The sequence below is a fragment of the Pseudophryne corroboree genome, chromosome 10 (assembly GCF_028390025.1).
Source record: "Pseudophryne corroboree isolate aPseCor3 chromosome 10, aPseCor3.hap2, whole genome shotgun sequence".
Taxonomy (NCBI): Eukaryota; Metazoa; Chordata; class Amphibia; order Anura; family Myobatrachidae; genus Pseudophryne; species Pseudophryne corroboree.
Window position 1 is genome coordinate 136,751,178 of NC_086453.1, and position 142,782 is coordinate 136,893,959.

Sequence of the window (142,782 nt, forward strand, 5' to 3'; positions counted from 1 at the left end):
CCCCTGGCACCAGTTTCTGGCTCCGGAATATTGTTTGTTAGACTGGGCTCTAGTTGTAGGGGTCACAAGGGAACCCATGGCACCAGCTTCAGCACCAGCCTTTTATTTTTTGGACTGGACACTAGACAAGGGGATCGCAGGTGACCCCCTGGCACTAGTTTCAGGATCAGGCCGATTGTTTGTTAGACTGGGCAATAGTTGTAGGGGCCACAAGGGACCCCCTGGAACCAGTTTCAGGCTCCGGTCTATTATTTGTTAGACTGGGCTCTAGTTGTAGGGGCCACAAGGGACCCCCTGGCACCAGCTTCTGTCTCCGGCCGTTTGTTTGTTAGACTGGGCACTAGTTGTAGGGGCCAAATGGGATCCCCTGGCACCAGTTTCAGGCTGCGGTCTATTGTTTGTTAGACTGGGCACGAGACGTTGGGGCAGCAAGTGACCCCTGGGCACCAGTTTGGGGCTCCGGTCTGTTTTTATAAGACTGGGCACTAGACGTGGGGGTCGTAGTTGACACCCTAACACCAGTTTCAGGCTCCGGACGATTGTTTGTTAGACCGGGCACTAGCTGTAGGGGCCACAAGGGACCCCCTGGCACCAGTTTCAGGCACCAGCCTTTTGTTTTTTGGACTGGGTACTAGACAAGGGGATCGCAGGTGACCCCCTGGCACTAGTTTCAGGCTCAGGGCAATTGTTTGTTACACTGGGCACTAGACGTAGGGGCCACAAGGGACCCCCTGGCACCAGTTTCAGACTCCGGCCTTTTGTTTTCTAGATTAGGCACTAGACGTGGCGGTTACAGGTAACCCCCTAGCACCAGTTTCGTATTCAGGCCGGTTGTTAGAGTGGGCACTACTTGTGGGGGCCGCAGTTGACCACCTGGCACCAGTTTCAGGCACTGGCCTTTTGTTTGTTAGACTGGGCACTAGTTGTAGGGGCCAAACGGGACCCCCTGGCACCAGTTTTAGGCTCCGGCCTATTGTTTGTTAGACTGGGCACTAGAAGTTGGGGCCGCAAGGGACCCCTGGGCACCAGTTTCAGGCACCAGCCTTTTGTTTTTTGGACTGGGCACTAGACGTGGGGGTCGTAGTTGACACCCTAACACCAGTTTCAGGCTCCGGACGATTGTTTTTTAGACTGGGCACTAGTTGTAGGGGCCACAAGGGACCCCCTGGCACCAGTTTCAGGCTCCGGCCAATTGTTTGTTAGACTGGGCACTAGACGTTGGGGCCGCAAGGGACCCCTGGGCACCAGTTTGGGGCTCCGGCCTGTTTTTATTAGACTGGGCACTAGACGTGGGGGTCGTAGTTGACACCCTAACACCAGTTTCAGGCTCCGGACAATTGTTTGTTAGACTGGACACTAGTTGTAGGGACCACAAGGGACCCCCTGGCACCAGTTTCAGGCACCAGCCTTTTGTTTTATGGACTGGGCACTAGACAAGGGGATCACAGGTGATCCCCGGTACTAGTTTCAGGCTCAGGCCGATTGTTTGATAGACTGGGCACTAGTTGTAGGGGCCAAACGGGACCCCCTGGCACCAGTTTCAGGCACCAGCCTTTTGTTTTTTAGACTGGGCACTAGACAAGGGGATCGCAGGTGACCCCCGGTACTAGTTTCAGGCTCAGGCCGATTGTTTGTTAGACTGGGCACTAGTTGTAGGGGCCATAATGGACCCCCTGGCACCAGTTTCAGGCACCGCCCCTTTGTTTTTTGGACTGGGCACTAAATGTTGTGTCCGCAAGGGTCCCCCTGGCACCAGTTTCAGGCTTCGGCCTTTTGTTTGTTAGACTGGGCACTAGTTGTAGGGGCCAAACGGGACCCCCTGGCACCAGTTTCAGGCTCCGGCCTATTGTTTGTTAGACTGGGCACTAGACGTTGGGGCCGCAAGGGACCCCTGGGCACCAGTTTGGGGCTCCGGCCTGTTTTTATTAGACTGGGCACTAGACGTGGGGGTCATAGTTGACACCCTAAAATCAGTTTAAGGCTCCGGACGATTGTTTGTTAGACTGGGCACTAGTTGTAGGGGCCTCAAGGGACCCCGTGGCACCAGTTTGATGCACCAGCCTTTTATTTTTTGGACTGGGCACTTGACAAGGGGATCGTAGGTGACCCCCTGGCACTAGTTTCAGGCTCAGGCTGATTGTTTGTTAGACTGGGCACTAGTTGTAGGGGCCACAAGGGACCCCCTGGCACCAGTTTATGGCCCGGCCTATTGTTTGTTAGACTGGGCTCTAGTTGTAGGGGTCACAAGGGACCCCCTGGCACCAGCTTCTGTCTCCGGCCGTTTGTTTGTTAGACTGGGCACTAGTTGTAGGGGCCAAACGGGACCCCCTGGCACCAGTTTTAGGCTCCGGCCTATAGTTTGTTAGACTGGGCACTAGACGTTGGGGCCGCAAGGGACCCCTGGGCACCAGTTTGGGGCTCCGGCCTGTTTTTATTAGACTGGGCACTAGACGTGGGGGTCATAGTTGACACCCTAACACCAGTTTAAGACTCCGAACGATTGTTTGTTAGACTGGGCACTAGTTGTAGGGGCCACAAGGGACCCCCTGGCACCAGTTTCAGCACCAGCCTTTTATTTTTTGGACTGGACACTAGACAAGGGGATCGCAGGTGACCCCCTGGCACTAGTTTCAGGATCAGGCCGATTGTTTGTTAGACTGGGCAATAGTTGTAGGGGCCACAAGGGACCCCCTGGAACCAGTTTCAGGCTCCGGTCTATTATTTGTTAGACTGGGCTCTAGTTGTAGGGGCCACAAGGGACCCCCTGGCACCAGCTTCTGTCTCCGGCCGTTTGTTTGTTAGACTGGGCACTAGTTGTAGGGGCCAAATGGGATCCCCTGGCACCAGTTTCAGGCTGCGGTCTATTGTTTGTTAGACTGGGCACGAGACGTTGGGGCAGCAAGGGACCCCTGGGCACCAGTTTGGGGCTCCGGTCTGTTTTTATAAGACTGGGCACTAGACGTGGGGGTCGTAGTTGACACCCTAACACCAGTTTCAGGCTCCGGACGATTGTTTGTTAGACCGGGCACTAGCTGTAGGGGCCACAAGGGACCCCCTGGCACCAGTTTCAGGCACCAGCCTTTTGTTTTTTGGACTGGGTACTAGACAAGGGGATCGCAGGTGACCCCCTGGCACTAGTTTCAGGCTCAGGGCAATTGTTTGTTACACTGGGCACTAGACGTAGGGGCCACAAGGGACCCCCTGGCACCAGTTTCAGACTCCGGCCTTTTGTTTTCTAGATTAGGCACTAGACGTGGCGGTTACAGGTAACCCCCTAGCACCAGTTTCGTATTCAGGCCGGTTGTTAGAGTGGGCACTACTTGTGGGGGCCGCAGTTGACCACCTGGCACCAGTTTCAGGCACTGGCCTTTTGTTTGTTAGACTGGGCACTAGTTGTAGGGGCCAAACGGGACCCCCTGGCACCAGTTTTAGGCTCCGGCCTATTGTTTGTTAGACTGGGCACTAGAAGTTGGGGCCGCAAGGGACCCCTGGGCACCAGTTTCAGGCACCAGCCTTTTGTTTTTTGGACTGGGCACTAGACGTGGGGGTCGTAGTTGACACCCTAACACCAGTTTCAGGCTCCGGACGATTGTTTTTTAGACTGGGCACTAGTTGTAGGGGCCACAAGGGACCCCCTGGCACCAGTTTCAGGCTCCGGCCAATTGTTTGTTAGACTGGGCACTAGACGTTGGGGCCGCAAGGGACCCCTGGGCACCAGTTTGGGGCTCCGGCCTGTTTTTATTAGACTGGGCACTAGACGTGGGGGTCGTAGTTGACACCCTAACACCAGTTTCAGGCTCCGGACAATTGTTTGTTAGACTGGGCACTAGTTGTAGGGACCACAAGGGACCCCCTGGCACCAGTTTCAGGCATCAGCCTTTTGTTTTATGGACTGGGCACTAGACAAGGGGATCACAGGTGATCCCCGGTACTAGTTTCAGGCTCAGGCCGATTGTTTGATAGACTGGGCACTAGTTGTAGGGGCCAAACGGGACCCCCTGGCACCAGTTTCAGGCACCAGCCTTTTGTTTTTTAGACTGGGCACTAGACAAGGGGATCGCAGGTGACCCCCGGTACTAGTTTCAGGCTCAGGCCGATTGTTTGTTAGACTGGGCACTAGTTGTAGGGGCCATAATGGACCCCCTGGCACCAGTTTCAGGCACCGCCCCTTTGTTTTTTGGACTGGGCACTAAATGTTGTGTCCGCAAGGGTCCCCCTGGCACCAGTTTCAGGCTTCGGCCTTTTGTTTGTTAGACTGGGCACTAGTTGTAGGGGCCAAACGGGACCCCCTGGCACCAGTTTCAGGCTCCGGCCTATTGTTTGTTAGACTGGGCACTAGACGTTGGGGCCGCAAGGGACCCCTGGGCACCAGTTTGGGGCTCCGGCCTGTTTTTATTAGACTGGGCACTAGACGTGGGGGTCATAGTTGACACCCTAAAATCAGTTTAAGGCTCCGGACGATTGTTTGTTAGACTGGGCACTAGTTGTAGGGGCCTCAAGGGACCCCGTGGCACCAGTTTGATGCACCAGCCTTTTATTTTTTGGACTGGGCACTTGACAAGGGGATCGTAGGTGACCCCCCTGGCACTAGTTTCAGGCTCAGGCTGATTGTTTGTTAGACTGGGCACTAGTTGTAGGGGCCACAAGGGACCCCCTGGCACCAGTTTATGGCCCGGCCTATTGTTTGTTAGACTGGGCTCTAGTTGTAGGGGTCACAAGGGACCCCCTGGCACCAGCTTCTGTCTCCGGCCGTTTGTTTGTTAGACTGGGCACTAGTTGTAGGGGCCAAACGGGACCCCCTGGCACCAGTTTTAGGCTCCGGCCTATAGTTTGTTAGACTGGGCACTAGACGTTGGGGCCGCAAGGGACCCCTGGGCACCAGTTTGGGGCTCCGGCCTGTTTTTATTAGACTGGGCACTAGACGTGGGGGTCATAGTTGACACCCTAACACCAGTTTAAGGCTCCGGACGATTGTTTGTTAGACTGGGCACTAGTTGTAGGGGCCACAAGGGACCCCCTGGCACCAGTTTCATGCACCAGCCTTTTATTTTTTGGACTGGGCACTTGACAAGGGGATCGTAGGTGACCCCCTGGCATTAGTTTCAGGATCAGGCCGATTGTTTGTTAGACTGGGCACTAGTTGTAGGGGCCACAAGGGACCCCCTGGCACCAGCTTCTGTCTCCGGCCGTTTGTTTGTTAGACTGGGCACTAGTTGTAGGGGCCAAGCGGGACCCCCTGGCACCAGTTTCAGGCTCCGGCCTATTGTTTGTTAGACTGGGCACTAGACGTTAGGGCCGCAAGGGACCCCTGGGCACCAGTTTGGGGCTCCGGACAGTTTTTATTAGACTGGGCACTAGACGTGGGGGTCATAGTTGACACCCTAACACCAGTTTAAGGCTCCGGACGATTGTTTGTTAGACTGGGCACTAGTTGTAAGGGCCACAAGGGACCCCCTGGCACCAGTTTCAGGCACCAGCCTTTTATTTTTTGGACTGGGCACTAGACAAGGGGATCACAGGTGACCCCCTGGCACTAGTTTCAGGATCAGGCCGATTGTTTGTTAGACTGGGCACTAGTTGTAGGGGCCATAAGGGACCCCCTGGCACCAGTTTCAGGCTCCGGCCTATTGTTTGTTAGAGTGGGCTCTAGTTGTAGGGGACAGAAGTGACCCCCTGGCACCAGCTTCTGTCTCCGGCCGTTTGTTTGTTAGACTGGGCACTAGTTGTAGGGGCCAAATGGGATCCCCTGGCACCAGTTTCAGGCTCTGGTCTATTGTTTGTTAAACTGGGCACGAGACGTTGGGGCCGCAAGGGATCCCTGGGCACTGGCCTTTTGTTTGTTAGACTGGGCACTAGTTGTAGGGGTCAAACGGGACCCCCTGGCACCAGTTTCAGGCTCCGGCCTATTGTTTGTTATACTGGGCACTAGACGTTGGGGCCGCAAGGGACCCCTGGGTACAAGTTTGGGGCTCCGGCCTGTTTTTATTAGATTGGGCACTAGACGTGGGGGTCATAGTTGACACCCTAACACCAGTTTAAGGCTCCGGACGATTGTTTGTTAGACTGGGCACTAGTTGTAGCGGCCACAAGGGACCCCCTGGCACCAGTTTCATGCACCAGCCTTTTATTTTTTAGACTAGGCACTAGACAAGGGGATCATAGGTGACCCCCTGGCACTAGTTTCAGGCTCAGGCCGATTGTTTGTTAGACTGGGCACTAGTTGTAGGGGCCACAAGGGACCCCCTGGCACCAGTTTCTGGCTCCGGAATATTGTTTGTTAGACTGGGCTCTAGTTGTAGGGGTCACAAGGGAACCCATGGCACCAGCTTCTGTCTCCGGCTGTTTGTTTGTTAGACTGGGCACTAGTTGTAGGGGCCAAACGGGACCCCCTGGCACCAGTTTCAGGCTCCGGCCTATTGTTTGTTAGACTGGGCACTAGACGTTTGTGCCGCAATGGACCCCTGGGCACCAGTTTGGGGCTCTGGCCTGTTTTTATTAGACTGGGCACTAGACGTGGGGGTCATAGTTGACACCCTATCACCAGTTTAAGACTCCGAACGATTGTTTGTTAGACTGGGCACTAGCTGTAGGGGCCACAAGGGACCCCCTGGCACCAGTTTCAGGCACCAGCCTTTTGTTTTTTGGACTGGGTACTATACAAGGGGATCGCAGGTGACCCCCTGGCACTAATTTCAGGCTCAGGCCGATTGTTTGTTAGACTGGGCACTAGTTGTAGGGGCCACAAGGGACCCCCTGGCACCAGTTTCAGGCTCAGGGCAATTGTTTGTTACACTGGGCACTAGACGTAGGGGCCACAAGGGACCCCCTGGCACCAGTTTCAGACTCCGGCCTTTTGTTTTCTAGATTAGGCACTAGACATGGCGGTTACAGGTAACCCCCTAGCACCAGTTTCGTATTCAGGCCGGTTGTTAGAGTGGGCACTACTTGTGGGGGCCGCAGTTGACCACCTGGCACCAGTTTCAGGCACTGGCCTTTTGTTTGTTAGACTGGGCACTAGTTGTAGGGGCCAAACGGGACCCCCTGGCACCAGTTTTAGGCTCCGGCCTATTGTTTGTTAGACTGGGCACTAGAAGTTGGGGCCGCAAGGGACCCCTGGGCACCAGTTTCAGGCACCAGCCTTTTGTTTTTTGGACTGGGCACTAGACGTGGGGGTCGTAGTTGACACCCTAACACCAGTTTCAGGCTCCGGACGATTGTTTTTTAGACTGGGCACTAGTTGTAGGGGCCACAAGGGACCCCCTGGCACCAGTTTCAGGCTCCGGCCAATTGTTTGTTAGACTGGGCACTAGACGTTGGGGCCGCAAGGGACCCCTGGGCACCAGTTTGGGGCTCCGGCCTGTTTTTATTAGACTGGGCACTAGACGTGGGGGTCGTAGTTGACACCCTAACACCAGTTTCAGGCTCCGGACAATTGTTTGTTAGACTGGGCACTAGTTGTAGGGACCACAAGGGACCCCCTGGCACCAGTTTCAGGCATCAGCCTTTTGTTTTATGGACTGGGCACTAGACAAGGGGATCACAGGTGATCCCCGGTACTAGTTTCAGGCTCAGGCCGATTGTTTGTTAGACTGGGCACTAGTTGTAGGGGCCAAACGGGACCCCCTGGCACCAGTTTCAGGCACCAGCCTTTTGTTTTTTGGACTGGGCACTAGACAAGGGGATCGCAGGTGACCCCCGGTACTAGTTTCAGGCTCAGGCCGATTGTTTGTTAGACTGGGCACTAGTTGTAGGGGCCATAATGGACCCCCTGGCACCAGTTTCAGGCACCGCCCCTTTGTTTTTTGGACTGGGCACTAAATGTTGTGTCCGCAAGGGTCCCCCTGGCACCAGTTTCAGGCTCCGGCCTTTTGTTTGTTAGACTGGGCACTAGTTGTAGGGGCCAAACGGGACCCCCTGGCACCAGTTTCAGGCTCCGGCCTATTGTTTGTTAGACTGGGCACTAGACGTTGGGGCCTCAAGGGACCCCTGGGCACCAGTTTGGGGCTCCGGCCTGTTTTTATTAGACTGGGCACTAGACGTGGGGGTCATAGTTGACACCCTAAAATCAGTTTAAGGCTCCGGACGATTGTTTGTTAGACTGGGCACTAGTTGTAGGGGCCACAAGGGACCCCGTGGCACCAGTTTGATGCACCAGCCTTTTATTTTTTGGACTGGGCACTTGACAAGGGGATCGTAGGTGACCCCCTGGCACTAGTTTCAGGCTCAGGCTGATTGTTTGTTAGACTGGGCACTAGTTGTAGGGGCCACAAGGGACCCCCTGGCACCAGTTTCTGGCTCCGGCCTATTGTTTGTTAGACTGGGCTCTAGTTGTAGGGGTCACAAGGGACCCCCTGGCACCAGCTTCTGTCTCCGGCCGTTTGTTTGTTAGACTGGGCACTAGACGTTGGGGCCGCAAGGGACCCCTGGGCACCAGTTTGGGGCTCCGGCCTGTTTTTATTAGACTGGGCACTAGACATGGGGGTCATAGTTGACACCCTAACACTAGTTTAAGGCTCCGGACGATTGTTTGTTAGACTGGGCACTAGTTGTAGGGGCCACAAGGGACCCCCTGGCACCAGTTTCATGCACCAGCCTTTTATTTTTTGGACTGGGCACTTGACAAGGGGATCGTAGGTGACCCCCTGGCATTATTTTCTGGATCAGGCCGATTGTTTGTTAGACTGGGCACTAGTTGTAGGGGCCACAAGGGACCCCCTGGCACCAGTTTCTGGCTCCGGCCTATTGTTTGTTAGACTGGGCTCTAGTTGTAGGGGTCACAAGGGACCCCCTGGCACCAGCTTCTGTCTCCGGCCGTTTGTTTGTTAGACTGGGCACTAGTTGTAGGGGCCAAACGGGACCCCCTGGCACCAGTTTCAGGCTCCGGCCTATTGTTTGTTAGACTGGACACTAGACGTTGGGGCCGCAATGGACCCCTGGGCACCAGTTTGGGGCTCCGGACAGTTTTTATTAGACTGGGCACTAGACGTGGGGGTCATAGTTGACACCCTAACACCAGTTTAAGGCTCCGGGCGATTGTTTGTTAGACTGGGCACTAGTTGTAAGGGCCACAAGGGACCCCCTGGCACCAGTTTCAGGCACCAGCCTTTTATTTTTTGGACTGGGCACTAGACAAGGGGATCACAGGTGACCCCCTGGCACTAGTTTCAGGATCAGGCCGATTGTTTGTTAGACTGGGCACTAGTTGTAGGGGCCATAAGGGACCCCCTGGCACCAGTTTCAGGCTCCGGCCTATTGTTTGTTAGACTGGGCTCTAGTTGTAGGGGCCACAAGTGACCCCCTGGCACCAGCTTCTGTCTCCAGCCGTTTGTTTGTTAGACAGGGCACTAGTTGTAGGGGCCAAATGGGATCCCCTGGCACCAGTTACAGCCTCTGGTCTATTGTTTGTTAAACTGGGCACGAGACATTGGGGCCGCAAGGGACCCCTGGGCACTGGCCTTTTGTTTGTTAGACTGGGCACTAGTTGTAGGGGTCAAACGGGACCCCCTGGCACCAGTTTCAGGCTCCGGCCAATTGTTTGTTAGACTGGGCACTAGACGTTGGGGCCGCAAGAGACCCCTGGGCACAAGTTTGGGGCTCCGGCCTGTTTTTATTAGATTGGGCACTAGACGTGGGGGTCATAGTTGACACCCTAACACCAGTTTAAGGCTCCGGACGATTGTTTGTTAGACTGGGCACTAGTTGTAGCGGCCACAAGGGACCCCCTGGCACCAGTTTCATGCACCAGCCTTTTATTTTTTAGACTAGGCACTAGACAAGGGGATCATAGGTGACCCCCTGTCACTAGTTTCAGGCTCAGGCCGATTGTTTGTTAGACTGGGCACTAGTTGTAGGGGCCACAAGGGACCCCCTGGCACCAGTTTCTGGCTCCGGAATATTGTTTGTTAGACTGGGCTCTAGTTGTAGGGGTCACAAGGGAACCCATGGCACCAGCTTCTGTCTCCGGCTGTTTGTTTGTTAGACTGGGCACTAGTTGTAGGGGCCAAACGGGACCCCCTGGCACCAGTTTCAGGCTCCGGCCTATTGTTTGTTAGACTGGGCACTAGACGTTTGGGCCGCAATGGACCCCTGGGCACCAGTTTGGGGCTCTGGCCTGTTTTTATTAGACTGGGCACTAGACGTGGGGGTCATAGTTGACACCCTAACACCAGTTTAAGACTCCGAACGATTGTTTGTTAGACTGGGCACTAGCTGTAGGGGCCACAAGGGACCCCCTGGCACCAGTTTCAGGCACCAGCCTTTTGTTTTTTGGACTGGGTACTAGACAAGGGGATCGCAGGTGACCCCCTGGCACTAATTTCAGGCTCAGGCCGATTGTTTGTTAGACTGGGCACTAGTTGTAGGGGCCACAAGGGACCCCCTGGCACCAGTTTCAGGCTCAGGGCAATTGTTTGTTACACTGGGCACTAGACGTAGGGGCCACAAGGGACCCCCTGGCACCAGTTTCAGACTCCGGCCTTTTGTTTTCTAGATTAGGCACTAGACATGGCGGTTACAGGTAACCCCCTAGCACCAGTTTCGTATTCAGGCCGGTTGTTAGAGTGGGCACTACTTGTGGGGGCCGCAGTTGACCACCTGGCACCAGTTTCAGGCACTGGCCTTTTGTTTGTTAGACTGGGCACTAGTTGTAGGGGCCAAACGGGACCCCCTGGCACCAGTTTTAGGCTCCGGCCTATTGTTTGTTAGACTGGGCACTAGAAGTTGGGGCCGCAAGGGACCCCTGGGCACCAGTTTCAGGCACCAGCCTTTTGTTTTTTGGACTGGGCACTAGACGTGGGGGTCGTAGTTGACACCCTAACACCAGTTTCAGGCTCCGGACGATTGTTTTTTAGACTGGGCACTAGTTGTAGGGGCCACAAGGGACCCCCTGGCACCAGTTTCAGGCTCCGGCCAATTGTTTGTTAGACTGGGCACTAGACGTTGGGGCCGCAAGGGACCCCTGGGCACCAGTTTGGGGCTCCGGCCTGTTTTTATTAGACTGGGCACTAGACGTGGGGGTCGTAGTTGACACCCTAACACCAGTTTCAGGCTCCGGACAATTGTTTGTTAGACTGGGCACTAGTTGTAGGGACCACAAGGGACCCCCTGGCACCAGTTTCAGGCACCAGCCTTTTGTTTTATGGACTGGGCACTAGACAAGGGGATCACAGGTGATCCCCGGTACTAGTTTCAGGCTCAGGCCGATTGTTTGTTAGACTGGGCACTAGTTGTAGGGGCCAAACGGGACCCCCTGGCACCAGTTTCAGGCACCAGCCTTTTGTTTTTTGGACTGGGCACTAGACAAGGCGATCGCAGGTGACCCCCGGTACTAGTTTCAGGCTCAGGCCGATTGTTTGTTAGACTGGGCACTAGTTGTAGGGGCCATAATGGACCCCCTGGCACCAGTTTCAGGCACCGCCCCTTTGTTTTTTGGACTGGGCACTAAATGTTGTGTCCGCAAGGGTCCCCCTGGCACCAGTTTCAGGCTCCGGCCTTTTGTTTGTTAGACTGGGCACTAGTTGTAGGGGCCAAACGGGACCCCCTGGCACCAGTTTCAGGCTCCGGCCTATTGTTTGTTAGACTGGGCACTAGACGTTGGGGCCTCAAGGGACCCCTGGGCACCAGTTTGGGGCTCCGGCCTGTTTTTATTAGACTGGGCACTAGACGTGGGGGTCATAGTTGACACCCTAAAATCAGTTTAAGGCTCCGGACGATTGTTTGTTAGACTGGGCACTAGTTGTAGGGGCCACAAGGGACCCCGTGGCACCAGTTTGATGCACCAGCCTTTTATTTTTTGGACTGGGCACTTGACAAGGGGATCGTAGGTGACCCCCTGGCACTAGTTTCAGGCTCAGGCTGATTGTTTGTTAGACTGGGCACTAGTTGTAGGGGCCACAAAGGACCCCCTGGCACCAGTTTCTGGCTCCGGCCTATTGTTTGTTAGACTGGGCTCTAGTTGTAGGGGTCACAAGGGACCGCCTGGCACCAGCTTCTGTCTCCGGCCGTTTGTTTGTTAGACTGGGCACTAGTTGTAGGGGCCAAACGGGACCCCCTGGCACCAGTTTCAGGCTCCGGCCTATAGTTTGTTAGACTGGGCACTAGACGTTGGGGCCGCAAGGGACCCCTGGGCACCAGTTTGGGGCTCCGGCCTGTTTTTATTAGACTGGGCACTAGACATGGGGGTCATAGTTGACACCCTAACACTAGTTTAAGGCTCCGGACGATTGTTTGTTAGACTGGGCACTAGTTGTAGGGGCCACAAGGGACCCCCTGGCACCAGTTTCATGCACCAGCCTTTTATTTTTTGGACTGGGCACTTGACAAGGGGATCGTAGGTGACCCCCTGGCATTATTTTCTGGATCAGGCCGATTGTTTGTTAGACTGGGCACTAGTTGTAGGGGCCACAAGGGACCCCCTGGCACCAGTTTCTGGCTCCGGCCTATTGTTTGTTAGACTGGGCTCTAGTTGTAGGGGTCACAAGGGACCCCCTGGCACCAGCTTCTGTCTCCGGCCGTTTGTTTGTTAGACTGGGCACTAGTTGTAGGGGCCAAACGGGACCCCCTGGCACCAGTTTCAGTCTCCGGCCTATTGTTTGTTAGACTGGACACTAGACGTTGGGGCCGCAATGGACCCCTGGGCACCAGTTTGGGGCTCCGGACAGTTTTTATTAGACTGGGCACTAGACGTGGGGGTCATAGTTGACACCCTAACACCAGTTTAAGGCTCCGGGCGATTGTTTGTTAGACTGGGCACTAGTTGTAAGGGCCACAAGGGACCCCCTGGCACCAGTTTCAGGCACCAGCCTTTTATTTTTTGGACTGGGCACTAGACAAGGGGATCACAGGTGACCCCCTGGCACTAGTTTCAGGATCAGGCCGATTGTTTGTTAGACTGGGCACTAGTTGTAGGGGCCATAAGGGACCCCCTGGCACCAGTTTCAGGCTCCGGCCTATTGTTTGTTAGACTGGGCTCTAGTTGTAGGGGCCACAAGTGACCCCCTGGCACCAGCTTCTGTCTCCAGCCGTTTGTTTGTTAGACAGGGCACTAGTTGTAGGGGCCAAATGGGATCCCCTGGCACCAGTTACAGGCTCTGGTCTATTGTTTGTTAAACTGGGCACGAGACATTGGGGCCGCAAGGGACCCCTGGGCACTGGCCTTTTGTTTGTTAGACTGGGCACTAGTTGTAGGGGTCAAACGGGACCCCCTGGCACCAGTTTCAGGCTCCGGCCTATTGTTTGTTAGACTGGGCACTAGACGTTGGGGCCGCAAGGGGCCCCTGGGCACAAGTTTGGGGCTCCGGCCTGTTTTTATTAGATTGGGCACTAGACGTGGGGGTCATAGTTGACACCCTAAATTCAGTTTAAGGCTCCGGACGATTGTTTGTTAGACTGGGCACTAGTTGTAGGGGCCACAAGGGACCCCCTGGCACCAGTTTCATGCACCAGCCTTTTATTTTTTAGACTGGGCACTAGACAAGGGGATCATAGGTGACCCCCTGGCACTAGTTTCAGGCTCAGGCCGATTGTTTGTTAGACTGGGCACTAGTTGTAGGGGCCACAAGGGACCCCCTGGCACCAGTTTCTGGCTCCGGAATATTGTTTGTTAGACTGGGCTCTAGTTGTAGGAGTCACAAGGGAACCCATGGCACCAGCTTCTGCCTCCGGCCGTTTGTTTGTTAGACTGGGCACTAGTTGTAGGGGCCAAACGGGACCCCCTGGCACCAGTTTCAGGCTCCGGCCTATTGTTTGTTAGACTGGGAACTAGACGTTTGGGCCGCAATGGACCCCTGGGCACCAGTTTGGGGCTCTGGCCTGTTTTTATTAGACTGGGCACTAGACGTGGGGGTCATAGTTGACACCCTAACACCAATTTAAGACTCAGAACGATTGTTTGTTAGACTGGGCACTAGTTGCAGGGGCCACAAGGGACCCCCTGGCACCAGTTTCAGCACCAGCCTTTTATTTTTTGGACTGGACACTAGACAAGGGGATCGTAGGTGACCCCCTGGCACTAGTTTCAGGATCAGGCCGATTGTTTGTTAGACTGGGCACTAGTTGTAGGGGCCACAAGGGACCCCCTGGAACCAGTTTCAGGCTCCGGTCTATTATTTGTTAGACTGGGCTCTAGTTGTAGGGGCCACAAGGGACCCCCTGGCACCAGCTTCTGTCTCCGGCCGTTTGTTTGTTAGACTGGGCACTAGTTGTAGGGGCCAAACGGGACACCCTGGCACCAGTTTCAGGCTCCGGCTTATTGTTTGTTAGACTGGGCACTAGACGTTGGGGCCGCAAGGGACCCCTGGGCACCAGTTTGGGGCTCCGGCCTGTTTTTATTAGACTGTTCACTAGACGTGGGGGTCATATTTGACACCCTAACACCAGTTTAAGGCTCCAGACGATTGTTTGTTAGACTGGGCACTAGTTGTAGGGGCACAAGGGACCCCCTGGCACCAGTTTCAGGCACCAGCCTTTTGTTTTTTGGACTGGGCACTAGACAAGGGGATCGCAGGTGACCCCCAGTACTAGTTTCAGGCTCAGGCCGATTGTTTGTTAGACTGGGTACTAGTTGTAGGGGCCACAAGGGACCCCCTGGCACCAGTTTCAGGCTCAGGGCAATTGTTTGTTACACTGGGCACTAGACGTAGGGGCCACAAGGGACCCCCTGGCACCAGTTTCAGACTCCGGCCTTTTGTTTTCTAGATTAGGCACTAGACGTGGCGGTTACAGGTAACCCCCTAGCACCAGTTTCGTATTCAGGCCGGTTGTTAGAGTGGGCACTACTTGTGGGGGCCGCAGTTGACCACCTGGCACCAGTTTCAGGCACTGGCCTTTTGTTTGTTAGACTGGGCACTAGTTGTAGGGGCCAAACTGGATCCCCTGGCACCAGTTTTAGGCTCCGGCCTATTGTTTGTTAGACTGGGCACTAAAAGTTGGGGCCGCAAGGGACCCCTGGGCACCAGTTTCAGGCACCAGCCTTTTGTTTTTTGGACTGGGCACTAGACGTGGGGGTCGTAGTTGACACCCTAACACCAGTTTCAGGCTCCGGACGATTGTTTTTTAGACTGGGCACTAGTTGTAGGGGCCACAAGGGACCCCCTGGCACCAGTTTCAGGCTCCGGCCAATTGTTTGTTAGACTGGGCACTAGACGTTGGGGCCGCAAGGGACCCCTGGGCACCAGTTTGGGGCTCCGGCCTATTTTTATTAGACTGGGCACTAGACGTGGGGGTCGTAGTTGACACCCTAACACCAGTTTCAGGCTCCGGACAATTGTTTGTTAGACTGGGCACTAGTTGTAGGGACCACAAGGGACCCCCTGGCACCAGTTTCAGGCACCAGCCTTTTGTTTTATGGACTGGGCACTAGACAAGGGGATCACAGGTGATCCCCGGTACTAGTTTCAGGCTCAGGCCGATTGTTTGTTAGACTGGGCACTAGTTGTAGGGGCCAAACGGGACCACCTGGCACCAGTTTCAGGCACCAGCCTTTTGTTTTTTGGACTGGGCACTAGACAAGGGGATCGCAGGTGACCCCCGGCACTAGTTTCAGGCTCAGGCCGATTGTTTGTTAGACTGGGCACTAGTTGTAGGGGCCATAATGGACCCCCTGGCACCAGTGTCAGGCACCGCCCCTTTGTTTTTTGGACTGGGCACTAAATGTTGTGTCCGCAAGGGTCCCCCTGACACCAGTTTCAGGCTCCGGCCTTTTGTTTGTTAGACTGGGCACTAGTTGTAGGGGCCAAAGGGGACCCCCTGGCACCAGTTTCAGACTCCGGCCTATTGTTTGTTAGACTGGGCACTAGACGTTGGGGCCGCAAGGGACCCCTGGGCACCAGTTTGGGGCTCCGGCCTGTTTTTATTAGACTGGGCACTAGTCGTGGGGGTCATAGTTGACACCCTAAATTCAGTTTAAGGCTCCGGACGATTGTTTGTTAGACTGGGCACTAGTTGTAGGGGCCACAAGGGACCCCGTGGCACCAGTTTGATGCACCAGCCTTTTATTTTTTGGACTGGGCACTTGACAAGGGGATCGTAGGTGACCCCCTGGCACTAGTTTCAGGCTCAGGCTGATTGTTTGTTAGACTGGGCACTAGTTGTAGGGGCCACAAGGGACCCCCTGGCACCAGTTTCTGGCTCCGGCCTATTGTTTGTTAGACTGGGCTCTAGTTGTAGGGGTCACAAGGGACCCCCTGGCACCAGCTTCTGTCTCCGGCCGTTTGTTTGTTAGACTGGGCACTAGTTGTAGGGGCCAAACGGGACCCCCTGGCACCAGTTTCAGGCTCCGGCCTATAGTTTGTTAGACTGGGCACTAGACGTTGGGGCCACAAGGGACCCCTGGGCACCAGTTTGGGGCTCCGGCCTGTTTTTATTAGACTGGGCACTAGACGTGGGGGTCACAGTTGACACCCTAACACCAGTTTAAGGCTCCGGGCGATTGTTTGTTAGACTGGGCACTAGTTGTAAGGGCCACAAGGGATCCCCTGGCACCAGTTTCAGGCACCAGCCTTTTATTTTTTGGACTGGGCACTAGACAAGGGGATCTCAGGTGACCCCCTGGCACTAGTTTCAGGCTCAGGCCGATTGTTTGTTAGACTGGGCACTAGTTGTAGGGGCCATAAGGGACCCCCTGGCACCAGTTTCAGGCTCCGGCCTATTGTTTGTTAGACTGGGCTCTAGTTGTAGGGGCCACAAGTGACCCCCTGGCACCAGCTTCTGTCTCCGGCCGTTTGTTTGTTAGACTGGGCACTAGTTGTAGGGGCCAAATGGGATCCCCTGGCACCAGTTTCAGGCTCTGGTCTATTGTTTGTTAAACTGGGCACGAGACATTGGGGCCGCAAGTGACCCCTGGGCACTGGCCTTTTGTTTGTTAGACTGGGCACTAGTTGTAGGGGTCAAACGGGACCCCCTGGCACCAGTTTCAGGCTCCGGCCTATTGTTTGTTAGACTGGGCACTAGACGTTGGGGCCGCAAGGGACCCCTGGGCACAAGTTTGGGGCTCCGGCCTGTTTTTATTAGATTGGGCACTAGACGTGGGGGTCATAGTTGACTCCCTAACACCAGTTTAAGGCTCCGGACGATTGTTTGTTAGACTGGGCACTAGTTGTAGCGGCCACAAGGGACCCCCTGGCACCAGTTTCATGCACCAGCCTTTTATTTTTTAGACTGGGCACTAGACAAGGGGATCATAGGTGACCCCCTGGCACTAGTTTCAGGCTCAGGCCGATTGTTTGTTAGACTGGGCACTAGTTGTAGGGGCCACAAGGGACCCCCTGGCACCAGTTTCTGGCTCCGGAATATTGTTTGTTAGACTGGGCACTAGTTGTAGGGACCACAAGGGTCCCCCTGGCACCAGTTTCAGGCACCGGCCTTTTGTTTGTTAGACTGGGCACTAGTTGTAGGGGCCAAACGGGACCCCCTGGCACCAGTTTCAGGCTCCGGCCTATTGTTTGTTAGACTGGGCACTAGACGTTGGGGCCGCAAGGGACCCCTGGGCACCAGTTTGGGGCTCCGGCCTGTTTTTATTAGACTGGGCACTAGACGTGGGGGTCATAGTTGACACCCTAAAATCAGTTTAAGGCTCCGGACGATTGTTTGTTAGACTGGGCACTAGTTGTAGGGGCCACAAGGGACCCCGTGGCACCAGTTTGATGCACCAGCCTTTTATTTTTTGGACTGGGCACTTGACAAGGGGATCGTAGGTGACCCCCTGGCACTAGTTTCAGGCTCAGGCTGATTGTTTGTTAGACTGGGCACTAGTTGTAGGGGCCACAAGGGACCCCCTGGCACCAGTTTCTGGCTCCGGCCTATTATTTGTTAGACTGGGCTCTAGTTGTAGGGGCCACAAGGGGCCCCCTGGCACCAGCTTCTGTCTCCGGCCGTTTGTTTGTTAGACTGGGCACTAGTTGTAGGGGCCAAATGGGATCCCCTGGCACCCGTTTCAGGCTGCGGTCTATTGTTTGTTAGACTGGGCACGAGACGTTGGGGCCGCAAGGGACCCCTGGGCACCAGTTTGGGGCTCCGGCCTGTTTTTATTAGACTGGGCACTAGACGTGGGGGTCATAGTTGACACCCTAACACCAGTTTAAGACTCCGAACGATTGTTTGTTAGACTGGGCACTAGTTGTAGGGGCCACAAGGGACCCCCTGGCACCAGTTTCAGCACCAGCCTTTTATTTTTTGGACTGGACACTAGACAAGGGGATCGTAGGTGACCCCCTGGCATTAGTTTCAGGATCAGGCCGATTGTTTGTTAGACTGGGCACTAGTTGTAGGGGCCACAAGGGATCCCCTGGCACCAGTTTCAGGCTCCGGCCTATTGTTTGTTAGACTGGGCACTAGACGTTGGGGCCGCAAGGGACCCCTGGGCACCAGTTTGGGGCTCCGGACAGTTTTTATTAGACTGGGCACTAGACAAGGGGATCACAGGTGACTCCCTGGCACTAGTTTCAGGATCATGCCGATTGTTTGTTAGACTGGGCACTAGTTGTAGGGGCCATAAGGGACCCCATGGCACCAGTTTCAGGCTCCGGCCTATTGTTTGTTAGACTGGGCTCTAGTTGTAGGGGCCACAAGTGACCCCCTGGCACCAGCTTCTGTCTCCGGCCGTTTGTTTGTTTGTTAGACTGGGCACTAGTTGTAGGGGCCAAATGGGATCCCCTGGCACCAGTTTCAGGCTCTGGTCTATTGTTTGTTAAACTGGGCACGAGACGTTGGGGCCGCAAGGGACCCCTGGGCACTGGCCTTTTGTTTGTTAGACTGGGCACTAGTTGTAGGGGTCAAACGGGACCCCCTGGCACCAGTTTCAGGCCCCGGCCTATTGTTTGTTAGACTGGGCACTAGACGTTGGGGCCGCAAGGGACCCCTGGGCACCAGTTTGGGGCTCCGGACAGTTTTTATTAGACTGGGCACTAGACAAGGGGATCACAGGTGACTCCCTGGCACTAGTTTCAGGATCATGCCGATTGTTTGTTAGACTGGGCACTAGTTGTAGGGGCCATAAGGGACCCCATGGCACCAGTTTCAGGCTCCGGCCTATTGTTTGTTAGACTGGGCTCTAGTTGTAGGGGCCACAAGTGACCCCCTGGCACCAGCTTCTGTCTCCGGCCGTTTGTTTGTTTGTTAGACTGGGCACTAGTTGTAGGGGCCAAATGGGATCCCCTGGCACCAGTTTCAGGCTCTGGTCTATTGTTTGTTAAACTGGGCACGAGACGTTGGGGCCGCAAGGGACCCCTGGGCACTGGCCTTTTGTTTGTTAGACTGGGCACTAGTTGTAGGGGTCAAACGGGACCCCCTGGCACCAGTTTCAGGCCCCGGCCTATTGTTTGTTAGACTGGGCACTAGACGTTGGGGCCGCAAGGGACCCCTGGGCACCAGTTTGGGGCTCCGGACAGTTTTTATTAGACTGGGCACTAGACAAGGGGATCACAGGTGACTCCCTGGCACTAGTTTCAGGATCATGCCGATTGTTTGTTAGACTGGGCACTAGTTGTAGGGACCACAAGGGTCCCCCTGGCACCAGTTTCAGGCACCGGCCTTTTGTTTGTTAGACTGGGCACTAGTTGTAGGGGTCAAACGGGACCCCCTGGCACCAGTTTCAGGCCCCGGCCTATTGTTTGTTAGACTGGGCACTAGACGTTGGGGCCGCAAGGGACCCCTGGGCACAAGTTTGGGGCTCCGGCCTGTTTTTATTAGATTGGGCACTAGACGTGGGGGTCATAGTTGACACCCTAACACCAGTTTAAGGCTCCGGACGATTGTTTGTTAGACTGGGCACTAGTTGTAGCGGCCACAAGGGACCCCCTGGCACCAGTTTCATGCACCAGCCTTTTATTTTTTAGACTGGGCACTAGACAAGGGGATCATAGGTGACCCCCTGGCACTAGTTTCAGGCTCAGGCCGATTGTTTGTTAGACTGGGCACTAGTTGTAGGGGCCACAAGGGACCCCCTGGCACCAGTTTCTGGCTCCGGAATATTGTTTGTTAGACTGGGCTCTAGTTGTAGGGGTCACAAGGGAACCCATGGCACCAGCTTCTGTCTCCGGCCGTTTGTTTGTTAGACTGGGCACTAGTTGTAGGGGCCAAACGGGACCCCCTGGCACCAGTTTCAGGCTCCGGCCTATTGTTTGTTAGACTGGGCACTAGACGTTTGGGCCGCAATGGACCCCTGGGCACCAGTTTGGGGCTCTGGCCTGTTTTTATTAGACTGGGCACTAGACGTGGGTGTCATAGTTGACACCCTAACACCAGTTTAAGACTCCAAACGATTGTTTGTTAGACTGGGCACTAGTTGTAGGGGCCACAAGGGACCTCCTGGCACCAGTTTCAGCACCAGTCTTTTATTTTTTGGACTGGACACTAGACAAGGGGATCGCAGGTGACCCCCTGGCACTAGTTTCAGGATCAGGCCGATTGTTTGTTAGACTGGGCACAAGTTGTAGGGGCCACAAGGGACCCCCTGGAACCAGTTTCAGTCTCCGGTCCATTATTTGTTAGACTGGGCTCTAGTTGTAGGGGCCAAAAGGGACCCCCTGGCACCAGCTTCTGTCTCCGGCCGTTTGTTTGTTAGACTGGGCACTAGTTGTAGGGGCCAAATGGGATCCCCTGGCACCAGTTTCAGGCTGCGGTCTATTGTTTGTTAGACTGGGCACGAGACGTTGGGGCCGCAAGGGACCCCTGGGCACCAGTTTGGGGCTCCGGTCTGTTTTTATTAGACTGGGCACTAGACGTGGGGGTCGTAGTTGACACCCTAACACCAGTTTCAGGCTCCGGACAATTGTTTGTTAGACTGGGCACTAGCTGTAGGGGCCACAAGGGACCCCCTGGCACCAGTTTCAGGCACCAGCCTTTTGTTTTTTGGACTGCGTACTAGACAAGGGGATCGCAGGTGACCCCCTGGCACTAGTTTCAGGCTCAGGCCGATTGTTTGTTAGACTGGGCACTAGTTGTAGGGGCCACAAGGGACCCCCTGGCACCAGTTTCAGGCTCAGGGCAATTGTTTGTTACACTGGGCACTAGACGTAGGGGCCACAAGGGACCCCCTGGCACCAGTTTCAGACTCCGGCCTTTTGTTTTCTAGATTAGGCACTAGACGTGGCGGTTACAGGTAACCCACTAGCACCAGTTTCGTATTCAGGCCGGTTGTTAGAGTGGGCACTACTTGTGGGGGCCGCAGTTGACCACCTGGCACCAGTTTCAGGCACTGGCCTTTTGTTTGTTAGACTGGGCACTAGTTGTAGGGGCCAAACGGGACCCCCTGGCACCAGTTTTAGGCTCCGGCCTATTGTTTGTTAGACTGGGCACTAGAAGTTGGGGCCGCAAGGGACCCCTGGGCACCAGTTTCAGGCACCAGCCTTTTGTTTTTTGGACTGGGCACTAGACGTGGGGGTCGTAGTTGACACCCTAACACCAGTTTCAGGCTCCGGACGATTGTTTTTTAGACTGGGCACTAGTTGTAGGGGCCACAAGGGACCCCCTGGCACCAGTTTCAGGCTCCGGCCAATTGTTTGTTAGACTGGGCACTAGACGTTGGGGCCGCAAGGGACCCCTGGGCACCAGTTTGGGGCTCCGGCCTGTTTTTATTAGACTGGGCACTAGACGTGGGGGTCGTAGTCTACACCCTAACACCAGTTTCAGGCTCCGGACAATTGTTTGTTAGACTGGGCACTAGTTGTAGGGACCACAAGGGACCCCCTGGCACCAGTTTCAGGCACCAGCCTTTTGTTTTATGGACTGGGCACTAGACAAGGGGATCACAGGTGATCCCCGGTACTAGTTTCAGGCTCAGGCCGATTGTTTGTTAGACTGGGCACTAGTTGTAGGGGCCATAATGGACCCCCTGGCACCAGTTTTAAGCACCGCCCCTTTGTTTTTGGACTGGGCACTAAATGTTGTGTCCGCAAGGGTCCCCCTGGCACCAGTTTCAGGCTCCGGCCTTTTGTTTGTTAGACTGGGCACTAGTTGTAGGGGCCAAACGGGACCCCCTGGCACCAGTTTCAGGCTCCGGCCTATTGTTTGTTAGACTGGGCACTAGACGTTGGGGCCGCAAGGGACCCCTGGGCACCAGTTTGGGGCTCCGGCCTGTTTTTATTAGACTGGGCACTAGACGTGGGGGTCATAGTTGACACCCTAAAATCAGTTTAAGGCTCCGGACGATTGTTTGTTAGACTGGGCACTAGTTGTAGGGGCCACAAGGGACCCCGTGGCACCAGTTTGATGCACCAGCCTTTTATTTTTTGGACTGGGCACTTGACAAGGGGATCGTAGGTGACCCCCTGGCACTAGTTTCAGGCTCAGGCTGATTGTTTGTTAGACTGGGCACTAGTTGTAGGGGCCACAAGGGACCCCCTGGCACCAGTTTCTGGCTCCGGCCTATTGTTTGTTAGACTGGGCTCTAGTTGTAGGGGTCACAAGGGACCCCCTGGCACCAGCTTCTGTCTCCGGCCGTTTGTTTGTTAGACTGGGCACTAGTTGTAGTGGCCAAACGGGACCCCCTGGCACCAGTTTCAGGCTCCGGCCTATAGTTTGTTAGACTGGGCACTAGACGTTGGGGCCGCAAGGGACCCCTGGGCACAAGTTTGGGGCTCCGGCCTGTTTTTATTAGACTGGGCACTAGACGTGGGGGTCATAGTTGACACCCTAACACCAGTTTAAGGCTCCGGACGATTGTTTGTTAGACTAGGCACTAGTTGTAGGGGCCACAAGGGACCCCCTGGCACCAGTTTCATGCACCAGCCTTTTATTTTTTGGACTGGGCACTTGACAAGGGGATCGTAGGTGACCCCCTGGCATTAGTTTCAGGATCAGGCCGATTGTTTGTTAGACTGGGCACTAGTTGTAGGGGCCACAAGGGACCCCCTGGCACCAGTTTCAGGCTCCGGCCTATTGTTTGTTAGACTGGGCACTAGACGTTGGGGCCGCAAGGGACCCCTGGGCACCAGTTTGGGGCTCCGGACAGTTTTTATTAGACTGGGCACTAGACAAGGGGATCACAGGTGACTCCCTGGCACTAGTTTCAGGATCATGCCGATTGTTTGTTAGACTGGGCACTAGTTGTAGGGGCCATAAGGGACCCCATGGCACCAGTTTCAGGCTCCGGCCTATTGTTTGTTAGACTGGGCTCTAGTTGTAGGGGCCACAAGTGACCCCCTGGCACCAGCTTCTGTCTCCGGCCGTTTGTTTGTTTGTTAGACTGGGCACTAGTTGTAGGGGCCAAATGGGATCCCCTGGCACCAGTTTCAGGCTCTGGTCTATTGTTTGTTAAACTGGGCACGAGACGTTGGGGCCGCAAGGGACCCCTGGGCACTGGCCTTTTGTTTGTTAGACTGGGCACTAGTTGTAGGGGTCAAACGGGACCCCCTGGCACCAGTTTCAGGCCCCGGCCTATTGTTTGTTAGACTGGGCACTAGACGTTGGGGCCGCAAGGGACCCCTGGGCACCAGTTTGGGGCTCCGGACAGTTTTTATTAGACTGGGCACTAGACAAGGGGATCACAGGTGACTCCCTGGCACCAGTTTCAGGATCATGCCGATTGTTTGTTAGACTGGGCACTAGTTGTAGGGGCCATAAGGGACCCCATGGCACCAGTTTCAGGCTCCGGCCTATTGTTTGCTAGACTGGGCTCTAGTTGTAGGGGCCACAAGTGACCCCCTGGCACCAGCTTCTGTCTCCGGCCGTTTGTTTGTTTGTTTGTTAGACTGGGCACTAGTTGTAGGGGCCAAATGGGATCCCCTGGCACCAGTTTCAGGCTCTGGTCTATTGTTTGTTAAACTGGGCACGAGACGTTGGGGCCGCAAGGGACCCCTGGGCACTGGCCTTTTGTTTGTTAGACTGGGCACTAGTTGTAGGGGTCAAACGGGACCCCCTGGCACCAGTTTCAGGCCCCGGCCTATTGTTTGTTAGACTGGGCACTAGACGTTGGGGCCGCAAGGGACCCCTGGGCACAAGTTTGGGGCTCCGGCCTGTTTTTATTAGATTGGGCACTAGACGTGGGGGTCATAGTTGACACCCTAACACCAGTTTAAGGCTCCGGACGATTGTTTGTTAGACTGGGCACTAGTTGTAGCGGCCACAAGGGACCCCCTGGCACCAGTTTCATGCACCAGCCTTTTATTTTTTAGACTGGGCACTAGACAAGGGGATCATAGGTGACCCCCTGGCACTAGTTTCAGGCTCAGGCCGATTGTTTGTTAGACTGGGCACTAGTTGTAGGGGCCACAAGGGACCCCCTGGCACCAGTTTCTGGCTCCGGAATATTGTTTGTTAGACTGGGCTCTAGTTGTAGGGGTCACAAGGGAACCCATGGCACCAGCTTCTGTCTCCGGCCGTTTGTTTGTTAGACTGGGCACTAGTTGTAGGGGCCAAACGGGACCCCCTGGCACCAGTTTCAGGCTCCGGCCTATTGTTTGTTAGACTGGGCACTAGACGTTTGGGCCGCAATGGACCCCTGGGCACCAGTTTGGGGCTCTGGCCTGTTTTTATTAGACTGGGCACTAGACGTGGGTGTCATAGTTGACACCCTAACACCAGTTTAAGACTCCAAACGATTGTTTGTTAGACTGGGCACTAGTTGTAGGGGCCACAAGGGACCTCCTGGCACCAGTTTCAGCACCAGTCTTTTATTTTTTGGACTGGACACTAGACAAGGGGATCGCAGGTGACCCCCTGGCACTAGTTTCAGGATCAGGCCGATTGTTTGTTAGACTGGGCACAAGTTGTAGGGGCCACAAGGGACCCCCTGGAACCAGTTTCAGGCTCCGGTCCATTATTTGTTAGACTGGGCTCTAGTTGTAGGGGCCAAAAGGGACCCCCTGGCACCAGCTTCTGTCTCCGGCCGTTTGTTTGTTAGACTGGGCACTAGTTGTAGGGGCCAAATGGGATCCCCTGGCACCAGTTTCAGGCTGCGGTCTATTGTTTGTTAGACTGGGCACGAGACGTTGGGGCCGCAAGGGACCCCTGGGCACCAGTTTGGGGCTCCGGTCTGTTTTTATTAGACTGGGCACTAGACGTGGGGGTCGTAGTTGACACCCTAACACCAGTTTCAGGCTCCGGACAATTGTTTGTTAGACTGGGCACTAGCTGTAGGGGCCACAAGGGACCCCCTGGCACCAGTTTCAGGCACCAGCCTTTTGTTTTTTGGACTGCGCACTAGACAAGGGGATCGCAGGTGACCCCCTGGCACTAGTTTCAGGCTCAGGCCGATTGTTTGTTAGACTGGGCACTAGTTGTAGGGGCCACAAGGGACCCCCTGGCACCAGTTTCAGGCTCAGGGCAATTGTTTGTTACACTGGGCACTAGATGTAGGGGCCACAAGGGACCCCCTGGCACTAGTTTCAGACTCCGGCATTTTGTTTTCTAGATTAGGCACTAGACGTGGCGGTTACAGGTAACCCCCTAGCTCCAGTTTCGTATTCAGGCCGGTTGTTAGAGTGGGCACTACTTGTGGGGGCCGCAGTTGACCACCTGGCACCAGTTTCAGGCACTGGCCTTTTGTTTGTTAGACTGGGCACTAGTTGTAGGGGCCAAACGGGACCCCCTGGCACCAGTTTTAGGCTCCGGCCTATTGTTTGTTAGATTGGGCACTAGAAGTTGGGGCCGCAAGGGACCCCTGGGCACCAGTTTCAGGCACCAGCCTTTTGTTTTTTGGACTGGGCACTAGACGTGGGGGTCGTAGTTGACACCCTAACACCAGTTTCAGGCTCCGGACGATTTTTGTTAGACTGGGCACTAGTTGTAGGGGCCACAAGGGACCCCCTGGCACCAGTTTCAGGCACCAGCCTTTTGTTTTTTGGACTGGGCACTAGACAAGGGGATCGCAGGTGACCCCCGATACTAGTTTCAGGCTCAGGTCGATTGTTTGTTAGACTGGGCACTAGTTGTAGGGGCCAAACGGGACCCCCGGCACCAGTTTCAGGCTCCGGCCTATTATTTGTTAGACTGGGCACTAGACAATGGGGCCGCAAGGGACCCCTGGGCACCAGTTTGGGGCTCCGGCCTGTTTTTATTAGACTGGGCACTAGACGTGGGGGTCGTAGTTGACCCCGTGGCACCAGTTTCAGGTTCAGGGCGATTGTTTGTTACACTGGGCACTAGACATAGGGGCCACAAGGGACCCCCTGGCACCAGTTTCAGACTCCGGCCTTTTATTTTTTGGACTGGTCACTAGACAAGGGGATCGCAGGTGACCCCCTACCACTATTTTCAGGCTCAGGCCGATTGTTTGTTAGACTGGGTACTAGTTGTAGGGGCCACAAGGGACCCCCTGGCACCAGTTTCAGGCTCCGTCCTATTGTTTGTTAGACTGGGCTCTAGTTGTAGGGGCCACAAGGGATCCCCTGGCACCAGTTTCAGACTCCGGACTTTTGTTTTCTAGATTAGGCACTAGACGTGGGGGTTACAGTTAACCCCCTAGCACCAGTTTCGTATTCAGGCCGGTTGTTAGAGTGGGCACTACTTGTGGGTGCCGCAGTTGACCACCTGGCACCAGTTTCAGGCACTGGCCTTTTGTTTGTTAGACTGGTCACTAGACGTTGGGGCCGCAAGGGACCCCTGGGCACCAGTTTGGGGTTCCGGCCTGTTTTTATTAGACTGGGCACTAGACGTGGGGGTCATAGTTGACACCCTAACACCAGTTTAAGGCTCCGGACGATTGTTTGTTAGACTGGGCACTAGTTGTAGCGGCCACAAGGGACCCCCTGGCACCAGTTTCATGCACCAGCCTTTTATTTTTTAGACTGGGCACTAGACAAGGGGATCATAGGTGACCCCCTGGCACTAGTTTCAGGCTCAGGCCGATTGTTTGTTAGACTGGGCACTAGTTGTAGGGGCCACAAGGGACCCCCTGGCACCAGTTTCTGGCTCCGGAATATTGTTTGTTAGACTGGGCTCTAGTTGTAGGGGTCACAAGGGAACCCATGGCACCAGCTTCTGTCTCCGGCCGTTTGCTTGTTAGACTGGGCACTAGTTGTAGGGGCCAAACGGGACCCCCTGGCACCAGTTTCAGGCTCCGGCCTATTGTTTGTTAGACTGGGCACTAGACGTTTGGGCCGCAATGGACCCCTGGGCACCAGTTTGGGGCTCTGGCCTGTTTTTATTAGACTGGGCACTAGACGTGGGGGTCATAGTTGACACCCTAACACCAGTTTAAGACTCCGAACGATTGTTTGTTAGACTGGGCACTAGTTGTAGGGGCCACAAGGGACCCCCTGGCACCAGTTTTAGCACCAGACTTTTATTTTTTGGACTGGACACTAGACAAGGGGATCGCAGGTGACCCCCTGGCACTAGTTTCAGGATCAGGCCGATTGTTTGTTAGACTGGGCATTAGTTGTAGGGGCCACAAGGGACCCCCTGGCACCAGTTTCTGGCTCTGGAATATTGTTTGTTAGACTGGGCTCTAGTTGTAGGGGTCACAAGGGAACCCATGGCACCAGCTTCTGTCTCCGGCCGTTTGTTTGTTAGACTGGGCACTAGTTGTAGGGGCCAAATGGGATCCCCTGGCACCAGTTTCAGGCTGCGTCTATTGTTTGTTAGACTGGGCACGAGACGTTGGGGCCGCAAGGGACCCCTGGGCACCAGTTTGGGGCTCCGGTCTGTTTTTATTAGACTGGGCACTAGACGTGGGGGTCGTAGTTGACACCCTAACACCAGTTTCAGGCTCCGGACAATTGTTTGTTAGACTGGGCACTAGCTGTAGGGGCCACAAGGGACCCCCTGGCACCAGTTTCAGGCACCAGCCTTTTGTTTTTTGGACTGGGTACTAGACAAGGGGATCGCAGGTGACCCCCTGGCACTAGTTTCAGGCTCAGGCCGATTGTTTGTTAGACTGGGCACTAGTTGTAGGGGCCACAAGGGACTCCCTGGCACCAGTTTCAGGCTCAGGGCAATTGTTTGTTACACTGGGCACTAGACGTAGGGGCCACAAGGGACCCCCTGGCACCAGTTTCAGACTCCGGCCTTTTGTTTTCTAGATTAGGCACTAGACGTGGCGGTTACAGGTAACCCCCCAGCACCAGTTTCGTATTCAGGCCGGTTGTTAGAGTGGGCACTACTTGTGGGGGCCGCAGTTGACCACCTGGCACCAGTTTCAGGCACTGGCCTTTTGTTTGTTAGACTGGGCACTAGTTGTAGGGGCCAAAGGGACCCCCTGGAACCAGTTTTAGGCTCCGGCCTATTGTTTGTTAGACTGGGCACTAGAAGTTGGGGCCGCAAGGGACCCCTGGGCACCAGTTTCAGGCACCAGCCTTTTGTTTTTTGGACTGGGCACTAGACGTGGGGGTCGTAGTTGACACCCTAACACCAGTTTCAGGCTCCGGACGATTTTTTTTAGACTGGGCACTAGTTGTAGGGGCCACAAGGGACCCCCTGGCACCAGTTTCAGGCACCAGCCTTTTGTTTTTTGGACTGGGCACTAGACAAGGGGATCGCAGGTGACCCCCGGTACTAGTTTCAGGCTCAGTCCGATTGTTTGTTAGACTGGGCACTAGTTGTAGGGGCCAAACGGGACCCCCGGCACCAGTTTCAGGCTCCGGCCTATTGTTTGTTAGACTGGGCACTAGACAATGGGGCCGCAAGGGACCCCTGGGCACCAGTTTGGGGCTCCGGCCTGTTTTTATTAGACTGGGCACTAGACGTGGGGGTCATAGTTGACACCCTAACACCAGTTTAAGGCTCCAGACGATTGTTTGTTAGACTGGGCACTAGTTGTAGGGGCACAAGGGACCCCCTGGCACCAGTTTCAGGCACCAGAATTTTGATTTTTGGACTGGGCACTAGACAAGGGGATCGCAGGTGACCCCCAGTACTAGTTTCAGGCTCAGGCCGATTGTTTGTTAGACTGGGCACTAGTTGTAGGGGCCACAAGGGACTCCCTGGCACCAGTTTCAGGCTCCGGCCTATTGTTTGTAAGACTGGGCTCTAGCTGTAGGGGCCACAAGGGACCCCCTGGCACCAGCTTCTGTCTCCGGCCATTTGTTTGTTAGATTGGGCAGTAGTTGTAGGGGCCACAAGGGACCCCCTGGAACCAGTTTCAGGCACCAGTCTATTGTTTTTTGGACTGGGCACTAAATGTTGTGGCCGCAAGGGTCCCCCTGGCACCAGTTTGGAGCTACGGCCTATTGTTTGTTAGACTGGGCACTAGTTGTAGGTGCCAAGATGGACCCCCTGGCACCAGCTTCTGTCTCCGGACGATTGTTTGTTAGACTGGGCACTAGTTGTAGGCGCCAAACGGGACCCCCTGGCACCGGTTTCAGGCTCCGGTCTATTCTTTGTTAGACTGGGCACTAGACAATGGGGCCGCAAGGGACCCCTGGGCACCAGTTTGGGGCTCCGGCCTGTTTTTATTAGACTGGGCACTAGACGTGGGGGTCGTAGTTGACCCCGTGGCACCAGTTTCAGGTTCAGGGCGATTGTTTGTTACACTGGGCACTAGACGTAGGGGCCACAAGGGACCCCCTGGCACCAGTTTCAGACTCCGGCCTTTTATTTTTTGGACTGGTCACTAGACAAGGGGCCACAAGGGATACCCTGGCACCAGTTTCAGACTCCGGACTTTTGTTTTCAGGATTAGGCACTAGACGTGGGGGTTACAGTTAACCCCCTAGCACCAGTTTCGTATTCAGGCCGGTTGTTAGAGTGGGCACTACTTGCGGGTGCCGCAGTTGACCACCTGGCACCAGTTTCAGGCACTGGCCTTTTGTTTGTTAGTCTGGTCACTAGACGTTTGGGCCGCAAGGGACCCCTGGGCACCAGTTTGGGGCTCCGGCCTGTTTTTATTAGACTGGGCACTAGACGTGGGGGTCATAGTTGACACCCTAACACCAGTTTAAGGCTCCGGACGATTGTTTGTTAGACTGGGCACTAGTTGTAGGGGCCACTAGGTACCCCCTGGCACCAGTTTCAGGCACCAGCCTTTTGTTTTTTGGACTGGGCACTAGGCAAGGGGATCGCAGGTGACCCCCGGTACTAGTTTCAGGCTCAGGCCGATTGTTTGTTAGACTGGGCACTAGTTGTAGGGGCCACAAGGGACCCCCCTGGCACCAGTTTCAGGCTCAGGGCAATTGTTTGTTACACTGGGCACTAGACGTAGGGGCCACAAGGGACCCCCTGACACCAGTTTCAGACTCCGGCCTTTTGTTTTCTAGATTAGGCACTAGACGTGGGTGTTACAGGTAACCCCCTAGCACCAGTTTCGTATTCAGGCCGGTTGTTAGAGTGGGCACTACTTGTGGGGGCCGCAGTTGACCACCTGGCACCAGTTTCAGGCACTGGCCTTTTGTTTGTTAGACTGGGTACTAGTTGTAGGGGCCAAACGGGACCCCCTGGCACCAGTTTTTAGGCTCCGGCCTATTGTTTGTTAGACTGGGCACTAGACGTTGGGGCCGCAAGGGACCCCTGGGCACCAGTTTCAGGCTCAGGGCAATTGTTTGTTACACTGGGCACTAGACGTAGGGGCCACAAGGGTGCCCCTGGCACCAGTTTCAGACTCCGGCCTTTTGTTTTCTAGATTAGGCACTAGACGTGGGGGTTACAGGTAACCCCCTAGCACCAGTTTCGTATTCAGGCCGGTTGTTAGAGTGGGCACTACTTGTGGGGGCCGCAGTTGACCACCTGGCACCAGTTTCAGGCACTGGCCTTTTGTTTGTTAGACTGGGCACTAGTTGTAGGGGCCAAACGGGACCCCCTGGCACCAGTTTCAGGCTCCGGCCTATTGTTTGTTAGACTGGGCACTAGACGTTGGGGCCACAAGGGACCCCTGGGCACCAGTTTGGGGCTCCGGCCTGTTTTTATTAGACTGGGCACTAGACGTGGGGGTCGTAGTTGACACCCTAACACCAGTTTCAGGCTCCAGACGATTGTTTGTTAGACTGAGCACTAGTTGTAGGGGCCACAAGGGACCCCCTGGCACCAGTTTCAGGCACCAGCCTTTTGTTTTTTGGACTGGGCACTAGACAAGGGGATCGCAGGTGACCCCCGGTACTAGTTTCAGGCTCAGGCCGATTGTTTGTTAGACTGGGCACTAGTTGTAGGGGCCAAATGGGACCCCCTGGCACCAGTTTCAGGCTCCGGCCTATTGTTTGTTAGAATGGGCACTAGACGTTGGGGCCGCAAGGGACCCCTGGGCACTAGTTTGGGGCTCCGGCCTGTTTTTATTAGACTCGGCACTAGACGTGGGGGTCATAGTTGACACCCTAACACCAGTTTAAGGCTCCAGACGATTGTTTGTTAGACTGGGCACTAGTTGTAGGGGCCACAAGGGACCCCCTGGCACCAGTTTCAGGCACCAGCCTTTTGTTTTTGGACTGGGCACTAGACAAGGGGATCGCAGGTGACCCCCGGTACTAGTTTCAGGCTCAGGCCGATTGTTTGTTAGACTGGGCACTAGTTGTAGGGGCCACAAGGGACCCCCTGGCAGCAGTTTCAGGCTCAGGGCAATTGTTTGTTACACTGGGCACTAGACGTAGGGGCCACAAGGGACCCCCTGGCACCAGTTTCAGACTCCGGCCTTTTGTTTTCTAGATTAGGCACTAGACGTGGGGGTTACAGGTAACCCCCTAGCACCAGTTTCGTATTCAGGCCGGTTGTTAGAGTGGGCACTACTTGTGGGGGCCGCAGTTGACCACCTGGCACCAGTTTCAGGCACTGGCCTTTTGTTTGTTAGACTGAGCACTAGTTGTAGGGGCCAAACGGGACCCCCTGGCACCAGTTTCAGGCTCCGGCCTATTGTTTGTTAGACTGGGCACTAGACGTTGGGGCCGCAAGGGACCCCTGGGCACCAGTTTGGGGCTCCGGCCTATTTTTATTAGACTGGGCACTAGACGTGGGGGTCATAGTTGACACCCTAAAATCAGTTTAAGGCTCCGGACGATTGTTTGTTAGACTGGGCACTAGTTGTAGGGGCCACAAGGGACCCCCTGGCACCAGTTTCAGACTCCGGCCTTTTGTTTTCTAGATTAGGCACTAGACGTGGCGGTTACAGGTAACCCCCCAGCACCAGTTTCGTATTCAGGCCGGTTGTTAGAGTGGGCACTACTTGTGGGGGCCGCAGTTGACCACCTGGCACCAGTTTCAGGCACTGGCCTTTTGTTTGTTAGACTGGGCACTAGTTGTAGGGGCCAAAGGGACCCCCTGGAACCAGTTTTAGGCTCCGGCCTATTGTTTGTTAGACTGGGCACTAGAAGTTGGGGCCGCAAGGGACCCCTGGGCACCAGTTTCAGGCACCAGCCTTTTGTTTTTTGGACTGGGCACTAGACGTGGGGGTCGTAGTTGACACCCTAACACCAGTTTCAGGCTCCGGACGATTTTTTTTAGACTGGGCACTAGTTGTAGGGGCCACAAGGGACCCCCTGGCACCAGTTTCAGGCACCAGCCTTTTGTTTTTTGGACTGGGCACTAGACAAGGGGATCGCAGGTGACCCCCGGTACTAGTTTCAGGCTCAGTCCGATTGTTTGTTAGACTGGGCACTAGTTGTAGGGGCCAAACGGGACCCCCGGCACCAGTTTCAGGCTCCGGCCTATTGTTTGTTAGACTGGGCACTAGACAATGGGGCCGCAAGGGACCCCTGGGCACCAGTTTGGGGCTCCGGCCTGTTTTTATTAGACTGGGCACTAGACGTGGGGGTCATAGTTGACACCCTAACACCAGTTTAAGGCTCCAGACGATTGTTTGTTAGACTGGGCACTAGTTGTAGGGGCACAAGGGACCCCCTGGCACCAGTTTCAGGCACCAGAATTTTGATTTTTGGACTGGGCACTAGACAAGGGGATCGCAGGTGACCCCCAGTACTAGTTTCAGGCTCAGGCCGATTGTTTGTTAGACTGGGCACTAGTTGTAGGGGCCACAAGGGACTCCCTGGCACCAGTTTCAGGCTCCGGCCTATTGTTTGTAAGACTGGGCTCTAGCTGTAGGGGCCACAAGGGACCCCCTGGCACCAGCTTCTGTCTCCGGCCATTTGTTTGTTAGATTGGGCAGTAGTTGTAGGGGCCACAAGGGACCCCCTGGAACCAGTTTCAGGCACCAGTCTATTGTTTTTTGGACTGGGCACTAAATGTTGTGGCCGCAAGGGTCCCCCTGGCACCAGTTTGGAGCTACGGCCTATTGTTTGTTAGACTGGGCACTAGTTGTAGGTGCCAAGATGGACCCCCTGGCACCAGCTTCTGTCTCCGGACGATTGTTTGTTAGACTGGGCACTAGTTGTAGGCGCCAAACGGGACCCCCTGGCACCGGTTTCAGGCTCCGGTCTATTCTTTGTTAGACTGGGCACTAGACAATGGGGCCGCAAGGGACCCCTGGGCACCAGTTTGGGGCTCCGGCCTGTTTTTATTAGACTGGGCACTAGACGTGGGGGTCGTAGTTGACCCCGTGGCACCAGTTTCAGGTTCAGGGCGATTGTTTGTTACACTGGGCACTAGACGTAGGGGCCACAAGGGACCCCCTGGCACCAGTTTCAGACTCCGGCCTTTTATTTTTTGGACTGGTCACTAGACAAGGGGCCACAAGGGATACCCTGGCACCAGTTTCAGACTCCGGACTTTTGTTTTCAGGATTAGGCACTAGACGTGGGGGTTACAGTTAACCCCCTAGCACCAGTTTCGTATTCAGGCCGGTTGTTAGAGTGGGCACTACTTGCGGGTGCCGCAGTTGACCACCTGGCACCAGTTTCAGGCACTGGCCTTTTGTTTGTTAGTCTGGTCACTAGACGTTTGGGCCGCAAGGGACCCCTGGGCACCAGTTTGGGGCTCCGGCCTGTTTTTATTAGACTGGGCACTAGACGTGGGGGTCATAGTTGACACCCTAACACCAGTTTAAGGCTCCGGACGATTGTTTGTTAGACTGGGCACTAGTTGTAGGGGCCACTAGGTACCCCCTGGCACCAGTTTCAGGCACCAGCCTTTTGTTTTTTGGACTGGGCACTAGGCAAGGGGATCGCAGGTGACCCCCGGTACTAGTTTCAGGCTCAGGCCGATTGTTTGTTAGACTGGGCACTAGTTGTAGGGGCCACAAGGGACCCCCCTGGCACCAGTTTCAGGCTCAGGGCAATTGTTTGTTACACTGGGCACTAGACGTAGGGGCCACAAGGGACCCCCTGACACCAGTTTCAGACTCCGGCCTTTTGTTTTCTAGATTAGGCACTAGACGTGGGTGTTACAGGTAACCCCCTAGCACCAGTTTCGTATTCAGGCCGGTTGTTAGAGTGGGCACTACTTGTGGGGGCCGCAGTTGACCACCTGGCACCAGTTTCAGGCACTGGCCTTTTGTTTGTTAGACTGGGTACTAGTTGTAGGGGCCAAACGGGACCCCCTGGCACCAGTTTTTAGGCTCCGGCCTATTGTTTGTTAGACTGGGCACTAGACGTTGGGGCCGCAAGGGACCCCTGGGCACCAGTTTCAGGCTCAGGGCAATTGTTTGTTACACTGGGCACTAGACGTAGGGGCCACAAGGGTGCCCCTGGCACCAGTTTCAGACTCCGGCCTTTTGTTTTCTAGATTAGGCACTAGACGTGGGGGTTACAGGTAACCCCCTAGCACCAGTTTCGTATTCAGGCCGGTTGTTAGAGTGGGCACTACTTGTGGGGGCCGCAGTTGACCACCTGGCACCAGTTTCAGGCACTGGCCTTTTGTTTGTTAGACTGGGCACTAGTTGTAGGGGCCAAACGGGACCCCCTGGCACCAGTTTCAGGCTCCGGCCTATTGTTTGTTAGACTGGGCACTAGACGTTGGGGCCACAAGGGACCCCTGGGCACCAGTTTGGGGCTCCGGCCTGTTTTTATTAGACTGGGCACTAGACGTGGGGGTCGTAGTTGACACCCTAACACCAGTTTCAGGCTCCAGACGATTGTTTGTTAGACTGAGCACTAGTTGTAGGGGCCACAAGGGACCCCCTGGCACCAGTTTCAGGCACCAGCCTTTTGTTTTTTGGACTGGGCACTAGACAAGGGGATCGCAGGTGACCCCCGGTACTAGTTTCAGGCTCAGGCCGATTGTTTGTTAGACTGGGCACTAGTTGTAGGGGCCAAATGGGACCCCCTGGCACCAGTTTCAGGCTCCGGCCTATTGTTTGTTAGAATGGGCACTAGACGTTGGGGCCGCAAGGGACCCCTGGGCACTAGTTTGGGGCTCCGGCCTGTTTTTATTAGACTCGGCACTAGACGTGGGGGTCATAGTTGACACCCTAACACCAGTTTAAGGCTCCAGACGATTGTTTGTTAGACTGGGCACTAGTTGTAGGGGCCACAAGGGACCCCCTGGCACCAGTTTCAGGCACCAGCCTTTTGTTTTTGGACTGGGCACTAGACAAGGGGATCGCAGGTGACCCCCGGTACTAGTTTCAGGCTCAGGCCGATTGTTTGTTAGACTGGGCACTAGTTGTAGGGGCCACAAGGGACCCCCTGGCAGCAGTTTCAGGCTCAGGGCAATTGTTTGTTACACTGGGCACTAGACGTAGGGGCCACAAGGGACCCCCTGGCACCAGTTTCAGACTCCGGCCTTTTGTTTTCTAGATTAGGCACTAGACGTGGGGGTTACAGGTAACCCCCTAGCACCAGTTTCGTATTCAGGCCGGTTGTTAGAGTGGGCACTACTTGTGGGGGCCGCAGTTGACCACCTGGCACCAGTTTCAGGCACTGGCCTTTTGTTTGTTAGACTGAGCACTAGTTGTAGGGGCCAAACGGGACCCCCTGGCACCAGTTTCAGGCTCCGGCCTATTGTTTGTTAGACTGGGCACTAGACGTTGGGGCCGCAAGGGACCCCTGGGCACCAGTTTGGGGCTCCGGCCTATTTTTATTAGACTGGGCACTAGACGTGGGGGTCATAGTTGACACCCTAACACCAGTTTAAGGCTCCGGACAATTGTTTGTTAGACTGGGCACTAGTTGTAGGGGCCACAAGGGACCCCCTGGCACCAGTTTCAGGCACCAGCCTTTTGTTTTTTGGACTGGGCACTAGACAAGGGGATCGCAGGTAACCCCCGGTACTAGTTTCAGGCTCAGGCCGATTGTTTGTTAGACTGGGCACTAGTTGTAGAGGCCATAATGGACCCCCTGGCACCAGTTTCAGGCACCGCCCCTTTGTTTTTTGGACTGGGCACTAAATGTTGTGTCCGCAAGGGTCCCCCTGGCACCAGTTTTAGGCTCCGGCCTTTTGTTTGTTAGACTGGGCACTAGTTGTAGGGGCTACAAGGGACCCCCTGGCACCAAATTTAGGCACCAGCCTTTAATTTTTTGGACTGGGCACTAGTTGTAGGGGCCACAAGGGACCCCCTGGCACCAGTTTAAGGCACCAGTCTATTGTTTTTTGGACGGGGCACTTAATGATGTGGCCGCAAGGGTCCCCCTGGCACCAGTTTGGGGCTCCGGCCTATTGCTTGTTAGACTGGGCACTAGTTGTAGGTGCCAAAAGGGACCCCCTGGCACCAGCTTCTGTCTCCGGATGATTGTTTGTTAGACTGGGCACGAGACGTTGGGGCCGCAAGGGACCCCTGGGCACCAGTTTGGTGCTCCGGTCTGTTTTTATTAGACTGGGCACTAGACGTGGGGGTCGTAGTTGACACCCTAACACCAGTTTCAGGCTCCGGACAATTGTTTGTTAGACTGGGCACTAGCTGTAGGGGCCACAAGGGACCCCCTGGCACCAGTTTCAGGCACCAGCCTTTTGTTTTTTGGACTGGATACTAGACAAGGGGATCGCAGGTGACCCCCTGGCACTAGTTTCAGGCTCAGGCCGATTGTTTGTTAGACTGGGCACTAGTTGTAGGGGCCACAAGGGACCCCCTGGCACCAGTTTCAGGCTCAGGGCAATTGTTTGTTACACTGGGCACTAGACGTAGGGACCACAAGGGACCCCCTGGCACCAGTTTCAGACTCCGGCCTTTTGTTTTCTAGATTAGGCACTAGACGTGGGGGTTACAGGTAACCCCCTAGCACCAGTTTCGTATTCAGGCCGGTTGTTAGAGTGGGCACTACTTGTGGGGGCCGCAGTTGACCACCTGGCACCAGTTTCAGGCACTGGCCTTTTGTTTGTTAGACTGGGTACTAGTTGTAGGGGCCAAACGGGACCCCCTGGCACCAGTTTTTAGGCTCCGGCCTATTGTTTGTTAGACTGGGCACTAGACGTTGGGGCCGCAAGGGACCCCTGGGCACCAGTTTCAGGCTCAGGGCAATTGTTTGTTACACTGGGCACTAGACGTAGGGGCCACAAGGGTGCCCCTGGCACCAGTTTCAGACTCCGGCCTTTTGTTTTCTAGATTAGGCACTAGACGTGGGGGTTACAGGTAACCCCCTAGCACCAGTTTCGTATTCAGGCCGGTTGTTAGAGTGGGCACTACTTGTGGGGGCCGCAGTTGACCACCTGGCACCAGTTTCAGGCACTGGCCTTTTGTTTGTTAGACTGGGCACTAGTTGTAGGGGCCAAACGGGACCCCCTGGCACCAGTTTCAGGCTCCGGCCTATTGTTTGTTAGACTGGGCACTAGACGTTGGGGCCACAAGGGACCCCTGGGCACCAGTTTGGGGCTCCGGCCTGTTTTTATTAGACTGGGCACTAGACGTGGGGGTCGTAGTTGACACCCTAACACCAGTTTCAGGCTCCAGACGATTGTTTGTTAGACTGAGCACTAGTTGTAGGGGCCACAAGGGACCCCCTGGCACCAGTTTCAGGCACCAGCCTTTTGTTTTTTGGACTGGGCACTAGACAAGGGGATCGCAGGTGACCCCCGGTACTAGTTTCAGGCTCAGGCCGATTGTTTGTTAGACTGGGCACTAGTTGTAGGGGCCAAACGGGACCCCCTGGCACCAGTTTCAGGCTCCGGCCTATTGTTTGTTAGAATGGGCACTAGACGTTGGGGCCGCAAGGGACCCCTGGGCACTAGTTTGGGGCTCCGGCCTGTTTTTATTAGACTCGGCACTAGACGTGGGGGTCATAGTTGACACCCTAACACCAGTTTAAGGCTCCAGACGATTGTTTGTTAGACTGGGCACTAGTTGTAGGGGCCACAAGGGACCCCCTGGCACCAGTTTCAGGCACCAGCCTTTTGTTTTTGGACTGGGCACTAGACAAGGGGATCGCAGGTGACCCCCGGTACTAGTTTCAGGCTCAGGCCGATTGTTTGTTAGACTGGGCACTAGTTGTAGGGGCCACAAGGGACCCCCTGGCAGCAGTTTCAGGCTCAGGGCAATTGTTTGTTACACTGGGCACTAGACGTAGGGGCCACAAGGGACCCCCTGGCACCAGTTTCAGACTCCGGCCTTTTGTTTTCTAGATTAGGCACTAGACGTGGGGGTTACAGGTAACCCCCTAGCACCAGTTTCGTATTCAGGCCGGTTGTTAGAGTGGGCACTACTTGTGGGGGCCGCAGTTGACCACCTGGCACCAGTTTCAGGCACTGGCCTTTTGTTTGTTAGACTGGGCACTAGTTGTAGGGGCCAAACGGGACCCCCTGGCACCAGTTTCAGGCTCCGGCCTATTGTTTGTTAGACTGGGCACTAGACGTTGGGGCCGCAAGGGACCCCTGGGCACCAGTTTGGGGCTCCGGCCTATTTTTATTAGACTGGGCACTAGACGTGGGGGTCATAGTTGACACCCTAACACCAGTTTAAGGCTCCGGACAATTGTTTGTTAGACTGGGCACTAGTTGTAGGGGCCACAAGGGACCCCCTGGCACCAGTTTCGGGCACCAGCCTTTTGTTTTTTGGACTGGGCACTAGACAAGGGGATCGCAGGTGACCCCCGGTACTAGTTTCAGGCTCAGGCCGATTGTTTGTTAGACTGGGCACTAGTTGTAGAGGCCATAATGGACCCCCTGGCACCAGTTTCAGGCACCGCCCCTTTGTTTTTTGGACTGGGCACTAAATGTTGTGTCCGCAAGGGTCCCCCTGGCACCAGCTTCAGGCTCCGGCCTTTTGTTTGTTAGACTGGGCACTAGTTGTAGGGGCTACAAGGGACCCCCTGGCACCAAATTTAGGCACCAGCCTTTAATTTTTTGGACTGGGCACTAGTTGTAGGGGCCACAAGGGACCCCCTGGCACCAGTTTAAGGCACCAGTCTATTGTTTTTTGGACGGGGCACTTAATGATGTGGCCGCAAGGGTCCCCCTGGCACCAGTTTGGGGCTCCGGCCTATTGCTTGTTAGACTGGGCACTAGTTGTAGGTGCCAAAAGGGACCCCCTGGCACCAGCTTCTGTCTCCGGATGATTGTTTGTTAGACTGGGCACGAGACGTTGGGGCCGCAAGGGACCCCTGGGCACCAGTTTGGTGCTCCGGTCTGTTTTTAGTAGACTGGGCACTAGACGTGGGGGTCGTAGTTGACACCCTAACACCAGTTTCAGGCTCCGGACAATTGTTTGTTAGACTGGGCACTAGCTGTAGGGGCCACAAGGGACCCCCTGGCACCAGTTTCAGGCACCAGCCTTTTGTTTTTTGGACTGGATACTAGACAAGGGGATCGCAGGTGACCCCCTGGCACTAGTTTCAGGCTCAGGCCGATTGTTTGTTAGACTGGGCACTAGTTGTAGGGGCCACAAGGGACCCCCTGGCACCAGTTTCAGGCTCAGGGCAATTGTTTGTTACACTGGGCTCTAGACGTAGGGACCACAAGGGACCCCCTGGCACCAGTTTCAGACTCCGGCCTTTTGTTTTCTAGATTAGGCACTAGACGTGGGGGTTACAGGTAACCCCCTAGCACCAGTTTCGTATTCAGGCCGGTTGTTAGAGTGGGCACTACTTGTGGGGGCCGCAGTTGACCACCTGGCACCAGTTTCAGGCACTGGCCTTTTGTTTGTTAGACTGGGTACTAGTTGTAGGGGCCAAACGGGACCCCCTGGCACCAGTTTTTAGGCTCCGGCCTATTGTTTGTTAGACTGGGCACTAGACGTTGGGGCCGCAAGGGACCCCTGGGCACCAGTTTCAGGCTCAGGGCAATTGTTTGTTACACTGGGCACTAGACGTAGGGGCCACAAGGGTGCCCCTGGCACCAGTTTCAGACTCCGGCCTTTTGTTTTCTAGATTAGGCACTAGACGTGGGGGTTACAGGTAACCCCCTAGCACCAGTTTCGTATTCAGGCCGGTTGTTAGAGTGGGCACTACTTGTGGGGGCCGCAGTTGACCACCTGGCACCAGTTTCAGGCACTGGCCTTTTGTTTGTTAGACTGGGCACTAGTTGTAGGGGCCAAACGGGACCCCCTGGCACCAGTTTCAGGCTCCGGCCTATTGTTTGTTAGACTGGGCACTAGACGTTGGGGCCACAAGGGACCCCTGGGCACCAGTTTGGGGCTCCGGCCTGTTTTTATTAGACTGGGCACTAGACGTGGGGGTCGTAGTTGACACCCTAACACCAGTTTCAGGCTCCAGACGATTGTTTGTTAGACTGAGCACTAGTTGTAGGGGCCACAAGGGACCCCCTGGCACCAGTTTCAGGCACCAGCCTTTTGTTTTTTGGACTGGGCACTAGACAAGGGGATCGCAGGTGACCCCCGGTACTAGTTTCAGGCTCAGGCCGATTGTTTGTTAGACTGGGCACTAGTTGTAGGGGCCAAACGGGACCCCCTGGCACCAGTTTCAGGCTCCGGCCTATTGTTTGTTAGAATGGGCACTAGACGTTGGGGCCGCAAGGGACCCCTGGGCACTAGTTTGGGGCTCCGGCCTGTTTTTATTAGACTCGGCACTAGACGTGGGGGTCATAGTTGACACCCTAACACCAGTTTAAGGCTCCAGACGATTGTTTGTTAGACTGGGCACTAGTTGTAGGGGCCACAAGGGACCCCCTGGCACCAGTTTCAGGCACCAGCCTTTTGTTTTTGGACTGGGCACTAGACAAGGGGATCGCAGGTGACCCCCGGTACTAGTTTCAGGCTCAGGCCGATTGTTTGTTAGACTGGGCACTAGTTGTAGGGGCCACAAGGGACCCCCTGGCAGCAGTTTCAGGCTCAGGGCAATTGTTTGTTACACTGGGCACTAGACGTAGGGGCCACAAGGGACCCCCTGGCACCAGTTTCAGACTCCGGCCTTTTGTTTTCTAGATTAGGCACTAGACGTGGGGGTTACAGGTAACCCCCTAGCACCAGTTTCGTATTCAGGCCGGTTGTTAGAGTGGGCACTACTTGTGGGGGCCGCAGTTGACCACCTGGCACCAGTTTCAGGCACTGTCCTTTTGTTTGTTAGACTGGGCACTAGTTGTAGGGGCCAAACGGGACCCCCTGGCACCAGTTTCAGGCTCCGGCCTATTGTTTGTTAGACTGGGCACTAGACGTTGGGGCCGCAAGGGACCCCTGGGCACCAGTTTGGGGCTCCGGCCTATTTTTATTAGACTGGGCACTAGACGTGGGGGTCATAGTTGACACCCTAACACCAGTTTAAGGCTCCGGACAATTGTTTGTTAGACTGGGCACTAGTTGTAGGGGCCACAAGGGACCCCCTGGCACCAGTTTCAGGCACCAGCCTTTTGTTTTTTGGACTGGGCACTAGACAAGGGGATCGCAGGTGACCCCCGGTACTAGTTTCAGGCTCAGGCCGATTGTTTGTTAGACTGGGCACTAGTTGTAGAGGCCATAATGGACCCCCTGGCACCAGTTTCAGGCACCGCCCCTTTGTTTTTTGGACTGGGCACTAAATGTTGTGTCCGCAAGGGTCCCCCTGGCACCAGTTTCAGGCTCCGGCCTTTTGTTTGTTAGACTGGGCACTAGTTGTAGGGGCTACAAGGGACCCCCTGGCACCAAATTTAGGCACCAGCCTTTAATTTTTTGGACTGGGCACTAGTTGTAGGGGCCACAAGGGACCCCCTGGCACCAGTTTAAGGCACCAGTCTATTGTTTTTTGGACGGGGCACTTAATGATGTGGCCGCAAGGGTCCCCCTGGCACCAGTTTGGGGCTCCGGCCTATTGCTTGTTAGACTGGGCACTAGTTGTAGGTGCCAAAAGGGACCCCCTGGCACCAGCTTCTGTCTCCGGATGATTGTTTGTTAGACTGGGCACGAGACGTTGGGGCCGCAAGGGACCCCTGGGCACCAGTTTGGTGCTCCGGTCTGTTTTTAGTAGACTGGGCACTAGACGTGGGGGTCGTAGTTGACACCCTAACACCAGTTTCAGGCTCCGGACAATTGTTTGTTAGACTGGGAACTAGCTGTAGGGGCCACAAGGGACCCCCTGGCACCAGTTTCAGGCACCAGCCTTTTGTTTTTTGGACTGGATACTAGACAAGGGGATCGCAGGTGACCCCCTGGCACTAGTTTCAGGCTCCGGCTTATTGTTTGTTAGACTGGGCACTAGACGTTGGGGCCGCAAGGGACCCCTGGGCACCAGTTTCAGGCTCAGGGCAATTGTTTGTTACACTGGGCACTAGACGTAGGGGCCACAAGGGTCCCCCTGGCACCAGTTTCAGACTCCGGCCTTTTGTTTTCTAGATTAGGCACTAGACGTGGGGGTTACAGGTAACCCCCTAGCACCAGTTTCGTATTCAGGCCGGTTGTTAGAGTGGGCACTACTTGTGGGGGCCGCAGTTGACCACCTGGCACCAGTTTCAGGCACTGGCCTTTTGTTTGTTAGACTGGGTACTAGTTGTAGGGGCCAAACGGGACCCCCTGGCACCAGTTTCAGGCTCCGGCCTATTGTTTGTTAGACTGGGCACTAGACGTTGGGGCCGCAAGGGACCCCTGGGCACCAGTTTCAGGCTCAGGGCAATTGTTTGTTACACTGGGCACTAGACGTAGGGGCCACAAGGGTCCCCCTGGCACCAGTTTCAGACTCCGGCCTTTTGTTTTCTAGATTAGGCACTAGACGTGGGGGTTACAGGTAACCCCCTAGCACCAGTTTCGTATTCAGGCCGGTTGTTAGAGTGGGCACTACTTGTGGGGGCCGCAGTTGACCACCTGGCACCAGTTTCAGGCACTGGCCTTTTGTTTGTTAGACTGGGCACTAGTTGTAGGGGCCAAACGGGACCCCCTGGCACCAGTTTCAGGCTCCGGCCTATTGTTTGTTAGACTGGGCACTAGACGTTGGGGCCACAAGGGACCCCTGGGCACCAGTTTGGGGCTCCGGCCTGTTTTTATTAGACTGGGCACTAGACGTGGGGGTCGTAGTTGACACCCTAACACCAGTTTCAGGCTCCAGACGATTGTTTGTTAGACTGAGCTCTAGTTGTAGGGGCCACAAGGGACCCCCTGGCACCAGTTTCAGGCACCAGCCTTTTGTTTTTTGGACTGGGCACTAGACAAGGGGATCGCAGGTGACCCCCGGTACTAGTTTCAGGCTCAGGCCGATTGTTTGTTAGACTGGGCACTAGTTGTAGGGGCCAAACGGGACCCCCTGGCACCAGTTTCAGGCTCCGGCCTATTGTTTGTTAGAATGGGCACTAGACGTTGGGGCCGCAAGGGACCCCTGGGCACTAGTTTGGGGCTCCGGCCTGTTTTTATTAGACTCGGCACTAGACGTGGGGGTCATAGTTGACACCCTAACACCAGTTTAAGGCTCCAGACGATTGTTTGTTAGACTGGGCACTAGTTGTAGGGGCCACAAGGGACCCCCTGGCACCAGTTTCAGGCACCAGCCTTTTGTTTTTGGACTGGGCACTAGACAAGGGGAACGCAGGTGACCCCCGGTACTAGTTTCAGGCTCAGGCCGATTGTTTGTTAGACTGGGCACTAGTTGTAGGGGCCACAAGGGAACCCCTGGCAGCAGTTTCAGGCTCAGGGCAATTGTTTGTTACACTGGGCACTAGACGTAGGGGCCACAAGGGACCCCCTGGCACCAGTTTCAGACTCCGGCCTTTTGTTTTCTAGATTAGGCACTAGACGTGGGGGTTACAGGTAACCCCCTAGCACCAGTTTCGTATTCAGGCCGGTTGTTAGAGTGGGCACTACTTGTGGGGGCCGCAGTTGACCACCTGGCACCAGTTTCAGGCACTGGCCTTTTGTTTGTTAGACTGGGCACTAGTTGTAGGGGCCAAACGGGACCCCCTGGCACCAGTTTCAGGCTCCGGCCTATTGTTTGTTAGACTGGGCACTAGACGTTGGGGCCGCAAGGGACCCCTGGGCACCAGTTTGGGGCTCCGGCCTATTTTTATTAGACTGGGCACTAGACGTGGGGGTCATAGTTGACACCCTAACACCAGTTTAAGGCTCCGGACAATTGTTTGTTAGACTGGGCACTAGTTGTAGGGGCCACAAGGGACCCCCTGGCACCAGTTTCAGGCACCAGCCTTTTGTTTTTTGGAATGGGCACTAGACAAGGGGATCGCAGGTGACCCCCGGTACTAGTTTCAGGCTCAGGCCGATTGTTTGTTAGACTGGGCACTAGTTGTAGAGGCCATAATGGACCCCCTGGCACCAGTTTCAGGCACCGCCCCTTTGTTTTTTGGACTGGGCACTAAATGTTGTGTCCGCAAGGGTCCCCCTGGCACCAGTTTCAGGCTCCGGCCTTTTGTTTGTTAGACTGGGCACTAGTTGTAGGGGCTACAAGGGACCCCCTGGCACCAAATTTAGGCACCAGCCTTTAATTTTTTGGACTGGGCACTAGTTGTAGGGGCCACAAGGGACCCCCTGGCACCAGTTTAAGGCACCAGTCTATTGTTTTTTGGACGGGGCACTTAATGATGTGGCCGCAAGGGTCCCCCTGGCACCAGTTTGGGGCTCCGGCCTATTGCTTGTTAGACTGGGCACTAGTTGTAGGTGCCAAAAGGGACCCCCTGGCACCAGCTTCTGTTTTCGGATGATTGTTTGTTAGACTGGGCACGAGACGTTGGGGCCGCAAGGGACCCCTGGGCACCAGTTTGGTGCTCCGGTCTGTTTTTATTAGACTGGGCACTAGACGTGGGGGTCGTAGTTGACACCCTAACACCAGTTTCAGGCTCCGGACAATTGTTTGTTAGACTGGGCACTAGCTGTAGGGGCCACAAGGGACCCCCTGGCACCAGTTTCAGGCACCAGCCTTTTGTTTTTTGGACTGTGTACTAGACAAGGGGATCGCAGGTGACCCCCTGGCACTAGTTTCAGGCTCCGGCTTATTGTTTGTTAGACTGGGCACTAGACGTTGGGGCCGCAAGGGACCCCTGGGCACCAGTTTCAGGCTCAGGGCAATTGTTTGTTACACTGGGCACTAGACGTAGGGGCCACAAGGGTCCCCCTGGCACCAGTTTCAGACTCCGGCCTTTTGTTTTCTAGATTAGGCACTAGACGTGGGGGTTACAGGTAACCCCCTAGCACCAGTTTCGTATTCAGGCTCAGGCCGGTTGTTAGAGTGGGCACTACTTGTGGGGGCCGCAGTTGACCACCTGGCACCAGTTTCAGGCACTGGCCTTTTGTTTGTTAGACTGGGCACTAGTTGTAGGGGCCAAACGGGACCCCCTGGCACCAGTTTCAGGCTCCGGCCTATTGTTTGTTAGACTGGGCACTAGACGTTGGGGCCACAAGGGACCCCTGGGCACCAGTTTGGGGCTCCGGCCTGTTTTTATTAGACTGGGCACTAGACGTGGGGGTCGTAGTTGACACCCTAACACCAGTTTCAGGCTCCAGACGATTGTTTGTTAGACTGAGCACTAGTTGTAGGGGCCACAAGGGACCCCCTGGCACCAGTTTCAGGCACCAGCCTTTTGTTTTTTGGACTGGGCACTAGACAAGGGGATCGCAGGTGACCCCCGGTACTAGTTTCAGGCTCAGGCCGATTGTTTGTTAGACTGGGCACTAGTTGTAGGGGCCAAACGGGACCCCCTGGCACCAGTTTCAGGCTCCGGCCTATTGTTTGTTAGACTGGGCACTAGACGTTGGGGCCGCAAGGGACCCCTGGGCACCAGTTTGGGGCTCCGGACTATTTTTATTAGACTGGGCACTAGACGTGGGGGTCATAGTTGACACCCTAACACCAGTTTAAGGCTCCGGACAATTGTTTGTTAGACTGGGCACTAGTTGTAGGGGCCACAAGGGACCCCCTGGCACCAGTTTCAGGCACCAGCCTTTTGTTTTTTGGACTGGGCACTAGACAAGGGGATCGCAGGTGACCCCCGGTACTAGTTTCAGGCTCAGGCCGATTGTTTGTTAGACTGGGCACTAGTTGTAGAGGCCATAATGGACCCCCTGGCACCAGTTTCAGGCACCGCCCCTTTGTTTTTTGGACTGGGCACTAAATGTTGTGTCCGCAAGGGTCCCCCTGGCACCAGTTTCAGGCTCCGGCCTTTTGTTTGTTAGACTGGGCACTAGTTGTAGGGGCTACAAGGGACCCCCTGGCACCAAATTTAGGCACCAGCCTTTAATTTTTTGGACTGGGCACTAGTTGTAGGGGCCACAAGGGACCCCCTGGCACCAGTTTAAGGCACCAGTCTATTGTTTTTTGGACGGGGCACTTAATGATGTGGCCGCAAGGGTCCCCCTGGCACCAGTTTGGGGCTCCGGCCTATTGCTTGTTAGACTGGGCACTAGTTGTAGGTGCCAAAAGGGACCCCCTGGCACCAGCTTCTGTCTCCGGATGATTGTTTGTTAGACTGGGCACGAGACGTTGGGGCCGCAAGGGACCCCTGGGCACCAGTTTGGTGCTCCGGTCTGTTTTTATTAGACTGGGCACTAGACGTGGGGGTCGTAGTTGACACCCTAACACCAGTTTCAGGCTCCGGACAATTGTTTGTTAGACTGGGCACTAGCTGTAGGGGCCACAAGGGACCCCCTGGCACCAGTTTCAGGCACCAGCCTTTTGTTTTTTGGACTGGATACTAGACAAGGGGATCGCAGGTGACCCCCTGGCACTAGTTTCAGGCTCCGGCCTATTGTTTGTTAGACTGGGCACTAGACGTTGGGGCCGCAAGGGACCCCTGGGCACCAGTTTCAGGCTCAGGGCAATTGTTTGTTACACTGGGCACTAGACGTAGTGGCCACAAGGGTCCCCCTGGCACCAGTTTCAGACTCCGGCCTTTTGTTTTCTAGATTAGGCACTAGACGTGGGGGTTACAGGTAACCCCCTAGCACCAGTTTCGTATTCAGGCCGGTTGTTAGAGTGGACACTACTTGTGGGGGCCGCAGTTGACCACCTGGCACCAGTTTCAGGCACTGGCCTTTTGTTTGTTAGACTGGGCACTAGTTGTAGGGGCCAAACGGGACCCCCTGGCACCAGTTTCAGGCTCCGGCCTATTGTTTGTTAGACTGGGCACTAGACGTTGGGGCCACAAGGGACCCCTGGGCACCAGTTTGGGGCTCCGGCCTGTTTTTATTAGACTGGGCACTAGACGTGGGGGTCGTAGTTGACACCCTAACACCAGTTTCAGGCTCCAGACGATTGTTTGTTAGACTGAGCACTAGTTGTAGGGGCCACAAGGGACCCCCTGGCACCAGTTTCAGGCACCAGCCTTTTGTTTTTTGGACTGGGCACTAGACAAGGGGATCGCAGGTGACCCCCGGTACTAGTTTCAGGCTCAGGCCGATTGTTTGTTAGACTGGGCACTAGTTGTAGGGGCCAAACGGGACCCCCTGGCACCAGTTTCAGGCACCGGCCTATTGTTTGTTAGAATGGGCACTAGACGTTGGGGCCGCAAGGGACCCCTGGGCACTAGTTTGGGGCTCCGGCCTGTTTTTATTAGACTCGGCACTAGACGTGGGGGTCATAGTTGACACCCTAACACCAGTTTAAGGCTCCAGACGATTGTTTGTTAGACTGGGCACTAGTTGTAGGGGCCACAAGGGACCCCCTGGCACCAGTTTCAGGCACCAGACTTTTGTTTTTGGACTGGGCACTAGACAAGGGGATCGCAGGTGACCCCCGGAACTAGTTTCAGGCTCAGGCCGATTGTTTGTTAGACTGGGCACTAGTTGTAGAGGCCATAATGGACCCCCTGGCACCAGTTTCAGGCACCGCCCCTTTGTTTTTTGGACTGGGCACTAAATGTTGTGTCCGCAAGGGTCCCCCTGGCACCAGTTTCAGGCTCCGGCCTTTTGTTTGTTAGACTGGGCACTAGTTGTAGGGGCTACAAGGGACCCCCTGGCACCAAATTTAGGCACCAGCCTTTAATTTTTTGGACTGGGCACTAGTTGTAGGGGCCACAAGGGACCCCCTGGCACCAGTTTAAGGCACCAGTCTATTGTTTTTTGGACGGGGCACTTAATGATGTGGCCGCAAGGGTCCCCCTGGCACCAGTTTGGGGCTCCGGCCTATTGCTTGTTAGACTGGGCACTAGTTGTAGGTGCCAAAAGGGACCCCCTGGCACCAGCTTCTGTCTCCGGATGATTGTTTGTTAGACTGAGCACGAGACGTTGGGGCCGCAAGGGACCCCTGGGCACCAGTTTGGTGCTCCGGTCTGTTTTTATTAGACTGGGCACTAGACGTGGGGGTCGTAGTTGACACCCTAACACCAGTTTCAGGCTCCGGACAATTGTTTGTTAGACTGGGCACTAGCTGTAGGGGCCACAAGGGACCCCCTAGCACCAGTTTCAGGCACCAGCCTTTTGTTTTTTGGACTGGATACTAGACAAGGGGATCGCAGGTGACCCCTGGCACTAGTTTCAGGCTCAGGCCGATTGTTTGTTAGACTGGGCACTAGTTGTAGGGGCCACAAGGGACCCCCTGGCACCAGTTTCAGGCTCAGGGCAATTGTTTGTTACACTGGGCACTAGACGTAGGGACCACAAGGGACCCCCTGGCACCAGTTTCAGACTCCGGCCTTTTGTTTTCTAGATTAGGCACTAGACGTGGGGGTTACAGGTAACCCCCTAGCACCAGTTTCGTATTCAGGCCGGTTGTTAGAGTGGGCACTACTTGTGGGGGCCGCAGTTGACCACCTGGCACCAGTTTCAGGCACTGGCCTTTTGTTTGTTAGACTGGGCACTAGTTGTAGGGGCCAAACGAGACCCCCTGGCACCAGTTTCAGGCTCCGGCCTATTGTTTGTTAGACTGGGCACTAGACGTTGGGGCCGCAAGGGACCCCTGGGCACCAGTTTGGGGCTCCGGCCTATTGTTTGTTAGACTGGGCACTAGACGTTGGGGCCGCAAGGGACCCCTGGGCACCAGTTTCAGGCTCAGGGCAATTGTTTGTTACACTGGGCACTAGACGTAGGGGCCACAAGGGTGCCCCTGGCACCAGTTTCAGACTCCGGCCTTTTGTTTTCTAGATTAGGCACTAGACGTGGGGGTTACAGGTAACCCCCTAGCACCAGTTTCGTATTCAGGCCGGTTGTTAGAGTGGGCACTACTTGTGGGGGCCGCAGTTGACCACCTGGCACCAGTTTCAGGCACTGGCCTTTTGTTTGTTAGACTGGGCACTAGTTGTAGGGGCCAAACGGGACCCCCTGGCACCAGTTTCAGGCTCCGGCCTATTGTTTGTTAGACTGGGCACTAGACGTTGGGGCCACAAGGGACCCCTGGGCACCAGTTTGGGGCTCCGGCCTGTTTTTATTAGACTGGGCACTAGACGTGGGGGTCGTAGTTGACACCCTAACACCAGTTTCAGGCTCCAGACGATTGTTTGTTAGACTGAGCACTAGTTGTAGGGGCCACAAGGGACCCCCTGGCACCAGTTTCAGGCACCAGCCTTTTGTTTTTTGGACTGGGCACTAGACAAGGGGATCGCAGGTGACCCCCGGTACTAGTTTCAGGCTCAGGCCGATTGTTTGTTAGACTGGGCACTAGTTGTAGGGGCCAAACGGGACCCCCTGGCACCAGTTTCAGGCTCCGGCCTATTGTTTGTTAGAATGGGCACTAGACGTTGGGGCCGCAAGGGACCCCTGGGCACTAGTTTGGGGCTCCGGCCTGTTTTTATTAGACTCGGCACTAGACGTGGGGGTCATAGTTGACACCCTAACACCAGTTTAAGGCTCCAGACGATTGTTTGTTAGACTGGGCACTAGTTGTAGGGGCCACAAGGGACCCCCTGGCACCAGTTTCAGGCACCAGCCTTTTGTTTTTGGACTGGGCACTAGACAAGGGGATCGCAGGTGACCCCCGGTACTAGTTTCAGGCTCAGGCCGATTGTTTGTTAGACTGGGCACTAGTTGTAGGGGCCACAAGGGACCCCCTGGCAGCAGTTTCAGGCTCAGGGCAATTGTTTGTTACACTGGGCACTAGACGTAGGGGCCACAAGGGACCCCCTGGCACCAGTTTCAGACTCCGGCCTTTTGTTTTCTAGATTAGGCACTAGACGTGGGGGTTACAGGTAACCCCCTAGCACCAGTTTCGTATTCAGGCCGGTTGTTAGAGTGGGCACTACTTGTGGGGGCCGCAGTTGACCACCTGGCACCAGTTTCAGGCACTGGCCTTTTGTTTGTTAGACTGGGCACTAGTTGTAGGGGCCAAACGAGACCCCCTGGCACCAGTTTCAGGCTCCGGCCTATTGTTTGTTAGACTGGGCACTAGACGTTGGGGCCGCAAGGGACCCCTGGGCACCAGTTTGGGGCTCCGGCCTATTTTTATTAGACTGGGCACTAGACGTGGGGGTCATAGTTGACACCCTAACACCAGTTTAAGGCTCCGGACAATTGTTTGTTAGACTGGGCACTAGTTGTAGGGGCCACAAGGGACCCCCTGGCACCAGTTTCAGGCACCAGCCTTTTGTTTTTTGGACTGGGCACTAGACAAGGGGATCGCAGGTGACCCCCGGTACTAGTTTCAGGCTCAGGCCGATTGTTTGTTAGACTGGGCACTAGTTGTAGAGGCCATAATGGACCCCCTGGCACCAGTTTCAGGCACCGCCCCTTTGTTTTTTGGACTGGGCACTAAATGTTGTGTCCGCAAGGGTCCCCCTGGCACCAGTTTCAGGCTCCGGCCTTTTGTTTGTTAGACTGGGCACTAGTTGTAGGGGCTACAAGAGACCCCCTGGCACCAAATTTAGGCACCAGCCTTTAATTTTTTGGACTGGGCACTAGTTGTAGGGGCCACAAGGGACCCCCTGGCACCAGTTTAAGGCACCAGTCTATTGTTTTTTGGACGGGGCACTTAATGATGTGGCCGCAAGGGTCCCCCTGGCACCAGTTTGGGGCTCCGGCCTATTGCTTGTTAGACTGGGCACTAGTTGTAGGTGCCAAAAGGGACCCCCTGGCACCAGCTTCTGTCTCCGGATGATTGTTTGTTAGACTGGGCACGAGACGTTGGGGCCGCAAGGGACCCCTGGGCACCAGTTTGGTGCTCCGGTCTGTTTTTAGTAGACTGGGCACTAGACGTGGGGGTCGTAGTTGACACCCTAACACCAGTTTCAGGCTCCGGACAATTGTTTGTTAGACTGGGCACTAGCTGTAGGGGCCACAAGGGACCCCCTGGCACCAGTTTCAGGCACCAGCCTTTTGTTTTTTGGACTGGATACTAGACAAGGGGATCGCAGGTGACCCCCTGGCACTAGTTTCAGGCTCAGGCCGATTGTTTGTTAGACTGGGCACTAGTTGTAGGGGCCACAAGGGACCCCCTGGCACCAGTTTCAGGCTCAGGGCAATTGTTTGTTACACTGGGCACTAGACGTAGGGACCACAAGGGACCCCCTGGCACCAGTTTCAGACTCCGGCCTTTTGTTTTCTAGATTAGGCACTAGACGTGGGGGTTACAGGTAACCCCCTAGCACCAGTTTCGTATTCAGGCCGGTTGTTAGAGTGGGCACTACTTGTGGGGGCCGCAGTTGACCACCTGGCACCAGTTTCAGGCACTGGCCTTTTGTTTGTTAGACTGGGTACTAGTTGTAGGGGCCAAACGGGACCCCCTGGCACCAGTTTTTAGGCTCCGGCCTATTGTTTGTTAGACTGGGCACTAGACGTTGGGGCCGCAAGGGACCCCTGGGCACCAGTTTCAGGCTCAGGGCAATTGTTTGTTACACTGGGCACTAGACGTAGGGGCCACAAGGGTGCCCCTGGCACCAGTTTCAGACTCCGGCCTTTTGTTTTCTAGATTAGGCACTAGACGTGGGGGTTACAGGTAACCCCCTAGCACCAGTTTCGTATTCAGGCCGGTTGTTAGAGTGGGCACTACTTGTGGGGGCCGCAGTTGACCACCTGGCACCAGTTTCAGGCACTGGCCTTTTGTTTGTTAGACTGGGCACTAGTTGTAGGGGCCAAACGGGACCCCCTGGCACCAGTTTCAGGCTCCGGCCTATTGTTTGTTAGACTGGGCACTAGACGTTGGGGCCACAAGGGACCCCTGGGCACCAGTTTGGGGCTCCGGCCTGTTTTTATTAGACTGGGCACTAGACGTGGGGGTCGTAGTTGACACCCTAACACCAGTTTCAGGCTCCAGACGATTGTTTGTTAGACTGAGCACTAGTTGTAGGGGCCACAAGGGACCCCCTGGCACCAGTTTCAGGCACCAGCCTTTTGTTTTTTGGACTGGGCACTAGACAAGGGGATCGCAGGTGACCCCCGGTACTAGTTTCAGGCTCAGGCCGATTGTTTGTTAGACTGGGCACTAGTTGTAGGGGCCAAACGGGACCCCCTGGCACCAGTTTCAGGCTCCGGCCTATTGTTTGTTAGAATGGGCACTAGACGTTGGGGCCGCAAGGGACCCCTGGGCACTAGTTTGGGGCTCCGGCCTGTTTTTATTAGACTCGGCACTAGACGTGGGGGTCATAGTTGACACCCTAACACCAGTTTAAGGCTCCAGACGATTGTTTGTTAGACTGGGCACTAGTTGTAGGGGCCACAAGGGACCCCCTGGCACCAGTTTCAGGCACCAGCCTTTTGTTTTTGGACTGGGCACTAGACAAGGGGATCGCAGGTGACCCCCGGTACTAGTTTCAGGCTCAGGCCGATTGTTTGTTAGACTGGGCACTAGTTGTAGGGGCCACAAGGGACCCCCTGGCAGCAGTTTCAGGCTCAGGGCAATTGTTTGTTACACTGGGCACTAGACGTAGGGGCCACAAGGGACCCCCTGGCACCAGTTTCAGACTCCGGCCTTTTGTTTTCTAGATTAGGCACTAGACGTGGGGGTTACAGGTAACCCCCTAGCACCAGTTTCGTATTCAGGCCGGTTGTTAGAGTGGGCACTACTTGTGGGGGCCGCAGTTGACCACCTGGCACCAGTTTCAGGCACTGGCCTTTTGTTTGTTAGACTGGGCACTAGTTGTAGGGGCCAAACGGGACCCCCTGGCACCAGTTTCAGGCTCCGGCCTATTGTTTGTTAGACTGGGCACTAGACGTTGGGGCCGCAAGGGACCCCTGGGCACCAGTTTGGGGCTCCGGCCTATTTTTATTAGACTGGGCACTAGACGTGGGGGTCATAGTTGACACCCTAACACCAGTTTAAGGCTCCGGACAATTGTTTGTTAGACTGGGCACTAGTTGTAGGGGCCACAAGGGACCCCCTGGCACCAGTTTCAGGCACCAGCCTTTTGTTTTTTGGACTGGGCACTAGACAAGGGGATCGCAGGTGACCCCCGGTACTAGTTTCAGGCTCAGGCCGATTGTTTGTTAGACTGGGCACTAGTTGTAGAGGCCATAATGGACCCCCTGGCACCAGTTTCAGGCACCGCCCCTTTGTTTTTTGGACTGGGCACTAAATGTTGTGTCCGCAAGGGTCCCCCTGGCACCAGTTTCAGGCTCCGGCCTTTTGTTTGTTAGACTGGGCACTAGTTGTAGGGGCTACAAGGGACCCCCTGGCACCAAATTTAGGCACTAGCCTTTAATTTTTTGGACTGGGCACTAGTTGTAGGGGCCACAAGGGACCCCCTGGCACCAGTTTAAGGCACCAGTCTATTGTTTTTTGGACGGGGCACTTAATGATGTGGCCGCAAGGGTCCCCCTGGCACCAGTTTGGGGCTCCGGCCTATTGCTTGTTAGACTGGGCACTAGTTGTAGGTGCCAAAAGGGACCCCCTGGCACCAGCTTCTGTCTCCGGATGATTGTTTGTTAGACTGGGCACGAGACGTTGGGGCCGCAAGGGACCCCTGGGCACCAGTTTGGTGCTCCGGTCTGTTTTTAGTAGACTGGGCACTAGACGTGGGGGTCGTAGTTGACACCCTAACACCAGTTTCAGGCTCCGGACAATTGTTTGTTAGACTGGGAACTAGCTGTAGGGGCCACAAGGGACCCCCTGGCACCAGTTTCAGGCACCAGCCTTTTGTTTTTTGGACTGGATACTAGACAAGGGGATCGCAGGTGACCCCCTGGCACTAGTTTCAGGCTCCGGCTTATTGTTTGTTAGACTGGGCACTAGACGTTGGGGCCGCAAGGGACCCCTGGGCACCAGTTTCAGGCTCAGGGCAATTGTTTGTTACACTGGGCACTAGACGTAGGGGCCACAAGGGTCCCCCTGGCACCAGTTTCAGACTCCGGCCTTTTGTTTTCTAGATTAGGCACTAGACGTGGGGGTTACAGGTAACCCCCTAGCACCAGTTTCGTATTCAGGCCGGTTGTTAGAGTGGGCACTACTTGTGGGGGCCGCAGTTGACCACCTGGCACCAGTTTCAGGCACTGGCCTTTTGTTTGTTAGACTGGGCACTAGTTGTAGGGGCCAAACGGGACCCCCTGGCACCAGTTTCAGGCTCCGGCCTATTGTTTGTTAGACTGGGCACTAGACGTTGGGGCCACAAGGGACCCCTGGGCACCAGTTTGGGGCTCCGGCCTATTTTTATTAGACTGGGCACTAGACGTGGGGGTCGTAGTTGACACCCTAACACCAGTTTCAGGCTCCAGACGATTGTTTGTTAGACTGAGCACTAGTTGTAGGGGCCACAAGGGACCCCCTGGCACCAGTTTCAGGCACCAGCCTTTTGTTTTTTGGACTGGGCACCAGACAAGGGGATCGCAGGTGACCCCCGGTACTAGTTTCAGGCTCAGGCCGATTGTTTGTTAGACTGGGCACTAGTTGTAGGGGCCAAACGGGACCCCCTGGCACCAGCTTCAGGCTCCGGCCTATTGTTTGTTAGAATGGGCACTAGACGTTGGGGCCGCAAGGAACCCCTGGGCACTAGTTTGGGGCTCCGGCCTGTTTTTATTAGACTCGGCACTAGACGTGGGGGTCATAGTTGACACCCTAACACCAGTTTAAGGCTCCAGACGATTGTTTGTTAGACTGGGCACTAGTTGTAGGGGCCACAAGGGACCCCCTGGCACCAGTTTCAGGCACCAGCCTTTTGTTTTTGGACTGGGCACTAGACAAGGGGATCGCAGGTGACCCCCGGTACTAGTTTTAGGCTCAGGCCGATTGTTTGTTAGACTGGGCACTAGTTGTAGGGGCCACAAGGGACCCCCTGGCACCAGTTTCAGGCTCAGGGCAATTGTTTGTTACACTGGGCACTAGACGTAGGGGTCACAAGGGACCCCCTGGCACCAGTTTCAGACTCCGGCCTTTTGTTTTCTAGATTAGGCACTAGACGTGGGGGTTACAGGTAACCCCCTAGCACCAGTTTCGTATTCAGGCCGGTTGTTAGAGTGGGCACTACTTGTGGGGGCCGCAGTTGACCACCTGGCACCAGTTTCAGGCACTGGCCTTTTGTTTGTTAGACTGGGCACTAGTTGTAGGGGCCAAACGGGACCCCCTGGCACCAGTTTCAGGCTCCGGCCTATTGTTTGTTAGACTGGGCACTAGACGTTGGGGCCGCAAGGGACCCCTGGGCACCAGTTTGGGGCTCCGGCCTACTTTTATTAGACTGGGCACTAGACGTGGGGGTCATAGTTGACACCCTAACACCAGTTTAAGGCTCCGGACAATTGTTTGTTAGACTGGGCACTAGTTGTAGGGGCCACAAGGGACCCCCTGGCACCAGTTTCAGGCACCAGCCTTTTGTTTTTTGGACTGGGCACTAGACAAGGGGATCGCAGGTGACCCCCGGTACTAGTTTCAGGCTCAGGCCGATTGTTTGTTAGACTGGGCACTAGTTGTAGAGGCCATAATGGACCCCCTGGCACCAGTTTCAGGCACCGCCCCTTTGTTTTTTGGACTGGGCACTAAATGTTGTGTCCGCAAGGGTCCCCCTGGCACCAGTTTCAGGCTCCGGCCTTTTGTTTGTTAGACTGGGCACTAGTTGTAGGGGCTACAAGGGACCCCCTGGCACCAAATTTAGGCACCAGCCTTTAATTTTTTGGACTGGGCACTAGTTGTAGGGGCCACAAGGGACCCCCTGGCACCAGTTTAAGGCACCAGTCTATTGTTTTTTGGACGGGGCACTTAATGATGTGGCCGCAAGGGTCCCCCTGGCACCAGTTTGGGTCTCCGGCCTATTGCTTGTTAGACTGGGCACTAGTTGTAGGTGCCAAAAGGGACCCCCTGGCACCAGCTTCTGTCTCCGGATGATTGTTTGTTAGACTGGGCACGAGACGTTGGGGCCGCAAGGGACCCCTGGGCACCAGTTTGGTGCTCCGGTCTGTTTTTATTAGACTGGGCACTAGACGTGGGGGTCGTAGTTGACACCCTAACACCAGTTTCAGGCTCCGGACAATTGTTTGTTAGACTGGGCACTAGCTGTAGGGGCCACAAGGGACCCCCTGGCACCAGTTTCAGGCACCAGCCTTTTGTTTTTTGGACTGGATACTAGACAAGGGGATCGCAGGTGACCCCCTGGCACTAGTTTCAGGCTCAGGCCGATTGTTTGTTAGACTGGGCACTAGTTGTAGGGGCCACAAGGGACCCCCTGGCACCAGTTTCAGGCACCAGCCTTTTGTTTTTTGGACTGGGCACTAGACAAGGGGATCGCAGGTGACCCCCGGTACTAGTTTCAGGCTCAGGCCGATTGTTTGTTAGACTGGGCACTAGTTGTAGGGGCCAAACGGGACCCCCTGGCACCAGTTTCAGGCTCCGGCCTATTGTTTGTTAGAATGGGCACTAGACGTTGGGGCCGCAAGGGACCCCTGGGCACTAGTTTGGGGCTCCGGCCTGTTTTTATTAGACTCGGCACTAGACGTGGGGGTCATAGTTGACACCCTAACACCAGTTTAAGGCTCCAGACGATTGTTTGTTAGACTGGGCACTAGTTGTAGGGGCCACAAGGGACCCCCTGGCACCAGTTTCAGGCACCAGCCTTTTGTTTTTGGACTGGGCACTAGACAAGGGGATCGCAGGTGACCCCCGGTACTAGTTTTAGGCTCAGGCCGATTGTTTGTTAGACTGGGCACTAGTTGTAGGGGCCACAAGGGACCCCCTGGCAGCAGTTTCAGGCTCAGGGCAATTGTTTGTTACACTGGGCACTAGACGTAGGGGTCACAAGGGACCCCCTGGCACCAGTTTCAGACTCCGGCCTTTTGTTTTCTAGATTAGGCACTAGACGTGGGGGTTACAGGTAACCCCCTAGCACCAGTTTCGTATTCAGGCCGGTTGTTAAAGTGGGCACTACTTGTGGGGGCCGCAGTTGACCACCTGGCACCAGTTTCAGGCACTGGCCTTTTGTTTGTTAGACTGGGCACTAGTTGTAGGGGCCAAACGGGACCCCCTGGCACCAGTTTCAGGCTCCGGCCTATTGTTTGTTAGACTGGGCACTAGACGTTGGGGCCGCAAGGGACTCCTGGGCACCAGTTTGGGGCTCCGGCCTATTTTTATTAGACTGGGCACTAGACGTGGGGGTCATAGTTGACACCCTAACACCAGTTTAAGGCTCCGGACAATTGTTTGTTAGACTGGGCACTAGTTGTAGGGGCCACAAGGGACCCCCTGGCACCAGTTTCAGGCACCAGCCTTTTGTTTTTTGGACTGGGCACTAGACAAGGGGATCGCAGGTGACCCCCGGTACTAGTTTCAGGCTCAGGCCGATTGTTTGTTAGACTGGGCACTAGTTGTAGAGGCCATAATGGACCCCCTGGCACCAGTTTCAGGCACCGCCCCTTTGTTTTTTGGACTGGGCACTAAATGTTGTGTCCGCAAGGGTCCCCCTGGCACCAGTTTTAGGCTCCGGCCTTTTGTTTGTTAGACTGGGCACTAGTTGTAGGGGCTACAAGGGACCCCCTGGCACCAAATTTAGGCACCAGCCTTTAATTTTTTGGACTGGGCACTAGTTGTAGGGGCCACAAGGGACCCCCTGGCACCAGTTTAAGGCACCAGTCTATTGTTTTTTGGACGGGGCACTTAATGATGTGGCCGCAAGGGTCCCCCTGGCACCAGTTTGGGTCTCCGGCCTATTGCTTGTTAGACTGGGCACTAGTTGTAGGTGCCAAAAGGGACCCCCTGGCACCAGCTTCTGTCTCCGGATGATTGTTTGTTAGACTGGGCACGAGACGTTGGGGCCGCAAGGGACCCCTGGGCACCAGTTTGGTGCTCCGGTCTGTTTTTATTAGACTGGGCACTAGACGTGGGGGTCGTAGTTGACACCCTAACACCAGTTTCAGGCTCCGGACAATTGTTTGTTAGACTGGGCACTAGCTGTAGGGGGCCACAAGGGACCCCCTGGCACCAGTTTCAGGCACCAGCCTTTTGTTTTTTGGACTGGATACTAGACAAGGGGATCGCAGGTGACCCCCTGGCACTAGTTTCAGGCTCAGGCCGATTGTTTGTTAGACTGGGCACTAGTTGTAGGGGCCACAAGGGACCCCCTGGCACCAGTTTCAGGCTCAGGGCAATTGTTTGTTACACTGGGCACTAGACGTAGGGACCACAAGGGACCCCCTGGCACCAGTTTCAGACTCCGGCCTTTTGTTTTCTAGATTAGGCACTAGACGTGGGGGTTACAGGTAACCCCCTAGCACCAGTTTCGTATTCAGGCCGGTTGTTAGAGTGGGCACTACTTGTGGGGGCCGCAGTTGACCACCTGGCACCAGTTTCAGGCACTGGCCTTTTGTTTGTTAGACTGGGTACTAGTTGCAGGGGCCAAACGGGACCCCCTGGCACCAGTTTCAGGCTCCGGCCTATTGTTTGTTAGACTGGGCACTAGACGTTGGGGCCGCAAGGGACCCCTGGGCACCAGTTTCAGGCTCAGGGCAATTGTTTGTTACACTGGGCACTAGACGTAGGGGCCACAAGGGTCCCCCTGGCACCAGTTTCAGACTCCGGCCTTTTGTTTTCTAGATTAGGCACTAGACGTGGGGGTTACAGGTAACCCCCTAGCACCAGTTTCGTATTCAGGCCGGTTGTTAGAGTGGGCACTACTTGTGGGGGCCGCAGTTGACCACCTGGCACCAGTTTCAGGCACTGGCCTTTTGTTTGTTAGACTGGGCACTAGTTGTAGGGGCCAAACGGGACCCCCTGGCACCAGTTTCAGGCTCCGGCCTATTGTTTGTTAGACTGGGCACTAGACGTTGGGGCCACAAGGGACCCCTGGGCACCAGTTTGGGGCTCCGGCCTGTTTTTATTAGACTGGGCACTAGACGTGGGGGTCGTAGTTGACACCCTAACACCAGTTTCAGGCTCCAGACGATTGTTTGTTAGACTGAGCACTAGTTGTAGGGGCCACAAGGGACCCCCTGGCACCAGTTTCAGGCACCAGCCTTTTGTTTTTTGGACTGGGCACTAGACAAGGGGATCGCAGGTGACCCCCGGTACTAGTTTCAGGCTCAGGCCGATTGTTTGTTAGACTGGGCACTAGTTGTAGGGGCCAAACGGGACCCCCTGGCACCAGTTTCAGGCTCCGGCCTATTGTTTGTTAGAATGGGCACTAGACGTTGGGGCCGCAAGGGACCCCTGGGCACTAGTTTGGGGCTCCGGCCTGTTTTTATTAGACTCGGCACTAGACGTGGGGGTCATAGTTGACACCCTAACACCAGTTTAAGGCTCCAGACGATTGTTTGTTAGACTGGGCACTAGTTGTAGGGGCCACAAGGGACCCCCTGGCACCAGTTTCAGGCACCAGCCTTTTGTTTTTGGACTGGGCACTAGACAAGGGGATCGCAGGTGACCCCCGGTACTAGTTTCAGGCTCAGGCCGATTGTTTGTTAGACTGGGCACTAGTTGTAGGGGCCACAAGGGACCCCCTGGCAGCAGTTTCAGGCTCAGGGCAATTGTTTGTTACACTGGGCACTAGACGTAGGGGCCACAAGGGACCCCCTGGCACCAGTTTCAGACTCCGGCCTTTTGTTTTCTAGATTAGGCACTAGACGTGGGGGTTACAGGTAACCCCCTAGCACCAGTTTCGTATTCAGGCCGGTTGTTAGAGTGGGCACTACTTGTGGGGGCCGCAGTTGACCACCTGGCACCAGTTTCAGGCACTGGCCTTTTGTTTGTTAGACTGGGCACTAGTTGTAGGGGCCAAACGGGACCCCCTGGCACCAGTTTCAGGCTCCGGCCTATTGTTTGTTAGACTGGGCACTAGACGTTGGGGCCGCAAGGGACCCCTGGGCACCAGTTTGGGGCTCCGGCCTATTTTTATTAGACTGGCACTAGACGTGGGGGTCATAGTTGACACCCTAACACCAGTTTAAGGCTCCGGACAATTGTTTGTTAGACTGGGCACTAGTTGTAGGGGCCACAAGGGACCCCCTGGCACCAGTTTCAGGCACCAGCCTTTTGTTTTTTGGACCGGGCACTAGACAAGGGGATCGCAGGTGACCCCCGGTACTAGTTTCAGGCTCAGGCCGATTGTTTGTTAGACTGGGCACTAGTTGTAGAGGCCATAATGGACCCCCTGGCACCAGTTTCAGGCACCGCCCCTTTGTTTTTTGGACTGGGCACTAAATGTTGTGTCCGCAAGGGTCCCCCTGGCACCAGTTTCAGGCTCCGGCCTTTTGTTTGTTAGACTGGGCACTAGTTGTAGGGGCTACAAGGGACCCCCTGGCACCAAATTTAGGCACCAGCCTTTAATTTTTTGGACTGGGCACTAGTTGTAGGGGCCACAAGGGACCCCCTGGCACCAGTTTAAGGCACCAGTCTATTGTTTTTTGGACGGGGCACTTAATGATGTGGCCGCAAGGGTCCCCCTGGCACCAGTTTGGGGCTCCGGCCTATTGCTTGTTAGACTGGGCACTAGTTGTAGGTGCCAAAAGGGACCCCCTGGCACCAGCTTTTGTCTCCGGATGATTGTTTGTTAGACTGGGCACGAGACGTTGGGGCCGCAAGGGACCCCTGGGCACCAGTTTGGTGCTCCGGTCTGTTTTTATTAGACTGGGCACTAGACGTGGGGGTCGTAGTTGACACCCTAACACCAGTTTCAGGCTCCGGACAATTGTTTGTTAGACTGGGCACTAGCTGTAGGGGCCACAAGGGACCCCCTGGCACCAGTTTCAGGCACCAGCCTTTTGTTTTTAGGACTGGATACTAGACAAGGGGATCGCAGGTGACCCCCTGGCACTAGTTTCAGGCTCAGGCCGATTGTTTGTTAGACTGGGCACTAGACGTTGGGGCCACAAGGGACCCCTGGGCACCAGTTTGGGGCTCCGGCCTGTTTTTATTAGACTGGGCACTAGACGTGGGGGTCGTAGTTGACACCCTAACACCAGTTTCAGGCTCCAGACGATTGTTTGTTAGACTGAGCACTAGTTGTAGGGGCCACAAGGGACCCCCTGGCACCAGTTTCAGGCACCAGCCTTTTGTTTTTTGGACTGGGCACTAGACAAGGGGATCGCAGGTGACCCCCGGTACTAGTTTCAGGCTCAGGCCGATTGTTTGTTAGACTGGGCACTAGTTGTAGGGGCCAAACGGGACCCCCTGGCACCAGTTTCAGGCTCCGGCCTATTGTTTGTTAGAATGGGCACTAGACGTTGGGGCCGCAAGGGACCCCTGGGCACTAGTTTGGGGCTCCGGCCTGTTTTTATTAGACTCGGCACTAGACGTGGGGGTCATAGTTGACACCCTAACACCAGTTTAAGGCTCCAGACGATTGTTTGTTAGACTGGGCACTAGTTGTAGGGGCCACAAGGGACCCCCTGGCACCAGTTTCAGGCACCAGCCTTTTGTTTTTGGACTGGGCACTAGACAAGGGGATCGCAGGTGACCCCCGGTACTAGTTTCAGGCTCAGGCCGATTGTTTGTTAGACTGGGCACTAGTTGTAGGGGCCACAAGGGACCCCCTGGCAGCAGTTTCAGGCTCAGGGCAATTGTTTGTTACACTGGGCACTAGACGTAGGGGCCACAAGGGACCCCCTGGCACCAGTTTCAGACTCCGGCCTTTTGTTTTCTAGATTAGGCACTAGACGTGGGGGTTACAGGTAACCCCCTAGCACCAGTTTCGTATTCAGGCCGGTTGTTAGAGTGGGCACTACTTGTGGGGGCCGCAGTTGACCACCTGGCACCAGTTTCAGGCACTGGCCTTTTGTTTGTTAGACTGGGCACTAGTTGTAGGGGCCAAACGGGACCCCCTGGCACCAGTTTCAGGCTCCGGCCTATTGTTTGTTAGACTGGGCACTAGACGTTGGGGCCGCAAGGGACCCCTGGGCACCAGTTTGGGGCTCCGGCCTATTTTTATTAGACTGGGCACTAGACGTGGGGGTCATAGTTGACACCCTAACACCAGTTTAAGGCTCCGGACAATTGTTTGTTAGACTGGGCACTAGTTGTAGGGGCCACAAGGGACCCCCTGGCACCAGTTTCAGGCACCAGCCTTTTGTTTTTTGGACCGGGCACTAGACAAGGGGATCGCAGGTGACCCCCGGTACTAGTTTCAGGCTCAGGCCGATTGTTTGTTAGACTGGGCACTAGTTGTAGAGGCCATAATGGACCCCCTGGCACCAGTTTCAGGCACCGCCCCTTTGTTTTTTGGACTGGGCACTAAATGTTGTGTCCGCAAGGGTCCCCCTGGCACCAGTTTCAGGCTCCGGCCTTTTGTTTGTTAGACTGGGCACTAGTTGTAGGGGCTACAAGGGACCCCCTGGCACCAAATTTAGGCACCAGCCTTTAATTTTTTGGACTGGGCACTAGTTGTAGGGGCCACAAGGGACCCCCTGGCACCAGTTTAAGGCACCAGTCTATTGTTTTTTGGACGGGGCACTTAATGATGTGGCCGCAAGGGTCCCCTGGCACTAGTTTGGGGCTCCGGCCTATTGCTTGTTAGACTGGGCACTAGTTGTAGGTGCCAAAAGGGACCCCCTGGCACCAGCTTCTGTCTCCGGATGATTGTTTGTTAGACTGGGCACGAGACGTTGGGGCCGCAAGGGACCCCTGGGCACCAGTTTGGTGCTCCGGTCTGTTTTTATTAGACTGGGCACTAGACGTGGGGGTCGTAGTTGACACCCTAACACCAGTTTCAGGCTCCGGACAATTGTTTGTTAGACTGGGCACTAGCTGTAGGGGCCACAAGGGACCCCCTGGCACCAGTTTCAGGCACCAGCCTTTTGTTTTTTGGACTGGATACTAGACAAGGGGATCGCAGGTGACCCCCTGGCACTACTTTCAGGCTCAGGCCGATTGTTTGTTAGACTGGGCACTAGTTGTAGGGGCCACAAGGGACACCCTGGCACCAGTTTCAGGCTCAGGGCAATTGTTTGTTACACTGGGCACTAGACGTAGGGACCACAAGGGACCCCCTGGCACCAGTTTCAGACTCCGGCCTTTTGTTTTCTAGATTAGGCACTAGACGTGGGGGTTACAGGTAACCCCCTAGCACCAGTTTCGTATTCAGGCCGGTTGTTAGAGTGGGCACTACTTGTGGGGGCCGCAGTTGACCACCTGGCACCAGTTTTAGGCACTGGCCTTTTGTTTGTTAGACTGGGTACTAGTTGTAGGGGCCAAACGGGACCCCCTGGCACCAGTTTCAGGCTCCGGCCTATTGTTTGTTAGACTGGGCACTAGACGTTGGGGCCGCAAGGGACCCATGGGCACCAGTTTCAGGCTCAGGGCAATTGTTTGTTACACTGGGCACTAGACGTAGGGGCCACAAGGGTCCCCCTGGCACCAGTTTCAGACTCCGGCCTTTTGTTTTCTAGATTAGGCACTAGACGTGGGGGTTACAGGTAACCCCCTAGCACCAGTTTCGTATTCAGGCCGGTTGTTAGAGTGGGCACTACTTGTGGGGGCCGCAGTTGACCACCTGGCACCAGTTTCAGGCACTGGCCTTTTGTTTGTTAGACTGGGCACTAGTTGTAGGGGCCAAACGGGACCCCCTGGCACCAGTTTCAGGCTCCGGCCTATTGTTTGTTAGACTGGGCACTAGACGTTGGGGCCACAAGGGACCCCTGGGCACCAGTTTGGGGCTCCGGCCTGTTTTTATTAGACTGGGCACTAGACGTGGGGGTCGTAGTTGACACCCTAACACCAGTTTCAGGCTCCAGACGATTGTTTGTTAGACTGAGCACTAGTTGTAGGGGCCACAAGGGACCCCCTGGCACCAGTTTCAGGCACCAGCCTTTTGTTTTTTGGACTGGGCACTAGACAAGGGGATCGCAGGTGACCCCCGGTACTAGTTTCAGGCTCAGGTCGATTGTTTGTTAGACTGGGCACTAGTTGTAGGGGCCAAACGGGACCCCCTGGCACCAGTTTCAGGCTCCGGCCTATTGTTTGTTAGAATGGGCACTAGACGTTGGGGCCGCAAGGGACCCCTGGGCACTAGTTTGGGGCTCCGGCCTGTTTTTATTAGACTCGGCACTAGACGTGGGGGTCATAGTTGACACCCTAACACCAGTTTAAGGCTCCAGACGATTGTTTGTTAGACTGGGCACTAGTTGTAGGGGCCACATGGGACCCCCTGGCACCAATTTCAGGCACCAGCCTTTTGTTTTTGGACTGGGCACTAGACAAGGGGATCGCAGGTGACCCCCGGTACTAGTTTCAGGCTCAGGCCGATTGTTTGTTAGACTGGGCACTAGTTGTAGGGGCCACAAGGGACCCCCTGGCAGCAGTTTCAGGCTCAGGGCAATTGTTTGTTACACTGGGCACTAGACGTAGGGGCCACAAGGGACCCCCTGGCACCAGTTTCAGACTCCGGCCTTTTGTTTTCTAGATTAGGCACTAGACGTGGGGGTTACAGGTAACCCCCTAGCACCAGTTTCGTATTCAGGCCGGTTGTTAGAGTGGGCACTACTTGTGGGGGCCGCAGTTGACCACCTGGCACCAGTTTCAGGCACTGGCCTTTTGTTTGTTAGACTGGGTACTAGTTGTAGGGGCCAAACGGGACCCCCTGGCACCAGTTTCAGGCTCCGGCCTATTGTTTGTTAGACTGGGCACTAGACGTTGGGGCCGCAAGGGACCCCTGGGCACCAGTTTCAGGCTCAGGGCAATTGTTTGTTACACTGGGCACTAGACGTAGGGGCCACAAGGGTCCCCCTGGCACCAGTTTCAGACTCCGGCCTTTTGTTTTCTAGATTAGGCAATAGACGTGGGGGTTACAGGTAACCCCCTAGCACCAGTTTCGTATTCAGGCCGGTTGTTAGAGTGGGCACTACTTGTGGGGGCCGCAGTTGACCACCTGGCACCAGTTTCAGGCACTGGCCTTTTGTTTGTTAGACTGGGCACTAGTTGTAGGGGCCAAACGGGACCCCCTGGCACCAGTTTCAGGCTTCGGCCTATTGTTTGTTAGACTGGGCACTAGACGTTGGGGCCGCAAGGGACCCCTGGGCACCAGTTTGGGGCTCCGGCCTGTTTTTATTAGACTCGGCACTAGATGTGGGGGTCATAGTTGACACCCTAACACCAGTTTAAGGCTCCAGACGATTGTTTGTTAGACAGGGCACTAGTTGTAGGGGCCACAAGGGACCCCCTGGCACCAGTTTCAGGCATCAGCCTTTTGTTTTTTGGACTGGGCACTAGACAAGGGGATCGCAGATGACCCCCGGTACTAGTTTCAGGCTCAGGCCGATTGTTTGTTAGACTGGGCACTAGTTGTAGGGGCCACAAGGGACCCCCTGGCAGCAGTTTCAGGCTCAGGGCAATTGTTTGTTACACTGGCACTAGACGTAGGGGCCACAAGGGACCCCCTGGCACCAGTTTGAGACTCCGGCCTTTTGTTTTCTAGATTAGGCACTAGACGTGGGGGTTACAGGTAACCCCTTAGCACCAGTTTCGTATTCAGGCCGGTTGTTAGAGTGGGCACTACTTGTGGGGGCCGCAGTTGACCACCTGGCACCAGTTTCAGGCACTGGCCTTTTGTGTGTTAGACTGGGCACTAGTTGTAGGGGCCAAACGGGACCCCCTGGCACCAGTTTCAGGCTCCGGCCTATTGTTTGTTAGACTGGGCACTAGACGTTGGGGCCGCAAGGGACCCCTGGGCACCAGTTTGGGGCTCCGGCCTGTTTTTATTAGACTGGGCACTAGACGTGGGGGTCGTAGTTGACACCCTAACACCAGTTTCAGGCTCCGGACGATTGTTTGTTAGACTGGACACTAGTTGTAGGGGCCACAAGGGACCCCCTGGCACCAGTTTCAGGCTCAGGGCAATTGTTTGTTACACTGGGCACTAGACGTAGGGGCCACAAGGGACCCCCTGGCACCAGTTTCAGACTCCGGCCTTTTGTTTTCTAGATTAGGCACTAGACGTGGGGGTTACAGGTAACCCCCTAGCACCAGTTTCGTATTCAGGCCGGTTGTTAGAGTGGGCACTACTTGTGGGGGCCGCAGTTGACCACCTGGCACCAGTTTCAGGCACTGGCCTTTTGTTTGTTAGACTGGGCACTAGTTGTTAGACTGGGCACTAGTTGTAGGGGCCGATTGTTTGTTAGACTGGGCACTAGTTGTAGGGGCCACAAGGGACCCCCTGGCACCAGTTTCATGCACCAGCCTTTTATTTTTTGGACTGGGCACTAGACAAGAGGATCGCAGGTGACCCCCTGACACTAGTTTCAGGCTCAGGCCGATTGTTTGTTAGACTGGGCACTAGATGTAGGGGCCACAAGGGACCCCCTGGCACCAGTTTCAGGCTCCGGCCTATTGTTTGTTAGACTGGGCACTAGTTGTAGGGGCCACAAGGGACCCCCTGGCACCAGTTTCAGCACCAGCCTTTTATTTTTTGGACTGGACACTAGACAAGGGGATCGCAGGTGACCCCCTGGCACTAGTTTCAGGATCAGGCCGATTGTTTGTTAGACTGGGCACTAGTTGTAGGGGCCACAAGGGACCCCCTGGAACCAGTTTCAGGCTCCAGTCTATTATTTGTTAGACTGGGCTCTAGTTGTAGGTGCCACAAGGGACCCCCTGGCACCAGCTTCTGTCTCCAGCCGTTTGTTTGTTAGACTGGGCACTAGTTGAAGGGGCCAAATGGGATCCCCTGGCACCAGTTTCAGGCTGCGGTCTATTGTTTGTTAGACTGGGCACGAGACGTTGGGGCCGCAAGGGACCCCTGGGCACCAGTTTGGGGCTCCGGTCTGTTTTTATTAGACTGGGCACTAGACGTGGGGGTCGTAGTTGACACCCTAACACCAGTTTCAGGCTCCGGACAATTGTTTTTTAGACTGGGCACTAGCTGTAGGGGCCACAAGGGACCCCCTGGCACCAGTTTCAGGCACCAGCCTTTTGTTTTTTGGACTGGGTACTAGATAAGGGGATCGTAGGCAATAGTTTCAGGCTCAGGCCGATTGTTTGTTAGACTGGGCACTAGTTGTAGGGGCCACAAGGGACCCCCTGGCACCAGTTTCAGGCTCAGGGCAATTGTTTGTTACACTGGGCACTAGACGTAGGGGCCACAAGGGACCCCCTGGCACCAGTTTCAGACTCCAGCATTTTGTTTTCTAGATTAGGCACTAGACGTGGCGGTTACAGGTAACCCCCTAGCACCAGTTTCGTATTCAGGCCGGTTGTTAGAGTGGGCACTACTTTTGGGGGCCGCAGTTGACCACCTGGCACCAGTTTCAGGCACTGGCCTTTTGTTTGTTAGACTGGGCACTAGTTGTAGGGGCCAAACGGGACCCCCTGGCACCAGTTTTAGGCTCCGGCCTATTGTTTGTTAGACTGGGCACTAGAAGATGTGGCCGCAAGGGACCCCTGGGCACCAGTTTCAGGCACCAGCCTTTTGTTTTTTGGACTGGGCACTAGACGTGGGGGTCGTAGTTGACACCCTAACACCAGTTTCAGGCTCCGGACGATTGTTTGTTAGACTGGGCACTAGTTGTAGTGGCCACAAGGGACCCCCTTGCACCAGTTTCAGGCACCAGCCTTTTGTTTTTTGGACTGGGCACTAGACAAGGGGATTGCAGGTGACCCCCAGTACTAGTTTCAGGCTCAGGCCGATTGTTTGTTAGACTGGGCACTAGTTGTAGGGGCCAAACGGGACCCCCTGGCACCAGTTTCAGACTCCGGCCTGTTTTTATTAGACTGGGCACTAGACGTGGGGGTCATAGTTGACACCCTAACACCAGTTTAAGGCTCTAGACGATTGTTTGTTAGACTGGGCACTAGTTGTAGGGGCACAAGAGACCCCCTGGCACCAGTTTCAGGCACCAGCCTTTTGTTTTTTGGATGGGGCACTAGACAAGGGGATCGCAGGTGACCCCCGGTACTAGTTTCAGGCTCAGGCCGATTGTTTGTTAGACTGGGCACTAGTTGTAGGGGCCAAACGGGACCCCCTGGCACCAGTTTCAGGCTCCGGCCTATTGTTTTTAGACTGGGCACTAGACGTTGGGGCCGCAAGGGACCCCTGGGCACCAGTTTGGGGCTCCGGCCTGTTTTTATTAGACTGAGCACAGGACTGAGGGTCATAGTTGACACCCTAACACCAGTTTAAGGCTCCAGACGATTGTTTGTTAGACTGGGCACTAGTTGTAGGGGCACAAGGGACCCCCTGGCACCAGTTTCAGGCACCAGCCTTTTGTTTTTTGGACTGGGCACTAGACAAGGGGATCGCAGGTGACCCCCGGTACTAGTTTCAGGCTTAGGCCGATTGTTTGTTAGACTGGGCACTAGTTGTAGGGGCCATAATGGACCCCCTGGCACCAGTTTCAGGCACCGCCCCTTTGTTTTTTGGACTGGGCACTAAATGTTGTGTCCGCAAGGGTCCCCCTGGCACCAGTTTCAGGCTCCGGCCTTTTGTTTGTTAGACCGGGCACTAGTTGTAGGGGCCAAACGGGACCCCCTGGCACCAGTTTCAGGCTCCGGCCTATTGCTTGTTAGACTGGGCACTAGACGTTGGGGCCGCAAGGGACCCCTGGGCACCAGTTTGGGGCTCCGGCCTGTTTTTATTAGACTGGGCACTAGACGTGGGGGTCATAGTTGACACCCTAAAATCAGTTTAAGGCTCCGGACGATTGTTTGTTAGACTGGGCACTAGTTGTAGGGGCCACAAGGGACCACGTGGCACCAGTTTGATGCACCAGCCTTTTATTTTTTGGACTGGGCACTTGACAAGGGGATCGTAGGTGACCCCCTGGCACTAGTTTCAGGCTCAGGCTGATTGTTTGTTAGACTGGGCACTAGTTGTAGGGGCCACAAGGGACCCCCTGGCACCAGTTTCTGGCTCCGGCTTATTGTTTGTTAGACTAGGCTCTAGTTGTAGGGGTCACAAGGGACCCCCTGGCACCAGCTTCTGTCTCCGGCCGTTTGTTTGTTAGACTGGGCACTAGTTGAAGGGGCCAAACAGGACCCCCTGGCACCAGTTTCAGGCTCCGGCCTATAGTTTGTTAGACTGGGCACTAGACGTTGGGGCCGCAAGGGACCCCTGGGCACCAGTTTGGGGCTCCGGCCTGTTTTTATTAGACTGGGCACTAGACGTGGGGGTCATAGTTGACACCCTAAAATCAGTTTAAGGCTCCGGACGATTGTTTGTTAGACTGGGCACTAGTTGTAGGGGCCACAAGGGACCCCGTGGCACCAGTTTGATGCACCAGCCTTTTATTTTTCGGACTGGGCACTTGACAAGGGGATCGTAGGTGACCCCCTGGCACTAGTTTCAGGCTCAGGCTGATTGTTTGTTAGACTGGGCACTAGTTGTAGGGGCCACAAGGGACCCCCTGGCACCAGTTTCTGGCTCCGGCCTATTGTTCGTTAGACTGGGCTCTAGTTGTAGGGGTCACAAGGGACCCCCTGGCACCAGCTTCTGTCTCCGGCCGTTTGTTTGCTAGACTGGGCACTAGTTGTAGTAGCCACAAGGGACCCCCTGGCACCAGTTTCAGGCACCAGCCTTTTGTTTTTTGGACTGGGCACTAGACAAGGGGATCGCAGGTGACCCCCAGTACTAGTTTCAGGCTCAGGCCGATTGTTTGTTAGACTGGGCACTAGTTGTAGGGGCCAAACGGGACCCCCTGGCACCAGTTTCAGGCTCCGGCCTGTTTTTATTAGACTGGGCACTAGACGTTGGGGTCATAGTTGACACCCTAACACCAGTTTAAGGCTCCAGACGATTGTTTGTTAGACTGGGCACTAGTTGTAGGGGCACAAGGGACCCCCTGGCACCAGTTTCAGCACCAAACTTTTATTTTTTGGACTGGACACTAGACAAGGGGATCGCAGGTGACCCCCTGGCACTAGTTTCAGGATCAGGCCGATTGTTTGTTAGACTGGGCACTAGTTGTAGGAACCACAAGGGACCCCCTGGAACCAGTTTCAGGCTCCGGTCTATTATTTGTTAGACTGGGCTCTAGTTGTAGGGGCCACAAGGGACCCCCTGGCACCAGCTTCTGTCTCCGGCCGTTTGTTTGTTAGACTGGGCACTAGTTGAAGGGGCCAAATGGGATCCCCTGGCACCAGTTTCAGGCTGCGGTCTATTGTTTGTTAGACTGGGCACGAGACGTTGGGGCCGCAAGGGACCCCTGGGCACCAGTTTGGGGCTCCGGTCTGTTTTTATTAGACTGGGCACTAGACGTGGGGGTCGTAGTTGACACCCTAACACCAGTTTCAGGCTCCGGACAATTGTTTGTTAGACTGGGCACTAGCTGTAGGGGCCACAAGGGACCCCCTGGCACCAGTTTCAGGCACCAGCCTTTTGTTTTTTGGACTGGGTACTAGATAAGGGGATCGCAGGTGACCCCTTGGCAATAGTTTCAGGCTCAGGCCGATTGTTTATTAGACTGGGCACTAGTTGTAGGGGCCACAAGGGACCCCCTGGCACCAGTTTCAGGCTCAGGACAATTGTTTGTTACACTGGGCACTAGACGTAGGGGCCACAAGGGACCCCCTGGCACCAGTTTCAGACTCCAGCATTTTGTTTTCTAGATTAGGCACTAGACGTGGCGGTTACAGGTAACCCCCCTAGCACCAGTTTCGTATTCAGGCCGGTTGTTTGAGTGGGCACTACTTGTGGGGGCCGCAGTTGACCACCTGGCACTAGTTTCAGGCACTGGCCTTTTGTTTGTTAGACTGGGCACTAGTTGTAGGGGCCAAACGGGACCCCCTGGCACCAGTTTAAGGCTCCGGCCTATTGTTTGCTAGACTTAGCACTAGAAGTTGGGGCCGCAAGGGACCCCTGGGCACCAGTTTCAGGAACCAGCCTTTTGTTTTTTGGACTGGGCACTAGACGTGGGGGTCGTAGTTGACACCCTAACACCAGTTTCAGGCTCCGGACGATTGTTTGTTAGACTGGGCACTAGTTGTAGTGGCCACAAGGGACCCCCTGGCACCAGTTTCAGGCACCAGCCTTTTGTTTTTTGGACTGGGCACTAGACAAGGGGATCGCAGGTGACCCCCAGTACGAGTTTCAGGCTCAGGCCGATTGTTTGTTAGACTGGGCACTAGTTGTAGGGGCCAAACGGGACCCCCTGGCACCAGTTTCAGGCTCCGGCATGTTTTTATTAGACTGGGCACTAGACGTGGGGGTCATAGTTGACACCCTAACACCAGTTTAAGGCTCCAGACGATTGTTTGTTAGACTGGGCACTAGTTGTAGGGGCACAAGGGACCCCCTGGCACCAGTTTCATGCACCAGCCTTTTGTTTTTTGGACTGGACACTAGACAAGGGGATCGCAGGTGACCCCCGATACTAGTTTCAGGCTCAGGCCGATTGTTTGTTAGACTGGGCACTAGTTGTAGGGGCCAAACGGGACCCCCTGGCACCAGTTTCAGGCTCCGGCCTATTGTTTGTTAGACTGGGCACTAGACGTTGGGGCCGCAAGGGACCCCTGGGCACCAGTTTGGGGCTCCGGCCTGTTTTTATTAGACTGGGCACTAGACGTGGGGGTCATAGTTGACACCCTAACACCAGTTTAAGGCTCCAGACGATTGTTTGTTAGACTGGGCACTAGTTGTAGGGGCACAAGGGAACCCCTGGCACCAGTTTCAGGCACCAGCCTTTTGTTTTTTGGACTGGGCACTAGACAAGGGGATCGCAGGTGACCCCCAGTACTAGTTTCAGGCTCAGGCCGATTGTTTGTTAGACTGGGCACTAGTTGTAGGGGCCACAAGGGACCCCCTGGCTCGAGTTTCAGGCTCAGGGCAATTGTTTGTTACACTGGGCACTAGACGTAGGGGCCACAAGGGACCCCCTGGCACCAGTTTCAGACTCCGGCCTTTTGTTTTCTAGATTAGGCACTAGACGTGGGGGTTACAGGTAACCCCCTAGCACCAGTTTCGTATTCAGGCCGGTTGTTAGAGTGGGCACTACTTGTGGGGGCCGCAGTTGACCACCTGGCACCAGTTTCAGGCACTGGCCTTTTGTTTGTTAGACTGGGCACTAGTTGTAGGGGCCAAACGGGACCCCCTGGCACCAGTTTCAGGCTCCGGCCAATTGTTTGTTAAACTGGGCACTAGACGTTGGGGCCGCAAGGGACCCCTGGGCACCAGTTTGGGGCTCCGGCCTGTTTTTATTAGACTGGGCACTAGACGTGGGGGTCGTAGTTGACACCCTAACACCAGTTTCAGGCTCCGGACAATTGTTTGTTAGACTGGGCACTAGTTGTAGGGACCACAAGGGACCCCCTGGCACCAGTTTCAGGCACCAGCCTTTTGTTTTATGGACTGGGCACTAGACAAGGGGATCACAGGTGATCCCCGGTACTAGTTTCAGGCTCAGGCCGATTGTTTGTTAGACTGGGCACTAGTTGTAGGGGCCAAATGGGACCCCCTGGCACCAGTTTCAGGCTCCGGCCTATTGTTTGTTAGACTGGGCACTAGACGTTGGGGCCGCAAGTTACCCCTGGGCACCAGTTTGGGGCTCCGGCCTATTTTTATTAGACTGGGCACTAGACGTGGGGGTCATAGTTGACAACCTAACACCAGTTTAAGGCTCCGGACAATTGTTTGTTAGACTGGGCACTAGTTGTAGGGGCCACAAGGGACCCTCTGGCACCAGTTTCAGGCACCAGCCTTTTGTTTTTTGGACTGGGCACTAGACAAGGGGATCGCAGGTGACCCCCGGTACTAGTTTCAGGCTCAGGCCGATTGTTTGTTAGACTGGGCACTAGTTGTAGGGGCCATAATGGACCCCCTGGCACCAGTTTCAGGCACCGCCCCTTTGTTTTTTGGACTGGGCACTAAATGTTGTGTCCGCAAGGGTCCCCCTGGCACCAGTTTCAGGCTCCGGCCTTTTGTTTGTTAGACTGGGCACTAGTTGTAGGGGCCAAACGGGACCCCCTGGCACCAGTTTCAGGCTCCGGCCTATTGTTTGTTAGACTGGGCACTAGACGTTGGGGCCGCAAGGGACCCCTGGGCACCAGTTTGGGGCTCCGGCCTGTTTTTATTAGACTGGGCACTAGACGTGGGGGTCATAGTTGACACCCTAAAATCAGTTTAAGGCTCCGGACGATTGTTTGTTAGACTGGGCACTAGTTGTAGGGGCCACAAGGGACCCCCTGGCACCAGTTTGATGCACCAGCCTTTTATTTTTTGGACTGGGCACTTGACAAGGGGATCGTAGGTGACCCCCTGGCACTAGTTTCAGGCTCAGGCCGATTGTTTGTTAGACTGGGCACTAGTTGTAGGGGCCACAAGGGACCCCCTGGCACCAGTTTCTGGCTCCGGCCTATTGTTTGTTAGACTGGGCTCTAGTTGTAGGGGTCACAAGGGACCCCCTGGCACCAGCTTCTGTCTCCGGCCGTTTGTTTGTTAGACTGGGCACTAGTTGTAGGGGCCAATCGGAACCCCTGGCACCAGTTTCAGGCTCCGGCCTATAGTTTGTTAGACTGGGCACTAGACGTTGGGGCCGCAAGGGACCCCTGGGCACCATTTTGGGGCTCCGGCCTGTTTTTATTAGACTGGGCACTAGACGTGGGGGTCATAGTTGACACCCTAACACCAGTTTAAGGCTCCGGACGATTGTTTGTTAGACTGGGCACTAGTTGTAGGGGCCACAAGGGTCCCCCTGGCACCAGTTTCATGCACCAGCCTTTTATTTTTTGGACTGGGCACTAGACAAGAGGATCGCAGGTGACCCCCTGGCACTAGTTTCAGGCTCAGGCCGATTGTTTGTTAGACTGGGCACTAGTTGTAGGGGCCACAAGGGACCCCCTGGCACCAGTTTCAGGCTCCGGCCTATTGTTTGTTAGACTGGGCACTAGTTGTAGGGGCCACAAGGGACCCCCTGGCACCAGTTTCAGCACCAGCCTTTTATTTTTTGGACTGGACACTAGACAAGGGGATCGCAGGTGACCCCCTGGCACTAGTTTCAGGATCAGGCCGATTGTTTGTTAGACTGGGCACTAGTTGTAGGGGCCACAAGGGACCCCCTGGAACCAGTTTCAGGCTCCGGTCTATTATTTGTTAGACTGGGCTCTAGTTGTAGGTGCCACAAGGGACCCCCTGGCACCAGCTTCTGTCTCCAGCCGTTTGTTTGTTAGACTGGGCACTAGTTGAAGGGGCCAAATGGGATCCCCTGGCACCAGTTTCAGGCTGCGGTCTATTGTTTGTTAGACTAGGCACGAGACGTTGGGGCCGCAAGGGACCCCTGGGCACCAGTTTGGGGCTCCGGTCTGTTTTTATTAGACTTGGCACTAGAAGTGGGGGTCGTAGTTGACACCCTAACACCAGTTTCAGGCTCCGGACAATTGTTTGTTAGACTGGGCACTAGCTGTAGGGGCCACAAGGGACCCCCTGGCACCAGTTTCAGGCACCAGCCTTTTGTTTTTTGGACTGGGTACTAGATAAGGGGATCGCAGGCAATAGTTTCAGGCTCAGGCCGATTGTTTGTTAGACTGGGCACTAGTTGTAGGGGCCACAAGGGACCCCCTGGCACCAGTTTCAGGCTCAGGGCAATTGTTTGTTACACTGGGCACTAGACGTAGGGGCCACAAGGGAACCCCTGGCACCAGTTTCAGACTCCAGCATTTTGTTTTCTAGATTAGGCACTAGACGTGGCGGTTACAGGTAACCCCCTAGCACCAGTTTCGTATTCAGGCCGGTTGTTAGAGTGGGCACTACTTGTGGGGGCCGCAGTTGACCACCTGGCACCAGTTTCAGGCACTGGCCTTTTGTTTGTTAGACTGGGCACTAGTTGTAGGGGCCAAACGGGACCCCCTGGCACCAGTTTTAGGCTCCGGCCTATTGTTTGTTAGACTGGGCACTAGAAGTTGTGGCCGCAAGGGACCCCTAGGCACCAGTTTCAGGCACCAGCCTTTTGTTTTTTGGACTGGGCACTAGACGTGGGGGTCGTAGTTGACACCCTAACACCAGTTTCAGGCTCCGGACGATTGTTTGTTAGACTGGGCACTAGTTGTAGTGGCCACAAGGGACCCCCTGGCACCAGTTTCAGGCACCAGTCTTTTGTTTTTTGGACTGGGCACTAGACAAGGGGATTGCAGGTGAACCCCAGTACTAGTTTCAGGCTCAGGCCGATTGTTTGTTAGACTGGGCACTAGTTGTAGGGGCCAAACGGGACCCCCTGGCACCAGTTTCAGGCTCCGGCCTGTTTTTATTAGACTGGGCACTAGACGTGGGGGTCATAGTTGACACCCTAACACCAGTTTAAGGCTCCAGACGATTGTTTGTTAGACTGGGCACTAGTTGTAGGGGCACAAGGGACCCCCTGGCACCAGTTTCAGGCACCAGCCTTTTGTTTTTTGGACTGGGCACTAGACAAGGGGATCGCAGGTGACCCCCGGTACTAGTTTCAGGCTCAGGCCGATTGTTTGTTAGACTGGGCACTAGTTGTAGGGGCCAAACGGGACCCCTGGCACCAGTTTCAGGCTCCGGCCTATTGTTTGTTAGACTGGGCACTAGACGTTGGGGCCGCAAGGGACCCCTGGGCACCAGTTTGGGGCTCCGGCCTGTTTTTATTAGACTGGGCACAGGACTGAGGGTCATAGTTGACACCCTAACACCAGTTTAAGGCTCCAGACGATTGTTTGTTAGACTGGGCACTAGTTGTAGGGGCACAAGGGACCCCCTGGCACCAGTTTCAGGCACCAGCCTTTTGTTTTTTGGACTGGGCACTAGACAAGGGGATCGCAGGTGACCCCCGGTACTAGTTTCAGGCTCAGGCCGATTGATTGTTAGACTGGGCACTAGTTGTAGGGGCCATAATGGACCCCCTGGCACCAGTTTCAGGCACCGCCCCTTTGTTTTTTGGACTGGGCACTAAATGTTGTGTCCGCAAGGGTCCCCCTGGCACCAGTTTCAGGCTCCGGCCTTTTGTTTGTTAGACTGGGCACTAGTTGTAGGGGCCAAACGGGACCCCCTGGCACCAGTTTCAGGCTCCGGCCTATTGTTTGTTAGACTGGGCACTAGACGTTGGGGCCGCAAGGGAACCCTGGGCACCAGTTTGGGGCTCCGGCCTGTTTTTATTAGACTGGGCACTAGACGTGGGGGTCATAGTTGACACCCTAAAAATCAGTTTAAGGCTCCGGACGATTGTTTGTTAGACTGGGCACTAGTTGTAGGGGCCACAAGGGACCCCGTGGCACCAGTTTGATGCACCAGCCTTTTATTTTTTGGACTGGGCACTTGACAAGGGGATCGTAGGTGACCCCCTGGCACTAGTTTCAGGCTCAGGCTGATTGTTTGTTAGACTGGGCACTAGTTGTAGGGGCCACAAGGGACCCCCTGGCACCAGTTTCTGGCTCCGGCCTATTGTTTGTTAGACTGGGCTCTAGTTGTTGGGGCCAAACGGGACCCCCTGGCACCAGTTTCAGGCTCCGGCCTATAGTTTGTTAGACTGGGCACTAGACGTTGGGGCCGCAAGGGACCCCTGGGCACCAGTTTGGGGCTACGGCCTGTTTTTATTAGACTGGGCACTAGACGTGGGGGTCATAGTTGACACCCTAACACCAGTTTAAGGCTCCGGACGATTGTTTGTTAGACTGGGCACTAGTTGTAGGGGCCACAAGGGACCCCCTGGCACCAGTTTCATGCACCAGCCTTTTATTTTTTGGACTGGGCACTTGACAAGGGGATCATAGGTGACCCCCTGGCATTAGTTTCAGGATCAGGCCGATTGTTTGTTAGACTGGGCACTAGTTGTAGGGGCCACAAGGGACCCCCTGGCACCAGTTTCAGCACCAGCCTTTTATTTTTTGGACTGGACACTAGACAAGGGGATCGCAGGTGACCCCCTGGCACTAGTTTCAGGCTCAGGCTGATTGTTTGTTAGACTGGGCACTAGTTGTAGGGGCCACAAGGGACCCCCTGGCACCAGTTTCTGGCTCCGGCCTATTGTTTGTTAGACTGGGCTCTAGTTGTAGGGGTCACAAGGGACCCCCTGGCACCAGCTTCTGTCTCCGGCCGTTTGTTTGTTAGACTGGGCACTAGTTGTTGGGGCCAAACGGGACCCCCTGGCACCAGTTTCAGGCTCCGGCCTATAGTTTGTTAGACTGGGCACTAGACGTTGGGGCCGCAAGGGACCCCTGGGCACCAGTTTGGGGCTACGGCCTGTTTTTATTAGACTGGGCACTAGACGTGGGGGTCATAGTTGACACCCTAACACCAGTTTAAGGCTCCGGACGATTGTTTGTTAGACTGGGCACTAGTTGTAGGGGCCACAAGGGACCCCCTGGCACCAGTTTCATGCACCAGCCTTTTATTTTTTGGACTGGGCACTTGACAAGGGGATCATAGGTGACCCCCTGGCATTAGTTTCAGGATCAGGCCGATTGTTTGTTAGACTGGGCACTAGTTGTAGGGGCCACAAGGGACCCCCTGGCACCAGTTTCTGGCTCCGGCCTATTGTTTGTTAGACTGGGCTCTAGTTGTAGGGGTCACAAGGGACCCCCTGGCACCAGCTTTTGTCTCCGGCCGTTTGTTTGTTAGACTGGGCACTAGTTGTAGGGGCCAAACGGGACCCCCTGGCACCAGTTGTTAGACTGGGCACTAGACGTTGGGGCCGCAAGGGACCCCGGGGCACCAGTTTGGGGCTCCGGCCTGTTTTTATTAGACTGGGCACTAGACGTGGGGGTCATAGTTGACACCCTAACACCAGTTTAAGGCTCCGGACGATTGTTTGTTAGACTGGGCACTAGTTGTAGGGGCCACAAGGGACCCCCTGGCACCAGTTTCATGCACCAGCCTTTTATTTTTTGGACTGGGCACTAGACAAGGGGATCGTAGGTGACCCCCTGGTATTATTTTCAGGATCAGGCCGATTGTTTGTTAGACTGGGCACTAGTTGTAGGGGCCACAAGGGACCCCCTGGCACCAGTTTCAGCACCAGCCTTTTATTTTTTGGACTGGACACTAGACAAGGGGATCGCAGGTGACCCCCTGGCACTAGTTTCAGGATCAGGCCAATTGTTTGTTAGACTGGGCACTAGTTGTAGGGGCCACAAGGGACCCCCTGGAACCAGTTTCAGGCTCCGGTCTATTATTTGTTAGACTGGGCTCTAGTTGTAGGTGCCACAAGGGACCCCCTGGCACCAGCTTCTGTCTCCAGCCGTTTGTTTGTTAGACTGGGCACTAGTTGAAGGGGCCAAATGGGATCCCCTGGCACCAGTTTCAGGCTGCGGTCTATTGTTTGTTAGACTAGGCACGAGACGTTGGGGCCGCAAGGGACCCCTGGGCACCAGTTTGGGGCTCCGGTCTGTTTTTATTAGACTGGGCACTAGAAGTGGGGGTCGTAGTTGACACCCTAACACCAGTTTCAGGCTCCGGACAATTGTTTGTTAGACTGGGCACTAGCTGTAGGGGCCACAAGGGACCCCCTGGCACCAGTTTCAGGCACCAGCCTTTTGTTTTTTGGACTGGGTACTAGATAAGGGGATCGCAGGCAATAGTTTCAGGCTCAGGCCGATTGTTTGTTAGACTGGGCACTAGTTGTAGGGGCCACAAGGGACCCCCTGGCACCAGTTTCAGGCTCAGGGCAATTGTTTGTTACACTGGGCACTAGACGTAGGGGCCACAAGGGACCCCCTGGCACCAGTTTCAGACTCCAGCATTTTGTTTTCTAGATTAGGCACTAGACGTGGCGGTTACAGGTAACCCCCTAGCACCAGTTTCGTATTCAGGCCGGTTGTTAGAGTGGGCACTACTTGTGGGGGCCGCAGTTGACCACCTGGCACCAGTTTCAGGCACTGGCCTTTTGTTTGTTAGACTGGGCACTAGTTGTAGGGGCCAAACGGGACCCCCTGGCACCAGTTTTAGGCTCCGGCCTATTGTTTGTTAGACTGGGCACTAGAAGTTGTGGCCGCAAGGGACCCCTGGGCACCAGTTTCAGGCACCAGCCTTTTGTTTTTTGGACTGGGCACTAGACGTGGGGGTCGTAGTTGACACCCTAACACCAGTTTCAGGCTCCGGACGATTGTTTGTTAGACTGGGCACTAGTTGTAGTGGCCACAAGGGACCCCCTGGCACCAGTTTCAGGCACCAGTCTTTTGTTTTTTGGACTGGGCACTAGACAAGGGGATTGCAGGTGAACCCCAGTACTAGTTTCAGGCTCAGGCCGATTGTTTGTTAGACTGGGCACTAGTTGTAGGGGCCAAACGGGACCCCCTGGCACCAGTTTCAGGCTCCGGCCTATTGTTTGTTAGACTGGGCACTAGACGTTGGGGCCGCAAGGGACCCCTGGGCACCAGTTTCTGGCTCCGGCCTATTGTTTGTTAGACTGGGCTCTAGTTGTAGGGGTCACAAGGGACCCCCTGGCACCAGCTTCTGTCTCCGGCCGTTTGTTTGTTAGACTGGGCACTAGTTGTAGGGGCCAAACGGGACCCCCTGGCACCAGTTTCAGGCTCCGGCCTATAGTTTGTTAGACTGGGCACTAGACGTTGGGGCCGCAAGGGACCCCGGGGCACCAGTTTGGGGCTCCGGCCTGTTTTTATTAGACTGGGCACTAGACGTGGGGGTCATAGTTGACACCCTAACACCAGTTTAAGGCTCCGGACGATTGTTTGTTAGACTGGGCACTAGTTGTAGGGGCCACAAGGGACCCCCTGGCACCAGTTTCATGCACCAGCCTTTTATTTTTTGGACTGGGCACTAGACAAGGGGATCGTAGGTGACCCCCTGGCATTATTTTCAGGATCAGGCCGATTGTTTGTTAGACTGGGCACTAGTTGTAGGGGCCACAAGGGACCCCCTGGCACCAGTTTCAGCGCCAGCCTTTTATTTTTTGGACTGGGCACTAGACACGGGGATCGTAGGTGACCCCCTGGCATTATTTTCAGGATCAGGCCGATTGTTTGTTAGACTGGGCACTAGTTGTAGGGGCCACAAGGGACCCCCTGGCACCAGTTTCAGGCTCCGGTCTATTATTTGTTAGACTGGGCTCTAGTTGTAGGTGCCACAAGGGACCCCCTGGCACCAGCTTCTGTCTCCGGCCGTTTGTTTGTTAGACTGGGCACTAGTTGTAGGGGCCAAACGGGACCCCCTGGCACCAGTTTCAGGCTCCGGCCTATAGTTTGTTAGACTGGGCACTAGACGTTGGGGCCGCAAGGGACCCCGGGGCACCAGTTTGGGGCTCCGGCCTGTTTTTATTAGACTGGGCACTAGACGTGGGGGTCATAGTTGACACCCTAACACCAGTTTAAGGCTCCGGACGATTGTTTGTTAGACTGGGCACTAGTTGTAGGGGCCACAAGGGACCCCCTGGCACCAGTTTTATGCACCAGCCTTTTATTTTTTGGACTGGGCACTTGACAAGGGGATCGTAGGTGACCCCCTGGCATTAGTTTCAGGATCAAGCCGATTGTTTGTTAGACTGGGCACTAGTTGTAGGGGCCACAAGGGACCCCCTGGCACCAGTTTCAGGCACCAGCCTTTTGTTTTTTGGACTGGGCACTAGACAAGGGGATCGCAGGTGACCCCCGGTACTAGTTTCAGGCTCAGGCCGATTGTTTGTTAGACTGGGCACTAGTTGTAGGGGCCATAATGGACCCCCTGGCACCAGTTTCAGGCACCGCCCCTTTGTTTTTTGGACTGGGCACTAAATGTTGTGTCCGCAAGGGTCCCCCTGGCACCAGTTTCAGGCTCCGGCCTTTTGTTTGTTAGACTGGGCACTAGTTGTAGGGGCCAAACGGGACCCCCTGGCACCAGTTTCAGGCTCCGGCCTATTGTTTGTTAGACTGGGCACTAGACGTTGGGGCCGCAAGGGACCCCTGGGCACCAGTTTGGGGCTCCGGCCTGTTTTTATTAGACTGGGCACTAGACGTGGGGGTCATAGTTGACACCCTAAAATCAGTTTAAGGCTCCGGACGATTGTTTGTTAGACTGGGCACTAGTTGTAGGGGCCACAAGGGACCCCGTGGCACCAGTTTGACGCACCAGCCTTTTATTTTTTGGACTGGGCACTTGACAAGGGGATCGTAGGTGACCCCCTGGCACTAGTTTCAGGCTCAGGCTGATTGTTTGTTAGACTGGGCACTAGTTGTAGGGGCCACAAGGGACCCCCTGGCACCAGTTTATGGCTCCGGCCTATTGTTTGTTAGACTGGGCTCTAGTTGTAGGGGTCACAAGGGACCCCCTGGCACCAGCATCTGTCTCCGGCCGTTTGTTTGTTAGACTGGGCACTAGTTGTAGGGGCCAAACGGAACCCCTGGCACCAGTTTCAGGCTCCGGCCTATAGTTTGTTAGACTGGGCACTAGACGTTGGGGCCGCAAGGGACCCCTGGGCACCAGTTTGGGGCTACGGCCTGTTTTTATTAGACTGGGCACTAGACGTGGGGGTCATAGTTGACACCATAACACCAGTTTAAGGCTCCGGACGATTGTTTGTTAGACTGGGCACTAGTTGTAGGGGCCACAAGGGACCCCCTGGCACCAGTTTTATGCACCAGCCTTTTATTTTTTGGACTGGGCACTTGACAAGGGGATCGTAGGTGACCCCCTGGCATTAGTTTCAGGATCAAGCCGATTGTTTGTTAGACTGGGCACTAGTTGTAGGGGCCACAAGGGACCCCGGGCACCAGTTTCTGGCTCCGGCCTATTGTTTGTTAGACTGGGCTCTAGTTGTAGGGGTCACAAGGGACCCCCTGGCACCAGCTTCTGTCTCCGGCCGTTTGTTTGTTAGACTGGGCACTAGTTGTAGGGGCCAAACGGGACCCCCTGGCACCAGTTTCAGGCTCCGGCCTATAGTTTGTTAGACTGGGCACTAGACGTTGGGGCCGCAAGGGACCCCTGGGCACCAGTTTGGGGCTCCGGCCTGTTTTTATTAGACTGGGCACTAGATGTGGGGGTCATAGTTGACACCCTAACACCAGTTTAAGGCTCCGGACGATTGTTTGTTAGACTGGGCACTAGTTGTAGGGGCCACAAGGGACCCCCTGGCACCAGTTTCATGCACCAGCCTTTTATTTTTTGGACTGGGCACTAGACAAGAGGATCGCAGGTGACCCCCTGGCACTAGTTTCAGGCTCAGGCCGATTGTTTGTTAGACTGGGCACTAGTTGTAGGGGCCACAAGGGACCCCCTGGCACCAGTTTCAGTCTCCGGCCTATTGTTTGTTAGACTGGGCACTAGTTGTAGGGGCCACAAGGGACCCCATGGCACCAGTTTCAGCACCAGCCTTTTATTTTTTGGACTGGACACTAGACAAGGGGATCGCAGGTGACCCCCTGGCACTAGTTTCAGGATCAGGCCGATTGTTTGTTAGACTGGGCACTAGTTGTAGGGGCCACAAGGGACCCCCTGGAACCAGTTTCAGGCTCCGGTCTATTATTTGTTAGACTGGGCTCTAGTTGTAGGTGCCACAAGGGACCCCCTGGCACCAGCTTCTGTCTCCAGCCGTTTGTTTGTTAGACTGGGCACTAGTTGAAGGGGCCAAATGGGATCCCCTGGCACCAGTTTCAGGCTGCGGTCTATTGTTTGTTAGACTAGGCACGAGACGTTGGGGCCGCAAGGGACCCCTGGGCACCAGTTTGGGGCTCCGGTCTGTTTTTATTAGACTGGGCACTAGAAGTGGGGGTCGTGGTTGACACCCTAACACCAGTTTCAGGCTCCGGACAATTGTTTGTTAGACTGGGCACTAGCTGTAGGGGCCACAAGGGACCCCCTGGCACCAGTTTCAGGCACCAGCCTTTTGTTTTTTGGACTGGGTACTAGATAAGGGGATCGCAGGCAATAGTTTCAGGCTCAGGCCGATTGTTTGTTAGACTGGGCACTAGTTGTAGGGGCCACAAGGGACCCCCTGGCACCAGTTTCAGACTCCAGCATTTTGTTTTCTAGATTAGGCACTAGACGTGGCGGTTACAGGTAACCCCCTAGCACCAGTTTAGTATTCAGGCCGGTTGTTAGAGTGGGCACTACTTGTGGGGGCCGCAGTTGACCACCTGGCACCAGTTTCAGGCACTGGCCTTTTGTTTGTTAGACTGAGCACTAGTTGTAGGGGCCAAACGGGACCCCCTGGCACCAGTTTTAGGCTCCGGCCTATTGTTTGTTAGACTGGGCACTAGAAGTTGTGGCCGCAAGGGACCCCTGGGCACCAGTTTCAGGCACCAGCCTTTTGTTTTTTGGACTGGGCACTAGACGTGGGGGTCGTAGTTGACACCCTAACACCAGTTTCAGGCTCCGGACGATTGTTTGTTAGACTGGGCACTAGTTGTAGTGGCCACAAGGGACCCCCTGGCACCAGTTTCAGGCACCAGTCTTTTGTTTTTTGGACTGGGCACTAGACAAGGGGATTGCAGGTGAACCCCAGTACTAGTTTCAGGCTCAGGCCGATTGTTTGTTAGACTGGGCACTAGTTGTAGGGGCCAAACGGGACCCCCTGGCACCAGTTTCAGGCTCCGGCCTGTTTTTATTAGACTGGGCACTAGACGTGGGGGTCATAGTTGACACCCTAACACCAGTTTAAGGCTCCAGACGATTGTTTGTTAGACTGGGCACTAGTTGTAGGGGCACAAGGGACCCCCTGGCACCAGTTTCAGGCACCAGCCTTTTGTTTTTTGGACTGGGCACTAGACAAGGGGATCGCAGGTGACCCCCGGTACTAGTTTCAGGCTCAGGCCGATTGTTTGTTAGACTGGGCACTAGTTGTAGGGGCCAAACGGGACCCCTGGCACCAGTTTCAGGCTCCGGCCTATTGTTTGTTAGACTGGGCACTAGACGTTGGGGCAGCAAGGGACCCCTGGGCACCAGTTTGGGGCTCCGGCCTGTTTTTATTAGACTGGGCACAGGACTGAGGGTCATAGTTGACACCCTAACACCAGTTTAAGGCTCCAGACGATTGTTTGTTAGACTGGGCACTAGTTGTAGGGGCACAAGGGACCCCCTGGCACCAGTTTCAGGCACCAGCCTTTTGTTTTTTGGACTGGGCACTAGACAAGGGGATCGCAGGTGACCCCCGGTACTAGTTTCAGGCTCAGGCCGATTGTTTGTTAGACTGGGCACTAGTTGTAGGGGCCATAATGGACCCCCTGGCACCAGTTTCAGGCACCGCCCCTTTGTTTTTTGGACTGGGCACTAAATGTTGTGTCCGCAAGGGTCCCCCTGGCACCAGTTTCAGGCTCCGGCCTTTTGTTTGTTAGACTGGGCACTAGTTGTAGGGGCCAAACGGGACCCCCTGGCACCAGTTTCAGGCTCCGGCCTATTGTTTGTTAGACTGGGCACTAGACGTTGGGGCCGCAAGGGACCCCTGGGCACCAGTTTGGGGCTCCGGCCTGTTTTTATTAGACTGGGCACTAGACGTGGGGGTCATAGTTGACACCCTAAAATCAGTTTAAGGCTCCGGACGATTGTTTGTTAGACTGGGCACTAGTTGTAGGGGCCACAAGGGACCCCGTGGCACCAGTTTGATGCACCAGCCTTTTATTTTTTGGACTGGGCACTTGACAAGGGGATCGTAGGTGACCCCCTGGCACTAGTTTCAGGCTCAGGCTGATTGTTTGTTAGACTGGGCACTAGTTGTAGGGGCCACAAGGGACTCCCTGGCACCAGTTTCTGGCTCCGGCCTATTGTTTGTTAGACTGGGCTCTAGTTGTAGGGGTCACAAGGGACCCCCTGGCACCAGCTTCTGTCTCCGGCCGTTTGTTTGTTAGACTGGGCACTAGTTGTAGGGGCCAAACGGGACCCCCTGGCACCAGTTTCAGGCTCCGGCCTATAGTTTGTTAGACTGGGCACTAGACGTTGGGGCCGCAAGGGACCCCTGGGCACCAGTTTGGGGCTACGGCCTGTTTTTATTAGACTGGGCACTAGACGTGGGGGTCATAGTTGACACCCTAACACCAGTTTAAGGCTCCTGACGATTGTTTGTTAGACTGGGCACTAGTTGTAGGGGCCACAAGGGACCCCCTGGCACCAGTTTCATGCACCAGCCTTTTATTTTTTGGACTGGGCACTTGACAAGGGGATCATAGGTGACCCCCTGGCATTAGTTTCAGGATCAGGCCGATTGTTTGTTAGACTGGGCACTAGTTGTAGGGGCCACAAGGGACCCCCTGGCACCAGTTTCTGGCTCCGGCCTATTGTTTGTTAGACTGGGCTCTAGTTGTAGGGGTCACAAGGGACCCCCTGGCACCAGCTTCTGTCTCCGGCCGTTTGTTTGTTAGACTGGGCACTAGTTGTAGGGGCCAAACGGGACCCCCTGGCACCAGTTTCAGGCTCCGGCCTATAGTTTGTTAGACTGGGCACTAGACGTTGGGGCCGCAAGGGACCCCGGGGCACCAGTTTGGGGCTCCGGCCTGTTTTTATTAGACTGGGCACTAGACGTGGGGGTCATAGTTGACACCCTAACACCAGTTTAAGGCTCCGGACGATTGTTTGTTAGACTGGGCACTAGTTGTAGGGGCCACAAGGGACCCCCTGGCACCAGTTTCATGCACCAGCCTTTTATTTTTTGGACTGGGCACTAGACAAGGGGATCGTAGGTGACCCCCTGGCATTATTTTCAGGATCAGGCCGATTGTTTGTTAGACTGGGCACTAGTTGTAGGGGCCACAAGGGACCCCCTGGCACCAGTTTCAGCACCAGCCTTTTATTTTTTGGACTGGACACTAGACAAGGGGATCGCAGGTGATCCCCTGGCACTAGTTTCAGGATCAGGCCAATTGTTTGTTAGACTGGGCACTAGTTGTAGGGGCCACAAGGGACCCCCTGGAACCAGTTTCAGGCTCCGGTCTATTATTTGTTAGACTGGGCTCTAGTTGTAGGTGCCACAAGGGACCCCCTGGCACCAGCTTCTGTCTCCAGCCGTTTGTTTGTTAGACTGGGCACTAGTTGAAGGGGCCAAATGGGATCCCCTGGAACCAGTTTCAGGCTGCGGTCTATTGTTTGTTAGACTGGGCACGAGACATTGGGGCCGCAAGGGACCCCTGGGCACCAGTTTGGGGCTCCGGTCTGTTTTTATTAGACTGGGCACTAGACGTGGGGGTCGTAGTTGACACCCTAACACCAGTTTCAGGCTCCGGACAATTGTTTGTTAGACTGGGCACTAGCTGTAGGGGCCACAAGGGACCCCCTGGCACCAGTTTCAGGCACCAGCCTTTTGTTTTTTGGACTGGGTACTAGATAAGGGGATCGCAGGCAATAGTTTCAGGCTCAGGCCGATTGTTTGTTAGACTGGGCACTAGTTGTAGGGGCCACAAGGGACCCCCTGGCACCAGTTTCAGGCTCAGGGCAATTGTTTGTTACACTGGGCACTAGACGTAGGGGCCACAAGGGACCCCCTGGCACCAGTTTCAGACTCCAGCATTTTGTTTTCTAGATTAGGCACTAGACGTAGCGGTTACAGGTAACCCCCTAGCACCAGTTTCGTATTCAGGCCGGTTGTTAGAGTGGGCACTACTTGTGGGGGCCGCAGTTGACCACCTGGCACCAGTTTCAGGCACTGGCCTTTTGTTTGTTAGACTGGGCACTAGTTGTAGGGGCCAAACGGGACCCCCTGGCACCAGTTTTAGGCTCCGGCCTATTGTTTGTTAGACTGGGCTCTAGTTGTAGGGGTCACAAGGGACCCCCTGGCACCAGCTTCTGTCTCCGGCCGTTTGTTTGTTAGACTGGGCACTAGTTGTAGGGGCCAAACGGGACCCCCTGGCACCAGTTTCAGGCTCCGGCCTATAGTTTGTTAGACTGGGCACTAGACGTTGGGGCCGCAAGGGACGCCTGGGCACCAGTTTGGGGCTCCGGCCTGTTTTTATTAGACTGGGCACTAGATGTGGGGGTCATAGTTGACACCCTAACACCAGTTTAAGGCTCCGGACGATTGTTTGTTAGACTGGGCACTAGTTGTAGGGGCCACAAGGGACCCCCTGGCACCAGTTTCATGCACCAGCCTTTTATTTTTTGGACTGGGCACTAGACAAGAGGATCGCAGGTGACCCCCTGGCACTAGTTTCAGGCTCAGGCCGATTGTTTGTTAGACTGGGCACTAGTTGTAGGGGCCACAAGGGACCCCGTGGCACCAGTTTCAGGCTCCGGCCTATTGTTTGTTAGACTGGGCACTAGTTGTAGGGGCCACAAGGGACCCCCTGGCACCAGTTTCAGCACCAGCCTTTTATTTTTTGGACTGGACACTAGACAAGGGGATCGCAGGTGACCCCCTGGCACTAGTTTCAGGATCAGGCCGATTGTTTGTTAGACTGGGCACTAGTTGTAGGGGCCACAAGGGACCCCCTGGAACCAGTTTCAGGCTCCGGTCTATTATTTGTTAGACTGGGCTCTAGTTGTAGGTGCCACAAGGGACCCCCTGGCACCAGCTTCTGTCTCCAGCCGTTTGTTTGTTTGTTAGACTGGGCACTAGTTGAAGGGGCCAAATGGGATCCCCTGGCACCAGTTTCAGGCTGCGGTCTATTGTTTGTTAGACTAGGTACGAGACGTTGGGGCCGCAAGGGACCCCTGGGCACCAGTTTGGGGCTCCGGTCTGTTTTTATTAGACTGGGCACTAGACGTGGGGGTCGTAGTTGACACCCTAACACCAGTTTCAGGCTCCGGACAATTGTTTGTTAGACTGGGCACTAGCTGTAGGGGCCACAAGGGACCCCCTGGCACCAGTTTCAGGCACCAGCCTTTTGTTTTTTGGACTGGGTACTAGATAAGGGGATCGCAGGCAATAGTTTCAGGCTCAGGCCGATTGTTTGTTAGACTGGGCACTAGTTGTAGGGGCCACAAGGGACCCCCTGGCACCAGTTTCAGGCTCAGGGCAATTATTTGTTACACTGGGCACTAGACGTAGGGGCCACAAGGGACCCCCTGGCACCAGTTTCAGACTCCAGCATTTTGTTTTGTAGATTAGGCACTAGACGTGGCGGTTACAGGTAACCCCCTAGCACCAGTTTCGTATTCAGGCCGGTTGTTAGAGTGGGCACTACTTGTGGGGGCCGCAGTTGACCACCTGGCACCAGTTTCAGGCACTGGCCTTTTGTTTGTTAGACTGGGCACTAGTTGTAGGGGCCAAACGGGACCCCCTGGCACCAGTTTTAGGCTCCGGCCTATTATTTGTTAGACTGGGCACTAGAAGTTGTGGCCGCAAGGGACCCCTGGGCACCAGTTTCAGGCACCAGCCTTTTGTTTTTTGGACTGGGCACTAGACGTGGGGGTCGTAGTTGACACCCTAACACCAGTTTCAAGCTCCGGACGATTGTTTGTTAGACTGGGCACTAGTTGTAGTGGCCACAAGGGACCCCCTGGCACCAGTTTCAGGCACCAGTCTTTTGTTTTTTGGACTGGGCACTAGACAAGGGGATTGCAGGTGAACCCCAGTACTAGTTTCAGGCTCAGGCCGATTGTTTGTTAGACTGGGCACTAGTTGTAGGGGCCAAACGGGACCCCCTGGCACCAGTTTCAGGCTCCGGCCTGTTTTTATTAGACTGGGCACTAGACGTGGGGGTCATAGTTGACACCCTAACACCAGTTTAAGGCTCCAGACGATTGTTTGTTAGACTGGGCACTAGTTGTAGGGGCACAAGGGACCCCCTGGCACCAGTTTCAGGCACCAGCCTTTTGTTTTTTGGACTGGGCACTAGACAAGGGGATCGCAGGTGACCCCCGGTACTAGTTTCAGGCTCAGGCCGATTGTTTGTTAGACTGGGCACTAGTTGTAGGGGCCAAACGGGACCCCTGGCACCAGTTTCAGGCTCCGGCCTATTGTTTGTTAGACTGGGCACTAGACGTTGGGGCAGCAAGGGACCCCTGGGCACCAGTTTGGGGCTCCGGCCTGTTTTTATTAGACTGGGCACAGGACTGAGGGTCATAGTTGACACCCTAACACCAGTTTAAGGCTCCAGACGATTGTTTGTTAGACTGGGCACTAGTTGTAGGGGCACAAGGGACCCCCTGGCACCAGTTTCAGGCACCAGCCTTTTGTTTTTTGGACTGGGCACTAGACAAGGGGATCGCAGGTGACCCCCGGTACTAGTTTCAGGCTCAGGCCGATTGTTTGTTAGACTGGGCACTAGTTGTAGGGGCCATAATGGACCCCCTGGCACCAGTTTCAGGCACCGCCCCTTTGTTTTTTGGACTGGGCACTAAATGTTGTGTCCGCAAGGGTCCCCCTGGCACCAGTTTCATGCTCCGGCCTTTTGTTTGTTAGACTGGGCACTAGTTGTAGGGGCCAAACGGGACCCCCTGGCACCAGTTTCAGGCTCCGGCCTATTGTTTGTTAGACTGGGCACTAGACGTTGGGGCCGCAAGGGACCCCTGGGCACCAGTTTGGGGCTCCGGCCTGTTTTTATTAGACTGGGCACTAGACGTGGGGGTCATAGTTGACACCCTAAAATCAGTTTAAGGCTCCGGACGATTGTTTGTTAGACTGGGCACTAGTTGTAGGGGCCACAAGGGACCCCGTGGCACCAGTTTGATGCACCAGCCTTTTATTTTTTGGACTGGGCACTTGACAAGGGGATCGTAGGTGACCCCCTGGCACTAGTTTCAGGCTCAGGCTGATTGTTTGTTAGACTGGGCACTAGTTGTAGGGGCCACAAGGGACCCCCTGGCACCAGTTTCTGGCTCCGGCCTATTGTTTGTTAGACTGGGCTCTAGTTGTAGGGGTCACAAGGGACCCCCTGGCACCAGCTTCTGTCTCCGGCCGTTTGTTTGTTAGACTGGGCACTAGTTGTAGGGGCCAAACGGGACCCCCTGGCACCAGTTTCAGGCTCCGGCCTATAGTTTGTTAGACTGGGCACTAGACGTTGGGGCCGCAAGGGACCCCTGGGCACCAGTTTGGGGCTACGGCCTGTTTTTATTAGACTGGGCACTAGACGTGGGGGTCATAGTTGACACCCTAACACCAGTTTAAGGCTCCGGACGATTGTTTGTTAGACTGGGCACTAGTTGTAGGGGCCACAAGGGACCCCCTGGCACCAGTTTCATGCACCAGCCTTTTATTTTTTGGACTGGGCACTTGACAAGGGGATCATAGGTGACCCCCTGGCATTAGTTTCAGGATCAGGCCGATTGTTTGTTAGACTGGGCACTAGTTGTAGGGGCCACAAGGGACCCCCTGGCACCAGTTTCTGGCTCCGGCCTATTGTTTGTTAGACTGGGCTCTAGTTGTAGGGGTCACAAGGGACCCCCTGGCACCAGCTTCTGTCTCCGGCCGTTTGTTTGTTAGACTGGGCACTAGTTGTAGGGGCCAAACGGGACCCCCTAGCACCAGTTTCAGGCTCCGGCCTATAGTTTGTTAGACTGGGCACTAGACGTTGGGGCCGCAAGGGACCCCGGGGCACCAGTTTGGGGCTCCGGCCTGTTTTTATTAGACTGGGCACTAGACGTGGGGGTCATAGTTGACACCCTAACACCAGTTTAAGGCTCCGGACGATTGTTTGTTAGACTGGGCACTAGTTGTAGGGGCCACAAGGGACCCCCTGGCACCAGTTTCATGCACCAGCCTTTTATTTTTTGGACTGGGCACTAGACAAGGGGATCGTAGGTGACCCCCTGGCATTATTTTTAGGATCAGGCCGATTGTTTGTTAGACTGGGCACTAGTTGTAGGGGCCACAAGGGACCCCCTGGCACCAGTTTCAGCACCAGCCTTTTATTTTTTGGACTGGACACTAGACAAGGGGATCGCAGGTGATCCCCTGGCACTAGTTTCAGGATCAGGCCAATTGTTTGTTAGACTGGGCACTAGTTGTAGGGGCCACAAGGGACCCCCTGGAACCAGTTTCAGGCTCCAGTCTATTATTTGTTAGACTGGGCTCTAGTTGTCGGTGCCACAAGGGACCCCCTGGCACCAGTTTCTGTCTCCAGCCGTTTGTTTGTTAGACTGGGCACTAGTTGAAGGGGCCAAATGGGATCCCCTGGAACCAGTTTCAGGCTGCGGTCTATTGTTTGTTAGACTGGGCACGAGACGTTGGGGCCGCAAGGGACCCCTGGGCACCAGTTTGGGGCTCCGGTCTGTTTTTATTAGACTGGGCACTAGACGTGGGGGTCGTAGTTGACACCCTAACACCAGTTTCAGGCTCCGGACAATTGTTTGTTAGACTGGGCACTAGCTGTAGGGGCCACAAGGGACCCCCTGGCACCAGTTTCAGGCACCAGCCTTTTGTTTTTTGGACTGGGTACTAGATAAGGGGATCGCAGGCAATAGTTTCAGGCTCAGGCCGATTGTTTGTTAGACTGGGCACTAGTTGTAGGGGCCACAAGGGACCCCCTGGCACCAGTTTCAGGCTCAGGGCAATTCTTTGTTACACTGGGCACTAGACGTAGGGGCCACAAGGGACCCCCTGGCACCAGTTTCAGACTCCAGCATTTTGTTTTCAAGATTAGGCACTACACGTAGCGGTTACAGGTAACCCCCTAGCACCAGTTTCGTATTCAGGCCGGTTGTTAGAGTGGGCACTACTTGTGGGGGCCGCAGTTGACCACCTGGCACCAGTTTCAGGCACTGGCCTTTTGATTGTTAGACTGGGCACTAGTTGTAGGGGCCAAACGGGACCCCCTGGCACCAGTTTTAGGCTCCGGCCTATTGTTTGTTAGACTGGGCTCTAGTTGTAGGGGTCACAAGGGACCCCCTGGCACCAGCTTCTGTCTCCGGCCGTTTGTTTGTTAGACTGGGCACTAGTTGTAGGGGCCAAACGGGACCCCCTGGCACCAGTTTCAGGCTCCGGCCTATAGTTTGTTAGACTGGGCACTAAACGTTGGGGCCGCAAGGGACCCCTGGGCACCAGTTTGGGGCTCCGGCCTGTTTTTATTAGACTGGGCACTAGATGTGGGGGTCATAGTTGACACCCTAACACCAGTTTAAGGCTCCGGACGATTGTTTGTTAGACTGGGCACTAGTTGTAGGGGCCACAAGGGACCCCCTGGCACCAGTTTCATGCACCAGCCTTTTATTTTTTGGACTGGGCACTAGACAAGAGGATCGCAGGTGACCCCCTGGCACTAGTTTCAGGCTCAGGCCGATTGTTTGTTAGACTGGGCACTAGTTGTAGGGGCCACAAGGGACCCCGTGGCACCAGTTTCAGGCTCCGGCCTATTGTTTGTTAGACTGGGCACTAGTTGTAGGGGCCACAAGGGACCCCCTGGCACCAGTTTCAGCACCAGCCTTTTATTTTTTGGACTGGACACTAGACAAGGGGATCGCAGGTGACCCCCTGGCACTAGTTTCAGGATCAGGCCGATTGTTTGTTAGACTGGGCACTAGTTGTAGGGGCCACAAGGGACCCCCTGGAACCAGTTTCAGGCTCCGGTCTATTATTTGTTAGACTGGGCTCTAGTTGTAGGTGCCACAAGGGACCCCCTGGCACCAGCTTCTGTCTCCAGCCGTTTGTTTGTTAGACTGGGCACTAGTTGAAGGGGCCAAATGGGATCCCCTGGCACCAGTTTCAGGCTGCGGTCTATTGTTTGCTAGACTAGGTACGAGACGTTGGGGCCGCAAGGGACCCCTGGGCACCAGTTTGGGGCTCCGGTCTGTTTTTATTAGACTGGGCACTAGACGTGGGGGTCGTAGTTGACACCCTAACACCAGTTTCAGGCTCCGGACAATTGTTTGTTAGACTGGGCACTAGCTGTAGGGGCCACAAGGGACCCCCTGGCACCAGTTTCAGGCACCAGCCTTTTGTTTTTTGGACTGGGTACTAGATAAGGGGATCGCAGGCAATAGTTTCAGGCTCAGGCCGATTGTTTGTTAGACTGGGCACTAGTTGTAGGGGCCACAAGGGACCCCCTGGCACCAGTTTCAGGCTCAGGGCAATTGTTTGTTACACTGGGCACTAGACGTAGGGGCCACAAGGGACACCCTGGCACCAGTTTCAGACTCCAGCATTTTGTTTTGTAGATTAGGCACTAGACGTGGCGGTTACAGGTAACCCCCTAGCACCAGTTTCGTATTCAGGCCGGTTGTTAGAGTGGGCACTACTTGTGGGGGCCGCAGTTGACCACCTGGCACCAGTTTCAGGCACTGGCCTTTTGTTTGTTAGACTGGGCACTAGTTGTAGGGGCCAAACGGGACCCCCTGGCACCAGTTTTAGGCTCCGGCCTATTGTTTGTTAGACTGGGCACTAGAAGTTGTGGCCGCAAGGGACCCCTGGGCACCAGTTTCAGGCACCAGCCTTTTGTTTTTTGGACTGGGCACTAGACGTGGGGGTCGTAGTTGACACCCTAACACCAGTTTCAGGCTCCGGACGATTGTTTGTTAGACTGGGCACTAGTTGTAGTGGCCACAAGGGACCCCCTGGCACCAGTTTCAGGCACCAGTCTTTTGTTTTTTGGACTGGGCAATAGACAAGGGGATTGCAGGTGAACCCCAGTACTAGTTTCAGGCTCAGGCCGATTGTTTGTTAGACTGGGCACTAGTTGTAGGGGCCAAACGGGACCCCCTGGCACCAGTTTCAGGCTCCGGCCTGTTTTTATTAGACTGGGCACTAGACGTGGGGGTCATAGTTGACACCCTAACACCAGTTTAAGGCTCCAGACGATTGTTTGTTAGACTGGGCACTAGTTGTAGGGGCACAAGGGACCCCCTGGCACCAGTTTCAGGCACCAGCCTTTTGTTTTTTGGACTGGGCACTAGACAAGGGGATCGCAGGTGACCCCCGGTACTAGTTTCAGGCTCAGGCCGATTGTTTGTTAGACTGGGCACTAGTTGTAGGGGCCAAACGGGACCCCTGGCACCAGTTTCAGGCTCCAGCCTATTGTTTGTTAGACTGGGCACTAGACGTTGGGGCCGCAAGGGACCCCTGGGCACCAGTTTGGGGCTCCGGCCTGTTTTTATTAGACTGGGCACAGGACTGAGGGTCATAGTTGACACCCTAACACCAGTTTAAGGCTCCAGACGATTGTTTGTTAGACTGGGCACTAGTTGTAGGGGCACAAGGGACCCCCTGGCACCAGTTTCAGGCACCAGCCTTTTGTTTTTTGGACTGGGCACTAGACAAGGTGATCGCAGGTGACCCCCGGTACTAGTTTCAGGCTCAGGCCGATTGTTTGTTAGACTGGGCACTAGTTGTAGGGGCCATAATGGACCCCCTGGCACCAGTTTCAGGCACCGCCCCTTTGTTTTTTGGACTGGGCACTAAATGTTGTGTCCGCAAGGGTCCCCCTGGCACCAGTTTCAGGCTCCGGCCTTTTGTTTGTTAGACTGGGCACTAGTTGTAGGGGCCAAACGGGACCCCCTGGCACCAGATTCAGGCTCCGGCCTATTGTTTGTTAGACTGGGCACTAGACGTTGGGGCCGCAAGGGACCCCTGGGCACCAGTTTGGGGCTCCGGCCTGTTTTTATTAGACTGGGCACTAGACGTGGGGTTCATAGTTGACACCCTAAAATCAGTTTAAGGCTCCGGACGATTGTTTGTTAGACTGGGCACTAGTTGTAGGGGCCACAAGGGACCCCGTGGCACCAGTTTGATGCACCAGCCTTTTATTTTTTGGACTGGGCATTTGACAAGGGGATCGTAGGTGACCCCCTGGCACTAGTTTCAGGCTCAGGCTGATTGTTTGTTAGACTGGGCACTAGTTGTAGGGGCCACAAGGGACCCCCTGGCACCAGTTTCTGGCTCCGGCCTATTGTTTGTTAGACTGGGCTCTAGTTGTAGGGGTCACAAGGGACCCCCTGGCACCAGCTTCTGTCTCCGGCCGTTTGTTTGTTAGACTGGGCACTAGTTGTAGGGGCCAAACGGGACCCCCTGGCACCAGTTTCAGGCTCCGGCCTATAGTTTGTTAGACTGGGCACTAGACGTTGGGGCCGCAAGGGACCCCTGGGCACCAGTTTGGGGCTACGGCCTGTTTTTATTAGACTGGGCACTAGACGTGGGGGTCATAGTTGACACCCTAACACCAGTTTAAGGCTCCGGACGATTGTTTGTTAGACTGGGCACTAGTTGTAGGGGCCACAAGGGACCCCCTGGCACCAGTTTCATGCACCAGCCTTTTATTTTTTGGACTGGGCACTTGACAAGGGGATCATAGGTGACCCCCTGGCATTAGTTTCAGGATCAGGCCGATTGTTTGTTAGACTGGGCACTAGTTGTAGGGGCCACAAGGGACCCCCTGGCACCAGTTTCTGGCTCCGGCCTATTGTTTGTTAGACTGGGCTCTAGTTGTAGGGGTCACAAGGGACCCCCTGGCACCAGCTTCTGTCTCCGGCCGTTTGTTTGTTAGACTGGGCACTAGTTGTAGGGGCCAAACGGGACCCCCTGGCACCAGTTTCAGGCTCCGGCCTATAGTTTGTTAGACTGGGCACTAGACGTTGGGGCCGCAAGGGACCCCTGGGCACCAGTTTGGGGCTCCGGCCTGTTTTTATTAGACTGGGCACTAGTTGTGGGGGTCATAGTTGACACCCTAACACCAGTTTAAGGCTCCGGACGATTGTTTGTTAGACTGGGCACTAGTTGTAGGGGCCACAAGGGACCCCCTGGCACCAGTTTCATGCACCAGCCTTTTATTTTTTGGACTGGGCACTAGACAAGGGGATCGTAGGTGACCCCCTGGCATTATTTTCAGGATCAGGCCGATTGTTTGTTAGACTGGGCACTAGTTGTAGGGGCCACAAGGGACCCCCTGGCACCAGTTTCAGCACCAGCCTTTTATTTTTTGGACTGGACACTAGACAAGGGGATCGCAGGTGATCCCCTGGCACTAGTTTCAGGATCAGGCCAATTGTTTGTTAGACTGGGCACTAGTTGTAGGGGCCACAAGGGACCCCCTGGAACCAGTTTCAGGCTCCGGTCTATTATTTGTTAGACTGGGCTCTAGTTGTAGGTGCCACAAGGGACCCCCTGGCACCAGCTTCTGTCTCCAGCCGTTTGTTTGTTAGACTGGGCACTAGTTGAAGGGGCCAAATGGGATCCCCTGGCACCAGTTTCAGGCTGCGGTCTATTGTTTGTTAGACTGGGCACGAGACGTTGGGGCCGCAAGGGACCCCCTGGCACCAGTTTGGGGCTCCGGTCTGTTTTTATTAGACTGGGCACTAGACGTGGGGGTCGTAGTTGACACCCTAACACCAGTTTCAGGCTCCGGACAATTGTTTGTTAGACTGGGCACTAGCTGTAGGGGCCACAAGGGACCCCCTGGCACCAGTTTCAGGCACCAGCCTTTTGTTTTTTGGACTGGGTACTAGATAAGGGGATCGCAGGCAATAGTTTCAGGCTCAGGCCGATTGTTTGTTAGACTGGGCACTAGTTGTAGGGGCCACAAGGGACCCCCTGGCACCAGTTTCAGGCTCAGGGCAATTGTTTGTTACACTGGGCACTAGACGTAGGGGCCACAAGGGACCCTCTGGCACCAGTTTCAGACTCCAGCATTTTGTTTTCTAGATTAGGCACTAGACGTAGCGGTTACAGGTAACCCCCTAGCACCAGTTTCGTATTCAGGCCGGTTGTTAGAGTGGGCACTACTTGTGGGGGCCGCAGTTGACCACCTGGCACCAGTTTCAGGCACTGGCCTTTTGATTGTTAGACTGGGCACTAGTTGTAGGGGCCAAACGGGACCCCCTGGCACCAGTTTTAGGCTCCGGCCTATTGTTTGTTAGACTGGGCACTAGAAGTTGTGGCCGCAAGGGACCCCTGGGCACCAGTTTCAGGCACCAGCCTTTTGTTTTTTGGACTGGGCACTAGACATGGGGGTCGTAGGTGACACCCTAACACCAGTTTCAAGCTCAGGACGATTGTTTGTTAGACTGGGCACTAGTTGTAGTGGCCACAAGGGACCCCCTGGCACCAGTTTCAGGCACCAGACTTTTGTTTTTTGGACTGGGCACTAGACAAGGGGATTGCAGGTGACCCCCAGTACTAGTTTCAGGCTCAGGCCGATTGTTTGTTAGACTGGGCACTAGTTGTAGGGGCCAAACGGGACCCCCTGGCGCCAGTTTCAGGCTCCGGCCTGTTTTTATTAGACTGGGCACTAGACGTGGGGGTCGTAGTTGACACCCTATCACCAGTTTAAGGCTCCAGACGATTGTTTGTTAGACTGGGCACTAGTTGTAGGGGCACAAGGGACCCCCTGGCACCAGTTTCAGGCACCAGCCTTTTGTTTTTTGGACTGGGCACTAGACAAGGGGATCGCAGGTGACCCCCGGTACTAGTTTCAGGCTCAGGCCGATTGTTTGTTAGACTGGGCACTAGTTGTAGGGGCCAAACGGGACCCCCTGGCGCCAGTTTCAGGCTCCGGCCTGTTTTTATTAGACTGGGCACTAGACGTGGGGGTCGTAGTTGACACCCTATCACCAGTTTAAGGCTCCAGACGATTGTTTGTTAGACTGGGCACTAGTTGTAGGGGCACAAGGGACCCCCTGGCACCAGTTTCAGGCACCAGCCTTTTGTTTTTTGGACTGGGCACTAGACAAGGGGATCGCAGGTGACCCCCGGTACTAGTTTCAGGCTCAGGCCGATTGTTTGTTAGACTGGGCACTAGTTGTAGGGGCCAAACGGGACCCCCTGGCACCAGTTTCAGGCTCCGGCCTATTGTTTGTTAGACTGGGCACTAGTTGTAGGGGCACAAGGGACCCCCTGGCACCAGTTTCAGGCACCAGCCTTTCGTTTTTTGGACTGGGCACTAGACAAGGGGATCGCAGGTGACCCCCAGTACTAGTTTCAGGCTCAGGCCGATTGATTGTTAGACTGGGCACTAGTTGTAGGGACCACAAGGGACCCCCTGGCACCAGTTACAGGCTCAGGGCAATTGTTTGTTACACTGGGCACTAGACGTAGGGGCCACAAGGGACCCCCTGGCACCAGTTTCAGACTCCGGCCTTTTGTTTTCTAGATTAGGCACTAGACGTGGGGGTTACAGGTAACCCCCTAGCACCAGTTTCGTATTCAGGCCGGTTGTTAGAGTGGGCACTACTTGTGGGGGCCGCAGTTGACCACCTGGCACCAGTTTCAGGCACTGGCCTTTTGTTTGTTAGACTGGGCACTAGTTGTAGGGGCCAAACGGGACCCCCTGGCACCAGTTTCAGGCTCCGGCCAATTGTTTGTTAGACTGGGCACTAGACGTTGGGGCCGCAAGGGACCCCTGGGCACCAGTTTGGGGCTCCGGCCTGTTTTTATTAGACTGGGCACTAGACGTGGGGGTCGTAGTTGACACCCTAACACCAGTTTCAGGCTCCGGACAACTGTTTGTTAGACTGGGCACTAGTTGTAGGGACCCCCTGGCACCAGTTTCAGGCACCAGCCTTTTGTTTTATGGACTGGGCACTAGACAAGGGGATCACAGGTGATCCCCGGTACTAGTTTCAGGCTCAGGCCGATTGTTTGTTAGACTGGGCACTAGTTGTAGGGGTCAAACGGGACCCCCTGGCACCAGTTTCAGGCTCCAGCCTATTGTTTGTTAGACTGGGCACTAGTTGTTGGGGCCGCAAGTTACCCCTGGGCACCAGTTTGGGGCTCCGGCCTATTTTTATTAGACTGGGCACTAGACGTGGGGGTCATAGTTGACAACCTAACACCAGTTTAAGGCTCCGGACAATTGTTTGTTAGACTGGGCACTAGTTGTAGGGGCCACAAGGGACCCCCTGGCACCAGTTTCAGGCACCGGCCTTTTGTTTTTTGGAGTGGGCACTAGACAAGGGGATCGCAGGTGACCCCCGGTACTAGTTTCAGGCTCAGGCCGATTGTTTGTTAGACTGGGCACTAGTTGTAGGGGCCATAATGGACCCCCTGGCACCAGTTTCAGGCACCGCCCCTTTGTTTTTTGGACTGGGCACTAAATGTTGTGTCCGCAAGGGTCCCCCTGGCACCAGTTTCAGGCTCCGGCCTTTTGTTTGTTAGACTGGGCACTAGTTGTAGGGGCCACAAGGGACCCCGTGGCACCAGTTTGATGCACCAGCCTTTTATTTTTTGGACTGGGCACTTGACAAGGGGATCGTAGGTGACCCCCTGGCACTAGTTTCAGGCTCAGGCTGATTGTTTGTTAGACTGGGCACTAGTTGTAGGGGCCACAAGGGACCCCCTGGCACCAGTTTCTGGCTCCGGCCTATTGTTTGTTAGACTGGGCTCTAGTTGTAGGGGTCACAAGGGACCCCCTGGCACCAGCTTCTGTCTCCAGCCGTTTGTTTGTTAGACTGGGCACTAGTTGTAGGGGCCAAACGGGACCCCCTGGCACCAGTTTCAGGCTCCGGCCTATAGTTTGTTAGACTGGGCACTAGACGTTGGGGCCGCAAGGGACCCCTGGGCACCAGTTTGGGGCTACGGCCTGTTTTTATTAGACTGGGCACTAGACGTGGGGGTCATAGTTGACACCCTAACACCAGTTTAAGGCTCCGGACGATTGTTTGTTAGACTGGGCACTAGTTGTAGGGGCCACAAGGGATCCCCTGGCACCAGTTTCATGCACCAGCCTTTTATTTTTTGGACTGGGCACTTGACAAGGGGATCGTAGGTGACCCCCTGGCATTAGTTTCAGGATCAGGCCGATTGTTTGTTAGACTGGGCACTAGTTGTAGGGGCCACAAGGGACCCCCTGGCACCAGTTTCTGGCACCGGCCAATTGTTTGTTAGACTGGGCTCTAGTTGTAGGGGTCACAAGGGACCCCCTGGCACCAGCTTCTGTCTCCGGCCGTTTGTTTGTTAGACTGGGCACTAGTTGTAGGGGCCAAACGGGACCCCGTGGCACCAGTTTCAGGCTCCGGCCTATAGTTTGTTAGACTGGGCACTAGACGTTGGGGCCGCAAGGGACCCCTGGGCACCAGTTTGGGGCTCCGGCCTGTTTTTATTAGACTGGGCACTAGACGTGGGGGTCATAGTTGACACCCTAACACCAGTTTAAGGCTCCGGACGATTGTTTGTTAGACTGGGCACTAGTTGTAGGGGCCACAAGGGACCCCCTGGCACCAGTTTCATGCACCAGCCTTTTATTTTTTGGACTGGGCACTTGACAAGGGGATCGTAGGTGACCCCCTGGCATTATTTTCAGGATCAGGCCGATTGTTTGTTAGACTGGGCACTAGTTGTAGGGGCCACAAGGGACCCCCTGGCACCAGTTTCAGCACCAGCCTTTTATTTTTTGGACTGGACACTAGACAAGGGGATCGCAGGTGACCCCCTGGCACTAGTTTCAGGATCAGGCCGATTGTTTGTTAGACTGGGCACTAGTTGTAGGGGCCACAAGGGACCCCCTGGAACCAGTTTCAGGCTCCGGTCTATTATTTGTTAGACTGGGCTCTAGTTGTAGGTGCCACAAGGGACCCCCTGGCACCAGCTTCTGTCTACAGCCGTTTGTTTGTTTGTTAGACTGGGCACTAGTTGAAGGGGCCAAATGGGATCCCCTGGCACCAGTTTCAGGCCGCGGTCTATTGTTTGTTAGACTGGGCACGAGACGTTGGGGCCGCAAGGGACCCCTGGGCACCAGTTTGGGGCTCCGGTCTGTTTTTATTAGACTGGGCACTAGACGTGGGGGTCGTAGTTGACACCCTAACACCAGTTTCAGGCTCCGGACAATTGTTTGTTAGACTGGGCACTAGCTGTAGGGGCCACAAGGGACCCCCTGGCACCAGTTTCAGGCACTAGCCTTTTGTTTTTTGGACTGGGTACTAGATAAGGGGATCGCAGGCAATAGCTTCAGGCTCAGGCCGATTGTTTGTTAGACTGGGCACTAGTTGTAGGGGCCACAAGGGACCCCCTGGCACCAGTTTCAGGCTCAGGGCAATTGTTTGTTACACTGGGCACTAGACGTAGGGGCCACAAGGGACCCCCTGGCACCAGTTTCAGACTCCGGCCTTTTGTTTTCTAGATTAGGCACTAGACGTGGGGGTTACAGGTAACCCCCTAGCACCAGTTTCGTATTCAGGCCGCTTGTTAGAGTGGGCACTACTTGTGGGGGCCGCAGTTGACCACCTGGCACCAGTTTCAGGCACTGGCCTTTTGTTTGTTAGACTGGGCACTAGTTGTAGGGGCCAAACGGGACCCCCCTGGCACCAGTTTCAGGCTCCGGCCAATTGTTTGTTAGACTGGGCACTAGACGTTGGGGCCGCAAGGGACCCCTGGGCACCAGTTTGGGGCTCCGGCCTGTTTTTATTAGACTGGGCACTAGACGTGGGGGTCACAGTTGACACCCTAACACCAGTTTCAGGCTCCGGACAATTGTTTGTTAGACTGGGCACTAGTTGTAGGGACCACAAGGGACCCCCTGGCACCAGTTTCAGGCACCAGCCTTTTGTTTTATGGACTGGGCACTAGACAAGGGGATCACAGGTGATCCCCGGTACTAGTTTCAGGCTCAGGCCGATTGTTTGTTAGACTGGGCACTAGTTGTAGGGGCCAAACGGGACCCCCTGGCACCAGTTTCAGGCTCGGGCCTATTGTTTGTTAGACAGGGCACTAGACGTTGGGGCCGCAAGTTACCCCTGGGCACCAGTTTGGGGCTCCGGCCTATTTTTATTAGACTGGGCACTAGACGTGGGGGTCATAGTTGACAACCTAACACCAGTTTAAGGCTCCGGACAATTGTTTGTTAGACTGGGCACTAGTTGTAGGGGCCACAAGGGACCCCCTGGCACCAGTTTCAGGCACCGGCCTTTTGTTTTTTGGACTGGGCACTAGACAAGGGGATCGCAGGTGACCCCCGGTACTAGTTTCAGGCTCAGGCCGATTGTTTGTTAGACTGGGCACTAGTTGTAGGGGCCATAATGGACCCCCTGGCACCAGTTTCAGGCACCGCCCCTTTGTTTTTTGAACTGGGCACTAAATGTTGTGTCCGCAAGGGTCCCCCTGGCACCAGTTTCAGGCTCCGGCCTTTTGTTTGCTAGACTGGGCACTAGTTGTAGGGGCCAAACGGGACCCCCTGGCACCAGTTTCAGGCTCCGGCCAATTGTTTGTTAGACTGGGCACTAGACGTTGGGGCCGCAAGGGACCCCTGGGCACCAGTTTGGGGCTCCGGCCTGTTTTTATTAGACTGGGCACTAGACGTGGGGGTCGTAGTTGACACCCTAACACCAGTTTCAGGCTCCGGACAATTGTTTGTTAGACTGGGCACTAGTTGTAGGGACCACAAGGGACCCCCTGGCACCAGTTTCAGGCACCAGCCTTTTGTTTTATGGACTGGGCACTAGACAAGGGGATCACAGGTGATCCCCGGTACTAGTTTCAGGCTCAGGCCGATTGTTTGTTAGACTGGGCACTAGTTGTAGGGGCGATAATGGACCCCCTGGCACCAGTTTCAGGCACCGCACCTTTGTTTTTTGGACTGGGCACTAAATGTTGTGTCCGCAAGGGTCCCCCTGGCACCAGTTTCAGGCTCCGGCCTTATGTTTGTTAGACTGGGCACTAGTTGTAGGGGCCAAACGGGACCCCCTGGCACCAGTTTCAGGCTCCGGCCAATTGTTTGTTAGACTGGGCACTAGACGTTGGGGCCGCAAGGGACCCCTGGGCACCAGTTTGGGGCTCCGGCCTGTTTTTATTAGACTGGGCACTAGACGTGGGGGTCGTAGTTGACACCCTAACACCAGTTTCAGGCTCCGGACAATTGTTTGTTAGACTGGGCACTAGTTGTAGGGACCACAAGGGACCCCCTGGCACCAGTTTCAGGCACCAGCCTTTTGTTTTATGGACTGGGCACTAGACAAGGGGATCACAGGTGATCCCCGGTACTAGTTTCAGGCTCAGGCCGATTGTTTGTTAGACTGGGCACTAGTTGTAGGGGCCAAACGGGACCCCCTGGCACCAGTTTCAGGCTCCGGCCTATTGTTTGTTAGACTGGGCACTAGACGTTGGGGCCGCAAGTTACCCCTGGGCACCAGTTTGGGGCTCCGGCCTATTTTTATTAGACTGGGCACTAGACGTGGGGGTCATAGTTGACAACCTAACACCAGTTTAAGGCTCCGGACAATTGTTTGTTAGACTGGGCACTAGTTGTAGGGGCCACAAGGGACCCCCTGGCACCAGTTTCAGGCACCAGCCTATTGTTTTTTGGACTGGGCACTAGACAAGGGGATCGTAGGTGACCCCCGGTACTAGTTTCAGGCTCAGGCCGATTGTTTGTTAGACTGGGCACTAGTTGTAGAGGCCATAATGGACCCCCTGGCACCAGTTTCAGGCACCGCCCCTTTGTTTTTTGGACTGGGCACTAAATGTTGTGTCCGCAAGGGTCCCGCTGGCACCAGTTTCAGGCTCCGGCCTTTTGTTTGTTAGACTGGGCACTAGTTGTAGGGGCCAAACGGGACCCCCTGGCACCAGTTTCAGGCTCCGGCCTATTGTTTGTTAAACTGGGCACTAGACGTTGGGGCCGCAAGGGACCCCTGGGTACCAGTTTGGGGCTCCGGCCTGTTTTTATTAGACTGGGCACTAGACGTGGGGGTCATAGTTGACACCCTAAAATCAGTTTAAGGCTCCGGACGATTGTTTGTTAGACTGGGCACTAGTTGTAGGGGCCACAAGGGACCCCGTGGCACCAGTTTGATGCACCAGCCTATTATTTTTTGGACTGGGCAATTGACAAGGGGATCGTAGGTGACCCCCTGGCACTAGTTTCAGGCTCAGGCTGATTGTTTGTTAGACTGGGCACTAGTTGTAGGGGCCACAAGGGACCCCCTGGCACCAGTTTCAGGCTCCGGCCTATTGTTTGTTAGACTGGGCTCTAGTTGTAGGGGTCACAAGGGACCCCCTGGCACCAGCTTCTGTCTCCGGCCGTTTGTTTGTTAGACTGGGCACTAGTTGTAGGGGCCAAACGGGACCCCCTGGCACCAGTTTCAGGCTCCGGCCTATAGTTTGTTAGACTGGGCACTAGACGTTGGGGCCGCAAGGGACCCCTGGGCACCAGTTTGGGGCTCCGGCCTGTTTTTATTAGACTGGGCACTAGACTTGGGGGTCATAGTTCACACACTAACACCAGTTTAAGGCTCCGGACGATTGTTTGTTAGACTGGGCACTAGTTGTAGGGGCCACAAGGGACCCCCTGGCACCAGTTTCATGCACCAGCCTTTTGTTTTTTGGACTGGGCACTTGACAAGGGGATCGTAGGTGACCCCCTGGCATTAGTTTCAGGATCAGGCCGATTGTTTGTTAGACTGGGCACTAGTTGTAGGGGCCACAAGGGACCCCCTGGCACCAGTTTCTGGCTCCGGCCTATTGTTTGTTAGACTGGGCTCTAGTTGTAGGGGTCACAAGGGACCCCCTGGCACCAGCTTCTGTCTCCGGCCGTTTGTTTGTTAGACTGGGCACTAGTTGTAGGGGCCAAACGGGACCCCCTGGCACCAGTTTCAGGCTCCGGCCTATAGTTTGTTAGACTGGGCACTAGACGTTGGGGCCGCAAGGGACCCCTGGGCACCAGTTTGGGGCTCCGGCCTATTTTTATTAGACTGGGCACTAGACGTGGAGGTCATAGTTGACACCCTAACACCAGTTTAAGGCTCCGGCCTATAGTTTGTTAGACTGGGCACTAGACGTTGGGGCCGCAAGGGACCCCTGGGCACCAGTTTGGGGCTCCGGCCTGTTTTTATTAGACTGGGCACTAGACGTGGGGGTCATAGTTGACACCCTAACACCAGTTTAAGGCTCCGGACGATTGTTTGTTAGACTGGGCACTAGTTGTAGGGGCCACAAGGGACCCCCTGGCACCAGTTTCATGCACCAGCCTTTTGTTTTTTGGACTGGGCACTTGACAAGGGGATCGTAGGTGACCCCCTGGCATTAGTTTCAGGATCAGGCCGATTGTTTGTTAGACTGGGCACTAGTTGTAGGGGCCACAAGGGACCCCCTGGCACCAGTTTCTGGCTCCGGCCTATTGTTTGTTAGACTGGGCTCTAGTTGTAGGGGTCACAAGGGACCCCCTGGCACCAGCTTCTGTCTCCGGCCGTTTGTTTGTTAGACTGGGCACTAGTTGTAGGGGCCAAACGGGACCCCCTGGCACCAGTTTCAGGCTCCGGCCTATAGTTTGTTAGACTGGGCACTAGACGTTGGGGCCGCAAGGGACCCCTGGGCACCAGTTTGGGGCTCCGGCCTATTTTTATTAGACTGGGCACTAGACGTGGAGGTCATAGTTGACACCCTAACACCAGTTTAAGGCTCCGGACGATTGTTTGTTAGACTGGGCACTAGTTGTAGGGGCCACAAGGGACCCCCTGGCACCAGTTTCATGCACCAGCCTTTTATTTTTTGGACTGGGCACTTGACAAGGGGATCGTAGGTGACCCCCTGGCATTAGTTTCAGGATCAGGCCGATTGTTTGTTAGACTGGGCACTAGTTGTAGGGGCCACAAGGGACCCCCTGGCACCAGTTTCTGGCTCCGGCCTTTTGTTTGTTAGACTGGGCTCTAGTTGTAGGGGTCACAAGGGACCCCCTGGCACCAGCTTCTGTCTCCGGCCGTTTGTTTGTTAAACTGGGCACTAGTTGTAGGGGCCAAATGGGACCCCCTGGCACCAGTTTCAGGCTCTGGTCTATTGTTTGTTAGACTGGGCACTAGACGTTGGGGCCGCAAGGGACCCCTGGGCACCAGTTTGGGGCTCCGGACAGTTTTTATTAGACTGGGCACTAGACGTGGGGGTCATAGTTGACACCCTAACACCAGTTTAAGGCTCCGGACGATTGTTTGTCAGACTGGGCACTAGTTGTAGGGGCCAAACGGGACCCCCTGGCACCAGTTTCAGGCTCCGGCCTATTGTTTGTTAGACTGGGCACTAGTTGTAGGGTCACAAGGGACCCCCTGGCACCAGTTTCAGGCACCCGCCTTTCGTTTTTTGGACTGGGCACTAGACAAGGGGATCGCAGGTGACCCCCAGTACTAGTTTCAGGCTCAGGCCGATTGTTTGTTAGACTGGGCACTAGTTGTAGGGACCACAAGGGACCCCCTGGCACCAGTTACAGGCTCAGGGCAATTGTTTGTTACACTGGGCACTAGACGTAGGGGCCACAAGGGACCCCCTGGCACCAGTTTCAGACTCCGGCCTTTTGTTTTCTAGATTAGGCACTAGACGTGGGGGTTACAGGTAACCCCCTAGCACCAGTTTCGTATTCAGGCCGGTTGTTAGAGTGGGCACTACTTGTGGGGGCCGCAGTTGACCACCTGGCACCAGTTTCAGGCACTGGCCTTTTGTTTGTTAGACTGGGCACTAGTTGTAGGGGCCAAACGGGACCCCCTGGCACCAGTTTCAGGCTCCGGCCAATTGTTTGTTAGACTGGGCACTAGACGTTGGGGCCGCAAGGGACCCCTGGGCACCAGTTTGGGGCTCCGGCCTGTTTTTATTAGACTGGGCACTAGACGTGGGGGTCGTAGTTGACACCCTAACACCAGTTTCAGGCTCAGGACAACTGTTTGTTAGACTGGGCACTAGTTGTAGGGACCCCCTGGCACCAGTTTCAGGCACCAGCCTTTTGTTTTATGGACTGGGCACTAGACAAGGGGATCACAGGTGATCCCCGGTACTAGTTTCAGGCTCAGGCCGATTGTTTGTTAGACTGGGCACTAGTTGTAGGGGTCAAACGGGACCCCCTGGCACCAGTTTCAGGCTCCAGCCTATTGTTTGTTAGACTGGGCACTAGTTGTTGGGGCCGCAAGTTACCCCTGGGCACCAGTTTGGGGCTCCGGCCTATTTTTATTAGACTGGGCACTAGACGTGGGGGTCATAGTTGACAACCTAACACCAGTTTAAGGCTCCGGACAATTGTTTGTTAGACTGGGCACTAGTTGTAGGGGCCACAAGGGACCCCCTGGCACCAGTTTCAGGCACCGGCCTTTTGTTTTTTGGACTGGGCACTAGACAAGGGGATCGCAGGTGACCCCCGGTACTAGTTTCAGGCTCAGGCCGATTGTTTGTTAGACTGGGCACTAGTTGTAGGGGCCATAATGGACCCCCTGGCACCAGGTTCAGGCACCGCCCCTTTGTTTTTTGGACTGGGCACTAAATGTTGTGTCCGCAAGGGTCCCCCTGGCACCAGTTTCAGGCTCCGGCCTTTTGTTTGTTAGACTGGGCACTAGACTTTGGGGCCGCAAGGGACCCCTGGGCACCAGTTTGGGGCTCCGGCCTGTTTTTATTAGACTGGGCACTAGACGTGGGGGTCATAGTTGACACCCTAAAATCAGTTTAAGGCTCCGGACGATTGTTTGTTAGACTGGGCACTAGTTGTAGGGGCCACAAGGGACCCCGTGGCACCAGTTTGATGCACCAGCCTTTTATTTTTTGGACTGGGCACTTGACAAGGGGATCGTAGGTGACCCCCTGGCACTAGTTTCAGGCTCAGGCTGATTGTTTGTTAGACTGGGCACTAGTTGTAGGGGCCACAAGGGACCCCCTGGCACCAGTTTCTGGCTCCGGCCTATTGTTTGTTAGACTGGGCTCTAGTTGTAGGGGTCACAAGGGACCCCCTGGCACCAGCTTCTGTCTCCAGCCGTTTGTTTGTTAGACTGGGCACTAGTTGTAGGGGCCAACCGGGACCCCCTGGCACCAGTTTCAGGCTCCGGCCTATAGTTTGTTAGACTGGGCACTAGACGTTGGGGCCGCAAGGGACCCCTGGGCACCAGTTTGGGGCTACGGCCTGTTTTTATTAGACTGGGCACTAGACGTGGGGGTCATAGTTGACACCCTAACACCAGTTTAAGGCTCCGGACGATTGTTTGTTAGACTGGGCACTAGTTGTAGGGGCCACAAGGGATCCCCTGGCACCAGTTTCATGCACCAGCCTTTTATTTTTTGGACTGGGCACTTGACAAGGGGATCGTAGGTGACCCCCTGGCATTAGTTTCAGGATCAGGCCGATTGTTTGTTAGACTGGGCACTAGTTGTAGGGGCCACAAGGGACCCCCTGGCACCAGTTTCTGGCACCGGCCTATTGTTTGTTAGACTGGGCTCTAGTTGTAGGGGTCACAAGGGACCCCCTGGCACCAGCTTCTGTCTCCGGCCGTTTGTTTGTTAGACTGGGCACTAGTTGTAGGGGCCAAACGGGACCCCGTGGCACCAGTTTTAGGCTCCGGCCTATAGTTTGTTAGACTGGGCACTAGACGTTGGGGCCGCAAGGGACCCCTGGGCACCAGTTTGGGGCTCCGGCCTGTTTTTATTAGACTGGGCACTAGACGTGGGGGTCATAGTTGACACCCTAACACCAGTTTAAGGCTCCGGACGATTGTTTGTTAGACTGGGCACTAGTTGTAGGGGCCACAAGGGACCCCCTGGCACCAGTTTCATGCACCAGCCTTTTATTTTTTGGACTGGGCACTTGACAAGGGGATCGTAGGTGACCCCCTGGCATTATTTTCAGGATCAGGCCGATTGTTAGACTGGGCACTAGTTGTAGGGGCCACAAGGGACCCCTTGGCACCAGTTTCAGCACCAGCCTTTTATTTTTTGGACTGGACACTAGACAAGGGGATCGCAGGTGACCCCCTGGCACTAGTTTCAGGATCAGGCCGATTGTTTGTTAGACTGGGCACTAGTTGTAGGGGCCACAAGGGACCCCCTGGAACCAGTTTCAGGCTCCGGTCTATTATTTGTTAGACTGGGCTCTAGTTGTAGGTGCCACAAGGGACCCCCTGGCACCAGCTTCTGTCTCCAGCCGTTTGTTTGTTAGACTGGGCACTAGTTGAAGGGGCCAAATGGGATCCCCTGGCACCAGTTTCAGGCCGCGGTCTATTGTTTGTTAGACTGGGCACGAGACGTTGGGGCCGCAAGGGACCCCTGGGCACCAGTTTGGGGCTCCGGTCTGTTTTTATTAGACTGGGCACTAGACGTGGGGGTCGTAGTTGACACCCTAACACCAGTTTCAGGCTCCGGACAATTGTTTGTTAGACTGGGCACTAGCTGTAGGGGCCACAAGGGACCCCCTGGCACCAGTTTCAGGCACTAGCCTTTTGTTTTTTGGACTGGGTACTAGATAAGGGGATCGCAGGCAATAGTTTCAGGCTCAGGCCGATTGTTTGTTAGACTGGGCACTAGTTGTAGGGGCCACAAGGGACCCCCTGGCACCAGTTTCAGGCTCAGGGCAATTGTTTGTTACACTGGGCACTAGACGTAGGGGCCACAAGGGACCCCCTGGCACCAGTTTCAGACTCCGGCCTTTTGTTTTCTAGATTAGGCACTAGACGTGGGGGTTACAGGTAACCCCCTAGCACCAGTTTCGTATTCAGGCCGGTTGTTAGAGTGGGCACTACTTGTGGGGGCCGCAGTTGACCACCTGGCACCAGTTTCAGGCACTGGCCTTTTGTTTGTTAGACTGGGCACTAGTTGTAGGGGCCAAACGGGACCCCCTGGCACCAGTTTCAGGCTCCGGCCAATTGTTTGTTAGACTGGGCACTAGACGTTGGGGCCGCAAGGGACCCCTGGGCACCAGTTTGGGGCTCCGGCCTGTTTTTATTAGACTGGGCACTAGACGTGGGGGTCGTAGTTGACACCCTAACACCAGTTTCAGGCTCCGGACAATTGTTTGTTAGACTGGGCACTAGTTGTAGGGACCACAAGGGACCCCCTGGCACCAGTTTCAGGTACCAGCCTTTTGTTTTATGGACTGGGCACTAGACAAGGGGATCACAGGTGATCCCCGGTACTAGTTTCAGGCTCAGGCCGATTGTTTGTTAGACTGGGCACTAGTTGTAGGGGCCAAACGGGACCCCCTGGCACCAGTTTCAGGCTCGGGCCTATTGTTTGTTAGACAGGGCACTAGACGTTGGGGCCGCAAGTTACCCCTGGGCACCAGTTTGGGGCTCCGGCCTATTTTTATTAGACTGGGCACTAGACGTGGGGGTCATAGTTGACAACCTAACACCAGTTTAAGGCTCCGGACAATTGTTTGTTAGACTGGGCACTAGTTGTAGGGGCCACAAGGGACCCCCTGGCACCAGTTTCAGGCACCGGCCTTTTGTTTTTTGGACTGGGCACTAGACAAGGGGATCGCAGGTGACCCCCGGTACTAGTTTCAGGCTCAGGCCGATTGTTTGTTAGACTGGGCACTAGTTGTAGGGGCCATAATGGACCCCCTGGTACCAGTTTCAGGCACCGCCCCTTTGTTTTTTGAACTGGGCACTAAATGTTGTGTCCGCAAGGGTCCCCCTGGCACCTGTTTCAGGCTCCGGCCTTTTGTTTGCTAGACTGGGCACTAGTTGTAGGGGCCAAACGGGACCCCCTGGCACCAGTTTCAGGCTCCGGCCAATTGTTTGTTAGACTGGGCACTAGACGTTGGGGCCGCAAGGGACCCCTGGGCACCAGTTTGGGGCTCCGGCCTGTTTTTATTGGACTGGGCACTAGACGTGGGGGTCGTAGTTGACACCCTAACACCAGTTTCAGGCTCCGGACAATTGTTTGTTAGACTGGGCACTAGTTGTAGGGACCACAAGGGACCCCCTGGCACCAGTTTCAGGCACCAGCCTTTTGTTTTATGGACTGGGCACTAGACAAGGGGATCACAGGTGATCCCCGGTACTAGTTTCAGGCTCAGGCCGATTGTTTGTTAGACTGGGCACTAGTTGTAGGGGCGATAATGGACCCCCTGGCACCAGTTTCAGGCACCGCACCTTTGTTTTTTGGACTGGGCACTAAATGTTGTGTCCGCAAGGGTCCCCCTGGCACCAGTTTCAGGCTCCGGCCTTATGTTTGTTAGACTGGGCACTAGTTGTAGGGGCCAAACGGGACCCCCTGGCACCAGTTTCAGGCTCCGGCCAATTGTTTGTTAGACTGGGCACTAGACGTTGGGGCCGCAAGGGACCCCTGGGCACCAGTTTGGGGCTCCGGCCTGTTTTTATTAGACTGGGCACTAGACGTGGGGGTCGTAGTTGACACCCTAACACCAGTTTCAGGCTCCGGACAATTGTTTGTTAGACTGGGCACTAGTTGTAGGGACCACAAGGGACCCCCTGGCACCAGTTTCAGGCACCAGCCTTTTGTTTTATGGACTGGGCACTAGACAAGGGGATCACAGGTGATCCCCGGTACTAGTTTCAGGCTCAGGCCGATTGTTTGTTAGACTGGGCACTAGTTGTAAGGGCCAAACGGGACCCCCTGGCACCAGTTTCAGGCTCCGGCCTATTGTTTGTTAGACTGGGCACTAGACGTTGGGGCCGCAAGTTACCCCTGGGCACCAGTTTGGGGCTCCGGCCTATTTTTATTAGACTGGGCACTAGACGTGGGGGTCATAGTTGACACCCTAAAATCAGTTTAAGGCTCCGGACGATTGTTTGTTAGACTGGGCACTAGTTGTAGGGGCCACAAGGGACCCCGTGGCACCAGTTTGATGCACCAGCCTTTTATTTTTTGGACTGGGCAATTGACAAGGGGATCGTAGGTGACCCCCTGGCACTAGTTTCAGGCTCAGGCTGATTGTTTGTTAGACTGGGCACTAGTTGTAGGGGCCACAAGGGACCCCCTGGCACCAGTTTCTGGCTCCGGCCTATTGTTTGTTAGACTGGGCTCTAGTTGTAGGGGTCACAAGGGACCCCCTGGCACCAGCTTCTGTCTCCGGCCGTTTGTTTGTTAGACTGGGCACTAGTTGTAGGGGCCAAACGGGACCCCCTGGCACCAGTTTCAGGCTCCGGCCTATAGTTTGTTAGACTGGGCACTAGACGTTGGGGCCGCAAGGGACCCCTGGGCACCAGTTTGGGGCTCCGGCCTGTTTTTATTAGACTGGGCACTAGACTTGGGGGTCATAGTTCACACACTAACACCAGTTTAAGGCTCCGGACGATTGTTTGTTAGACTGGGCACTAGTTGTAGGGGCCACAAGGGACCCCCTGGCACCAGTTTCATGCACCAGCCTTTTGTTTTTTGGACTGGGCACTTGACAAGGGGATCGTAGGTGACCCCCTGGCATTAGTTTCAGGATCAGGCCGATTGTTTGTTAGACTGGGCACTAGTTGTAGGGGCCACAAGGGACCCCCTGGCACCAGTTTCTGGCTCCGGCCTATTGTTTGTTAGACTGGGCTCTAGTTGTAGGGGTCACAAGGGACCCCCTGGCACCAGCTTCTGTCTCCGGCCGTTTGTTTGTTAGACTGGGCACTAGTTGTAGGGGCCAAACGGGACCCCCTGGCACCAGTTTCAGGCTCCGGCCTATAGTTTGTTAGACTGGGCACTAGACGTTGGGGCCGCAAGGGACCCCTGGGCACCAGTTTGGGGCTCCGGCCTATTTTTATTAGACTGGGCACTAGACGTGGAGGTCATAGTTGACACCCTAACACCAGTTTAAGGCTCCGGCCTATAGTTTGTTAGACTGGGCACTAGACGTTGGGGCCGCAAGGGACCCCTGGGCACCAGTTTGGGGCTCCGGCCTGTTTTTATTAGACTGGGCACTAGACTTGGGGGTCATAGTTGACACCCTAACACCAGTTTAAGGCTCCGGACGATTGTTTGTTAGACTGGGCACTAGTTGTAGGGGCCACAAGGGACCCACTGGCACCAGTTTCATGCACCAGCCTTTTGTTTTTTGGACTGGGCACTTGACAAGGGGATCGTAGGTGACCCCCTGGCATTAGTTTCAGGATCAGGCCGATTGTTTGTTAGACTGGGCACTAGTTGTAGGGGCCACAAGGGACCCCCTGGCACCAGTTTCTGGCTCCGGCCTATTGTTTGTTAGACTGGGCTCTAGTTGTAGGGGTCACAAGGGACCCCCTGGCACCAGCTTCTGTCTCCGGCCGTTTGTTTGTTAGACTGGGCACTAGTTGTAGGGGCCAAACGGGACCCCCTGGCACCAGTTTCAGGCTCCGGCCTATAGTTTGTTAGACTGGGCACTAGACGTTGGGGCCGCAAGGGACCCCTGGGCACCAGTTTGGGGCTCCGGCCTATTTTTATTAGACTGGGCACTAGACGTGGAGGTCATAGTTGACACCCTAACACCAGTTTAAGGCTCCGGACGATTGTTTGTTAGACTGGGCACTAGTTGTAGGGGCCACAAGGGACCCCCTGGCACCAGTTTCATGCACCAGCCTTTTATTTTTTGGACTGGGCACTTGACAAGGGGATCGTAGGTGACCCCCTGGCATTAGTTTCAGGATCAGGCCGATTGTTTGTTAGACTGGGCACTAGTTGTAGGGGCCACAAGGGACCCCCTGGCACCAGTTTCTGTCTCCGGCCGTTTGTTTGTTAAACTGGGCACTAGTTGTAGGGGCCAAATGGGACCCCCTGGCACCAGTTTCAGGCTCTGGTCTATTGTTTGTTAGACTGGGCACTAGACGTTGGGGCCGCAAGGGACCCCAGGGCACCAGTTTGGGGCTCCGGACAGTTTTTATTAGACTGGGCACTAGACGTGGGGGTCATAGTTGACACCCTAACACCAGTTTAAGGCTCCGGACGATTGTTTGTCAGACTGGGCACTAGTTGTAGGGGCCACAAGGGACCCCCTGGCACCAGTTTCAGGCTCCGGCCTATTGTTTGTTAGACTGGGCTCTAGTTGTAGGGGCCACAAGTGACCCCCTGGCACCAGCTTCTGTCTCCGGCCGTTTGTTTGTTAGACTGGGCACTAGTTGTAGGGGCCAAATGGGATCCCCTGGCACCAGTTTCAGGCTCTGGTCTATTGTTTGTTAGACTGGGCACGAGACGTTGGGGCCGCAAGGGACCCCTGGGCACTGGCCTTTTGTTTGTTAGACTGGGCACTAGTTGTAGGGGTCAAACGGATCCCCCTGGCACCAGTTTCAGGCTCCGGCCTATTGTTTGTTAGACTGGGCACTAGACGTTGGGGCCGCAAGGGACCCCTGGGCACAAGTTTGGGGCTACGGCCTGTTTTTATTAGATTGGGCACTAGACGTGGGGGTCATAGTTGACACCCTAACACCAGTTTAAGGCTCCGGACGATTGTTTGTTAGACTGGGCACTAGTTGTAGGGGCCACAAGGGACCCCCTGGCACCAGTTTCATGCACCAGTCTTTTATTTTTTAGACTGGGCACTAGACAAGGGGATCATAGGTGACCCCATGGCACTAGTTTCAGGCTCAGGCCGATTGTTTGTTAGACTGGGCACTAGTTGTAGGGGCCACAAGGGACCCCCTGGCACCAGTTTCTGGCTCCGGAATATTGTTTGTTAGACTGGGCTCTAGTTGTAGGGGTCACAAGGGAACCCATGGCACCAGCTTCTGTCTCCGGCTGTTTGTTTGTTAGACTGGGCACTAGTTGTAGGGGCCACAAGGGACCCCCTGGCAGCAGTTTCAGGCTCAGGGCAATTGTTTGTTACACTGGCCACTAGACGTAGGGGCCACAAGGGACCCCCTGGCACCAGTTTCAGACTCCGGCCTTTTGTTTTCTAGATTAGGCACTAGACGTGGGGGTTACAGGTAACCCCCTAGCACCAGTTTCGTATTCAGGCCGGTTGTTAGAGTGGGCACTACTTGTGGGGGCCGCAGTTGACCACCTGGCACCAGTTTCAGGCACTGGCCTTTTGTTTGTTAGACTGGGCACTAGTTGTAGGGGCCAAACGGGACCCCCTGGCACCAGTTTCAGGCTCCGGCCTATAGTTTGTTAGACTGGGCACTAGACGTTGGGGCCGCAAGGGACCCCTGGGCACCAGTTTGGGGCTCCGGCCTATTTTTATTAGACTGGGCACTAGACGTGGGGGTCATAGTTGACACCCTAACACCAGTTTAAGGCTCCGGACAATTGATTGTTAGACTGGGCACTAGTTGTAGGGGCCACAAGGGACCCCCTGGCACCAGTTTCAGGCACCAGCCTTTTGTTTTTTGGACTGGGCACTAGACAAGGGGATCGCAGGTGACCCCCGGTACTAGTTTCAGGCTCAGGCCGATTGTTTGTTAGACTGGGCACTAGTTGTAGAGGCCATAATGGACCCCCTGGCACCAGTTTCAGGCACCGCCCCTTTGTTTTTTGGACTGGGCACTAAATGTTGTGTCCGCAAGGGTCCCCCTGGCACCAGTTTCAGGCTCCGGCCTTTTGTTTGTTAGACTGGGCACTAGTTGTAGGGGCTACAAGGGACCCCCTGGCACCAAATTTAGGTACCCGCCTTTAATTTTTTGGACTGGGCACTAGTTGTAGGGGCCACAAGGGACCCCCTGGCACCAGTTTAAGGCACCAGTCTATTGTTTTTTGGACGGGGCACTTAATGATGTGGCCGCAAGGGTCCCCCTGGCACCAGTTTGGGGCTCCGGCCTATTGCTTGTTAGACTGGGCACTAGTTGTAGGTGCCAAGAGGGACCCCCTGGCACCAGCTTCTGTCTCCGGATGATTGTTTGTTAGACTGGGCACGAGACGTTGGGGCCACAAGGGACCCCTGGGCACCAGTTTGGGGCTCCGGCCTGTTTTTATTAGACTGGGCACTAGACGTGGGGGTCGTAGTTGACACCCTAACACCAGTTTCAGGCTCCAGACGATTGTTTGTTAGACTGAGCACTAGTTGTAGGGGCCACAAGGGACCCCCTGGCACCAGTTTCAGGCACCAGCCTTTTGTTTTTTGGACTGGGCACTAGACAAGGGGATCGCAGGTGACCCCCGGTACTAGTTTCAGGCTCAGGCCGATTGTTTGTTAGACTGGGCACTAGTTGTAGGGGCCAAACGGGACCCCCTGGCACCAGTTTCAGGCTCCGGCCTATTGTTTGTTAGAATGGGCACTAGACGTTGGGGCCGCAAGGGACCCCTGGGCACTAGTTTGGGGCTCCGGCCTGTTTTTATTAGACTCGGCACTAGACGTGGGGGTCATAGTTGACACCCTAACACCAGTTTAAGGCTCCAGACGATTGTTTGTTAGACTGGGCACTAGACGTAGGGGCCACAAGGGACCCCCTGGCACCAGTTTCAGACTCCGGCCTTTTGTTTTCTAGATTAGGCACTAGACGTGGGGGTTACAGGTAACCCCCTAGCACCAGTTTCGTATTCAGGCCGGTTGTTAGAGTGGGCACTACTTGTGGGGGCCGCAGTTGACCACCTGGCACCTGTTTCAGGCACTGGCCTTTTGTTTGTTAGACTGGGCACTAGTTGTAGGGGCCAAACGAGACCCCCTGGCCACAGTTTCAGGCTCCGGCCTATTGTTTGTTAGACTGGGCACTAGACGTTGGGGCCGCAAGGGACCCCTGGGCACCAGTTTCAGGCTCAGGGCAATTGTTTGTTACACTGGGCACTAGACGTAGGGGCCACAAGGGTCCCCCTGGCATCAGTTTCAGACTCCGGCCTTTTGTTTTCTAGATTAGGCAATAGACGTGGGGGTTAAAGGTAACCCCCTAGCACCAGTTTCGTATTCAGGCCGGTTGTTAGAGTGGGCACTACTTGTGGGGGCCGCAGTTGACCACCTGGCACCAATTTCAGGCACTGGCCTTTTGTTTGTTAGACTGGGCACTAGTTGTAGGGGCCAAACGGGACCCCCTGGCACCAGTTTCAGGCTTCGGCCTATTGTTTGTTAGACTGGGCACTAGACGTTGGGGCCGCAAGGGACCCCTGGGCACCAGTTTCAGGCTCAGGGCAATTGTTTGTTACACTGGGCACTAGACGTAGGGGCCACAAGGGTCCCCCTGGCACCAGTTTCAGACTCCGGCCTTTTGTTTTCTAGATTAGGCAATAGACGTGGGGGTTACAGGTAACCCCCTAGCACCAGTTTCGTATTCAGGCCGGTTGTTAGAGTGGGCACTACTTGTGGGGGCCGCAGTTGACCACCTGGCACCAGTTTCAGGCACTGGCCTTTTGTTTGTTAGACTGGGCACTAGTTGTAGGGGCCAAACGGGACCCCCTGGCACCAGTTTCAGGCTTCGGCCTATTGTTTGTTAGACTGGGGACTAGACGTTGGGGCCGCAAGGGACCCCTGGGCACCAGTTTTGGGCTCCGGCCTGTTTTTATTAGACTCGGCACTAGACGTGGGGGTCATAGTTGACACCCTAACACCAGTTTAGGGCTCCAGACGATTGTTTGTTAGACAGGGCACTAGTTGTAGGGGCCACAAGGGACCCCCTGGCACCAGTTTCAGGCATCAGCCTTTTGTTTTTTGGACTGGGCACTAGACAAGGGGATCGCAGATGACCCCCGGTACTAGTTTCAGGCTCAGGCCGATTGTTTGTTAGACTGGGCACTAGTTGTAGGGGCAACAAGGGACCCCCTGGCAGCAGTTTCAGGCTCAGGGCAATTGTTTGTTACACTGGGCACTAGACGTAGGGGCCACAAGGGACCCCCTGGCACCAGTTTGAGACTCCGGCCTTTTGTTTTCTAGATTAGGCACTAGACGTGGGGGTTACAGGTAACCCCCTAGCACCAGTTTCGTATTCAGGCCGGTTGTTAGAGTGGGCACTACTTGTGGGGGCCGCAGTTGACCACCTGGCACCAGTTTCAGGCACTGGCCTTTTGTTTGTTAGACTGGGCACTAGTTGTTAGACTGGGCACTAGTTGTAGGGGCCGATTGTTTGTTAGACTGGGCACTAGTTGTAGGGGCCACAAGGGACCCCCTGGCACCAGTTTCATGCACCAGCCTTTTATTTTTTGGACTGGGCACTAGACAAGAGGATCGCAGGTGACCCCCTGGCACTAGTTTCAGGCTCAGGCCGATTGTTTGTTAGACTGGGCACTAGTTGTAGGGGCCACAAGGGACCCCCTGGCACCAGTTTCAGGCTCCGGCCTATTGTTTGTTAGACTGGGCACTAGTTGTAGGGGCCACAAGGGACCCCCTGGCACCAGTTTCAGCACCAGCCTTTTATTTTTTGGACTGGACACTAGACAAGGGGATCGCAGGTGACCCCCTGGCACTAGTTTCAGGATCAGGCCGATTGTTTGTTAGACTGGGCACTAGTTGTAGGGGCCACAAGGGACCCCCTGGAACCAGTTTCAGGCTCCGGTCTATTATTTGTTAGACTGGGCTCTAGTTGTAGGTGCCACAAGGGACCCCCTGGCACCAGCTTCTGTCTCCAGCCGTTTGTTTGTTAGACTGGGCACTAGTTGTAGGGGCCAAACGGGACCCCCTGGCACCAGTTTTAGGCTCCGGCCTATTGTTTGTTAGACTGGGCACTAGAAGATGTGGCCGCAAGGGACCCCTGGGCACCAGTTTCAGGCACCAGCCTTTTGTTTTTTGGACTGGGCACTAGACGTGGGGGTCGTAGTTGACACCCTAACACCAGTTTCAGGCTCCGGACGATGGTTTGTTAGACTGGGCACTAGTTGTAGTGGCCACAAGGGACCCCCTGGCACCAGTTTCAGGCACCAGCCTTTTGTTTTTTGGACTGGGCACTAGACAAGGGGATTGCAGGTGACCCCCAGTACTAGTTTCAGGCTCAGGCCGATTGTTTGTTAGACTGGGCACTAGTTGTAGGGGCCAAACGGGACCCCCTGGCACCAGTTTCAGGCTCCGGCCTGTTTTTATTAGACTGGGCACTAGACGTGGGGGTCATAGTTGACACCCTAACACCAGTTTAAGGCTCTAGACGATTGTTTGTTAGACTGGGCACTAGTTGTAGGGGCACAAGAGACCCCCTGGCACCAGTTTCAGGCACCAGCCTTTTGTTTTTTGGATGGGGCACTAGACAAGGGGATCGCAGGTGACCCCCGGTACTAGTTTCAGGCTCAGGCCGATTGTTTGTTAGACTGGGCACTAGTTGTAGGGACCAAACGGGACCCCCTGGCACCAGTTTCAGGCTCCGGCCTATTGTTTTTAGACTGGGCACTAGACGTTGGGGCCGCAAGGGACCCCTGGGCACCAGTTTGGGGCTCCGGCCTGTTTTTATTAGACTGGGCACAGGACTGAGGGTCATAGTTGACACCCTAACACCAGTTTAAGGCTCCAGACGATTGTTTGTTAGACTGGGCACTAGTTGTAGGGGCACAAGGGACCCCCTGGCACCAGTTTCAGGCACCAGCCTTTTGTTTTTTGGACTGGGCACTAGACAAGGGGATCGCAGGTGACCCCCGGTACTAGTTTCAGGCTCAGGCCGATTGTTTGTTAGACTGGGCACTAGTTGTAGGGGCCATAATGGACCCCCTGGCACCAGTTTCAGGCACCGCCCCTTTGTTTTTTGGACTGGGCACTAAATGTTGTGTCCGCAAGGGTCCCCCTGGCACCAGTTTCAGGCTCCGGCCTTTTGTTTGTTAGACTGGGCACTAGTTGTAGGGGCCAAACTGGACCCCCTGGCACCAGTTTCAGGCTCCGGCCTATTGTTTGTTAGACTGGGCACTAGACGTTGGGGCCGCAAGGGACCCTTGGGCACCAGTTTGGGGCTCCGGCCTGTTTTTATTAGACTGGGCACTAGACGTGGGGGTCATAGTTGACACCCTAAAATCAGTTTAAGGCTCCGGACGATTGTTTGTTAGACTGGGCACTAGTTGTAGGGGCCACAAGGGACCCCGTGGCACCAGTTTGATGCACCAGCCTTTTATTTTTTGGACTGGGCACTTGACAAGGGGATCGTAGGTGACCCCCTGGCACTAGTTTCAGGCTCAGGCTGATTGTTTGTTAGACTGGGCACTAGTTGTAGGGGCCACAAGGGACCCCCTGGCACCAGTTTCTGGCTCCGGCCTATTGTTTGTTAGACTGGGCTCTAGTTGTAGGGGTCACAAGGGACCCCCTGGCACCAGCTTCTGTCTCCGGCCGTTTGTTTGTTAGACTGGGCACTAGTTGTAGGGGCCAAACGGGACCCCCTGGCACCAGTTTCAGGCTCCGGCCTATAGTTTGTTAGACTGGGCACTAGACGTTGGGGCCGCAAGGGACCCCTGGGCACCAGTTTGGGGCTCCGGCCTGTTTTTATTAGACTGGGCACTAGACGTGGGGGTCATAGTTGACACCCTAAAATCAGTTTAAGGCTCCGGACGATTGTTTGTTAGACTGGGCACTAGTTGTAGGGGCCACAAGGGACCCCATGGCACCAGTTTGATGCACCAGCCTTTTATTTTTTGGACTGGGCACTTGACAAGGGGATCGTAGGTGACCCCCTGGCACTAGTTTCAGGCTCAGGCTGATTGTTTGTTAGACTGGGCACTAGTTGTAGGGGCCACAAGGGACCCCCTGGCACCAGTTTCTGGCTCCGGCCTATTGTTTGTTAGACTGGGCTCTAGTTGTAGGGGTCACAAGGGACCCCCTGGCACCAGCTTCTGTCTCCGGCCGTTTGTTTGTTAGACTGGGCACTAGTTGTAGTAGCCACAAGGGACCCCCTGGCACCAGTTTCAGGCACCAGCCTTTTGTTTTTTGGACTGGGCACTAGACAAGGGGATCGCAGGTGACCCCCAGTACTAGTTTCAGGCTCAGGCCGATTGTTTGTTAGACTGGGCACTAGTTGTAGGGGCCAAACGGGACCCCCTGGCACCAGTTTCAGGCTCCGGCCTGTTTTTATTAGACTGGGCACTAGACGTTGGGGTCATAGTTGACACCCTAACACCAGTTTAAGGCTCCAGACGATTGTTTGTTAGACTGGGCACTAGTTGTAGGGGCACAAGGGACCCCCTGGCACCAGTTTCAGGCACCAGCCTTTTGTTTTTTGGACTGGACACTAGACAAGGGGATCGCAGGTGACCCCCGGTACTAGTTTCAGGCTCAGGCCGATTGTTTGTTAGACTGGGCACTAGTTGTAGGGGCCATTATGGACCCCCTGGCACCAGTTTCAGGCACCGCCCCTTTGTTTTTTGGACTGGGCACTAAATGTTGTGTCCGCAAGTGTCCCCCTGGCACCAGTTTCAGGCTCCGGCCTTTTGTTTGTTAGACTGGGCACTAGTTGTAGGGGCCAAACGGGACCCCCTGGCACCAGTTTCAGGCTCCGGCCTATTGTTTGTTAGACTGGGCACTAGACGTTGGGGCCGCAAGGGACCCCCTGGCACCAGTTTGGGGCTCCGGCCTGTTTTTATTAGACTGGGCACTAGACGTGGGGGTCATAGTTGACACCCTAAAATCAGTTTAAGGCTCCGGACGATTGTTTGTTAGACTGGGCTCTAGTTGTAGGGGCCACAAGGGACCCCCTGGCACCAGTTTCAGCACCAAACTTTTATTTTTTGGACTGGACACTAGACAAGGGGATCGCAGGTGACCCCCTGGCACTAGTTTCAGGATCAAGCCGATTGTTTGTTAGACTGGGCACTTGTTGTAGGAACCACAAGGGACCCCCTGGAACCAGTTTCAGGCTCCGGTCTATTATTTGTTAGACTGGGCTCTAGTTGTAGGGGCCACAAGGGACCCCCTGGCACCAGCTTCTGTCTCCGGCCGTTTGTTTGTTAGACTGGGCACTAGTTGAAGGGGCCAAATGGGATCCCCTGGCACCAGTTTCAGGCTGCGGTCTATTGTTTGTTAGACTGGGCACGAGACGTTGGGGCCGCAAGGGACCCCTGGGCACCAGTTTGGGGCTCCGGTCTGTTTTTATTAGACTGGGCACTAGACGTGGGGGTCGTAGTTGACACCCTAACACCAGTTTCAGGCTCCGGACAATTGTTTGTTAGACTGGGCACTAGCTGTAGGGGCCACAAGGGACCCCCTGGCACCAGTTTCAGGCACCAGCCTTTTGTTTTTTGGACTGGGTACTAGATAAGGGGATCGCAGGTGACCCCTTGGCAATAGTTTCAGGCTCAGGCCGATTGTTTCTTAGACTGGGCACTAGTTGTAGGGGCCACAAGGGACCCCCTGGCACCAGTTTCAGGCTCAGGGCAATTGTTTGTTACACTGGGCACTAGACGTAGGGGCCACAAGGGACCCCCTGGCACCAGTTTCAGACTCCAGCATTTTGTTTTCTAGATTAGGCACTAGACGTGGCGGTTACAGGTAACCCCCCTAGCACCAGTTTCGTATTCAGGCCGGTTGTTTGAGTGGGCACTACTTGTGGGGGCCGCAGTTGACCACCTGGCACTAGTTTCAGGCACTGGCCTTTTGTTTGTTAGACTGGGCACTAGTTGTAGGGGCCAAACGGGACCCCCTGGCACCAGTTTTAGGCTCCGGCCTATTGTTTGCTAGACTTAGCACTAGAAGTTGGGGCCGCAAGGGACCCCTGGGCACCAGTTTCAGGCACCAGCCTTTTGTTTTTTGGACTGGGCACTAGACGTGGGGGTCGTAGTTGACACCCTAACACCAGTTTCAGGCTCCGGACGATTGTTTGTTAGACTGGGCACTAGTTGTAGTGGCCACAAGGGACCCCCTGGCACCAGTTTCAGGCACCAGCCTTTTGTTTTTTGGACTGGGCACTAGACAAGGGGATCGCAGGTGACCCCCAGTACGAGTTTCAGGCTCAGGCCGATTGTTTGTTAGACTGGGCACTAGTTGTAGGGGCCAAACGGGACCCCCTGGCACCAGTTTCAGGCTCCGGCCTGTTTTTATTAGACTGGGCACTAGACGTGGGGGTCATAGTTGACACCCTAACACCAGTTTAAGGCTCCAGACGATTGTTTGTTAGACTGGGCACTAGTTGTAGGGGCACAAGGGACCCCCTGGCACCAGTTTCAGGCACCAGCCTTTTGTTTTTTGGACTGGACACTAGACAAGGGGATCGCAGGTGACCCCCGGTACTAGTTTCAGGCTCAGGCCGATTGTTTGTTAGACTGGGCACTAGTTGTAGGGGCCAAACGGGACCCCCTGGCACCAGTTTCAGGCTCCGGCCTATTGTTTGTTAGACTGGGCACTAGACGTTGGGGCCGCAAGGGACCCCTGGGCACCAGTTTGGGGCTCCGGCCTGTTTTTATTAGACTGGGCACTAGACGTGGGGGTCATAGTTGACACCCTAACACCAGTTTAAGGCTCCAGACGATTGTTTGTTAGACTGGGCACTAGTTGTAGGGGCACAAGGGACCCCCTGGCACCAGTTTCAGGCACCAGCCTTTTGTTTTTTGGACTGGGCACTAGACAAGGGGATCGCAGGTGACCCCCAGTACTAGTTTCAGGCTCAGGCCGATTGTTTGTTAGACTGGGCACTAGTTGTAGGGGCCACAAGGGACCCCCTGGCTCGAGTTTCAGGCTCAGGGCAATTGTTTGTTACACTAGGCACTAGACGTAGGGGCCACAAGGGACCCCCTGGCACCAGTTTCAGACTCCGGCCTTTTGTTTTCTAGATTAGGCACTAGACGTGGGGGTTACAGGTAACCCCCTAGCACCAGTTTCGTATTCAGGCCGGTTGTTAGAGTGGGCACTACTTGTGGGGGCCGCAGTTGACCACCTGGCACCAGTTTCAGGCACTGGCCTTTTGTTTGTTAGACTGGGCACTAGTTGTAGGGGCCAAACGGGACCCCCTGGCACCAGTTTCAGGCTCCGGCCAATTGTTTGTTAAACTGGGCACTAGACGTTGGGGCCGCAAGGGACCCCTGGACACCAGTTTGGGGCTCCGGCCTGTTTTTATTAGACTGGGCACTAGACGTGGGGGTCGTAGTTGACACCCTAACACCAGTTTCAGGCTCCGGACAATTGTTTGTTAGACTGGGCACTAGTTGTAGGGACCACAAGGGACCCCCTGGCACCAGTTTCAGGCACCAGCCTTTTGTTTTATGGACTGGGCACTAGACAAGGGGATCACAGGTGATCCCCGGTACTAGTTTCAGGCTCAGGCCGATTGTTTGTTAGACTGGGCACTAGTTGTAGGGGCCAAAAGGGACCCCCTGGCACCAGTTTCAGGCTCCGGCCTATTGTTTGTTAGACTGGGCACTAGACGTTGGGGCCGCAAGTTACCCCTGGGCACCAGTTTGGGGCTCCGGCCTATTTTTATTAGACTGGGCACTAGACGTGGGGGTCATAGTTGACAACCTAACACCAGTTTAAGGCTCCGGACAATTGTTTGTTAGACTGGGCACTAGTTGTAGGGGCCACAAGGGACCCCCTGGCACCAGTTTCAGGCACCAGCCTTTTGTTTTTTGGACTGGGCACTAGACAAGGGGATCGCAGGTGACCCCCGGTACTAGTTTCAGGCTCAGGCCGATTGTTTGTTAGACTGGGCACTAGTTGTAGGGGCCATAATGGACCCCCTGGCACCAGTTTCAGGCACCGCCCCTTTGTTTTTTGGACTGGGCACTAAATGTTGTGTCCGCACGGGTCCCCCTGGCACCAGTTTCAGGCTCCGGCCTTTTGTTTGTTAGACTGGGCACTAGTTGTAGGGGCCAAATGGGACCCCCTGGCACCAGTTTCAGGCTCCGGCCTATTGTTTGTTAGACTGGGCACTAGACGTTGGGGCCGCAAGGGACCCCTGGGCACCAGTTTGGGGCTCCGGCCTGTTTTTATTAGACTGGGCACTAGACGTGGGGGTCATAGTTGACACCCTAAAATCAGTTTAAGGCTCCGGACGATTGTTTGTTAGACTGGGCACTAGTTGTAGGGGCCACAAGGGACCCCGTGGCACCAGTTTGATGCACCAGCCTTTTATTTTTTGGACTGGGCACTTGACAAGGGGATCGTAGGTGACCCCCTGGCACTAGTTTCAGGCTCAGGCTGATTGTTTGTTAGACTGGGCACTAGTTGTAGGGGCCACAAGGGACCCCCTGGCACCAGTTTCTGGCTCCGGCCTATTGTTTGTTAGACTGGGCTCTAGTTGTAGGGGTCACAAGGGACCCCCTGGCACCAGCTTCTGTCTCCGGCCGTTTGTTTGTTAGACTGGGCACTAGTTGTAGGGGCCAATCGGAACCCCTGGCACCAGTTTCAGGCTCCGGCCTATAGTTTGTTAGACTGGGCACTAGACGTTGGGGCCGCAAGGGACCCCTGGGCACGAGTTTGGGGCTACGGCCTGTTTTTATTAGATTGGGCACTAGACGTGGGGGTCATAGTTGACACCCTAACACCAGTTTAAGGCTCCGGACGATTGTTTCTTAGACTGGGCACTAGTTGTAGGGGCCACAAGGGACCCCCTGGCACCAGTTTCATGCACCAGCCTTTTATTTTTTGGACTGGGCACTTGACAAGGGGATCGTAGGTGACCCCCTGGCATTAGTTTCAGGATCAGGCCGATTGTTTGTTAGACTGGGCACTAGTTGTAGGGGCCACAAGGGACCCCCTGGCACCAGTTTCTGGCTCCGGCCTATTGTTTGTTAGACTGGGCTCTAGTTGTAGGGGTCACAAGGGACCCCCTGGCACCAGCTTCTGTCTCCGGCCGTTTGTTTGATAGACTGGGCACTAGTTGTAGGGGCCAAACAGGACCCCCTGGCACCAGTTTCAGGCTCCGGCCTATAGTTTGTTAGACTGGGCACTAGACGTTGGGGCCGCAAGGGACCCCTGGGCACCAGTTTGGGGCTCCGGCCTGTTTTTATTAGACTGGGCACTAGACGTGGGGGTCATAGTTGACACCCTAACACCAGTTTAAGGCTCCGGACGATTGTTTGTTAGACTGGGCACTAGTTGTAGGGGCCACAAGGGACCCCCTGGCACCAGTTTCATGCACCAGCCTTTTATTTTTTGGACTGGGCACTAGACAAGAGGATCGCAGGTGACCCCCTGGCACTAGTTTCAGGCTCAGGCCGATTGTTTGTTAGACTGGGCACTAGTTGTAGGGGCCACAAGGGACCCCCTGGCACCAGTTTCAGGCTCCGGCCTATTGTTTGTTAGACTGGGCACTAGTTGTAGGGGCCAAACGAGACCCCCTGGCACCAGTTTCAGGCTCCGGCCTATTGTTTGTTAGACTGGGCACTAGACGTTGGGGCCGCAAGGGACCCCTGGGCACCAGTTTCAGGCTCAGGGCAATTGTTTGTTACACTGGGCACTAGACGTAGGGGCCACAAGGGTCCCCCTGGCACCAGTTTCAGACTCCGGCCTTTTGTTTTCTAGATTAGGCAATAGACGTGGGGGTTACAGGTAACCCCCTAGCACCAGTTTCGTATTCAGGCCGGTTGTTAGAGTGGGCACTACTTGTGGGGGCCGCAGTTGACCACCTGGCACCAATTTCAGGCACTGGCCTTTTGTTTGTTAGACTGGGCACTAGTTGTAGGGGCCAAACGGGACCCCCTGGCACCAGTTTCAGGCTTCGGCCTATTGTTTGTTAGACTGGGCACTAGACGTTGGGGCCGCAAGGGACCCCTGGGCACCAGTTTCAGGCTCAGGGCAATTGTTTGTTACACTGGGCACTAGACGTAGGGGCCACAAGGGTCCCCCTGGCACCAGTTTCAGACTCCGGCCTTTTGTTTTCTAGATTAGGCAATAGACGTGGGGGTTACAGGTAAACCCCTAGCACCAGTTTCGTATTCAGGCCGGTTGTTAGAGTGGGCACTACTTGTGGGGGCCGCAGTTGACCACCTGGCACCAGTTTCAGGCACTGGCCTTTTGTTTGTTAGACTGGGCACTAGTTGTAGGGGCCAAACGGGACCCCCTGGCACCAGTTTCAGGCTTCGGCCTATTGTTTGTTAGACTGGGCACTAGACGTTGGGGCCGCAAGGGACCCCTGGGCACCAGTTTGGGGCTCCGGCCTGTTTTTATTAGACTCGGCACTAGACGTGGGGGTCATAGTTGACACCCTAACACCAGTTTAAGGCTCCAGACGATTGTTTGTTAGACAGGGCACTAGTTGTAGGGGCCACAAGGGACCTCCTGGCACCAGTTTCAGGCATCAGCCTTTTGTTTTTTGGACTGGGCACTAGACAAGGGGATCGCAGATGACCCCCGGTACTAGTTTCAGGCTCAGGCCGATTGTTTGTTAGACTGGGCACTAGTTGTAGGGGCAACAAGGGACCCCCTGGCAGCAGTTTCAGGCTCAGGGCAATTGTTTGTTACACTGGGCACTAGACGTAGGGGCCACAAGGGACCCCCTGGCACCAGTTTGAGACTCCGGCCTTTTGTTTTCTAGATTAGGCACTAGACGTGGGGGTTACAGGTAACCCCCTAGCACCAGTTTCGTATTCAGGCCGGTTGTTAGAGTGGGCACTACTTGTGGGGGCCGCAGTTGACCACCTGGCACCAGTTTCAGGCACTGGCCTTTTGTTTGTTAGACTGGGCACTAGTTGTTAGACTGGGCACTAGTTGTAGGGGCCGATTGTTTGTTAGACTGGGCACTAGTTGTAGGGGCCACAAGGGACCCCCTGGCACCAGTTTCATGCACCAGCCTTTTATTTTTTGGACTGGGCACTAGACAAGAGGATCGCAGGTGACCCCCTGGCACTAGTTTCAGGCTCAGGCCGATTGTTTGTTAGACTGGGCACTAGTTGTAGGGGCCACAAGGGACCCCCTGGCACCAGTTTCAGGCTCCGGCCTATTGTTTGTTAGACTGGGCACTAGTTGTAGGGGCCACAAGGGACCCCCTGGCACCAGTTTCAGCACCAGCCTTTTATTTTTTGGACTGGACACTAGACAAGGGGATCGCAGGTGACCCCCTGGCACTAGTTTCAGGATCAGGCCGATTGTTTGTTAGACTGGGCACTAGTTGTAGGGGCCACAAGGGACCCCCTGGAACCAGTTTCAGGCTCCGGTCTATTATTTGTTAGACTGGGCTCTAGTTGTAGGTGCCACAAGGGACCCCCTGGCACCAGCTTCTGTCTCCAGCCGTTTGTTTGTTAGACTGGGCACTAGTTGAAGGGGCCAAATGGGATCCCCTGGCACCAGTTTCAGGCTGCGGTCTATTGTTTGTTAGACTGGGCACGAGACGTTGGGGCCGCAAGGGACCCCTGGGCACCAGTTTGGGGCTCCGGTCTGTTTTTATTAGACTGGGCACTAGACGTGGGGGTCGTAGTTGACACCCTAACACCAGTTTCAGGCTCCGGACAATTGTTTGTTAGACTGGGCACTAGCTGTAGGGGCCACAAGGGACCCCCTGGCACCAGTTTCAGGCACCAGCCTTTTGTTTTTTGGACTGGGTACTAGATAAGGGGATCGTAGGCAATAGTTTCAGGCTCAGGCCGATTGTTTGTTAGACTGGGCACTAGTTGTAGGGGCCACAAGGGACCCCCTGGCACCAGTTTCAGGCTCCAGCATTTTGTTTTCTAGATTAGGCACTAGACGTGGCGGTTACAGGTAACCCCCTAGCACCAGTTTCGTATTCAGGCCGGTTGTTAGAGTGGGCACTACTTGTGGGGGCCGCAGTTGACCACCTGACACCAGTTTCAGGCACTGGCCTTTTGTTTGTTAGACTGGGCACTAGTTGTAGGGGCCAAACGGGACCCCCTGGCACCAGTTTTAGGCTCCGGCCTATTGTTTGTTAGACTGGGCACTAGAAGATGTGGCCGCAAGGGACCCCTGGGCACCAGTTTCAGGCACCAGCCTTTTGTTTTTTGGACTGGGCACTAGACGTGGGGGTCGTAGTTGACACCCTAACACCAGTTTCAGGCTCCGGACGATTGTTTGTTAGACTGGGCACTAGTTGTAGTGGCCACAAGGGACCCCCTGGCACCAGTTTCAGGCACCAGCCTTTTGTTTTTTGGACTGGGCACTAGACAAGGGGATTGCAGGTGACCCCCAGTACTAGTTTCAGGCTCAGGCCGATTGTTTGTTAGACTGGGCACTAGTTGTAGGGGCCAAACGGGACCCCCTGTCACCTGTTTCAGGCTCCGGCCTGTTTTTATTAGACTGGGCACTAGACGTGGGGGTCATAGTTGACACCCTAACACCAGTTTCAGGCTCCGGACGATTGTTTGTTAGACTGGGCACTAGTTGTAGGGGCACAAGAGACCCCCTGGCACCAGTTTCAGGCACCAGCCTTTTGTTTTTTGGATGGGGCACTAGACAAGGGGATCGCAGGTGACCCCCGGTACTAGTTTCAGGCTCAGGCCGATTGTTTGTTAGACTGGGCACTAGTTGTAGGGGCCAAACGGGACCCCCTGGCACCAGTTTCAGGCTCCGGCCTATTGTTTTTAGACTGGGCACTAGACGTTGGGGCCGCAAGGGACCCCTGGGCACCAGTTTGGGGCTCCGGCCTGTTTTTATTAGACTGGGCACAGGACTGAGGGTCATAGTTGACACCCTAACACCAGTTTAAGGCTCCAGACGATTGTTTGTTAGACTGGGCACTAGTTGTAGGGGCACAAGGGACCCCCTGGCACCAGTTTCAGGCACCAGCCTTTTGTTTTTTGGACTGGGCACTAGACAAGGGGATCGCAGGTGACCCCCGGTACTAGTTTCAGGCTCAGGCCGATTGTTTGTTAGACTGGGCACTAGTTGTAGGGGCCATAATGGACCCCCTGGCACCAGTTTCAGGCACCGCCCCTTTGTTTTTTGGACTGGGCACTAAATGTTGTGTCCGCAAGGGTCCCCCTGGCACCAGTTTCAGGCTCCGGCCTTTTGTTTGTTAGACTGGGCACTAGTTGTAGGGGCCAAACGGGACCCCCTGGCACCAGTTTCAGGCTCCGGCCTATTGTTTGTTAGACTGGGCACTAGACGTTGGGGCCGCAAGGGACCCTTGGGCACCAGTTTGGGGCTCCGGCCTGTTTTTATTAGACTGGGCACTAGACGTGGGGGTCATAGTTGACACCCTAAAATCAGTTTAAGGCTCCGGACGATTGTTTGTTAGACTGGGCACTAGTTGTAGGGGCCACAAGGGACCCCGTGGCACCAGTTTGATGCACCAGCCTTTTATTTTTTGGACTGGGCACTTGACAAGGGGATCGTAGGTGACCCCCTGGCACTAGTTTCAGGCTCAGGCTGATTGTTTGTTAGACTGGGCACTAGTTGTAGGGGCCACAAGGGACCCCCTGGCACCAGTTTCTGGCTCCGGCCTATTGTTTGTTAGACTGGGCTCTAGTTGTAGGGGTCACAAGGGACCCCCTGGCACCAGCTTCTGTCTCCGGCCGTTTGTTTGTTAGACTGGGCACTAGTTGTAGGGGCCAAACGGGACCCCCTGGCACCAGTTTCAGGCTCCGGCCTATAGTTTGTTAGACTGGGCACTAGACGTTGGGGCCGCAAGGGACCCCTGGGCACCAGTTTGGGGCTCCGGCCTGTTTTTATTAGACTGGGCACTAGACGTGGGGGTCATAGTTGACACCCTAAAATCAGTTTAAGGCTCCGGACGATTGTTTGTTAGACTGGGCACTAGTTGTAGGGGCCACAAGGGACCCCATGGCACCAGTTTGATGCACCAGCCTTTTATTTTTTGGACTGGGCACTTGACAAGGGGATCGTAGGTGACCCCCTGGCACTAGTTTCAGGCTCAGGCTGATTGTTTGTTAGACTGGGCACTAGTTGTAGGGGCCACAAGGGACCCCCTGGCACCAGTTTCTGGCTCCGGCCGTTTGTTTGTTAGACTGGGCACTAGTTGTAGTAGCCACAAGGGACCCCCTGGCACCAGTTTCAGGCACCAGCCTTTTGTTTTTTGGACTGGGCACTAGACAAGGGGATCGCAGGTGACCCCCAGTACTAGTTTCAGGCTCAGGCCGATTGTTTGTTAGACTGGGCACTAGTTGTAGGGGCCAAACGGGACCCCCTGGCACCAGTTTCAGGCTCCGGCCTGTTTTTATTAGACTGGGCACTAGACGTTGGGGTCATAGTTGACACCCTAACACCAGTTTAAGGCTCCAGACGATTGTTTGTTAGACTGGGCACTAGTTGTAGGGGCACAAGGGACCCCCTGGCACCAGTTTCAGGCACCAGCCTTTTGTTTTTTGGACTGGACACTAGACAAGGGGATCGCAGGTGACCCCCGGTACTAGTTTCAGGCTCAGGCCGATTGTTTGTTAGACTGGGCACTAGTTGTAGGGGCCATTATGGACCCCCTGGCACCAGTTTCAGGCACCGCCCCTTTGTTTTTTGGACTGGGCACTAAATGTTGTGTCCGCAAGTGTCCCCCTGGCACCAGTTTCAGGCTCCGGCCTTTTGTTTGTTAGACTGGGCACTAGTTGTAGGGGCCAAACGGGACCCCCTGGCACCAGTTTCAGGCTCCGGCCTATTGTTTGTTAGACTGGGCACTAGACGTTGGGGCCGCAAGGGACCCCCTGGCACCAGTTTGGGGCTTCGGCCTGTTTTTATTAGACTGGGCACTAGACGTGGGGGTCATAGTTGACACCCTAAAATCAGTTTAAGGCTCCGGACGATTGTTTGTTAGACTGGGCACTAGTTGTAGGGGCCACAAGGGACCCCCTGGCACCAGTTTCAGCACCAAACTTTTATTTTTTGGACTGGACACTAGACAAGGGGATCGCAGGTGACCCCCTGGCACTAGTTTCAGGATCAAGCCGATTGTTTGTTAGACTGGGCACTAGTTGTAGGAACCACAAGGGACCCCCTGGAACCAGTTTCAGGCTCCGGTCTATTATTTGTTAGACTGGGCTCTAGTTGTAGGGGCCACAAGGGACCCCCTGGCACCAGCTTCTGTCTCCGGCCGTTTGTTTGTTAGACTGGGCACTAGTTGAAGGGGCCAAATGGGATCCCCTGGCACCAGTTTCAGGCTGCGGTCTATTGTTTGTTAGACTGGGCACGAGACGTTGGGGCCGCAAGGGACCCCTGGGCACCAGTTTGGGGCTCCGGTCTGTTTTTATTAGACTGGGCACTAGACGTGGGGGTCGTAGTTGACACCCTAACACCAGTTTCAGGCTCCGGACAATTGTTTGTTAGACTGGGCACTAGCTGTAGGGGCCACAAGGGACCCCCTGGCACCAGTTTCAGGCACCAGCCTTTTGTTTTTTGGACTGGGTACTAGATAAGGGGATCGCAGGTGACCCCTTGGCAATAGTTTCAGGCTCAGGCCGATTGTTTCTTAGACTGGGCACTAGTTGTAGGGGCCACAAGGGACCCCCTGGCACCAGTTTCAGGCTCAGGGCAATTGTTTGTTACACTGGGCACTAGACGTAGGGGCCACAAGGGACCCCCTGGCACCAGTTTCAGACTCCAGCATTTTGTTTTCTAGATTAGGCACTAGACGTGGCGGTTACAGGTAACCCCCCTAGCACCAGTTTCGTATTCAGGCCGGTTGTTTGAGTGGGCACTACTTGTGGGGGCCGCAGTTGACCACCTGGCACTAGTTTCAGGCACTGGCCTTTTGTTTGTTAGACTGGGCACTAGTTGTAGGGGCCAAACGGGACCCCCTGGCACCAGTTTTAGGCTCCGGCCTATTGTTTGCTAGACTTAGCACTAGAAGTTGGGTCCGCAAGGGACCCCTGGGCACCAGTTTCAGGCACCAGCCTTTTGTTTTTTGGACTGGGCACTAGACGTGGGGGTCGTAGTTGACACCCTAACACCAGTTTCAGGCTCCGGACGATTGTTTGTTAGACTGGGCACTAGTTGTAGTGGCCACAAGGGACCCCCTGGCACCAGTTTCAGGCACCAGCCTTTTGTTTTTTGGACTGGGCACTAGACAAGGGGATCGCAGGTGACCCCCAGTACGAGTTTCAGGCTCAGGCCGATTGTTTGTTAGACTGGGCACTAGTTGTAGGGGCCAAACGGGACCACCTGGCACCAGTTTCAGGCTCCGGCCTGTTTTTATTAGACTGGGCACTAGACGTGGGGGTCATAGTTGACACCCTAACACCAGTTTAAGGCTCCAGACGATTGTTTGTTAGACTGGGCACTAGTTGTAGGGGCACAAGGGACCCCCTGGCACCAGTTTCAGGCACCAGCCTTTTGTTTTTTGGACTGGACACTAGACAAGGGGATCGCAGGTGACCCCCGGTACTAGTTTCAGGCTCAGGCCGATTGTTTGTTAGACTGGGCACTAGTTGTAGGGGCCAAACGGGACCCCTTGGCACCAGTTTCAGGCTCCGGCCTATTGTTTGTTAGACTGGGCACTAGACGTTGGGGCCGCAAGGGACCCCTGGGCACCAGTTTGGGGCTCCGGCCTGTTTTTATTAGACTGGGCACTAGACGTGGGGGTCATAGTTGACACCCTAACACCAGTTTAAGGCTCCAGACGATTGTTTGTTAGACTGGGCACTAGTTGTAGGGGCACAAGGGACCCCCTGGCACCAGTTTCAGGCACCAGCCTTTTGTTTTTTGGACTGGGCACTAGACAAGGGGATCGCAGGTGACCCCCAGTACTAGTTTCAGGCTCAGGCCGATTGTTTGTTAGACTGGGCACTAGTTGTAGGGGCCACAAGGGACCCCCTGGCTCGAGTTTCAGGCTCAGGGCAATTGTTTGTTACACTAGGCACTAGACGTAGGGGCCACAAGGGACCCCCTGGCACCAGTTTCAGACTCCGGCCTTTTGTTTTCTAGATTAGGCACTAGACGTGGGGGTTACAGGTAACCCCCTAGCACCAGTTTCGTATTCAGGCCGGTTGTTAGAGTGGGCACTACTTGTGGGGGCCGCAGTTGACCACCTGGCACCAGTTTCAGGCACTGGCCTTTTGTTTGTTAGACTGGGCACTAGTTGTAGGGGCCAAACGGGACCCCCTGGCACCAGTTTCAGGCTCCGGCCAATTGTTTGTTAAACTGGGCACTAGACGTTGGGGCCGCAAGGGACCCCTGGGCACCAGTTTGGGGCTCCGGCCTGTTTTTATTAGACTGGGCACTAGACGTGGGGGTCGTAGTTGACACCCTAACACCAGTTTCAGGCTCCGGACAATTGTTTGTTAGACTGGGCACTAGTTGTAGGGACCAAAAGGGACCCCCTGGCACCAGTTTCAGGCACCAGCCTTTTGTTTTATGGACTGGGCACTAGACAAGGGGATCACAGGTGATCCCCGGTACTAGTTTCAGGCTCAGGCCGATTGTTTGTTAGACTGGGCACTAGTTGTAGGGGCCAAATGGGACCCCCTGGCACCAGTTTCAGGCTCCGGCCTATTGTTTGTTAGACTGGGCACTAGACGTTGGGGCCGCAAGTTACCCCTGGGCACCAGTTTGGGGCTCCGGCCTATTTTTATTAGACTGGGCACTAGACGTGGGGGTCATAGTTGACAACCTAACACCAGTTTAAGGCTCCGGACAATTGTTTGTTAGACTGGGCACTAGTTGTAGGGGCCACAAGGGACCCCCTGGCACCAGTTTCAGGCACCAGCCTTTTGTTTTTTGGACTGGGCACTAGACAAGGGGATCGCAGGTGACCCCCGGTACTAGTTTCAGGCTCAGGCCGATTGTTTGTTAGACTGGGCACTAGTTGTAGGGGCCATAATGGACCCCCTGGCACCAGTTTCAGGCACCGCCCCTTTGTTTTTTGGACTGGGCACTAAATGTTGTGTCCGCACGGGTCCCCCTGGCACCAGTTTCAGGCTCCGGCCTTTTGTTTGTTAGACTGGGCACTAGTTGTAGGGGCCAAACGGGACCCCCTGGCACCAGTTTCAGGCTCCGGCCTATTGTTTGTTAGACTGGGCACTAGACGTTGGGGCCGCAAGGGACCCCTGGGCACCAGTTTGGGGCTCCGGCCTGTTTTTATTAGACTGGGCACTAGACGTGGGGGTCATAGTTGACACCCTAAAATCAGTTTAAGGCTCCGGACGATTGTTTGTTAGACTGGGCACTAGTTGTAGGGGCCACAAGGGACCCCGTGGCACCAGTTTGATGCACCAGCCTTTTATTTTTTGGACTGGGCACTTGACAAGGGGATCGTAGGTGACCCCCTGGCACTAGTTTCAGGCTCAGGCTGATTGTTTGTTAGACTGGGCACTAGTTGTAGGGGCCACAAGGGACCCCCTGGCACCAGTTTCTGGCTCCGGCCTATTGTTTGTTAGACTGGGCTCTAGTTGTAGGGGTCACAAGGGACCCCCTGGCACCAGCTTCTGTCTCCGGCCGTTTGTTTGTTAGACTGGGCACTAGTTGTAGGGGCCAATCGGAACCCCTGGCACCAGTTTCAGGCTCCGGCCTATAGTTGGTTAGACTGGGCACTAGACGTTGGGGCCGCAAGGGACCCCTGGGCACGAGTTTGGGGCTACGGCCTGTTTTTATTAGATTGGGCACTAGACGTGGGGGTCATAGTTGACACCCTAACACCAGTTTAAGGCTCCGGACGATTGTTTCTTAGACTGGGCACTAGTTGTGGGGGCCACAAGGGACCCCCTGGCACCAGTTTCATGCACCAGCCTTTTATTTTTTGGACTGGGCACTTGACAAGGGGATCGTAGGTGACCCCCTGGCATTAGTTTCAGGATCAGGCCGATTGTTTGTTAGACTGGGCACTAGTTGTAGGGGCCACAAGGGACCCCCTGGCACCAGTTTCTGGCTCCGGCCTATTGTTTGTTAGACTGGGCTCTAGTTGTAGGGGTCACAAGGGACCCCCTGGCACCAGCTTCTGTCTCCGGCCGTTTGTTTGATAGACTGGGCACTAGTTGTAGGGGCCAAACAGGACCCCCTGGCACCAGTTTCAGGCTCCGGCCTATAGTTTGTTAGACTGGGCACTAGACGTTGGGGCCGCAAGGGACCCCTGGGCACCAGTTTGGGGCTCCGGCCTGTTTTTATTAGACTGGGCACTAGACGTGGGGGTCATAGTTGACACCCTAACACCAGTTTAAGGCTCCGGACGATTGTTTGTTAGACTGGGCACTAGTTGTAGGGGCCACAAGGGACCCCCTGGCACCAGTTTCATGCACCAGCCTTTTATTTTTTGGACTGGGCACTAGACAAGAGGATCGCAGGTGACCCCCTGGCACTAGTTTCAGGCTCAGGCCGATTGTTTGTTAGACTGGGCACTAGTTGTAGGGGCCACAAGGGACCCCCTGGCACCAGTTTCAGGCTCCGGCCTATTGTTTGTTAGACTGGGCACTAGTTGTAGGGGCCACAAGGGACCCCCTGGCACCAGTTTCAGCACCAGCCTTTTGTTTTTTGGACTGGGCACTAGACAAGGGGATCGCAGGTGACCCCCGGTACTAGTTTCAGGCTCAGGCCGATTGTTTGTTAGACTGGGCACTAGTTGTAGGGGCCATAATGGACCCCCTGGCACCAGTTTCAGGCACTGCCCCTTTGTTTTTTGGACTGGGCACTAAATGTTGTGTCCGCAAGGGTCCCCCTGGCACCAGTTTCAGGCTCCGGCCTTTTGATTGTTAGACTGGGCACTAGTTGTAGGGGCCAAACGGGACCCCCTGGCACCAGTTTCCGCACCAGCCTTTTATTTTTTGGACTGGACACTAGACAAGGGGATCGCAGGTGACCCCCTGGCACTAGTTTCAGGATCAGGCCGATTGTTTGTTAGACTGGGCACTAGTTGTAGGGGCCACAAGGGACCCACTGGAACCAGTTTCAGGCTCCGGTCTATTATTTGTTAGACTGGGCTCTAGTTGTAGGTGCCACAAGGGACCCCCTGGCACCAGCTTCTGTCTCCAGCCGTTTGTTTGTTAGACTGGGCACTAGTTGAAGGGGCCAAATGGGATCCCCTGGCACCAGTTTCAGGCTGCGGTCTATTGTTTGTTAGACTAGGCACGAGACGTTGGGGCCGCAAGGGACCCCTGGGCACCAGTTTGGGGCTCCGGTCTGTTTTTATTAGACTGGGCACTAGACGTGGGGGTCGTAGTTGACACCCTAAAAACCAGTTTCAGGCTCCGCACAATTGTTTGTTAGACTGGGCACTAGCTGTAGGGGCCACAAGGGACCCCCTGGCACCAGTTTCAGGCACCAGCCTTTTGTTTTTTGGACTGGGTACTAGATAAGGGGATCGCAGGCAATAGTTTCAGGCTCAGGCCGATTGTTTGTTAGACTGGGCACTAGTTGTAGGGGCCACAAGGGACCCCCTGGCACCAGTTTCAGGCTCAGGGCAATTGTTTGTTACACTGGGCACTAGACGTAGGGGCCACAAGGGACCCCCTGGCACCAGTTTCAGACTCCAGCATTTTGTTTTCTAGATTAGGCACTAGACGTGGCGGTTACAGGTAACCCCCTAGCACCAGTTTCGTATTCAGGCCGGTTGTTAGAGTGGGCACTACTTGTGGGGGCCGCAGTTGACCACCTGGCACCAGTTTCAGGCTCAGGCCGATTGTTTGTTAGACTGGGCACTAGTTGTAGGGGCCAAACGGGACCCCCTGGCACCAGTTTTAGGCTCCGGCCTATTGTTTGTTAGACTGGGCACTAGAAGTTGTGGCCGCAAGGGACCCCTGGGCACCAGTTTCAGGCACCAGCCTTTTGTTTTTTGGACTGGGCACTAGACGTGGGGGTCGTAGTTGACACCCTAACACCAGTTTCAGGCTCCGGACGATTGTTTGTTAGACTGGGCACTAGTTGTAGTGGCCACAAGGGACCCCCTGGCACCAGTTTCAGGCACCAGTCTTTTGTTTTTTGGACTGGGCACTAGACAAGGGGATTGCAGGTGAACCCCAGTACTAGTTTCAGGCTCAGGCCGATTGTTTGTTAGACTGGGCACTAGTTGTAGGGGCCAAACGGGACCCCCTGGCACCAGTTTCAGGCTCCGGCCTGTTTTTATTAGACTGGGCACTAGACGTGGGGGTCGTAGTTGACACCCTTTCACCAGTTTAAGGCGCCAGACGATTGTTTGTTAGACTGGGCACTAGTTGTAGGGGCCATAATGGACCCCCTGGCACCAGTTTCAGGCACCGCCCCTTTGTTTTTTGGACTGGGCACTAAATGTTGTGTCCGCACGGGTCCCCCTGGCACCAGTTTCAGGCTCCGGCCTTTTGTTTGTTAGACTGGGCACTAGTTGTAGGGGCCAAACGGGACCCCCTGGCACCAGTTTCAGGCTCCGGCCTATTGTTTGTTAGACTGGGCACTAGACGTTGGGGCCGCAAGGGACCCCTGGGCACCAGTTTGGGGCTCCGGCCTGTTTTTATTAGACTGGGCACTAGACGTGGGGGTCATAGTTGACACCCTAAAATCAGTTTAAGGCTCCGGACGATTGTTTGTTAGACTGGGCACTAGTTGTAGGGGCCACAAGGGACCCCGTGGCACCAGTTTGATGCACCAGCCTTTTATTTTTTGGACTGGGCACTTGACAAGGGGATCGTAGGTGACCCCCTGGCACTAGTTTCAGGCTCAGGCTGATTGTTTGTTAGACTGGGCACTAGTTGTAGGGGCCACAAGGGACCCCCTGGCACCAGTTTCTGGCTCCGGCCTATTGTTTGTTAGACTGGGCTCTAGTTGTAGGGGTCACAAGGGACCCCCTGGCACCAGCTTCTGTCTCCGGCCGTTTGTTTGTTAGACTGGGCACTAGTTGTAGGGGCCAATCGGAACCCCTGGCACCAGTTTCAGGCTCCGGCCTATAGTTTGTTAGACTGGGCACTAGACGTTGGGGCCGCAAGGGACCCCTGGGCACCAGTTTGGGGCTCCGGCCTGTTTTTATTAGACTGGGCACTAGACGTGGGGGTCATAGTTGACACCCTAACACCAGTTTAAGGCTCCGGACGATTGTTTCTTAGACTGGGCACTAGTTGTAGGGGCCACAAGGGACCCCCTGGCACCAGTTTCATGCACCAGCCTTTTATTTTTTGGACTGGGCACTTGACAAGGGGATCGTAGGTGACCCCCTGGCATTAGTTTCAGGATCAGGCCGATTGTTTGTTAGACTGGGCACTAGTTGTAGGGGCCACAAGGGACCCCCTGGCACCAGTTTCTGGCTCCGGCCTATTGTTTGTTAGACTGGGCTCTAGTTGTAGGGGTCACAAGGGACCCCCTGGCACCAGCTTCTGTCTCCGGCCGTTTGTTTGATAGACTGGGCACTAGTTGTAGGGGCCAAACAGGACCCCCTGGCACCAGTTTCAGGCTCCGGCCTATAGTTTGTTAGACTGGGCACTAGACGTTGGGGCCGCAAGGGACCCCTGGGCACCAGTTTGGGGCTCCGGCCTGTTTTTATTAGACTGGGCACTAGACGTGGGGGTCATAGTTGACACCCTAACACCAGTTTAAGGCTCCGGACGATTGTTTGTTAGACTGGGCACTAGTTGTAGGGGCCACAAGGGACCCCCTGGCACCAGTTTCATGCACCAGCCTTTTATTTTTTGGACTGGGCACTAGACAAGAGGATCGCAGGTGACCCCCTGGCACTAGTTTCAGGCTCAGGCCGATTGTTTGTTAGACTGGGCACTAGTTGTAGGGGCCACAAGGGACCCCCTGGCACCAGTTTCAGGCTCCGGCCTATTGTTTGTTAGACTGGGCACTAGTTGTAGGGGCCACAAGGGACCCCCTGGCACCAGTTTCAGCACCAGCCTTTTGTTTTTTGGACTGGGCACTAGACAAGGGGATCGCAGGTGACCCCCGGTACTAGTTTCAGGCTCAGGCCGATTGTTTGTTAGACTGGGCACTAGTTGTAGGGGCCATAATGGACCCCCTGGCACCAGTTTCAGGCACTGCCCCTTTGTTTTTTGGACTGGGCACTAAATGTTGTGTCCGCAAGGGTCCCCCTGGCACCAGTTTCAGGCTCCGGCCTTTTGATTGTTAGACTGGGCACTAGTTGTAGGGGCCAAACGGGACCCCCTGGCACCAGTTTCAGCACCAGCCTTTTATTTTTTCGACTGGACACTAGACAAGGGGATCGCAGGTGACCCCCTGGCACTAGTTTCAGGATCAGGCCGATTGTTTGTTAGACTGGGCACTAGTTGTAGGGGCCACAAGGGACCCACTGGAACCAGTTTCAGGCTCCGGTCTATTATTTGTTAGACTGGGCTCTAGTTGTAGGTGCCACAAGGGACCCCCTGGCACCAGCTTCTGTCTCCAGCCGTTTGTTTGTTAGACTGGGCACTAGTTGAAGGGGCCAAATGGGATCCCCTGGCACCAGTTTCAGGCTGCGGTCTATTGTTTGTTAGACTAGGCACGAGACGTTGGGGCCGCAAGGGACCCCTGGGCACCAGTTTGGGGCTCCGGTCTGTTTTTATTAGACTGGGCACTAGACGTGGGGGTCGTAGTTGACACCCTAAAAACCAGTTTCAGGCTCCGCACAATTGTTTGTTAGACTGGGCACTAGCTGTAGGGGCCACAAGGGACCCCCTGGCACCAGTTTCAGGCACCAGCCTTTTGTTTTTTGGACTGGGTACTAGATAAGGGGATCGCAGGCAATAGTTTCAGGCTCAGGCCGATTGTTTGTTAGACTGGGCACTAGTTGTAGGGGCCACAAGGGACCCCCTGGCACCAGTTTCAGGCTCAGGGCAATTGTTTGTTACACTGGGCACTAGACGTAGGGGCCACAAGGGACCCCCTGGCACCAGTTTCAGACTCCAGCATTTTGTTTTCTAGATTAGGCACTAGACGTGGCGGTTACAGGTAACCCCCTAGCACCAGTTTCGTATTCAGGCCGGTTGTTAGAGTGGGCACTACTTGTGGGGGCCGCAGTTGACCACCTGGCACCAGTTTCAGGCACTGGCCTTTTGTTTGTTAGACTGGGCACTAGTTGTAGGGGCCAAACGGGACCCCCTGGCACCAGTTTTAGGCTCCGGCCTATTGTTTGTTAGACTGGGCACTAGAAGTTGTGGCCGCAAGGGACCCCTGGGCACCAGTTTCAGGCACCAGCCTTTTGTTTTTTGGACTGGGCACTAGACGTGGGGGTCGTAGTTGACACCCTAACACCAGTTTCAGGCTCCGGACGATTGTTTGTTAGACTGGGCACTAGTTGTAGTGGCCACAAGGGACCCCCTGGCACCAGTTTCAGGCACCAGTCTTTTGTTTTTTGGACTGGGCACTAGACAAGGGGATTGCAGGTGAACCCCAGTACTAGTTTCAGGCTCAGGCCGATTGTTTGTTAGACTGGGCACTAGTTGTAGGGGCCAAACGGGACCCCCTGGCACCAGTTTCAGGCTCCGGCCTGTTTTTATTAGACTGGGCACTAGACGTGGGGGTCGTAGTTGACACCCTTTCACCAGTTTAAGGCGCCAGACGATTGTTTGTTAGACTGGGCACTAGACGTTGGGGCCGCAAGGGACCCCTGGGCACCAGTTTGGGGCTACGGCCTGTTTTTATTAGACTGGGCACTAGACGTGGGGGTCATAGTTGACACCCTAACACCAGTTTAAGGCTCCGGACGATTGTTTGTTAGACTGGGCACTAGTTGTAGGGGCCACAAGGGACCCCCTGGCACCAGTTTCATGCACCAGCCTTTTATTTTTTTGGACTGGGCACTTGACAAGGGGATCATAGGTGACCCCCTGGCATTAGTTTCAGGATCAGGCCGATTGTTTGTTAGACTGGGCACTAGTTGTAGGGGCCAAACGGGACCCCCTGGCACCAGTTTCAGGCTCCGGCCTATAGTTTGTTAGACTGGGCACTAGACGTTGGGGCCGCAAGGGACCCCTGGGCACCAGTTTGGGGCTCCGGCCTGTTTTTATTAGACTGGGCACTAGACGTGGGGGTCATAGTTGACACCCTAACACCAGTTTAAGGCTCCGGACGATTGTTTGTTAGACTGGGCACTAGTTGTAGGGGCCACAAGGGACCCCCTGGCACCAGTTTCATGCACCAGCCTTTTATTTTTTGGACTGGGCACTAGACAAGGGGATCGTAGGTGACCCCCTGGCATTATTTTCAGGATCAGGCCGATTGTTTGTTAGACTGGGCACTAGTTGTAGGGGCCACAAGGGACCCCCTGGCACCAGTTTCAGCACCAGCCTTTTATTTTTTGGACTGGACACTAGACAAGGGGATCGCAGGTGATCCCCTGGCACTAGTTTCAGGATCAGGCCAATTGTTTGTTAGACTGGGCACTAGTTGTAGGGGCCACAAGGGACCCCCTGGAACCAGTTTCAGGCTCCGGTCTATTATTTGTTAGACTGGGCTCTAGTTGTAGGTGCCACAAGGGACCCCCTGGCACCAGCTTCTGTCTCCAGCCGTTTGTTTGTTAGACTGGGCACTAGTTGAAGGGGCCAAATGGGATCCCCTGGCACCAGTTTCATGCTGCGGTCTATTCTTTGTTAGACTGGGCACGAGACGTTGGGGCCGCAAGGGACCCCTGGGCACCAGTTTGGGGCTCCGGTCTGTTTTTATTAGACTGGGCACTAGACGTGGGGGTCGTAGTTGACACCCTAACACCAGTTTCAGGCTCCGGACAATTGTTTGTTAGACTGGGCACTAGCTGTAGGGGCCACAAGGGACCCCCTGGCACCAGTTTCAGGCACCAGCCTTTTGTTTTTTGGACTGGGTACTAGATAAGGGGATCGCAGGCAATAGTTTCAGGCTCAGGCCGATTGTTTGTTAGACTGGGCACTAGTTGTAGGGGCCACAAGGGACCCCCTGGCACCAGTTTCAGGCTCAGGGCAATTGTTTGTTACACTGGGCACTAGACGTAGGGGCCACAAGGGACCCCCTGGCACCAGTTTCAGACTCCAGCATTTTGTTTTCTAGATTAGGCTCTAGACGTAGCGGTTACAGGTAACCCCCTAGCACCAGTTTCGTATTCAGGCCGGTTGTTAGAGTGGGCACTACTTGTGGGGGCCGCAGTTGACCACCTGGCACCAGTTTCAGGCACTGGCCTTTTGATTGTTAGACTGGGCACTAGTTGTAGGGGCCAAACGGGACCCCCTGGCACCAGTTTTAGGCTCCGGCCTATTGTTTGTTAGACTGGGCACTAGAAGTTGTGGCCGCAAGGGACCCCTGGGCACCAGTTTCTGGCACCAGCCTTTTGTTTTTTGGACTGGGCACTAGACATGGGGGTCGTAGTTGACACCCTAACACCAGTTTCAGGCTCAGGACGATTGTTTGTTAGACTGGGCACTAGTTGTAGTGGCCACAAGGGACCCCCTGGCACCAGTTTCAGGCACCAGCCTTTTGTTTTTTGGACTGGGCACTAGACAAGGGGATTGCAGGTGACCCCCAGTACTAGTTTCAGGCTCAGGCCGATTGTTTGTTAAACTGGGCACTAGTTGTAGGGGCCAAACGGGACCCCCTGGCACCAGTTTCAGGCTCCGGCCTGTTTTTATTAGACTGGGCACTAGACGTGGGGGTCGTAGTTGACACCCTTTCACCAGTTTAAGGCTCCAGACGATTGTTTGTTAGACTGGGCACTAGTTGTGGGGGCACAAGGGACCCCCTGGCACCAGTTTCAGGCACCAGCCTTTTGTTTTTTGGACTGGGCACTAGACAAGGGGATCGCAGGTGACCCCCGGTACTAGTTTCAGGC